The sequence below is a fragment of the Manis pentadactyla genome, chromosome 4 (assembly GCF_030020395.1).
Source record: "Manis pentadactyla isolate mManPen7 chromosome 4, mManPen7.hap1, whole genome shotgun sequence".
Lineage (NCBI taxonomy): Eukaryota > Metazoa > Chordata > Mammalia > Pholidota > Manidae > Manis > Manis pentadactyla.
The window spans coordinates 14,530,171-14,673,109 of NC_080022.1; the positions used below are offsets into that span (position 1 = coordinate 14,530,171).

General features: G+C 50.8%; 1 protein-coding gene across 5 annotated transcripts; it reads left to right on the top strand.

Moving 5' to 3' along the window:
* Positions 1-26,012: 26,012 nt before the first annotated feature.
* Positions 26,013-95,073, top strand: VWA5B1 (von Willebrand factor A domain containing 5B1). 5 transcript variants are annotated; one of them, XM_057499802.1, is made up of 25 exons: positions 26,013-26,520; positions 31,451-31,862; positions 33,260-33,445; positions 33,916-34,050; positions 51,928-52,092; positions 53,790-53,942; positions 55,210-55,480; positions 58,574-58,719; positions 59,085-59,216; positions 59,827-59,951; positions 63,467-63,643; positions 67,744-67,854; positions 69,576-69,778; positions 70,218-70,332; positions 71,750-71,935; positions 73,821-73,968; positions 74,754-74,944; positions 79,346-79,547; positions 80,016-80,330; positions 81,957-82,094; positions 84,406-84,534; positions 86,631-86,705; positions 87,331-87,400; positions 87,835-87,952; positions 89,508-95,073. In XM_057499802.1, exons 5-25 carry the CDS (start codon positions 51,954-51,956, stop codon positions 89,973-89,975), a joined length of 3,612 nt encoding a protein of 1,203 aa, XP_057355785.1. In that variant the 5' UTR covers positions 26,013-26,520; positions 31,451-31,862; positions 33,260-33,445; positions 33,916-34,050; positions 51,928-51,953; the 3' UTR covers positions 89,976-95,073. The 5 variants fall into 5 exon arrangements, with proteins under 5 accessions (XP_057355785.1, XP_057355784.1, XP_057355786.1 ...); XM_057499801.1 differs by having other exon boundaries at positions 31,451-31,677; XM_057499803.1 differs by lacking the exon at positions 31,451-31,862.
* Positions 95,074-142,939: the final 47,866 nt, after the last annotated feature.

Here is a 142,939-nt window from a genome sequence, read left to right on the forward strand (position 1 = left end):
GCACCTCTGCCTCTCTCTTCAGCCTATCTCTTGATCTGTACCCTTTCACTTCCTAAGCTTCAAATTCTAGAAGACACCAAGCCAATTTCCTGCCTAGGACTTCGTTCACACAGCCTTCTCTGTCTAGAATGCCCTGTTCCACTCCCGCCCACAGTCCCCTCCCCACCCCTTCACACCCCCAACTGGAGACACTCCTTTCTGCCTTCCATTTACTACATCCTCTGAATAGTCTTGCCTGACACATCTACAAAACGGGTTTCTCCCTCCTTTATTTCTGTCTCTCAGACTTCACTTATAGCACATGAAGTACCGTTTGAGAGTATTTGTTTATGTGAATTAGTAGTTAAGATCATGAATTTGAATTCCCGCTGTGTCACTCGCTTGCAGTAGATGACAGCCCTTCCTTCACACTGTGTGAATTAACTAGGTTACAAACCCTTGAAGCCCTGCTGGCAAAGAGGTGAGTGATGGTGAAATGGTAGCCACTGATTTCTTTTCTCTGCTTCCTCCCTTGTCAACATGCTTCCTTTCTTGCCTTAGCAGCTAGGAAGCTCTGAGAAAATGCTAGTGATAGTCAAAAAACACAGATAATCTCCTTTTTTGGAGAGCTTTTTGCCCCGTTAAGGGGGCAGACATGAAATCAATAATTGTACAACTAAGCAGTGAATTACAGTGTTGGTTGGCACCGTGAATTACAGTGTTGGTGCTAGGAAAGCACATAACTTGGAGAAATTAAACTGCTTAAGGGGTGGTATGGTAGATAGAATAATGGGCTCCCAAAGATGTCCACATCCTAATCACCCGAACCTATGAACATGGTACCTTACATGGCAAAAGGAACTTTGCAGATGTGAGTCATCGAAGGAGCCTGAGATGGGGGGGATTATCCTGGATTTTCTGGGTGGACCCAGTGGAGTCACAAGAAGGAGGAAGGCAGCAGAGTCAGAGTCGAGTGATGCAGCACGAGGAAGACCTGCCTGTCCATTTCTAGCTTTGCAGATGGAAGAAGGGGCCGTGAGTTAGGGAAAGCAGATGCCTCTAGAAGCTGGAAAAAGCAAAGAAATAGATTCTCCCCTAACACCTCCAAAAGGAACACAGGCCGGCTAACACCCTGATTTTAGCCTAGTTGAGACCTATTTTGGACTTCGGACCTTTGGAACTGTAAGATAGTAAATTTATGTTGTTTTTAAGCCCCAGTCTGTGCTCATTCGCTATAGCAATCATAAGAAACTAATACAGGTGGTCAGGTTAACACATTTTTGGAATAAATGGAAGACAGGAGAGAGGAAGGGAGGAGGGAAGGGAAGAATTTAAACCAAGAGATGCTGAACCAGTTAAAGGAAGCGGTCTCTAGGGTTTGTTACAACCTAACAGCCTCTGATGCTGTTTGTGGGAAGGAAAGCCTTGGAATCTGTATTTACTAAGGGGGTATATTATCCCCTGTGTTATTACTTGCACTGCTTTGATACGAGTCACCTTTAGCCTTCATTTTAAAACACTCAAAATCAAACACACGGCTGGCCCCCAAGCTCTTGCAAACATATGGAATGGAGATCCCCGTAGGCACAATGGGAACATTTTAAATGTAGATTAATATTTTAATAAGAGCCCAGCTCCAGCATGGTAATCCTCCCAGCTGCGTAGAGGACCTTGGGGGAAACCGGGACTGGTTTGGTGGGATTGCCCAGTCATCTCTGTACACAGAGGTGGCTTGTCTGTGTCCAGCACCACCTGACGGCAGTGAAAACGGGACGGAGCCAGGCCAAACTTTGTGGCGGGACAGGTTGTTGAAGGAGGGGATCAATTCCAAGTACAGAGATGGCTGCTGTGGGATAGAATGTCCTGGAAAATGGCCTACCTTAATGAGGCTTGTTTAATCTAGTTTTAAAATTTTCTCAACAATGAAAACAAACATGTCCCCCATTTCTCTCTCTCTCTCTGTATCAGCAAAAGTTGCTCTCCAGGGGAACATGCCTCCCGGGTGAACACGGCTCTTCTCTTGTTTGCCCAAGTTTCCTCTGCCAGGAATGCTCCAACCCCAAAGGGTGGCCAAACGGTGATTCCTCTGTCTCTCTCGGGTGTCAGCTTTTAAATCTCCTCCTCAGAGAGGCTGTCCCTGAGCTGTCTGACTTGGCGCTGTCATTCTGTCCTAGATCTTGTTTGTCTTTCCAGCATTTGTCACTGTTGGCATCATTCTGTTTATTGATTTGTGCGTGGTCCAGCTCTCTCGTATGTGGTCCAGATCTCTCTTGCGTCCCCTCTCCACCCACCCTGACTTTAGAATGTCAGGCTTTTGATGCTGCTGTGTCCTCACAGCCTTCAAGTCTTATTCCTGCCCACTAACCTTATCCCTTCCCATCTCTCAGCCACCAAGTTACGGACAGAACTGTGTCCCACCCAAAACTCTTATGTTGCAGTGGTAACCCCCAGTGCTCTAGAATATAACTCTTTGGAGATAGGGTCTTAAAGAGGTAACACAATTAAAACAAGATCATGAGGGTGGGCCCTAATCCAGTATGACTGGTGTCCTTATTAGAAGAGGAAGTTTGGACAGAGACACACACAGAAGGAAGACACCGTGGAAAGACACAGGATGATGGCCACACACAAGCCAAGGAGAGAGGCCTGGGACCGATGCCCCAGGGCCCTCAGAAGGGACCTGCCAACACCCGGATCTCACACTTCCAGCTTCCAGAATTATGAGAAAATAAACTTTTGTCATTTAAGCCTCCCAGTCTGTGGTACTTTGTTATGGAAATTAATACTTACCAACGCAAAAAACCAGGAGCTCAGCAAAACACACTGGAGGGAGTGCCTGTGACAAGTTTCTCTTTATCAGTTCGGGTGCTAGTGGGAAATGCCCACGCAGCACGATCAGACTGGGTAATTTGAAGTAAGTTTAATAAAAGGACTATTTGTGGGGATGTGGGCAGGGTGTGGGGCTAGCAGCCGGGGAGCCACTGCCACTCCCAGGCCGCCAGGGAGAGGGTAGGCGGGGACCCAGAGAGAGAACATTCTGGGGAGACCTGCCTGAATAAAAGCTGTGGAGACTGGTCAGCTGGCAGTGAAGTTGCAGGGAGGGGACCAAGGAAATAAATGCCCCCCCCACTCCTTCCCTCCTTGCCAGCCAAGGCTCAAAATAGGCAGAACTCATGGATGCAGTCCCTGGAGTCCAGACTCTGAGGCAGAGAGCAGGGTAGAGAGTGGGTCTGGAGGGCCAAGTGGAAGATTCCAGCACTGTTATTGAAGTGTCTCTCTTTTATTTGCTAACTCCTGCAGAGACCTGCAGCTAGGAATGCTGTTTCTAAACAATGCTCTCAATATTGAATTCCGTTGCAGACCCCCAAAGAGTCCATTTATTGAATTTTACCTATGCCTTATTGAGAGCATGTCTGGAGAGGGTAGCACAGTGTCACCCCTGCTTCCACAGAGTTGTTGAGCCCCAAAGCATGTACTCTGCGGGCTTCTTGGCTTCCCCAATGTGGCGCTTGTCCTCCTCAATTTTTCTCAGGCAAGAATCTTCTGTAAGGTTGATGTTAAGTAAGATGCTTCAAAAATACACATTTATCAATGCCCAGGAAGATTCAGAAATAGAAAGAGTGGGTGGCTAACATTTACTGAACACTTATTAAGTGTCAGACAGCTAACTAGCTTAATCCTTACAGGAATTATGAGATAGTATTATTATCCCAGCTTTACAGATGAGGAAATGAGACTCATAGAAGCAACTTAGCCAAGTTCACATGGTCAACATGTTAGCAGAGATTGGATTGGAACTCTGGGATGTCTCACTCCAATGTCTATGCCCTTCCCACTATACCAGATGCCTTCCAAAGAAATGAAATGGCTCAAAAATAAAAAATAGAAAAGACCTAACACATAAGAAGCTTAGAGGTAACAATAATACTAGATACATAATGAGTATTTACCATGCCCAGGCACTCTGATTCACATAAATTATCCCATTAAATCTTCAAAACCACCCTACCAAGGTTCATGCTCTTGATCTCCATCTTGAAGATGGATCTTGAGTCTTCAAAGCATTAAATGACTTGTCCCAGGTAAGTTATAGGCTCACAACCCAAACCCCAGCTGGCCTGACTCTGAAGACCAAGGTCTTCATGAGAATTATAACTACAAAGAATAAAATTAAGATGGACAAGAATTTAAGAGATGAGTGGAGGAAGGAGACTCCTCTGTGCATGGAAAATGCAACCAGCACAGGGTCATCTCACTGCTTTGCAGTCAAGAGTGGAAGGGGAAAGTGCAACAAGAGCTACTCAGGGAACCTTCCAGAAATAACCTGCTTTCTTGATGCTCATGAGGACTGAAGGAGGCTGATTCTAACTCAGGTTACTTATCCTCAGCGCTATGACATGTTGGGCTGATAATCCTGTCACAGGGGGCCACCCTGTCCACTGCAGAGTGTTGCACAGCATTCCTGGCCTCTCAATGCCAGTAGCAACCCAGCTGCCCAGCTGTGACAACCAAAAATGTCTCCAGACCTTTCTAATGCCTCCTGGGGAGTAAAACCACTCCCTCCCCCAGTCAAGGACCACTGCTCTAGCTCAGAATGAGTGAGGAGAAGGAGCAAAACTCCAGGAAGAAGCCCTTCATCTGGAATACCCACATGCAGCACCTTCCACTAAGGGAAGAGCTGACCTCCAGAAACAGGCAGAGCCCAGGACAAGGCAAGCCACCAAGAGGACCTCATAGCCTGATGGAAGGGGCTTTGGCATTAGACAGACAGGATTCAAACCAGGCATGTCACTTACTGCTATACAATAGTGGACAGACTGCTTTTTCTCACAGAGTCCCAGTTTCCCAGGCTATCCAAGGCACATAAAAATATCTACTCCATGGAGATTTCGGGGATCAGATGCTGCACCTAGTGTTCCCTCATGTGATCAGGGTGTGTTAGTTTCCCCCTTCCCCTCATTCCTAAAACCAGCAAAATCAAGTTCTGCAGCTGGGCATGTGACTGCTATCCATCTTCCTGCATATGTCTCACTCTGATGAAATCCTTTCTCGCCCTCTAAACAGCTGGCCAAGGATGAGTCACCGCCACAAGACAGCCATGTCCCAGAGGATGAAGGGGGAGGCTATTCCAGTAAAAACAGCCTGCGCAGAGAGCAGAGCCCAGAGAAATAACGAACTATGGTACGTGTGGGGATGACAAGTTTCCTGGGGGGCTTGAAAGCATGCAGAATGCAGTAATCCCAAGAGCTGAGGCTGAAAGATAGGTTAGAATCAGACTTTGAATGGCCAGGCACTTGCTGCTTATCTACCAAACTCCTACTCATCCTTCAAGACCCATCCCAAGGAAAGAAACATAGAACCAGTTACAGGTGGGTCTGAAGTATTCAGAATGGAGTAATCTCAAGAGCTAGAGCCTGCAGGAATTTTGAGACCAGCTTTGGAAAGATCAGACCCTCACTCTATTTACATGACATACTATTTCCCACTGTCCTCTCTCAAATGTCAAACTGTCGTCTTTGTTACACTTACTCTAGCTCCCCTAGGGAATCTACTTACTCTTTCCTCATGCCTGTGCTCCCACCACTCTCCTAAAAATATATATATTGTTCTGTAAAAGGTTGTTTGTGTCTGGCTCCTCTACCAGGCGGTATGCTACACGGTGGGAGGGAGCCACGTGCTGTTCATCTTTATATTCTGCATGCCTAGCACAGAGAATGTATGACAGATATTGCCACTGACCTATTCAATATCCCTTCCTATCTTTCTTTCTATCAGAATCCCAATTGGAAAATATGCTTAATTAAAAATATTCACCTCCCCAGGCTCCCTTGAATTTCAGGTGGCAGTTGACCTGGCTTGTGCCAGTGAGATGCAAGTTGAATTCTATAGCATAGGCTTCTAGAAAAGCCATCACTTTCCTGATAAAGGGTCAGACCAAGCTGGCTTTTTGTCTCTGGCCCTTCATTGCCACCTGGAACCTTGAACTCCACACCTCGAGGCGGAGCAGCCATCCTGTGACCATAAAGATGAAAGCCCACTGGGAGCAGCCAAGCAGGCATCTGGAAGGATCCTGAATCCTCAAGGACTTCTTGGAGCGTCTGTGAGAGCCTGGCGTTTCTCTCTTCCTGAATGATTGTCAGATATAAAAATCAAACCCCAAGTTGGTTAATTTACTGAATGGGCTTCTGCTACATGCAGCTAAATGCAATCCTAAATGCTACCGCCTGGCACAGAAGCAATGCTTCCTGAATTTTCATGGTCAGACTGAATGGCCAGATCTCTCCCTGCTCTGCTCAGGCCCCTTGGCCTCCACTGGGCCAATAAAGGTGCACATCCTTAAGTTTTCACTTCTTGGGTTAAAAATTCTCAGGGATTACCAGCATTCTTAATATGGCAAAGCACCCCAGGACTTTCTCCTTCTAGGTCACCCTCCTTTCTTAGAAGAGGCGAATTTCAGAGACCACTCCCAATTAGTTGATGTAAAGCTTGGGGAAATCTGTCAGACCATGGCACGGTTATAAACACTGACTTTGGGATCAGTTGGACCATTTATCATTTGTGTCTTTCAACACTTCCAGGTGGTAGGCACTGTGCTGAGAACTGGGGATATGGGAGCAGGGATTGAGCAAAAACAACCCCTCTCCAGGGGCTTACAGTATAGTGGGAGAGCACATCCCTGTATAGCACTGATAAATGCTTAATTATAAAGGGATATAAGTAACACAGAGATGCTGGAGCATATTAAAAGAATCTGTTCTGGTCTATCTTGGTGTTCAGGGAAGGCTTCCTGGAGAAGGTAGCATTTAGGCTAACATTACCAGGTGACCTGGGTTCAAATTTCCATTCTGTCACTTACTAGCTGACATACCTTGTGTAAATCATTTTTCTAGGCCTCTGTTTCCATAATTGATACATAGGACTCATAGTATTTCCCACTTAATATTTGTGAGCTTCAAACAAGATAATAGGCACGGTGCCTGGCCCACAGGAAACACTTTCTAGGCAATTGATCTTACAATTTTGTTGAGGGCAAGCCCCCAGGCTGTGCCTGGCTGGGGTCAGTGTGCTGAGCACTAGCGCTCACAAGGCAGCAAATGTGGATCCCCACCAGTTCAAACCTGGGAGACTCAGCTCAGGAAACCACATGCTAGGAGGGTGAGAACAAAGGCTCAGGCCCAGGTGAAGGATAATTAAGTCCCCAGGGCTGACCCCTCCCTCCATCTCTGCTCTCCTCTGCTTCGGCCCCTCCTTGGGGCCCCAGCTACTTCAAGGCTCGACCGATACCTGGGCAGAGGATGGGGGGGTTAGTGGAAACAGTATCACAGGACACCCAGGGGGATTCAGAGGTACTGGACTGAGGGGCCGTGTAGAGCAGGATCCTGGCATCCTCCACCCTGGGCTCCTACCTGGAGGACCAAGGAGCCGGGCCACACAGGGCGGAGAAAAGCAGGTAAATCACTTTCTTCTTTGAGCCTCAAACGCTCATCTGCAAAGTAGTAATTAGACGAAATTAGTGATTCTCAAACTTTGCTGCATGTTAGAGGCGGGGGAGACTTTTAAAACCCAGATATCCAGCTGCGCCTCAACCCAAGTGAGAACCTCTGGGTGGGCCCAGCACCAGCCTCTCCCGAGGCCCTCTCGCCGGTGACTCCAAGGTGCAGGCAGGGTTGAGACCCAGTGGGCTGCACAGGCTCTAAGGGTCCTTCCAGCTCAGAGAGTCAGATGCTACTTCCGGCTGTGTGACCTCAGAGACGTGAATTAAAGGTCTCTGTGCCTCCAGTGTCCTCATCAGTAAAGAAAGTAATCACAGCACAGCCCTCATGGAGGTGTTAAGAGAACCGAAAGGGATGCCTATGAAGTGCCGCTAACAGTGACCGGGCAGCACGTAAAGCCCCCAGCACGGAGCTGGTAGCGTCGGTCGCCGCTCTTGTTGTTGACCTTCCTGTGATCATGAAGGCAAGGGGGAGGGGAGGAGGAGGGGAGCCTGTGGCAGGACCCTTACCTCTTCCCTTCCCCCCACCGTGCCCATGATGCTCAGGACACAGAGCGCAGCCAACCCTCCCACCCCGAAGAACCCAGGGGCAGGAGGCATTGGCACCAGCATCTCAGAGTGCTGACTGGCTGGAGAGAGGACGGATGAGCCCAGATAGCCAGTCAGCTGGGGCCTTGGTACCGCACAGCCCAGCATCTCTGCGGAACTGTTAGAAGGGATCTTGGAGGTTACCTAATCCTGTCTTCTCATTTAATCAATGAAGACTCTGCATCACAGAGAGGTTAAGTAATTCTCCCAAGGCCACACAGCCTTGGGCCTAGCCAGACCTCAGACCCAGGTTTCCTTTTTAAACTTCAGTCTAGAAGTCATTAAAAGGAGAATGATAACATCCTGCAGCCTCCTCTCAAAGGACAAAATCCATCAGCATTAATCAGTCTTTTTACTTTGGCAGGAATGCCTTATCTCTTCCTTCTAAGCAGACACAGTGCCTGTAGCTGAAAGAGCAATCGTGATAATTAATAATAATATTTTGCACTTGGAATTTTCCCCTGGCAGCAGCCGCTCTGAAAGCATCTACTCATTCAGCCACACGGTATCAGCCAATCAATCAGTCCACAGGAGCTCCAAGAGCATCTGCTGCCAGCCTCTCAGCCTGTGCTGTGTACCTGGAGGGGCCCAGCAGCACAGGAAACAGTTCCAGCACTCAAAGAGTTTGGGGAGGAAAAATAAACCCCAATAAGACGCTGTCACTGACCAGGACACCAGGCCTCTGCAGCATCAGTTCCCAGGGCACGGTTATAAAAGTCAGAGGCCATGACAGGAGCTTCTGTGTGATCGACCACCTGCTTTCTTCATCTGGAACCATGCCTGGAGTTCACTGGCCAAAGGACGCTAGCATTCATTCAAGAATAGTGCCAGGAGCACATTACATGAATGAAGGCACGTCAAGCTCTTCGAACAAGGCCGCACAGAGGCAAGCACTCCGTAAATGCTAAGTATCCTGGGTGCTGGCATCTGTACCAGGAAGGGTACACTTGGGACACAGATGGGATGCACAAAAGGTTTGCCAGAAAGAGGGTGTAATAAAGAAACTGTAAGGCGTGAGCAGGGTTCAAGGAAGTTGTGAAGGATGGTGAAGCTCCCAAGGGGCCAGCGATAGCAGAAAGCTGTTACCATCCCAGACTTGGAGGGACAAGGGAAGGGACCAGCTGTTGGTAAGAGCCAAGGCCATGGAAGAGGGAGCCCCACAGAGAAAAGCACTGCTACAAGACCCCTGTACCAGGCAGGAGGGAGTAGGGAGACCAGAGGCCCCACATCTCTTTCTTCTTGCCGTCCAATCTCTTCTTGGGTTGGAAGCCAGAGGCCAAGGCCAAGGGCAGCTGATTGATGAGGTGTACAGTGGTCGGCCTCCGGGACACAGAGCAGATTGTAGGAGAGCAGATGATGACCCAGCAAGGGGCAGTAGAAATGTGGAGGGGACAAACAGAGATGGGCCAAATTCAAACACAACCAAGAATTCAGTATGGTGCTGATGCTTTGGCATGATGATACCATTAGCTCTAAAACAGTGCCGTCGCATTCTCGGTGTTCTTCCCAACTCAGGTCTTTCTTGAATGTTTCCACTTTCCTGGAGAGCAAGGAACAGTGTACCCATTCCTTTCTTGAATTCTAGCCATGACCTGGAGCCAAAGGCTTTAGGTTTTGAGAATATAGATCCTTTGAAATGGAAAGTAGTGTGGAATTGCAGAAAAATTTACACCCAAACCTAAGCAGCCAAGGAGGGGGTCCTGATAAACTCCCCTCCCCCTACCTGGAGTCTCTCTTCTGTGAGAAGGGACATCTCCACATCCGCTCACTCAGCAACTTGGAGGTTTCTCCCTCTTGGGCGCTGGAGCCAGACAAGCTGTGTCTGGCTCTCAGCTGTCCACACTCGGTGTCCATGTGGATTTTGCCTCGTCACTCAGTCTCATCTGAAAACGGGGATAATAACTGTTCCTTCCTCATAGGGGTGTTGTGAGAACTAAATGAAATAATACACATAAATCACTCAGCATAATGTCTGGCATATAGCAGGTGATCAATAAGTATTGCCTCTTGTTACAACCTCATAATTACAATATAATCACAATGTCAAAATTATACAAATTATACAAGGCTGCCAGCTCCTTGATGTCAGAGGTCATGACTGTTCAACCCCGGGCCTCAGTATCAAGAATGGTGCCTGGCGTATACTTAGTAATGATCATTGTATAAAATAGGACTCTCTTCAGATTTTCCCTGATGAGAAACTTGAGACTTGAGAAGTTCTTTGAGTTGTTCAAGACCTTAGAGTTATTAAGAACCAGCGCCAGTATTAGACCCAGGTGATCTGATCCAAACCTGTACCTACTACATCAGTGGTTCTCAAATTTCAGCAGGCATCAGGGTCACCTGGAGAGCTGGCTAAAACAGCTCCTATGTCGGAGTCAGCAGACCTCGAGTGGGGCCCAAGAATTTGTATTTCTAACAAGTTTTCAGGTGGTGTGGATGCTGCTGCTCTGGGGACCACTCTCTGAGAACCACCAGTCTGCACTCTGGGCCTCCCAGTCAGTGCTCATCTCCTCTGTGAACACCCCTCTGACTTCTTCTATCTCCCCTCCAGGGTCTGCATGATCCAGTTCCAACCCGAACCCATAACCCTATCTCATTTTCCAGACGCGATCCTCAAAGGTTGAGCTCCTCCTCAGGACCGGCAGCTCCTCGTGGGCAAGGACCTGGTGCCTCGTTGCCCCTCACCTCCCTTGAACACCCCTTACCTTCTTTTCCTCCCTTTTCCACCCTCACCTTGCTGTATACTCCACCACTCCTGTCTGTGCTCACACAAACATATTCACACATGTAGGCTTTTCTATTTTTAAAACAAACATGAGTTCATACTATACATGTACACTGCTTGCCTTTCTCTCCTTTTCTCTCTCTTTCAATTTTACCCTTCTGGAAGAGGATGTCTTCCCCCACTCTGGATGAGTCCTCCAGAACTGACACTCCCTGGACTCCACTGACCACTCCCTACCTGCTCACACGCCCATCCTACCGAGTGACCTTGCTCACTGGTGCGTCTGGAATAAGGAACTTGGGGATGATAGCCCAGAACCTTCCTCCCCACTCTGTCTGGCAGAATTGCCTATGGGGAGCCAGGTTCTGCTTGCTTCCTTCCATCCCTGACATGGCCCAAAGCTGCCTACACCCAGGTGGGCGAGTTTGACTATTCTGGGTGCAACATAAGGCAACCCACTTCCCTGCAGTTAGAGCCACGTTCTCCAACTGCAACTTTATCTTTAGTGGAGGTGATGTTTTGGGGCTCCATCTGCCTCTCTTGTTCTTCTTTCTTGTTGGTTCAGAATGTGGGTAGGGAAACGAGGGTATTGTCTATTAGCCCCTCTTGACATGCAACACTTGCAATATATCTGATACCTAAAGATCTGCACATTTCAACAGCTGATTCTGTTAGGATGCTTTTGGTTGCAAACAACAGACGGTCCAACTAAAAGCAGCTCGAACAATAAGGGGGCTGTGATTTCATACAGTAAAAATTCTGTAGACAGATCTCTTTGTAAACCTCCCAATCTCGGTCTCATTCCCTTTCTCACACTGGCCCAGCATTGGGTCACTTTCCCCATGATTATGGATTCTGTGGTGGTGGGCAGGGCGGAAGAAGTTAAACCATTGGGTCCCAATGTCTGTGGGGCTATTTCCTATCTTTGGGTCTTGGGCAAATGATCTAAATTCTCTGACCCTCAGTCTCATCCTCTGTGAAATGAGGATAACCAGATCTTCCTTCTAAGAGTGCAGAAGGGATACAATTAAAGCCTGGAGAGTGCCTAGCAGTCTTTGACACATAGCAGGACTTGATACCTGGTAGCTCTTCCCCCAGATGCCCCAGTATGACCTTCTCAAGTAATGAGAGAAACTTTAATCAGTACTTAGAAATACTAAATTAGTACTTAGAAACACTTCAAGTTACGCCTTAGCTTTGTGTGCATGTACATTTTACATGTGCTTTCAACCAAGTCCCACGTGGTGGGAAACAGGCTCCTCTTGAACCCATTAGCCATTCTCTGACCCAATTCCCTTTGAAGTAAGGGATCTTCCTGGGGCCAAAAGTACACTTCCTAGTCACAAAAGAGCATTTTTTTTCCCTTGAGGCCATCTGCCAACACACCCTATTCATTTGTTGGCTGCTGTAACAAAATACCACATGCTGAGTGGTTCAAGCAGAAATGTATTGTCTCGCGTTCTGGAGGTGAGAGGTCCACCACTAAGGTGTCAGCAGGGCCGCCCTCCCTCTGGAGGAGAGAGGGAGCCATTCCGGGCCTCCCTCCCAGGGCCCTGCCTTGAGGTGTGTCCCTGCCTTGAGGGGGCGTAACTCCCAGCCTCACGTGGCTTCCTCCCCGCACACATGTCTAGGTGTCCAGATCGCCCCTTTTTATGAGGATGCTAATCATACCAGATTAGAGGCCCATTCTACAGCAGGATGACCTCATCTTCACCAGTTACACCTTATTTCCCAACAAGGTCACATTCTGAGGTGTTAGGCGGTTAGTACTTGAATGCATGAATTATGGGAGGGGGACACAATCCAACCGTAACACACCCTATGCTTCGGCAATAGTTTCCCCCAAGCACATCCATCCCACCTTTTCCTTTCTCCATGTTCTTGCTTATGACCTGAGCAGCCTTTGACCTGAGACACCTCTTCCCTCTCATCTCTGTCAAAATCTCACCAGTCCTTGAAGGCCCTACTCAAACCACCTCCTCCCTGAAGCCTTCCTTCAGTGCTCTCTCTGGTCAGAAATAGTCCCTCCCTCTGTGTTTTCTCACACATCCTCCTCCTACTCTCACGATGGTGCCTCTCAAAGTCAGCCCCACACTAGGTTTAGCTGTATGTTCAATCCCAGGTCAATGGCTCTCCAGCTGGGTGATCTAGGGCCTCCCTACTCCAGGGTGGGCTGTGGGCCAGCAGATGCTCAGGCCCCACCCCAGACCTGCTGAATCTGAATGATCTGGAGTGGAACAAGATCATCAGCTGTTTTATATGTACACTAAAGTGTGCAAAGCAATGATCCAGTGCCAGCAACTTACTTGAGCCTCAGTTCCCTCACCTGTACAATGGGAATAACAATAGTACTTGCCTCATACTGGTGTCGGGGATAATTGAGAAAATGTGTGTACAGTGCTTAACACGGCGCCTGGGCAGGGTAAGTACTAAATGATGGTAGTTATGACGTTATCTGTATTAGTCTGAACCCAGAAAGAGCAAAGAGCAAAATTAAATAAAGTAATGCACACAGAGCTCTTAGAATAACCGTGCTAAGCACTCCGGGAGTGATAGCTATGGTTGTTGCTGATCTTTATGACCCACCCCTACTTTTCCAACCCGCCCACCTCAGCCAGTGCCCTGATCAAATGCTGCTCGCCAGTGTTCATGGAGAGGAGCGCCATGGCCGAGTTAACAGGCTCAGATGCAGAGGGAGCCCAGGCCTCTTCACCCAACAACGCCAAGGCCCTCCTCCCAGGCTGCTGTCACTCAGCCAGCTGCTCCTTGCCCCACTTCTACTCTCAGCCAAGAGCCCTGGACACACATATGTGCAGTTCCCTGTCTTCATTCACCTCCTGCAGTTTCCACAGCAGAGAGAGGGAGACAGAGAGGCAGAAGGGGCGGGGATTGTCACTGAGGGGAAGTGAGCTTACAGAACGTCATTTTGGAATATGAGCCACTGAGTTCCTGCCAGGAGTGTCAGCCACCTACTGTGTGCTGGTAAGTGTCTTGGACCTTTTCACATTCCTTATTTCATTCACTCCCTACAAGAACCCCTAACTGGTCATTTTTTTTCCCATTTTGTAGATGAGGAAACTGAGGCACATAGCGACTGAACAACTGAGGTGAGGTTACCAGGCTCATTAGTAAGATTCTAATACAGCTCTCTCTGACTTTAAGCACACTACCCCAAGACAGACGGGAGGAAGGGGATGATGGGCAGACACGTAAAACTGATCTCGCGTCCCAGTTTTCTTAGAGCAGAACAAAGCCTAGCACAGAGAAGAGGGGGTGTTTGCATTGGGAGGAACCTCGGAGAGGGTCCCATCCAGCCTTCCCATGGATGCTCCCTCCCCCAGATAGACAAACTGAGGCTTGGGGTGTGGTGGGGCCTTGTCTTTGCAGCATAAGGAAATGCCCTGTTCTGGGTGCCCTCCCAGGGGCCCTCATCTCCCAGCAGCTGCCTGAGCTCACCAGGCCACTACATCCCTATCAGTTTCATTCCAATCCTTTTTGAGAATTAGGCAGGGAAGACAGTTTCCAAAAATTCTTATTGCCCCCATTTGACAGATGAGGAAACTGAGGCTCACAGCCAAAGGAAACTTACCCAATTCCTCAGAGCCAGTGAAAGGCAGAGCCAGGATTTAAACCCAGCCCTGCCTGATCCCAAAGTCCACGGCCCCTGCCAATGCCCACCTTGAGAGGGGAATCAGATCAGAGGCAGGAGAACAGATGGAGGCCACCCTCCTCTGCTCCTGTAGTTACAGCACGACTTATTCCTAGGGATGGGGAGACAAGAGTTTGTCTTGCCAAGGCACAGGGCAGCCCCTCAGGGCACTGGGAGGTGGACATGTCCAGCCCAGGAGGCCCAGCTCAGTGGAGCTTCAGATGCCTCCTGGCCATTGCCCGAGGCAGAATATTCCACAGGGATCACCAGTCTCTGACCCCAGTGGATCTGGACCCAGCCAGGCCTTGCTTCCCACGGCCCTACCTCTCCTGCCAGCCATGTCCACCTTGCTGGTGCCCACTCTGTAAGCACCGTGTCCAAAGCAGGGTTCACTGGATAATCACTACCTCCTTTTACCTACTGTCCTATTGTTTTCTTAATATTTTTCTCTGAAGCAGCCAGGTTTTAACTTGGCCTCATCCTGAAGAATAATGACCACAAAATTGCAACCATGTGTGCTCATTATTCATGTTGATATCCGTAGACATAAACACATATCTATTAAAATACAATTTCCTTTTTTGTGTACCAGCTGAAATTATCTAACTCTCCACCAGTGATAATGTGTACCAGATTCCAGGAAACCCTGACCTGTGTGTACTTAATCCCCACAACAACCTTTATGTGGTAGGCTTCTTGCTTCTCTCAGTTTGACACATGAAGACACCAAGCATCAGGGAGACTCACATGAGGTCACACAGTCAGCGAGGTGGGGGCCGCAGGTCTCCTGGGCACTGGTGCCCCCTCTCCCTACTGCTCTGACACACTCATCCGGTTGCCTCCTCACCGATGCTTCCTGAGCCTCAGGGGTGACTTTGGGTCAGATGTTCTGCCAGAGGCCCCATCAAGAGGCCCCAGTAGCCTTCCCTTTGCTTGAAGCTCCCCGTTTCCTTGCAGCGTTAGATGGTCACACAGGATCCAAGAACCTTTCCCCTTTAGCAGTGGCCTCGGAGGCAACCTAGAATGGACAGAGACAAGAAATCCAGAGCAAGCTGGGAAATCTGTCCCACCCCAATGTAATCAAGACACCCCAAGGCGAAAGCCAGGCAATGGCCTCCAAGCACATCCCTCTCCTTAAAGGACGACTGGTCTCCCCTTGTGACACCCCTTTCCTGAGTCAAAGCTTCCTTATGCCACCATGCTCCTTTTTTTTTTTTTTTACTTTTCTTGATGATAGGTTAATGGGTCATTTTGGACAGTATTTCTTTAGGCTTCAGGTCAGGTTACAGTCTTCTCATTCTCCGTGGGTCAGCAGATAACTCAAGGCATGTTCTTCTCATGGCAGGTGGCACATGCATAAGAGCGTAAGCCAAACCATGCAAGCGCTCTTGAAGCCCCTGCTTGTGTTACATCCACTACTAACATTCTATTAAAGTAAGTCATTTTGTTAAGCACAAAAATGATGGGGCAGAAAAATAGTATTTCTTCCCTAGAAGGGAGGCTGTGGCAAAGGCTAGGAAGGGAGGATGAATTGAAGGCAAATAATACAATCTATCACATGTGGGCTGCTATGAATGGGCATCCTCCCAAAACCTTCCTCTAAAAGAACATTCCGATCAAGTTACTCTGCTGCTTAAAACCCACTGGTGTCTTCCCATCACTTGTAGGGAAAAGCTTAGATTCTTACTGGGGCCTGCACGGTGCTACGTCCTCTGGTACCTCCTCATCCCACGTCACTCACCCTGACTCACTCTGCTCCAGCCACACTGGTCTTCCTTTAATCCCTTGAACTCACGTGGAAACTTTACACGTGTGGTCATTACACATCTGTTTCCTCTGCCTAGAAATTCGTGTCCATCTTCCTGGTCCCCTCCTGGAAAACTTCTAGTCCTTCAAGTCTCTATTGAAAGGTCATTTCTTCAGGGAGGCCTTCCTTGCCCCTCTCCCACCCTTGGATCTCCTCTTTATATATTCGTCTAACATTTCAGGATGGGCTGCAATTATACGTTGCCGTCCTAAACCCCAGTAACTTTGGGGTTAACTGAATTTGGAAATAGAGTCTTTAAAGAGGTGATTAAGTTAAAATGAGGTCATTAGGGTGGGCCCTAATCAAATGATTGATGTTCTTATAAGAAGAGAAAATTAGGACAGACACACACAGGGGGAAGACCATCTGAAGACACAGCAAAAACATAGCCGTTGACAAGCCAGAGAAGCCGCAGAAGAAATCAACCCTGCTACGACTTGATCTTGGACTTCCAGCCTCCAGAAAATATGTAAGAAAAGAAATCTGTCGTTTAAGCAACCTCTGTCTGTGGTACTTCGTTATGGCAGTCCAAGCAAACTAATACACTTCTGGTATTTTCCTTCATGGCATGAGCCCCAATGGTGAGCAGCACGTTACTGCGTAATTTCTTGTGTGCCTGTTTCTCCCCCTAGACTATAACTGTGCAGCCATACAGGGACCACATCGTCTTATCCCCAGCATCTAGCATGGTGCTTGTCACATAGTAGGTGCTCAAAAAATTTTTTGCATGAATGGATGAACAAATGCACCTTATCTCAGGTGACAAAGCAGGGGAGAAGTGGAGATGGATGTGGCACAGATCCACTGGCGACTCCCTTGCCGCATCCACTCCTTCCTGGTTCCAGACAGCCCTCCCAGTGTAGAGCTATTCAACTGTGAAACTTGCAATTTGATTTACTCCCGAGTGACATCATAGCCATCACCATGGCAACGCCCAGCGATGCCTGTCTGCCAGACACAGTCTCTTCCATCAGGAAAGGGCAAACGGACACCTAGCATGGGAAGGAGTCATTTGTGAGGCGCAAGTGTCAGTCCTTACAGCTCTGCATTGGCAGCCAGGGCCTGCTGAGGCTGCTGCTGGTGTAACAGGGCGTGTGTCCCTACAGAGGGCAGCCAGGACTGCCTTCCCTGCATTGAAGAACTCGTTATCTTTGGGACAGGCCAGCCAGCCGGAAATTGTATAGGTGGAGGCCAAGTACAGCACGGGCTCGTCAGGCCAGCTTACCTGCAGAATCCGTCCTGAGCCTCTCAAAACACCTGTGCAATGACCAAAGCTGTTGCTTTCCCGTCTGTCCACCACTCATTTCATTCCCTTCTTCATTTCTTACTTTCCCTCCCGCCTGATGCCCTCCCCCACCTCCCACTTTTTACTTTTTGTCAACATCTACTGAGAACTTGCTGAGTGTCAGGCTCTGTCTTAGGCAGACATGGTGTTCACACATGTCCAGAGGGGTCTCTCCCTCCTAGATAAGGGGGGAAGCCCCCATCCTCACCCTTTTGGAGGCTCTCTGAAGCTATAGCTCAGGAGTAGGGGCACTAAGAGGGCATGTTGCTGGTGGCATGAGTGAAATCCTGCAATTTCATTTCTTTCCCCAACAGGGTGATAAGGGATAGTGGGTATAGCTGAAATACTATTAATCATCCACGTATTTAGGGGTCACGTGGGATTCTGTAGGCCAGTCTGGAAATCCAACCACCATCTTACCTAGGCAAATGGATTCCAGGTTCTGAACTTTTAGATGCTATCTCCCTATCAGTCGAGATCTGTATCTAATGTTTACCATTTCCCCTCTCTGTGCCTCTCTGAGGCACTCAGACCTCCTTAATCCCCACAAGCAAAGGGATCAGAGACTTAGAAGACATCACAGTTTTGCATAGTGCTTACCCCACAGACAGGGCTGCCTGGCTGTGGAACCATATGGGTGTGTAACAGTCTATACGGACTTACACCAGAGGGGCCCAGGCTCCTGCCCCAGCACTCCATGGCCTGGAGAGCCAATCTTGGACAAGGTGGCCTCCCACAAGAAGCCTCAATGTTTTCATCTGTAAAATGGGGATAATGCCTCCTACATTCCAGGTTCACTGTGGGGAGTGGTGACATCACTTACAAAGAGCCTGCTAACAGATGGCATGGAATAGAAGGCAGCTGTGACAGTAACCCCTTCATGGAGGGAGAGCTTGCCTTACAGCCCCCCCAGTGGCACAAGTGTCAACAGGAAGAGTGAGATGTGGAGAGGGGCCTTCTGAGCTGACACTGACAGAAGAATGTCACAACCTGCCTCTAGAAAAAAATCCCAGCAAGCTGCCTGGGCCAGGGGAAACCCAACCCTGATGACGTTGCCCAGCTCTGCAAGATGTTTCCTGATTGTTGATGTTCAGTCGGGAAGAGTAACAGCTGAGCTAATTCCTTTTCCCATCTATTTGCAGCATTTGCTCCAGCCTGTCCTGGAGGTGGAAAAAAAAAATGACTTTCTGAGCATGCCTTCCGGCTGCTGACCTTGACAGGTCATTGGGCCCTTCCAGAAATCAGATTTTCTAAATGGTCTCTGCATTGTCACCAAAGAGTTTGGCAGGCAGGGAACAGCACTGGCCGGCGGGTTCCTTGAGGGCCATGCCTTTTTGATCTGCATAGTCTCAGCACCTAATAGGGCATGACACACAGTAGGTATTAAATGTTTGTTGGATGGCTGGATGAATATATTGAGTACAATGAACTAAAATGAAGATTGCCTCCTTCCGGCTAGGGAATTCCAGAAGCATGTGAAGACCCTGTGTTGGAGGGGCAGTGGGTCTCAGGCTCCGGGGAAAGCTATAGGCCCACAAAAGTGTCTGAGCCCCTAAGGACCTTGAGACCCAGGGTAGACCATTCATTGTACAAGTGTGGATTTCACAGAGGTAGGGACCGTGGGCTTGGGGGCTAGCCTCATCCAGTCTGTCCTACAGCAGATGAGGGCTTGAGTCTCAGTTTCCTTTCTACAGGAGAGGTACAATGGCACCTCCCTTCAGGCTTCTTGCAAAATTTTTGATGCAATGCTAGCTAAGCAGTTTTCATAGAACCTGACGTACACATGTACAATAAATATGTCAATGTTATTTATAACATAACATTTATAACACAAATGTTTAGAACATATCACACCCAGTATTAATAACATTGTCTGAGACAGAGGAACCTCAGCCAAGGAGCAGATACAGAGGGAGCCTGTTAGTTGCATTGAATTCTGCCCTTCCCAGGTGCAATGAACCCCAGGAAGCCAAACGACAGTCTCCATCCCTGCTCAGGGAGAGGCAGCTGCTATGCTGGAAAGAGAGTGGGTTTTCAGGGCAGAACAGACCCCAATTCTGTCACTTACTTGCAGTATGACCTTGAGAGAGTTCTTTCCCTTCTCTGAGCCTTGGTTTTCTCATCCTTAAAATATAAGTAACAATATTTTCTTTACATGACAATTGTTACCAGAATTAAATGAATTCATGTGCTTTTAAGAGGCTGGTCTGGGTAGATGCTTCAAAAAACATCAGTTCTTTCCCTTGCCTAAAGAGACGTCATGGAAATAAAGCAGGCTCTGGGCCGATGGACAGGAAAGACACCAGGCTGGGGCCATCAAAGAGGATTAGCTCTTGAAGGGTAAGGCAGAGTTGTCAGGACCGCAGGAGGAGACAGCATTCCAGGCAGAGAGCCCACGTCGGGATAAAAGTCCCCACCCTGTGTTTCAGAAGCTGGAGGGGACCCTTGGGAGGGAGGGGAGGGGAAGGGGTATCACTGCAATGAGAAAGCCCGCATTTCAGCCTGAAGGGATGAAGTCATAGAGAGCCCCCGTGCAGTCCACGGAGAGCATGACTGGCCTTGGAGTCTTGAATGGGACCGCTGCCAGCCGTCGCAAAGCAGATGACAGACGGGAGAAGGCAGAGGCCAAGAGCCTAGTCAGGGGCTGGTTAGAATTGTGTGAAAGAGATGAAGGCGCCTGAACCTAGGAAGTGGTGGTGAGGAAGGGAGATACGGCACATTTTGGAAAAAATATTTATCGAGCCCTTCCCCCATCACCTCTGACTTTTTCACGTCTGCTCGGAGCCTTTCCTCTGAATCTTCACTCAGCAGCTCCGTGATACTTACAAGTGGGTACGATCACATCACCCCTGCTTTAAAGTTTTCTCGTGGTTTTCTATTGCCCTTTGAGATGAAAGCCAGACTCCTTAACACAGTCTGCAAGGCCCCGCAGGGTCTGGTCCTCGTCCTGTTCCACGGGGCCCCACCACACAGCCTTTGTACGTGCTGTTCTCGCGGCTTCCCTTCCATCTCCTCCTCTAGCTGACACCTGTTCATTTGGATCTGAACTCAGATAGGTTTTCCCTGCTCAGGTCAGATTCCCCCATGTCGGGCAAGCTCCGCATAGCTCTCCTGGTGGCGTTTGTCACAGTTGCTCTTTTGTATTAATTAGCAGCTCTCTCTTCTGTCAAAATGTAAGCTCTGTGAGCGTCAGTACTGTGTGCTTTTCCGTCCTCCTTTTATCTCCAGTGCTCAGCACAAGGGTGGGCTCAGTCACATGGGTTACATGATGAATGAGTGAATGAAGGAATGGGGACTATATGCCCTATTTGCCAGGCATGGTGCTGGGCACTTTGGGAAACATCAACAGGCAGGGACTTTTCCAGAACAGAGGACCAGCCCCTAGGAGGGAAATGTCCTTCTGAAGCCTGCATCCTGCCGGCTTCTCTTGGGTGTTCAGAGCCCCAGAGCCCCCTCAGAGGCCAGCATCCCCTTGACAACATTGCCAGCAGCCTGGCATGATGTGATGCTTATCTGGACCATGTCAGCTGTACCCAGTCCCAGAGGAGCTAAGGCGGATGCCATGGTAACAGCCTAGCTCCTAGGAGAGCCCAGACTGCTCCTGGGGATACCAAGTCAGGCTTCTCTGTTCTCTAGGGACTGAGTCCAGGGTCCAAGACAGAGAAACAAAATCTTTGAGGGTGGAAAACCACCTTCAGACTTGCTGGGAATGCCTCCTTGCAATCAATTGCCTCTGAGAGTCCAGAGGAGCCACAGATCAATTGGTTCTATTGACAGGCCTGCCCATATGTCTACACACGGACAAGGCGCAAGGCTTGGTGGAGGCGAGGAGTCACAAAGCAGCTCACGGGAAGCTCCCAGGCAGCATGGCGCTGAGGGGCCGGGCAGGTGGCCTGGGTGTACAGCTTGGCTCTGCCTTCTGATTCCCTTTGCCTCCAAGTCCCAGTGAGCTCATTTACAAAATGGGGGTCATAGTAAAGACTTACTGGCAGGGCTGTTGTGAGGACCTTGTCTGTGGATAGGGGAAGATTCCCTGGAACATGGAGAGTGCACGCTAAATCATAGCTGTTTTCATCAGCATCACTGCAAATAACACGAACAAGGTGCTGTTAAGATGGATGACACGTTCTTAGGAAGATACTTAGTAGTTAGTAAATTGGATTGCAACCTGCTGAATGTGACCTGCCAAGGCCCTGGTTCTGCTAAAAGAGCTGAAACCCACGGGCAGAGGGCAGGGGCAGCTCGGGCTGTGCCAGGCACTGTGCTGAGCCCTTGGCGTACTTCCTTGGCCTACCTGATCTGGTCTGTCTCACAACCATCATTGTCCCCACTTCCGGTGGCGCATTTCCAGGTGACACTGCTCAAATGACTTGCCCAAGGTCCATCAGGGAGTGAGTTGGTACATTCTCATGAATAAAACCGAGAAGGTACAGCAGCAGCTGCTAGCCCGCATGCCACCATGCACCACCTCTGGTGTGCAAACCTCAAGTCCCAGCCTCTCCTCCAGCCCCTTCCCTCTCCAAATAGAAATGCTCCTTGATCAGGAGGAGGACTGTGTGACTACATTTGCCTGGACCCTGAGCACCTCTGCCAATGTGGGCTGTTCCCTCTGATTGCATAGCAGGGATTTAGAAGTGGAGCAGACAAGCGCTCACCCTGGGGATGTGTGGAGCGTCCAGGAGTTAAGTATTGAAGAGGCATGCCTTGGTTTCTAAGCATTATCCCCTCCTTCTTCACCTTGAAAAAGAAGGCTCAGCACAGGCCAGAAGCTTCTGTCCAGAAACCAATTTAAGGTTACGTTTTTGCCCATGTTCTGCACGCCACTAATGTCTGCAAAAGGGAAGAACAACGGCCAAGTTGTGAGACAGTTCTGTTCACGTGTTTTCCCCAGAAATAAGCCATATTGTTTCACTAAGGCCCTCTGCCTCTATCAGAGCCAACGTTAGAAATGAGGGCTGAGCGTCACTCCCTATGGGAGGACGCAAGACTGGCGGGAATGCAAACATTCTTACTAAATCCAAATGCAATTTTATTTACCACTGAGAGCAAAGAGCTGTAATGAAGGTGAGCAACCATTAGCCAGTGTTGTTAACATGAACACACAAAACCCGCAGACCTGGAGCCCCACCCACTGGGTAGGACTTCAGAACCCCACAAAGTCTCTGTCTTTAAATGTTTCTTAAAGACTTTGGGGAAGTGGTTCAAGTCCATACTGGGCAATCTGGGGTCACCTGCCAGGGCTGAGTGTAGCTTTTGTGAGTGCTCAAACCGCTGCCTATGCCAGGGCACCCCCCTGGTGCGCCCTCCATACTGAAGGCCCAAGAGGCCAAAAAAGCCCCCTGTCCCCTCTGTCCTCACCTGTCAGAGCCATGCTGGGGTCCCTGAAGAACAGGGAGAATGTGTTCCTGCAATGACTATTTATTGAGCATCTGCTATGTGCCAGGCGCTGTGCAAAGTTCTGGAGATACACTGGGGAATAAATGTGATGTGGTATTTATTCTTTGTGGAGTTTGTGGTCTAGTCAGGGAGAGACAGATGATAAACAAACAAATGAAAGAGAAATCAAAAACAGTGAGAAGAGCCACTGAAGAAAGAAAGAGGATGCTGTTCAATTACATAAACTAATAGGACGGGGTAGTCAAGGAGGATCTCTCTGAGGAGGTGACATTTATGGTGAGACTTAAGAGCAGTCCTGCCAAAAATGAGGGATGGAGCATTCCAGGCAATGGAACAGTGCGGCCTGGGCTTGAGGGACTGAGAAGAGGGTAAGGCTGCAACACATATTGGAGAGAGGGGGAAGGGAGGTGAGGTTGGAAGCTGGGCTTGGTCATTCAAGACCAAGGAGTTCAGATTTTGAATAGGATGTAATCCCCAAAGTGTTTTAAGGAGGGCAGAGATGTAATTTAATTGATGTTTTGAAAATATCACTTTGTGGGGGGCAAGCAAGAGGAGAAGCAGAGAGAGGGAAGCAGGAGGCTGCCCACAGAGTGTGGGGGTGGGGGTGCTGGGGAAAGGGGGACAGTAGAGGTGGGTGGGTTCAAGAGACATTTTGGAGGGAGAGTGAGCCATGCTTGCTGATGGACTAACCATGCATATCTTGACTATTTTTTATTTTAAAAAGAGCACATATTCTTTATTTCTATGCCTTTCTCCACCAGGCGCTTCAGAAATGTGTTCCCCTCTGGCCCTGGGCACTGGCACCAAAGCACTCTGCATGTAGCTCTTACCAAAGCAGGGTTGCATCTCCTTCCACGGCCTGCATTAGACTCAGAGGTACCACACCACCCGAATGAACACAAAAATTTATGTTACCCACAGCAAGAAACCAGGTTTTGTAGACCATTTCTAGGCTATGTTTAGAAGAAATTGAGGCCCAGAGAGATTGAGAGACTTACCTGGGATCACACAGCAACCAGGCAGTGAGCTGAAATACCCCAAATGCAGTTCTGTTGCCATTGAGACATTTATAGTAATTCCAAGAAGCATTAAGCATTACCTAAGGGAGATCCTTAGGCCATTTGTTTCAATGAATAGCTAAGAATTCATTTATTCAATAAACCCATTGAGCTTGTATATATTTATTGTGGGCATTGATTGTCTCTTATCTGTCCTATGCCCAGCACCCAGCCAGCCTCAGGAGTTATGAAGATAAGTCAGGTACAGCCCCCTCCCTCAGCAAAGCTGCAGGTTTATGGATGGGTGGGGGATGTTTTGGGGGGGGATGGCAAGGACATCTCCAAGGAAAGGACTACTCTGCCAGGACTACACGACAATGTTGCTCCCCCACTGCCATGAGACAAGGGCAGTAGCAAAGGCATACACATGCTACAGGAAAGCAAGAACACATGGTGTGGAAACCCACCGGGGTGTATCTGAGATGGAGCGTAACGGGTACTGCCACAGGGCTTGGAAATACTTGCTCTCGGGTTCTTTAAATGTTTTCCTCCCCAGTGTACTTAGCTTATCGTTCTGGACCTCCCACCAAAAGCAGGCTCTGTGCAGCAAAGGTAGATGCCAACCCTTCTTCATTCAATGGTCCCAGATTCCAAACTGCTTAGGCAGCTATTTGTTCTATACATTTAAGGCTGTGTTTGCTTCTGGGTGACCTCACATAAGACAAGCTCCTTGAAGAAAGAAATCGTGTCTTTGGTTTTCTTTGAATCTCCTCCTTTCAGTCTTCAGTAATGACTTCACAAATGCCTACTATTTCCTAGATTGTAATTGGCCTTCAACCAGCTCCCAGTCCAGAGGGTCCTGTTGCATGGTACTAATTACCATCCAGAGATAAATTTTATCTTCAGTCTAGTGTCATTTGAACTCCAAACTCATATATTGAACTCTAAACTCTACCTGGATACATGATTTGCCATGCTTCATGGATTCACAATGTCCAAAACAGATTTCTAGTTTCCCACCAATGCCACCTTCCACCTGGTCCTCCCGCCACCTTCCCTACGCTGTGAATGGCACCATTACCCACTGATTGCACAAGCCCATACCTAGGAAGCTCCCTAGAGTCCTCCCTCTCCCTTACCCCCACCCACCCAATCCATGCACAGCTCTCCTTCCCAAAGTCACCACCACCACCACCTTGTACATCTATTACCCCACTGACCTCCCAGCTTACCCCACTCTAACCCATCTGCCACACAGTGGCCAGGAAGGCCTCACATGTAAGCAGAAGCCTATTTCTGCCCTCCTTATAACCTTGCAGGGATTGTCCAATGCTCTCAGAGTAAAATTCCACCTCTGCAGTGACCCGCACTGCTCCTCCCCTCCTACTGGCCCCTCTCCTCTGCCCGAGCCACGCTTGCTTTGCTCCAGCCAGTCTTGCCTCCTTTCTCTCCCTTGAGGCCACAGTGCCCCTTCCCACCCTTTGCACCTGCTATTCTCTGTCTCTGAATGTTGCTCCCTCATCCCGTTCTTTAAACAGCTGGCTTCCTCCTCATCTTCATGCTTCAGCTCAGATGCCACCTCCTCGGAGAAGCCTCCCCTGACTTCCCAGTCTAACACTCCTAGTGACTCACTGTAGTGTCTCTGTGGCACATCACTCTGACGCTCGCCTTTGTAGCATTTACCACTTTTCCATGGTCTCCTGGATGGAGAATGTAGGAACTGTGATGGCAGGGTTTGTGCCCATCTTTTAAGTGACCACTGTGTAGCAGAGGGACACTTAAATATATGTTGCACTGAAGCAAAACAAACTGCAACAACAGCTTCCCTGGGCTGTTCTGGGGTTTAGGGGCAGCAGTGCATGGGAAAGCTCCTGGCACGGTGCCAGGTTCATTGCAGATCCTGAACACATAGTGTCCCTGGCTAGCCTGCTGCTGATCACAGGGGCTAGAATTGCATTAGCCTTTTCTCCTGGGAAGAAAATCGTAAGTGAGAGGGCAGGAAGCATTCGGAAATGCTCCGGACCACACTTGAAAGAATTTATTTGCCTTTGTTTTCCTCCTTTCCCTCTTTGCACTGTATCTGTTATTAAGGAGCTGGAAGAGCACAGTACAAGACTGATAGCTTCAGAGATTCAGCCCTCCTTTGTCCCCTGAGCAGCTCTCGTTTGCCTCCTTCCAATTGCTCTTGAGCAGCCACCTGTTCCGAGCTGCCTGCAACTGCCCCACCCCCCAGCCTTTCCCAGTACACGGAGCTGAGCTGCGTGGGACCCCTGGCCAGGCCTGGTTGTGTTCCTGCTCCAGGACAGTTTTGAAGCCAGGAGCTGTCGCTGCCTGTTTGTTTGTACCAAGACACTATGTATGGCAACAGATCATAAATAAGAAACAAGCCCCTGATGAGAGAGCAGCCGACTCCCGCCAGCACTGACCCCTGCCAGCAGCCATCTGCAAACTCCAGGCTGCCCACTTCCTGGAGGGACATGTGCTGGAGGTGAAGAAAGAGCCCACCTGAGCTCAGGAAGCAGGAATCAAGGCCCTCCGTGGGCCAGGAACTGTCTGGTTCCCGGCCTGGCTGTGCCACTAAGCCAGGAGACTTGGAGGTAAGTCCCTTAACTTTTCTGACTATCGATTTCCTCATCTGCAAAGCAGGCATAATAATAATTCCAAATGGGTACCTAGGATTTGTGCTTTTGATAAAGGTCCTTTCCATCAAGGGCTTCATTCCATTTCATTTATTCAGTTGTTCAACAAATATTTATAGAGTGACTACGCTGTGTCAGGCACCATGCTGGGCACGGCAGGTACAGTTGCCAAAAGAAATAAGATATTGGCCTTCCTGGATCTTGCATGCAGCTGGGGAGAAAGACCTCCATCAGGTGATCCCAGGCCAAAATGTTAGGTTGCAGTTATGACAAGTGCTATAAATTCTCCAAAGGACAGGTACTCAGGACAATGAGAGCTGCAAATGAGGGCTCTGACCTTGAGGGTCCCCCGAGAGACTGATGCTTGAACTGACATCTGATGGAGTGGAGGTGCTAACCAGGAGAGAAGTGAAGAATGTTCTGGAGAAAGGGGAGGCTTGGAAAAAACCCTGGGTCAGGTGGTACCCAGAGATCATGAGGGCCTGCAAGCAGTCCGGTGTTTCTGCAGGGTGCAGAGAGGAAATGAAGTGGAGGAAGCCAGCAGGGGCCAGATCTCGCAGGGGTCGGTGCTGGCGGGAGTCGGCTGCTCTCTCGTCAGGGGCTTGTTCCTTGTTTATGATCTGTTGTCGTATGTGGTGTATTGGTACAAACAAACAGGCAGTGCCAGCTCCTGGCTTCAAGACTGTCCTGGGGCAGGAACACAGCCAGGCGCAGAGGAACGTGTCTTCATCCTGACAGCCATGGGAGTATTTGCCGGTTCAGCCAGCGGGTCATGTGATCCATGCTTTGTACAGGTCACTCCGACTGCTGTGTGGAAAACAGGCTGGGGTGGGGGATGGGGGTTCCTGAGGGGAAACCGGGTCTGGGAGGTTTTTGCAACTGTCCTGGAGAGAGGAGAGTGTGGCCTGGGGATGGTGGTGGCAGCAGAGCTGGAGGGTGCGTCCAGGTAGCTGGCTACACCGTGGGGTGGGGAGGCTGCCATTCACTGGGGGAGATGGGCATCACCAACCCCACTTGAGAGATGAGGGAATCAGACCTCAGAAAGGGGAAGTGGTCCCTACAAATAGCAAGTGATGGGACTAGGCTCCTGGCCAGTCTTCTGATTCAGAGGTTCCCGCCCAGGAGACCAGTGTCAGGTATAACTTCTGTGAGCAAAGACAGCTTTCCCAGGCCAGGGCTGGTTGCTTTCCTAAGGCTTGTGCTGCCAAAGGTGATAAGGGTGGCCTCCAGGTGACCAGTCTTGTCCTCAGTAAATCCTGGGTCCTCAGCCAGAGCCCAAGGAGGTGCCAGTCATGGGCAGAAGGAGACCAAGCTCGAGGACCAGCTGGAGACAGGACCTGGAAGAGGCCACGGCGATAGTTCCTGGAGGCCACAGACTGGGATCCAAATCCAATCTTTAGCATGTGCCCCATGACCCCACCACTGGCTTCCAGTGGGGAGGACTATTTTATCACTGACATTGTTGCAACTTACCACTGCATGACAATAATAAAGAGCAGCCCGATTGTAGCCGGTTTTGTTTTTGAATTCCCCACAGACCATGCAAGTCCTCGTGCCTGGGCTCAGAGAAGACGGCTCACAGCCTCTGCCCCTTGTGTGCTACTCCCTCCCTCCCAGCTTCTTCCCAGCTGTGCCGAGGTCCCCCCATCCCATGGCCACATTCCCAGGGGAGGAGAGGGGGCAGCTTGCGCGACTCTCTAGGACACTGAAATCATGTGTTCATTTATCCACATATTCAACAGATATTGATGAAGCTCTGCTGAATGGCAGGATTGGCATCAGATCCTATAAGTACAGGTATGTTAGACATGCTACTGCCCGTGAGAGAGGCTCACTTGCTCATTCACTCATTCATTGGATACGATATTAGTCTAGCACCTACTATATGCTGGGCATGAGATACTGAGGCCCCTCAGTAGGGTTACCTAACTGGGATGGTTAGGCTCCCTCAAAGAGATGGTGCTTCAGCTCTCCTTTGTAGGACAGGTAGAGGCTAGCCAATGAGATGGAAAAGGGTTTTTTTCTAGATGGAGGGATTAACCCATGTAAAAACCCTGCAGGTTTGAAACAACTTGAGGTTTAGGGACCCACAGGTAATTCTATGTGGCTGGAGGAGGGTCCACATGGAGGACTGGGCAAGAACAGGACCAAAAAGAGGGCAGGGCAGATCATAAAGGGCTTTGAATTATCAGCTAAGGGAAACTTTTTACTGAAAGCCCTGGGAGAGTCACTGAAAAGTTTTAGGCTGGACTGAGAAAGCGCATTAGGTATCACAAAGGTCTGGCTGCAGCGTGGATTGGAATACGTGAGACTCGAGCCAGGGAGCGCAGGAAGGAAGCTGTTAGGAGGCTGGAACTGAGGCAGGCGGATGGAGAGGAAGGGTATGCTCGAGAGACACTGTGAAGGTGCAGTCAACAAGGGGTGGCTTGCCAGAACGTGCTGCAGAACAAGCCGCTCCCAACCAGTGACTTAAAATAACAATCGTTTCTTTGAGATCAGCTAAGAGTCAGCTGATGTCAGCTGGGCTTGATTAGGGCAGTTTGATCCTGCCCTGCCTATTCTTCATTTTCCTCCTGGCACCAGTGAGCCAATCTGGGCATGCTCTTCTCCTGGCAACAAGGGCAGAGGTACGGAGAACAAGCCCAATCAAGAGAGCATTTTCCAAGCCTTTGGTGACATCATAACTGCCAACATCTCATTGGTTAAGTAACGGGGCTGAACCCAAGGTGAAGGGCAGGAGCTATATTCCACCTTTTTAAAGTACATGGATACAGGGAGGAGTGACAAACTGGGGCGATACCTGTAACTTTGTGCATGAGATGAGGGGCTGGAAAGGGAAGGGAAACAGAGGGAGTTCATGAGTTTGCTGCCAAGAATATGGCACGTGCCAGCCCACTGCCTCCCAAACCTGGATCTGTTCCCTTCTGTACCCCACAGACACGCACAGTGGGGTCCAGCCCCTTCAGGGATTAAGCCTGAGGGAGGGGTCCTCTCGGATGCAATGCCTGAGCATCCTGGCAACCCCTCCCCTGCTCAGGGTGTTCTGGGCGATGAATGCTTAAAAACAAAAATGCTAGTCCCGTACCCCACCCAGGCCTTCCCTCATCTCTCTGCCAGCCCCGCCCGGGGCCCCCAGCCTGGGCCACTGGGAGACTAGCTTTCCCTTCTCACTCAGGCTGTGTGTGTTGATTACACATTCCCAAGACTGTTTTCCTCCACGTGGGCAGGAACAGTCGCATAATTGCTTCCAGTCCTGCAAACAGAGGGATGGGTGGGAAAAGGGGTGTGTGCTTGGGTGTGGGAGGAACCTGCCGCTTCCGCCCTCACTGGGGTCCCCTCCTCCCCTCTGTGCGCACTTCCTCCTCTCTTGCTGCCCCTCTAGACCGCTGACCTAGGGAAGGAGATCTAATCTCCCCTGAGGGCAAGCCTGGGAGGAAGGAAGTAGAAGTGGATGGTACCCAGGCTGGGGGATGTCCTTTCCCCTTTCTGGACCTCAGTTTTCACACCTATAAAATAGAGACATTGTTCTAGGGGACGTTTTATATTTATTTTAACAAACACTCATGCGATGCTTGTTAAGTGTCATGTTATTTTAGTGCTTTGCAAATATTAACTAGCATAAAACTTCAAATCATTCCCATTTTATAGAGGGGCCATTGAAGCACAGAGAGGTTCAGTAGTTTCCCCAAGGGCACACAGCCAGGGAATGACAGAGTTAGGGCCTGAGCCCAGGCAGTCCACGTTCAGTTGCCTTATCATGGGGCCATTTGCTCAAGAGGACTGGCCTCTTGGAGTCATGCCTGTTTCATGTCCTTTATTTCCTTCAAATGGCTTTTGTAAGTTGAGTTGTGTCCCCTCAAAACATATGTTCAAGTCCAGACCCCTTGTATGTGACCTTCTTTGGAATAGGGTCTTTGCAGATGCAATCAAATTAAGATGGGGTCATAGTGGATTAGAATGGGCCTAATTGGAGCCCGGGGTTTGTATCAGAGAAAGGAGAGGGAAATCTGGAGACAGAGATACCGAAATAGAGAGGCACGCAGGGAAGACGGCTATGGGAAACCAGCAGAGACGGGAGGGAGGCAGCTATGAGCTTAGGACTGCCGAGGACTGTCAGCCACCAGAAGCCGCAAGAGGAAGGAAGCGTTCTTCCCTAGAGCCTTCAGAGGAAGCAGGACCCTGAGGACACCTTGGCTGTGGACATCTAACCTCCAAAACTATATGAGAATAAATGTCTGTTCGTTCAAGCCACCCAGTTCGTGGTCATGTGTCACAGCAGCCCTGGGAAACCCACACAATGGGTAAGGCAGTCTTGAAGGCTTCAAGCGGAGGCAGCTCTGGAAAATACCTCCAGGCTGACAGCCTTCTCTGCCGGCCCAGCTTATGTCTCAGAGCCTCTGTCTCCACCACCTCTCATTTCTTCTTTGTGGCTTACAGTTAGTCAGTCAGGCTGTCCTTTCTTTCCAAAGAATTTTGGTCCTGAAATGCAAACTGCAGGGTTGGGATGGCTGAGTATAAGGCCTGACTGGCGAATGTGGAATCTGAATGGGTGACCAGACCGTGAACTTCATGGGGGCTGAGAATGGGGCTTTGGGAGCCTTGAGGGGGGGCTTGGAATTCTAAGTGGCCAGACCCCTTGGGCCCCAGTCCCCTGCCTGAAGGAAACCAGGACTCTCTGAGTGAAAAGTGGCTCAGGGCCTCAAGGCCTCTCCGGTACCAGTGGCTTCTCAGCTTCAGTCGTCCGCCTCCAACAGAGAAGGGGGCTCTGCCTCCTCACTAGGTGATCATGAGGGTTGAATTAAACAAGACAGTGTGTATGCAAAGGTTTTGGGGGACTGTCAGGTAGAACAAAAGCTGATTGGGAACCCTTGTGCATCTCCCCACTTAGCCAGCTTCCTGGAATCTGTGACTTGCTCCCCATCACCTTCTCCAAGCGAGGGACCGACGCCTGGCTTGCTGTGTGGGACCATAAGGACTGAACAGCAGTGAATTTTGCCGTGTATCTTGGCTACCTTCATTATGACCAAGGCAGCCTTCCAGTCCCCAGACCACCACTTTCTGCCTTTTTGACTCTCCCACACGCCAGCAGTACTAACAGGCAATCCTGGCAAAACGGTAACCAAGTCCAAGAAGTTCGTTTGCCGACAGGGTGGTTCCCCCCTCTCTCCACCCCTCTAGTCTCTCTGCCCAGCAGTTCCCCTAAAATTCCTCCCTCCAAACTGTTCTCCAAAATTCACTTGCTGGGGCTTCCTTCTTGGCTGGCTGACACCTGCAACAACAGGAAAGACCCAGGGTTTCAGGTAGATATTTAATGAAGGTCTAGGGGAACGTAAAGCTCTGGGGAGGCTTAAGATGTGACCCCCTAATGTGGAATCATCAGTTCTCAGACTTCTAAGATCCTGTGTCATCTGCTACCCCGGCAGGTGTCTTGGACCCCATGTGACACCTCTGCTTCCTTCATACCTTCTTTACCCCACTGTATCCATCCACTGTCCCCATCCCACCCTCAGACTCCACCCTCCTTAGGCAAAGAGTCCAGAAAAGGGACAGTCATTGTTCCTGGATGTAGCCTGATGTGTGGTGAAAGAGGCAGGGTGGAAAGATGGATTCAGACAGACCTGGACTCAAATTTTGGTGCTTCTACTTGCTGTGTGGCCTTGGGCAAGTTACTTCGCCTCTCTGAGCTTGGTTTTTGAAATGAGGAGCACCTCCCAGTGTTTGGTGAGCATGCATCTCTTTTGGGCCTTGTGTGCAGCACCTGGCACCCAGTGATAAGCCTGAAAAGGCCAGTGAATGTCATGGAAAATTCCAGGAATCTGAATCTGACAGGTGTATGTTTGAATCCCTGCTGTCACCTCCTACTGTGTGGCCTTGAGCAAGTCACCATACCTCTCTGAACTGCAGTTCCTTTATCAAATTGGGAGGAAACCCCTCTTTGGGGGATTTTGATAAAGACTAAATGAGCTTCTAGGTGTGTGAGCAGTAGCTCTATCCTGTACTTCTGAGGCATCTACTCTCTCAGCTTTGGACCCATTAACTCTGGACTCCAAATTTAGTTTTCACTGTACCTGGCAGACCTCTTGGCTTCCAAATATACTTGTCCCTGATCATGATGCGCCTCTGGCTCTCTGGGGTTTCCGGACCTCTCATCTCATGCTTCCTGGCACTGCACCTAAAAGCCTAGAAAATCCTCTGTGGCTTTGGCATGACCAGGGGCAAGGGGTGCTGGCTTTGGACTCTAAGGCTAGACAGGAAAGACCAAAGGTCTTGGCAGATAGCCTGCCCATGGCCATCATAACCTGAGCCCTTGCTTGGCTGCCTTGTGGCCTCAGGGGAGAAGGACTGACGCTTGTATCACTTGGCTGGGGGCAAGGAGAGGTAGAGGGGGCCAACTCAGCTCTGGTCCCCAAGAGAGAGGGCCCAAGACCCTGGCAGGCCCTGCCCAGCGCTGAACAGCCTGGAGGCAGCCCTGTTCCTCAGGGAGGGGCTTCCCACCCACAGCCCTTTATCTCTGGCCAAGGCCTTTCCCTCAGCCCCAGCAGGAATTAGCAGAGGCTGCTAGTGGCCTCTGGCTTTTCTCCTGTGCTCTGAAGAAGGGGGGAGGGAAGGGGTGAGGGGGGCGCAGCACCAGCCGTGTGTGCAGGGGGGGATTGTCATGGTTACACTCTGGCAAAACAAATGGCTCTGCTTCCTGCAGGCCACATCAACAGCCATCACAATGTGGCCACTCATCAAGCTGGCTGCCAGGGCAGTGGGCACTGGGCTTGGACAGTGGAGCCCAGCTCTGGGCGCCCCACCCAGCACCTCTGGATGCAGGCAGGCAGCCGCTGGGGCTGTGGACAGAGGGAGTGTTTGCCCGGACACGTGTTGCTTCTGGGGCAAGGTAAGGGCTGGTCCAGCTCGTGTGAGGATGAGGGGCTGTCCTGAGTGTGTGCCTGTGGACTATGTGTGTAAATGACGAATGTGTGTGCCTCTGTGTGTCAGCGGGTATGTGTGTGAGTGTGCGTGTGTTCCTGGGGTGTGTACATGGTGTGCTTGCTCCAGCGGGGAGGCGGATCAGCGGAGGACGGGGCTCGCTGTCCCAGCGTGAGAAGTGAGAGGGCCGCCACATGTTGCTGCCCCGTCCACCCCTCTCTCTCCCTCCTTCCCCTCCTTCCCCTCTCTCTCCCTCTTTACGGAGCACTCTGTGTGTGTGTGTCTGTATCTGTCTTTTCCCCGTGATTGATTCTCTCTGCGTCTCCCTCTCCCTGTGCCCCTCTCTGCCTCTGCCTCCCTCCTCCTCCCACACTCCATCTCCCCCCTCTGCCACCTGTTTCCACCATCTCGTCCCGTCATCTCTTGTCTGTCCTCCAGGGCCCTGGGGCAGCCGGCAGCTCTGCGGGCTGTCCACCCCTGACTGCTCCGCTCATGCCCAGCGTGTGACTGTCCCCACAGCAGCTGGCCGGGCTCTTGCCCTTCTCAGAGCCCCTGGTCCCAGGCTCTTGCCAGGTAAGTGGGGCTCTGGGATGCAGAAGGGGTCCTCGGGCTGGTGAGAGGTGGGCGACAGCAGGGCACTTGGCTCGGTGAGCGGCAGTGGCGTCTGCTAACACGTCAAGCCCGCTGGAGGTCCTGTCATAACATCTTCTGCAGCCCCAACAGTTCCCTCCCTCGCTCCCTCTGCACCGCCAGCTCCTGGCTGCAGCAGATGAGGCTTGGTGGGGTGGGAGCCAGACGGTCCCCTTCCGGCTTCCCCTCTGAGAGCAACAGGCACCTTCCTGTCTCTGTTCCTACTCCCCTTTCCTTCTTTCTCTTTTTGAAGAAGACTTAAGAGGAGGTGAGGACTCCTTCCTCGCCTCCTCTACTGGCATAAGAACCTGCTTTCTGGGTTCCCCCGTCTGAACCCAGCTAGGTCATGGTAACTGGGCAGAGGGGCAAAGGGCACTGGATGAACCCCAGCCCTCCTGCTCAGGGTGGAGGGTGGACGGCAGGGGGGCTCCCATGATTAGCTGGCCTGGGGGTGCAGCTGAGCATGTGTGCATGTGGTGTCTTTGGGACGCATGCTTGAGAAGTGTATGCAGCATGTGTGTGTGGGGCTATGACACTTATGGAGTTAGCTACCTGAGTTGGTAAGGGAGACAGTGGTGCACATGTCAATGTGTGTACATGTTTAGGGGTACATGTGTGGGATGCCCTCTGCTGGTGTGCAGGAATTTAAGAGTTCAGGGCATTCAGGCATGTGTGTGTGTGTGTATGCACTCAAACATGTACATGTGCAGACCACTGTGGATTGAACCCGACCCTAGTGGCTGGGCAGAATCTCCACGGCCTGCTGTGGTAGCTCCGTTCAGTACCCCCCGTCCCCCGCCTTGGCTAACTTCTCTCTCAAGGACAGTGCTATTTCCAATCCAGCCCCACCCAGATGGAGACCCAGGGTCCATCGGTGGCCTGCAGACCTCACTCCTTCTCTGGCATGGGGCAGGCCAAGGCTCCTGGCCTGGGGGTGGCTGGGGCTCTGAGCATCCTCCCAGACCTAGATAACTCAGGGCCTGTGGCCTCACAGAAAATAGTGTGAGGACCAGCCCCAAACCCAAGCCAGGTAAAACTCTCAGAAGGGACTCCGGCCATTGGCCACAGGTTTGCTACCTGGGAGACTGGGCTAGTGGTCAAGTTGTCCTGACAGAGGGAAGCAGTATTTCTGTCATTCCTGGACTCCCTCACTATACTCGGCCCTGAATGGGCTGGCTGGCCTCTGCCTCCAGAGAAATGACGCCATTATGGTTCTGCAGGCCAGCTTCACAGGGGAAAGGGACAGCCCTGGAGAAGCAGGGACAGTGGAAGAGGCGCCCAGGGGCCCCAGGTCAGCTGTTCCTCCAGGACCCTCCAGGGCCTTGGGGTCCTGCTCAAGTTCAAGTTGTCTTGTTTGTGGGGTGAGGGGGCCTCTTCTAGCATCTCCTGGCTGATTCTCTGCAACTTCATGACCAATAGCTAAGCTGACATAGGTTTTTCTTAGTCTCACGGGCATGCCCAGTCCAGTCAAACTGGGAAGGGGGCTTGGGCAATGCCAAGCAGAGGGTCGCCATAAACAAGCTGACACATTTGCCGGGGGGTATTGGAAACAGCCCAGTAGGCTCAGTGGACAAAGTATGGCTCCAGGTCACCAAGGGCACCAAAATCCTGTCATCCTAGTAACTCTGTTAAGAGAATGTAACCAATGGAAGTTCCACATGAAGACCCTCTTGGGGCTTCTCCCTGGCCTGCACTCGGGGGGACTCGCCCAGCAGCACAGCTGACCCATGAAACCATCTGGGATAGGGGCTTGGGATCAGTGGTGTTCAGTGTGGGGCTAAGAAGACTTCCTGGCAGAGGTGATGTTAGAGTGGGGCCTTGAAGGCAGCAATGGAGGGATGTGGATATACAGACAGATGCGGGAGCAGGGAAGGTTTCATGGGCGGCTGGAGGGGGAAGGACAGTGTTGGGAGGGACAGGAGGTCTTGGTCAATGGGTGTAAGTTGGTCAGTTTGAATGCACAGACAAGCTAGGGTGGAAAGAGGGAAAGGAGCGAAAATCATTCAGCCCCTGGCTGCCCACTTTGTGCCAGGCTCTGTGCTAGGCACTGGGTCTTTGTCCTCGAGGAGCTTGCTGTCTCAGGTAGGGGTGCTGACGTTTTTCAGTCACTCTGTTATGTAGAACAGTCCCCTTGAGAGGAGCACTTGGATTTGAGATCTCTGGGGGGCCAAGAGGAGAAAGCCGAGGGGGGTACGTGAGCCCGAGGCACAGAGGCGGGCCCGCCGGGCACAGACGTTTGTGTCACCTGCTCAGGTGCTGGAGCAGAACAGGGGTCAGCCACTTCAGGACAGAGCAGAGGAGAAGGTCTGAGATTGGACCTTGAGGAGGTTGGGCCTCCAGTGTCTGGTCACTTGCTTCACTTGAGTCCCGGCCCTGAGCGATGAGCCTGCAAAGAGGAAGAGAGGGACACATGGGGGGAGGGGACCAGCACCCAGTGTCACCCTGCCTCCTGCCTCGTGTTGTCCCCTTGCCAGGTACCTCATCCCTGGTGTTTCATTTATTCCACATTTGCAGACAATGAAACTGAGTCTTGGAGAGCTTGAAGGGCTAAACTTAAGGTCACATAGCAGATAGCAGAGCCCTTCCACCGGAAATGAAGTGAGAGCTGTTGGTAAGTTCATCGAACAAACTGAGCACATGCTATGTGCCAGGTGCCAGGAAAGAAGCTGAGATTAGAAGGACCTCTGGGCCATCCCCACAGGAGAGATATTGGGAACACTCCAGGGATGGGGTTGTTGTAGCAGGACAGTCTGGGTGAGGCTGCATCCTAGGGGTGCAGAGCGGAGAGCCATCACATCCAGATAAAGGGATCAGGAAAAGCTTCAGGAAGGAGGTGGGACTTGAAAGGGCCCAGGAGGAAACGGAAGTTCAGAAACACATGGATGGGACAGTGGCACTGCGGGTTGAAGGGAGAGCACAGGCAAGGGCACAGAGCTCGGGGCTCCCGGGGGTCCTGAGAGGAGCTTATACTCTGCTTTGTCAGGAGCGCTTAGTGAACAGAGGAGTGATGTAAGATCAGGCTGCACAGGTGGACGGGTGGGGGGTGATCGTCAGGGAGGCTGAATTTGGCCTGAAGGAGGTGGGCTTCAGTTAAAGCCATTGGCAGCCCTGGGGCAGGGGAACACTGTGATCAGACCAGGACCTCAGGGAGACAAGCTGGCCAGCCTGAGGAGCTGACATTTCCTGAGTCCTCTTGAATCCCCACTGGGATCTGGAGGGATCCAGCCCCCAGTTTGCAAACCCTTTGCTAGATGGTGCGCTGTGAATGTTCCTGAGATGAGTCCCAAGGGGTCTCAGTACAAAGCTCTTCTCTCTCTTCCTATAACCACACTTGAAGTCAAACTGCTGGGGTCAGGACACTAAGTGGTTCCTGAGTGCCACTCTGGAGGCAGCAAAGGACACAGTCAGGATGGGCAGCTTGGAAGCTGATGCTCCCAGCACAGCCTGGAACAGGGCCCTGGGACAGTGTGGCTGGAGGGCAGGGCACAGGTCCACCTGTTTCACTGTGTATCCCCTGTTCCTTGTTCAAACCCCATGAAGAGGTCTGGGCAATCATTACCTGACACCCCACAGATGAAGGCTGTAGGTTTCTTTAAAAGCCACGACACTAGAAGAAGGTTAATGAACTGACTACCTAAAAAGTGGTCCCTATGTGAGCATCAGTTCAATGGCAGCATCTGTCCCTGCCCAGCCCTGGACACCCATGTCCATCAGGTTCACTTCACTTGTTGGGTGGGGTCAGCGGCTGTCCATACGATGCAAAGGATTGCACAGTGAAGCCAAAATCCTGTGGGAGTTGTAGGATTTAATGAAGCCAATCAAAGGAGACATTGGAGGACTTTTCTAACCCCACAAAAGAACATAGATAAATGAGAACCTGGCAGAGGTAGGTCAGATAACAAGAGAAGACAAAACTGGCAGCAAGGAGTTCATGATAGGAGACAGTGATCCTGATGCTGTGACAGTGAAATACAAAATGATAAAGGTCATGTTGTGCTGGCACATATTTTGTTCAAAACAATTATCCACCTCCCCCAACCCAATTAATACCTGATTTGTTTTTTGTTCATTGGAAGTGTTAGCACATGGGTTGACTGATAATCTTATTTTGGTCCAATGTAAGATTCTGTTTTCATATTTTTAGTTTCATTTTTCAAAATAAAATCCCAGTTGAAAGCTTTTTTTTATTCACCATTTCCTGGGTGATCACTCAGTGTGATCTTTTGCTGGCCCAATTACTGAGCGAATATGGAGACCTTCTGTGGTTAGTGTTTGATATTTGTAGAGTTTATGAATGAACGAGTGAATGAATGAATGAATGAGGGGCCCAGCCAGAACCATGCACTTTTGTTTTTCAAACCTCTTGCTTCTGCATTGCCTGCCTCCCCTTACATTGTTCATTCATTTATTCAACATTTAATGGCAGTGGGGACACAACTGTCAACCAAATATACAAAAATCTTTGTCCTCATGGAGCTTATTTTCTAATGGATCCACTGGCCCATCTGCCCTTCCTCCACCCCTGACTTTCTTCCAAATATTGTGACTTCTGTCTCCGAGACCATCATCTTTGCTCAGAATCCCAAAATTCAGAGCTCTACTAGTCAAGCTGGATTAGCTTAAGCTGCAACAAAGAGCAGCAATTTTTTCATTCTTGCTCATTCCACACATCTACAGCAGGACACATGTTGTCACATACACAGTCACTCTTAGGTCCAGGATAATAGAAGCTCCTCGTGGACACGTGTCCCCGTGATCACTGGGGCAGGAAACAAGACATGGCCAATCACACCCTGGCTCCTAAAGCTTCCTCCTGGAAGTGCCATATTTCACTTCCACTTAGGTCACTGGCCGAAGCAAGACACACAGCCACGCCTTCAAGGTGGCAGAGCCTGCAGCCCACCGCCACCTGCCCAGGGGAGACCCGGACAGATCTGCCCAGCAGCATGAATAACTCACATGTGCTTATTCAAGAGCGGGACAGCGTGGCTTTAGGAGAATGCTAACAGGGAATGTGGGGAAGAGAAAGGGTATCTTGGGTTGGATCCCTTCGAGCATCTTAGCTCCCAACACTGGACTCTGATCAACAGATCTCAACATTTTATGGCCAGTGGAGTCGGCTTCTGTCGCTCTCAACCCAGCTTAGCCAAGCAGCAGGTTAGTTTAATAGTGTCTTAAGTCAGCTTGGGTTTTGCTATAACAAAAATACTGTAGGCTGGGTGCCTTAAACAAAAATTTACTCCTCACAGCTCTGGAGGCCGGAAGTCTGAGATCAGGGTGCCAGCATGGTGAGGGGCGTGGCGAGAGCCCCTGCCCTGGCTCACAGATAGCCGGGCGCCTTCTTGCTGTACCCTCATGTGGTGGAGTGAGAGCTCTGGTTTCTTCCTCTTCTTAAAAACTCCACCACAGGGCTCCATCCTCACGGCTTCTAAATCTAACTGCCTCCCAAAGGTCCCCCCACTCCAAATACCATCACACCGAGGATTAGGCTTCCACTTATGAATTTGGGGGGAGCACAGTCATTCCCTGCATAGCACGAAGCTCTGCCAAAGGAGCTCCAAGTCTCTTGCATCACATCCCTTCTGAGCCTCAGTCTCCCAATCCTTAAAATGGGTGTAATAATCTCTATTTGCTCTAGAGCCCTAAGTAATTCATGGATGTGAAAATGCTTTGGTCACAAATGGCTTCCTATGAGGCACAGTTGCCCATTGTCACTACATTTGTGGCCCAGATGGATTTGAAAGGGTAAACTGGTCGGAGACCAGAACCCCTCACTACTTTTAATTCCATCATTTTCAATTCTTTGAGTCTTGAAGCCTTTTCTAAAATATCCCCTTTCTAAGAAATTCCTTGAGATCCTGTTGAGAGGTCTGGCCTTGACCAGCTTTGCCCTTCATCCCCTCTTCCCCCACACAGGCCAGAGCTGCCCACTCACCTTTAAAAGTCAGCCCTGTTTCACTCACTGCTCTAGTTTGGCCCCTGACTAAGTCATACACTCCTGCCCACCTTACTCTGTACCAGGCACTGTGCTAAGCTCTCTACACACATTGCTTCATTTCGTCCTAACAGAGCTAAGAGGTAAGCCTGCTTCTGTGCCCTTTTTACAGATCAGAAGGGTGAGGCTCAGACAGGTGAAATAACTTGGCTCTGTCACTCAGAGGTCCAAGTCAGAGCCTGGCTTCAGACCTAAACTGTTGGGACCCCAGAGCCCATGCATTTGGCCCTCAGGCTGGCTGACCACAGGGACTCTGCAGCTGGCCTCCTCTCTCTGCTTACTTGTGCCTGGTTAGTTTAGTCTCTGTGGCTGACAACCCCACTTGGTACCTTGGACTCTCAGAGACAAGGCCTTCTCTCGCTTTAGATATGGGCTACTGCTGCTACGGGTTTCGCTGTGACAGAGTGGTAAATGCAGAGGCACCAGGGCGGCACTGCCAGAGTTCAGATGATGCCGCAGTAGGAGTTGCCTCGAACGTTGACCTGCAGAAGGAGAGCAATGGTGTTGATCCATCATCTGTGTGGAAGCATGGGGAAGGATGCCGCTCACGCCCCACTCCCACCCCTACCCCCGGCTCCCTGAAGGAGCATCAGAGAAGCAGGAGCCATTGGGGTGTGGAACCTGGGGTTTTGCCCCAGTCCATGCTGAGGGATTGCAAGCCCCTGAGTAAGAGCCAGCAGGTTCCCCGGTGCCCTGACTGGGCTTTGGCCCAAGGACCTGGATAGCAGGCAGCAGAGGGACACAGTTAACCACCCAATTCTGGAGCCAGACAGCTTGGGTTCAAGTCCTGCACTCCCACCAACTCGCCGTGTGACCTTGAGGCTTACTTAAACTCTCTGGGCCTTGGCTCCTGTGCTGTAAAGTGGGGACACTGAGCCTCATAAAGTCTTCATGGGGCTTTAAGGAGATAGTGCCCCTGACACTCCAGAACCACTGGGAGGAGGCTAGACAGACATGCAGCCCTCTTAGAGCGGGAAGCTTAAGATGGGGAAAGATGCTCATCCTCTTCCCCTAGAATAAATGGGAGCACTCAGGTCCTTCTGGAGAGGACCCTGGCCTGTCACCTCGGGAGAGGGGACAGGGTTAATCCTCCAGGGCCCCCTCTTCATGTTGTTAGATAAAGATGCTGAGACCTGGTGGGGGCGGGGAGGGTCGGTCTTGGGCAGTGACTCTCTCCAGGTCATCTATTCATTCTGCAAATCTGTACGGAGAGGCTGCCAAGGCTTCATGGTCAAGAGCTCAGTCTCCGAAGCCAGGGTCCAAATCCCAGCTCCACCACTTGTGCCTTCATTTCTCTCTGGTCTTTTTCTCCCACCAACTCAGATGGCATTTGGGCACCTGAGTTTTTGGCATTTCTCCATGGTGGCCATGGTCGCCCACAGCCCCCAGACCCACCATCCAGCCTCGCCAGGCACCCTCTCTCCCAGGGCGCCCAGCCTGGGTGTTGGCTGATGAATACATTCATTGCTTGAGTGTCCCTCTGAGGTCGGCTTGTGCCAAGCTGTGAAGCTGCTCTCCCGTACGTGCTGTCCCCCAGATGGCACAGCGAGGCCATGTGCGCTGACGGCACTGGACGGGGAGACAAGGCCCCCAGGCCCTAGTGCTGGCTCTGCCACCCCCTCCATACACCCCCCAGACTGGGACCCTGCTGTCACACACGCTGCCAGGGCCTACCTCTCAGGCCTGGCACACAGCACAACTGGTGGGCCACAAAGACTGGTAGGTTGCTAGCTCAGTGCCTGACTTTGCCCAACACCCCTGAGGATGTAAGCTCCAGTGGTAGGGACCAAATTGAGTTTCAAAGAAGCTCCCAGTGGGAAAATATTGGATAAGAAGGGGGAAAGGCAGGTTCCAGGAGCAGGAATTAGCTGTTTAGTCTGTCGGTTCACCTCTTAGAAATGTTTGGGAAGGGGGTGGCACGAGGATCTCTAATATCCCAGGAGCTTCCAGTGCAAGATGGCAGTTCTAGAAGGGACATGGGTGCAGGGTGGATCCTAAAATAGCCCTCCCTCCACACCATCATCCCGTGAGCTCCTCAGCAGACCTGGGCTGGTGACCGCAGGAGGCCCAAAGCCACTTAGGGCTTTTCCACGGGGCCACGGGGATGTCGGGAGCTCAGTAGAGGAGCTCACCTTGCGGTTGTGCCCCCGGAAAGGTGCGCATAAACAGAGTTTGTGTAAATGGAGACCAGTTTGATGTGAGGGCTCATTTCTGAGTGACTCCCAATGGGCAGAGATTCCAGCACTGGAAATTCACTGGGCCCCCAGGAACAGGCACCTGTCCCCTGCAGGCCGGTGGCATTGATAAGTATTTAAACCACTCTCTCCTTAAGGGCATATAACAGACTCTTTATTTACCTGGAGTTTTCAAATTTGCATGTGCTTATTTCTCCCTCGTTTAGCAAGTCCAGACTCAGCCCCTTAGCTGGAAGCCTCAGAAGCTGTGGGTGGCTTGGGCCTCTGCCACCTGCGGGACTGACCGTCCTGGACGTCCGGACTGGCCACACTCCAGGTCTCTGAGGCAGTGTGGGCTCACTGAGAACCAGGAGGCCTGAGCATTTTCAATGTGGTTATGTCCCCCAGGCCCCGACTCTGAAAGGAGACCACGGCTCTCTGAGATGGAATCCCACAGGCTTTGGGCTGAAATAGAGGGATTTCTCCCTATTATTTAAAGGAATCCATAGCCAAGGCTCATTCCTATCCCTGACACATTCCATCCTATTCATTCATGCATTCAGTCAGTCAGTCATTCATCTAACAAGTGGAGCATATGCCATTCGTTCATTCAACTCACTGACATGGAGAAAATCAGAGTTCCTGCCTGAGTTCTAGGAGCTGAGGGCCTCCTGGTTGGGGCAGGTGGGGAACAGGACACAAGACCTCAGGGCAGAGTCCCTGTCTGTCTTTTTCACCTCCATACCCAGGCTTAGCACAGGTCTGGCATATGGTAGGCATTGCACCTACATCTGTTGAGTGAACACACACACACACACACGTGGATAATGAGGTAGCTAATGTGAGAGTCACCAACTGTGCTCAGAGTGGGGCACAATCATATCCAGCACAGGACCCTGAGAAGGCGTCATGTGGGGGTGGCATTGAAGCTGGGCCTTAATGGATGTGCAGTATATATATGCCCTGTGGGGGAGGGGTTAGGGCAGGAGGGCATTCCTGGCAGAACAAGCAGCATCAGAAGAGAAACGGAAGCAGCAAAGGCCAGGCTGGTTTGGAGGAATAGCAAATGGTCTCGACAGGTTGGAGCAAGGGGGTAAATGGGGTGGGGGTGAGGATGGGGTACCAGAAACATGGGTTTGTTTCCACATGAGCTGGATGTGGGCAAAGGTGAGGAGGTTTAGGGGAGATGGACCCGAATGTGAGAACCCCAGAATTCTAGAAGCCTAGAACAATCAGACTGGATCCAGAGACCCCATCAATTCTGCCCCCACTTTGCTGGGAGTGTTGGTGTTGGTCTGTGGACGGGGTGGTCCTTGGAGGACAGCCTCCCAGTGGGGACATGAACACGTGGCCTTCCTAGAAGGCATGGTGACAGGACAAGGGGTGAGGACCCCCACCCGAGGTAAGAGGGCTTGGAGGGCTCACGGTCTGCCTCTGGCCCAGGCGCGCCTGAACCCACTCAGCTGGAGGGCCCCGAGTCTATGGGCACAGTCTGGAGGTGGGGGGATCTGGCCACGGTGAGGGCGAGAGGCCTCCAGGATGGCTTTCCAGGAGGAGGGAGGAGGCCTACCAAGCTGTTGCGAGGACAAAGGGGAGATGAGGGTGGAAGGGGACAGCAGGTTTCAGCTCCAGGGCAGAAGCAGAGAGCTTATGGACACAGGCGCTTGGCAGAAACCCAAGGGTTTTCCTAGCTCTGCCGTCTTCATGCCCAGACCAGGACCCATTAAAGAAGGCGGAGAAGAGAAGCCCCCAGCCCCATCAGGCAGGCCTTGCCTCCCAGCAGATGCGCTCACTGACAGGCATTCTCTCCTGTCTCCGCCCAGTTTCCAAGGAGGTGGGCACCATCGTGGTTCCATTTTACGGATGCAGAAACTAAAGCACAAAGTGGTTAAGTAACTTGTTCAAAGTCACACAATATGTAAGTGGCAGAGCCCAGCTGAGTAATTGGCCCAAGGCCACCAGAAAGTCCATCCAGGACTCTAAGCCCTATCAGCCCACTCTGTTCTCAGCCTAGAACACTGCATCCCAGGCTGTCCCAGGACAAACTGGGACCCAGACCACAGGTCTGCCCAGAGGCATCTTCCAGAACCTGGGGGGTGCGCAGGGGCTGGCTGAGCTCACGGTGTAATCAGGATCATAGCAGCAGCTCGGGAGGCATCAGAGCGCGGGAATCCCAGTGTCCCTGAGGCTCCTGGTCCGTCCTCCTCTTCACCAGCCCCCTTCCCTTTCCTCACCCTCTGAGGCGCAGCCTGTGCTCAGCACGGACCTGGAAGCAGCTGGGGAAAGGAGGGCTTTGGAGGAGGGCTGCTTGTTATCCCATCGGCTGACCACTCACCAGGCTTCCCCCACTGCACCTCAGTTTCTCCACCTGTGAAGTGAGGGAAGCTGTGGCCAGTAGCAACGACTGTGAAGCACACGGACCTGGTAGAAGTGCCTCCTCTGAGCTCAGCCTTGTGCTGGAAGCTGGGACAGAGGCAAAGCAGGAGATGTGCCCTCTGTTCTTGGAGGGCTGGCAGCCCTGTGGGGTTGCAGGCATTACAGACCGGCAGTTACAGTGCTTCCTGACGTGATGTGACAGACAAGGATTCAAAGGCCACGGAAGCCCCGAGGAGGGTGTGTCTGATGGGGGTGGGATGTCAGGGAAGGCTTCATGGAGGAGGTGACAGTGGAACTGGGCTTTGAGTGGTGAACAGGACTGTGAAAGGCAAAGAAGAAGGCAAGCATCATTCCAGGAAGAGTCTTGAGGGTGGACAAGACCCCTACCTGTCCAGGGCATGGTGAGAGGGTTGGTAGGTTTGGAGCAAAGAATGCAGTACATGGCAGGGGTGACACTGGACAGACAGGGGACCCAACAGGGAAGAACCTTGCTAGGGGTTTACCTTGCCCTGTTGGGCAAAAGCAATTGGAACTGCAGTTCATGGAAAGGGAGGCTCGTGTGTGTGTGTGTGTGTGTGTGTGTGTGTGTGTGTGAGTGGTGATGGAATGGATGGGAAGGGAAAACAGCCTGAGGTTGAAGGACCAGGGACATGGTAGAGATGGTCCAGGGAGAGCAAGAAGCAGCAGCAGGGGGATGGAGACGAGAGCGGGCTGTCAAGAGAGCACTTGGGCCAAAGTGTGAGGGTGTGGGGAGAAGCTTAACGCAAGAGGCAGTGCAGCCTATGGATAAGCACGCGGGCACTGGGGCCCTTCTGCTTGTGTTCAACTCCCAGCCTCCTCACCAGCTGGCTGTGTGGCCTTGGGCAAGCTACCTCACCTCTCTGAGCTTTGGGGTTTTCATCTATAAAACAGGGATATTAACAGTACATATCCTCTGAGGATTGTTGCCCAATGGTATATATAAAGCACTTGGAATGATGTGTCATCCATTCAACAAATATTTATTGAGCATCTACTATACCCTTGGTGTTATTCTATGGGTAGTTAATAGAGCAGTGAACAAACTAAAACAAAATCCCCATTGGGGTTTATGCTGTGGAGAGTTGGGGAGACTCGCTGAACAAGATTAATAAGAGGAATGAGGAAACCAGGGAAGAAGGCTAGGATGCGTGCAGAGTTTGTGATTTTACGAGTGACCTACATACCTGAGTCAATGGTTTTGGAGATGGAGTGATCGTGGATGGCATCTCAAGTTCAAGGCATGAGGGTGGAAATGGAGGCCAAGCTATAGGGTAAAGTTACTGAGATGTGGGGGGACAGGGAATAGAAGCCCAGGGGGTTGGATGTCCCATTCCCTTGGATGCTAAAGTCACCTGGGGTGGTGGCAGAGCTTGGGTAGCAGAGGAAGCCAGGAGCCAGGTGTCACATATTTGCTAAAAGAAGGATATGATCAGGATCTTGAAGATGGCGAGCACCAAACGGGGGGGCAGCCAAAAGGAGAAGGGGTTTTACAGGTGGATAGAAGAGTAATGGTCTCAGCACCACAATCAGAACCAAGAAGGACACCCACCTCCTGGCTCTGATGGGTGACAAGGAATACACCACCCCACCTGGAGAGAAAGCGGGTACTAGGCAAGGACACAGAGAGAATACAGGGAGCCTGCTGGCTCTGGTGTGGTGAAGTGGCTGCAGAAGGCACAGTGGGTGGCTAGGAGAGGCTGGAGATGGCCAGGGGCCAGCTCAGGGGTACAGAACAGCAGAGCGTCGCTATGGACTGATGGTCTGTTAGAAGATGCACGAACCTGCATGCTGCCAGAGAGGGTGTGTTTGGGGCCCTGATGGATAAACACTGGGATGAATGGATTTAGCTTCAACATCTTCTCTGACACACTCACTGCCTTGGGCCTGGTGGCCAGAGGACTTCTCTCCCTCAGTTGAGCAAATGGGAAACCTAGAAGCAGCCAGCCTTGCCATGTGATTACATATTGATTGATTCATTCGTTCAACAAGTATTTATTCACCACCTACTATTAGTGCAAGCACTATTCAAGGTATATGGGATATAACAGTGAGAAAAACAGGTCCCAAACCCTTGCCCTCATGATAAGCAGTAAATGTCATATTTTATATATAGCATGTAAGTGACACATGCTATGGGAAACATAAAAATAACAGAGTGAGGGATTGGCAGAGGATGGAAGAATGGGTTGAAGGTTAAGTACAGTACAGGCACACCTCGTTTTATTGCTTTGTGCTTTATTGGGCCCTACAGATAGTGTGTTTTTACAAATTGAAGGTTTGTGACAACCCAACACAGAGCAAGTGTATCGGCGTCATTTTCCCAGCAGCATTTGCTCACTTTGTGTCTCTATATCATATACTGGTAATTCTTAACGCTATTGCAAGCTTTTTCATTATTATTATTTTATTTGTTATGGTCATCTGTGATCAGTGATCTTTGTCATTGTGCTGAGGTCCACGGTTCACACCCATATAAAACTCTGAACTTAACTGATAAAATTTGTGTGAGTTCTGACTGCTCTACTGACCAGCCGTTCCCCCATCTCTCTCCCTTTCCCGGGGCCTCCCTATTCCCTGAGACACAGCCATATTGAAATTAGGCCAATTAATAACTTTACAATGGTCATTAAGTGTTCAAATGAAAGGAAGAGCCACATCTCTCCACATCTCTCACTTTAAAAGCTAGAAACCACGAAGGTTAGTGAGGAAGGTACATCCCAAGCCAACGCAGGCCGAACGCCAGGCCTCCCGTGCCGACCAGGTAGCCAAGCTGTGAATGCAAAGGAAAAGTTCTTGAAGGAAATTAAAGGTGCTATTCCAGTGAACACCCAATAAGAGAAATAGCCTTATTGCTGATATGGAGAAAGTTTTATGGTCTGTGTAGAAGAGCAAACCAGCCTCAACATTCCCTTAAGCCAAAGCCTACTCCAGAGCAAGGCCTCAACTCTCTTCAATTCTATGAGGGCTGAGAAAAGGTGAGGAAGCTGCAGTAGAAAAGATGGAAGCCAGCAGAGGTTGGTTGGTTCATGAGGTTTAAGGAAAGAAGCCACGTCCATAACAGACAGTGCAGATGAAGCAGCAGGTGCTGGTGGAGAAGCTGCAGCAGGTTATCCAGAAGATCCAGCTGAGATCATTAACGCAGGTGGCTGCACCACACAGCAGGTTTCCAGTGTAGATGCAACAGCTTTCTATTGGAAGTAAGATGCATCTAGGACTTTCATAGCCAGGGAGGAGAAGTCAATGCCTGGCTTCAAAGGACAGGCTGACTCTCTTGTTGGGGGCTAATGCAGCTGGTGACTTGAAGCCAGTGTCATTTACCATTCTGGAAATCCTAGGGCCCTTCAGAATTATGCTAAATCTACTCCACCTGTGCTCTATAAATGGAACAATAAAGCGTGGATGATAACACATCTGTTTACAACATGGTTTACTGAATATTTTAAGCCCAATATTGAGACCTGCTGCTCAGAAAAAGATTCCTCTCAAAATATCATTGCTCAATGACAGGGCACCTGGTCACCCAAGAGCTCTGATGGAGTTGGACACTGAGATTAATGCTGTTTTCATGCCTGGAAACACACACCCGTTCTGCAGCCCATGCACCAGAAAGTCATTTCAACTTTCAAGTCCTGCTATTTAAGAAATACATATCATAAAGCTATAACTGCCATAGTGATTCCTCTGATGGATCTGTGCAAACTGAAACCCTTATGGAAAGGATTCACCATTTTAGATGCCATGAAGAACATTCATGATTCATGGGAAGGGGTCAAACTATAAACTTTAACAGGAGTTTGGAAGAAGTCAATTCCAACCCTCATGGATGGCTTTGAGGAGTTCAAGACTCCAGTGAAGGAAGTCACTGCCGATGTGGGGGAAACAGCAAGAGAACCAGAATTACAAGTGGAGCCTGAGGCTGTGACTGAACTGCGGCATCTCATGATGAAACTGGAACGGATGAAGAGCTGCTTCTTATGGATGAGAAAAAAAAGTAGTCTCTTGAGATGGAGTCTACTCCTGGTGAAGGTGCTGTGAAGATGGCTGAAATGCCAACAAAGGATTTACAGTATTACATAACTTAGTTGATAAAGCAGCAGCAGGGTTTGAAAGGATTGGCTCCAATTCTGAAAGATGTTCTCCTGTAGGTAAAGTGGTGTCAACCAGCATTGCATGCCCCCGAGAAATTTTTCATGAAAGGAAGTCGATCAACGTAGCAAACTTCATTGTTGTCTTATTTTAGGAAATTGCCTCAGCCACTCCAACCTTCAGCACCCACCACCCTGATCAGTCAGCAGCCATCCACATCAAGGCATGACCCTCCCCCAGCAAAAGGATTGCAAATCACAGAAAGTTCAAATGATGGTTAGCATTTTTTAGCAATAAAGTATTTCTAAATAACGGAATGTATGTATTTTTAGACACAAGGCTATTGCATGCTGAAGAGAACACAGTATGGTGTAAACATAATTTATATGCACTGGGAAACCAAAAAACTCATTTGACTCATTTGATTAAGGTGATCTGGGACCAAACTCACACTGTCTCCAAGGTATGACTGTAGTAAGGGTAGGCCTTCATGAGAAAGTGCCATTTGAGGGAGTGAGCCAAGTGGCTACCTAAGGGAACAGCATTCCCGGAAATGGGAACAGCCAGCACAAAAGTTCTGAGACAGAAAAAGGGCTGGCTTGATGACATCAATGCAGAGATGAGAAAGGAAATGGGCAAGGAGCTCAGATCAGGGGGGCTGTGAGGGATGTGGGGAGGCTGAAGGAGGTTTGTACAGTACAGTCACATGATTGTATCCATGTCTTCGAAGTATCACTCTGTCTGCTCCATTGGGAATAGACTGTAGGGGCCATGTGGATGGCAGTACCAGGGGTGGCAAGAAGGGGTTTGGTGTTGAAGTCGTTGGCTTGCAGCTCTATTTATTATCTGTCTGTTCTGTTAGTTTATATCCACATTTGCCCTGTTGCCCACCACTTCCCCAGCACCTAGGTGATCATTACAGTTAGTGTCCTTGGGAGGCTGCTGACATTCATTCATTCATTCATTTCACTTTACAAATGTTTATTGAGCACCTTTTATTTGCCAGACACTGTACTGGTTACCTAGTATTATTCAAGTTAACCTACACAGTGCTGGTGAGATGGGAGCTGGTGCCCCATCCAACTCACCCAGTTTTTTAGAAGAGGGAACCAGCATTCAGGGATTAGAAGTGACTGGCTCAAGGTGAGTGAGGCAGGCAGTCAGCCATCCACCAGGATTCAAATCTGGGACTTACAAGTTCTGGACCATCAAGAAACAGTCTTGGTATTTGACGGTGACACTGGGAACCTCCCGTAACCTGTATAGGATTCTCAGGGCTCAGGGTCACTGCAACATTTCATTAAAAGAAATATAGTCCAGCACCCCACGAAATCCCAAGCTTGCTTTTGTGCCTCTTAAAGAATATTAATTAAGACCAAGTTTGTAACTCAGGGCCCTCCTTCTTAAAAATCCTTTCAAGCCCCCCATTTCTCCCCATGACTGCACTAAGATCTCTAGTGACCTCTGTCTCTCAGCCCATTTCCCACCTTTTCTGTTTTCTGTCACCCTTCAGCCCATTTTCCATATTCAGCAACCCAAAAGTCAAGGACCTAGCAGAGACAGGCTGTCTGGCAGATGAGGGAAGGAGGTGAAGAGGGCAGTATGTTGACCCCGACCCATTAGAAGCCTCCATAGCAGCACCTCAGACCTGCCCAGACGCTGCCCCCGAGGCTGAGCCCTGCCTCCTCGCCCTGTCCCGGAGACGACATCTTCCCTGTCGAGTCCCTCCTGGCTGTTTGCTATGGCCCAGTGCCCACTCAGGGCCCAGGCTGGGATGGTTAGAGGAAGGACACTCAGCATTATTTTCCCTGGTGCTCATCTCCCACAAGGATACAGAGGTGCTTATCAATGCTGGAAGAATTGATGAAAAACATGCATTAATTAGACCCCAGAAGATTTCAAATTTGCTTTTCCCAAGAGGGCTGATATTGTTAAAGGGTCACATCCGAGGGAGTCTGCCTTCCAAACCCCACTCATTGCTCCTTCAAACCCCACTCCCTGGGCAAAGGGCCTCCTCAGAAACCCGGGGGAGGAAACCAGAGGCAGTGTGGGGAGCCTGGACTGGATAAGGTGCCCTTGGCAAAACTCTACCCCAAGACGGACTGAAGCTCAAGTCCAAGTTTGCCACGCATCAGGTGCTAGTTCCCGGGAGCTGCTTTCCCCAGTCAGTGTTCTGGCCAGGAGTGGACGAGGATGAGAAAAAAGAGGGAGGGAGTGTGGGTGGCAGGAGACGAGGCTCAGGAAATGAGCTCCACCATCTTCCTCTGCCCCATGGGAGTAGCCAGGCTTTGCTCTCACCACCAGGACAAAGAACTCCTGAGAGAAGACATCTGGGGATACAGCCGCCCCCTTCTGGCTCCTTATCTGCCTCCTGCTGTCAGCCTTCCAGAGATAAGCCAGGCCTGAGAGCTGTCTGGGCTGGAGCCATGAGGGAGAAGATAATTAAAAAGATACTTCAGGCCTGGCAGACGGGGCGGGAGCACCTGGGGATCCCGGCTGGGGTCATGAGGGGTCCTAGAGAGGAAGAGTTCCCGTCTTTGAGGAAAGGCAGAGTGATGGGCACGCACTGGACAGCCTTGCAAGTGACCCCCCGGCTTTCGGCCTGCACACCTGCACAGATGGAGGCTGCCTTCACTTCGGTTTCTTTGGGGGGTACTTCTCACCCCATCACAGCCACAGTGTTGACTGTAGTGGGCAGAGTCGCTGAAATCAGGGGAGGAGGGACTTGGTGGGCCAGTCCGATCCCCTCATTTTGCAGAGGGAGCATCTCCAGCTCGGGGATTATGGGACTGACGAAGGGACGGGTCAGAGCCGAATCCCGTGCTTCCCCTCGCGAGTCAGGGAGCATCGTCTCCTGGGGAGAATTCCAGGCCGCACATGCGCCTGCTTGGATTCTCGCCCCCACGGTGCTCCAACAGGCTGAGTGAATCCGGGCAGGTCACAGGGCCTCAGGCCTCAGTTTCTCTACTGTGAAATGGAGAGAGATGGAATGACCACTTTCCTTTTTCTCAGGGCTGGTGGCGAGAGAATCAGCATGGGCACTAGCTGGAAGTGCTTGGGGACAATGAAGACGATGCTCTGCTTGCCTGTGTGGTCTGCGGAGGGAAAGCTGGGCTGGGGAAGGGATGGGGGCCTCTCCCCACTTCCTGCCCTTTCTGTCTCTTGCAGGCCCTGAAGGCTGAGTAGCCAGCGGGATGCCTGGCCTGCTGAACCAGGTCACAGGGGCAGCCCTGCCCCTCACTGCATCTGATGTCACCTCCTTCGTCAGCGGGTACGCCCTGGGTCTGACCGCCTCCCTCACCTACGGCAACCTGGAAGCCCAGCCTTTCCAGGGTAAGGATCTCCTCTGGGGCCTCCCCAGAGCTACCCTCTGCACACAGATCTCTGTCCTGACATGTACCAGCCAACTGACACTGGGCAAGTCTGGGCCTCTCTGAGTCCCAGCTTCCTCGTCTGTAAAATAGGAAAGCGTTTCTGCCCTGCGGGCCTCCAAGCTAGCAGCAGGCAGGATCAGGATGTGAGCCCAGGCTTGGGCTCAGCCCCAGACAACCGTCCTGGTGCTATTTATGTCCACCAGGAATGCCCACTAGCGTCAAAGGGTCAGTCGTCCACCCTCCCCAGGGAGCCTCACAGGAGGACAGGCCCCAAAACTCAGAGGAAGTTAGGGCTCCCAGTCCTGGGTGTGGCTCTTGTCCCTGTGACCTCGGGGAAGCCACTGTCCTTCTCAAAACTAGGATGCTCCTTGCCCTGTCTGAGCACCAGGGTTGTGGGAGGAGCAGGTGAGGTAATCAGGAAGAACAGTGGGGAATGAGAAACAGTCTGCACATATGAATCATTGGTACGGGGCCCTCAGGACTGTGGGCAAAGGTGTGCCTACAAGAACCCTTTGTAGCCCTTAATCTTCTCTTTCTGCTCAAGGGAGGGAGTCACAAGAAGGCCGGTGGGAGGGAGCTGTGTAAGTGTGTCACGGTTAGGATTCCTCCCCATCCAGGGTGGTGGGGGTCTCCTGAACCCCAAGCTTCCGGTCTTGGGGCACCACCCTCCAGCCCAGCCTGAGGTTCTGACACCATTTCAGTTCCTAAAAGCACCTGTAGGGACTCTTCAATCCCCTCACAAACCCCCTGGGAAGAGCAAATGAGACTGTTCCTCTGTTCAAGGAAACCTAGAGAAGGGGGCTTAAAATGGGACCCACTGGGGACCCAGGAGACTAAGTTAATGACCTGCTTTGGGGACAGTCTTTTGGCTTCCACATGCAGAAAGAACCAGGCACCGGCCCCCGCCCCCTATCTTGTAGATGAGGAAACTGGAAAGTAAGGTTTCTGGAGGGCTCCCCCTGGGCCTGGCATTGCGCTGTCCCCATGTTAGTGGGCAGATTAAATGAGACACAACCATGATCTCCAAGTGCGGTTCCCGAGCCATCGCCATCACTCAGGAGCTGGTTAGAAATGTAGCATCTCAGGCCCTGCCCAGAACTAGTGAACCAGAATCTGCATCTGCAGAAGCCCCCCAGGTGATGTGTGTGCTCTGAAAGTTTCAGAAGCACTAAGGTATATAAAATGTGGGGCACACACACAGTGGGGTTATTTTTTCAATTTTCATGACCATGAGTTTGTTCTATTATTCCCATTTTACAAATTGGGCTTTGAGGTTACAGAAGCTAAACGTCTTATCCAAGGTCGCCAGGCTAGGAAAGGCGCAGGGCCTGGATCAGAACCCTACTCTACTTCCAAAGCCTCAGCCCTGGCGGCACGGGGCACACACAGCAGGTCACACAGAAATCTGGCCTTGCCCTGCCTCTTGAGAAGTCAGGCCGCCTACAGGGTAAGAGTCAGGCTGGGACAAGGGAGCAGCTGTCCCTTTCACCCTGCCCCAGAGCCGTGAGGTCACGGGCTGATCCCCTCGGGCATCCTCTTAGTGGCAGTGAGTGCCATCCATCCCTCTGGCGGGCCAAAGGCTCGGGGTCGTTCCCAGGGGCGGGGGAGTGCGGGCGGGGCTGGCGCCGCCCATGACGCAGGGCCCTGCCCCTGCAGGCCTTTTCGTATACCCCCTGGATGAGTACACCACGGTGATCGGCTTTGAGGCTGTCGTTGCCAACCGCGTCGTGACAGTACAGGTCAAGGACAAAGCCAAGATGGACAGCGACCACTTGGATGCCACCCATATCAGAGGCACAACTGTCACAGGTAAGGAGACCAGAAGGACTGTGGCAGGGCCTGGGTCTGGTGGGAGTTACAGGTCGATTTAAAGGGCAGTAATGGGATTAGGTAGAGAGAACACTAAACTAGGAGTCAGGAATCCTGTGTGACCTCAGGCCAATAATTAACCTCTCTGAATCTGGCCTTACTATATATCAAATAGAGATAATTATGCTGTTCTAATCCAAAAACCATGGTAAGGATCAAAGAAGACAACAAAGGGATGTTTAAGATATCTCAACAGAACAGAATAGCATGTCATTCAAGCTCAGAGACTGTGGAATGAGTCACACCAAAGTCTGACTCCCTATCCTGTTGCTTATAAATGAGCTTAGGTAAGAAAGTAAACTTATCTGTAAAATGGAACTAATAATTATACACACCCAAAGCTCAACAGAGAGCATGCATGCAGAGCACTGATCACAGTCCCTGGTACAGAGTAAGTACTTGAATTGTGGCTACTGATGCCTGCTACTGAAGCTACTGAGGTCCAGAGAGGGTGAGTGACCAGCCCAATATCACACAGCATGTTAACAGCAGAGCCAGATCTTGAATCCAGACCAAGTATCATTTGATGTAAGAGATTCTTACCATTGGATCTATGATTGAAGTGAAGTTTGTTCACCTGATCGTTAAGACTTTCAACAATCTTCTAATGGGCATTTACCACGTGTAAGATGAAAAGTTGCCATCAAGTTGTTGCAACTACTCCCAGCCTGGAAGAATAGCCAGGACATGCCTAGGAGTGGCCATGTTAGGAGGTGGAGACTGCCTCTGCCAAAAGAGGTGTGGGTAATGTCAGAGGAGGGGAAGTGGGGTCCAGACTGGGCACCAGAGAGGTTTCCATGGAGGGACTGGAGGGATAGGAAGGACTGGTTGAAAAGGGATGAGGAAATAGACTTTCAGATAAAAGGAGAAAGTGAGCAAAGCCTAGATCCCAAAGGTGGGGATGTTTGAGGGTGATTTTTTAGGGGAAAGTAGGTCTACAAATGGAGATGTAGCCCTCTGTTGGTGTCTTGTGGGTCCCAGTCTCCCACTCCCACCAGGGTACAGTGGAAAGAACATGGCCTGTAGTCAGATCCATGTGGACTCAGTTCAATGAGTTATTCATTGAGTGACTTGGGCAAGTCGCACCCCCTACTGAGCCTCAGTTTTCCCATCCACAAAATGGGCTACTCTGACCTACCACACAACATGCTTGGAGGGGACTAAAGACAATACATGCACAGACCCTGATTCCAGGCCTGGCACTTAGGAAACCTTCTGCAAGATGGGATTTCCATCACCCCTCATTCCTACACACCGGGGAAGGTGGCTCTGGATGAGGATTTGGAGCGGATCCTGTTCGTGGTCAACCTGGGGACTATTGCTCCCATGGAGAACGTCACCATCTTCGTCAGCACCTCCTCTGAGCTCCCAACACTGCCCAGTGGGGCTGTGCGCGTTCTGCTGCCTGCTGTCTGCGCCCCGACCGTGCCCCAGTTCTGCACTGAGAACAGCAGCCCCTCCACCCTACAGGCCCCAGGGTAAGGATCCCCTGTCCAGACTACAGGCCCCAGGGTAAGGATCCCCTGCCCAGACTTGGGTCAGGATCTCAGGTAGGCATCAGGGAGTCAGTAGGGTGGAGCCAGTGGTGTGAGGGGCCACTGGCTGAACAATCGCCCCACCCCTCACCACCACCCGCTCACTTTCAGAGCACTTAAAAATCTCCCTGAAAACCCTGTATTGTTACTGGCCAGAAATTCTGGGATTTGGATAGCTTGGGATCATTTAATTTTTAATGCACTCAAGAGGTGTTTTCTGAGTACCTATGTGACAGACTCCAAGCAGAATGTTAGAAACCAGCATGGTTTCTTCCTTTCTGGAAGTTGGTGGGAGAGACCATTATCCAAGCAATAACACAACCAATGTGTAAGTAATCATTTATGTGCTTGTATAACTCATTATGTGTGTTGGCTATGAAGTGCTATGAAGGGCAAGTTCACTGGGCTGAGAGTATCAAACAGGGACCCAGTCTGGGGAGCCAGGGTCCAGGTGGGACTTCTCTGGGCAGTGATATGTCATCTGTGAGCTCAGCAGTGGTGGTGGGGGTTGTGGGCACAGAGAGGCGTGTTCCTGTAGGTGAGAACGGCAGGGGCAAAGGCCCTGAGGTAGCAAGGACAGGGCCTCAGAAGCACCAGTGGCATGAGATGAAGCTGCAGAGAGCTAAGACAACCTGTGGCCCAGGCAGACAGTGGATTTCTCTCCAAAGCAGCCAGGGGCCATTGAAAGGGTCTGCAGCAAGGCAGGGCGGGGAGCACGACAAGCCCAGGACCAGACAGTTTCTCTGTACTCCCCATGGAGTAAGAGGGCAAAGGAAGTGGGCTGCAGCCTGAGGCACCTCCTGCTGAGGTCAGGGCCCTTCCCATTTCCCCAGCGAAGGACCAGGAGAAGTAGCCTGCTGCATTCAGGTGATGTTTTTGGAAAGCTTGTATATTATCATTCATGTGTGAATTTTTAAAATCTCTCAACCCACAGTATCTTAGCACCATTTTGGCATAAAAATAGTATTTGATGTTAAGCTTGTAATTAACTCCCCTCACCCAACTCTTTCCCCACGTCTTTGAGCCAAGTAGAAATCTGGGAAGATGTACCATATACATCCAGGAGCTTCACACACACCCTGGCAAGGCTCTGGCGACAGCTGGGAGCATGTGCACACTGGGACACAGAGGACAGTGTCTGCAGACCCCCAGACACCACCAGCTAAAGTGCTAAGCTGGGGGGAGGGGCTATTGCAGCCTCCCACATGCAGTCAGCCTGGAGGACTTCCTCAGTTGCTCTTTCAATAGACTAGTAATTAAACACCTACTGTGTGCCAGCACTATTTTGGGTGTTGGGAATACAGCTGCAAATTAGACAGACAAGGTCCCTGCCCTCATGGGGCTGGAATTCTGATGGGGGCAGACAGACAATGAAGATACAAGCCTGTAGCATGTAATATGCTGGCTGAGTTCTGTGATGATAAATGCTACAGAGGATAGAGGGGACAGGGAAAGGTGGGTGCTGTTTTGCTAGAATAGACAGGACTTAGGCAGCATTTGAGGCCTGATATGAATGAACAGATCAAGCCATGGAAATATTCTGGAGGAAGAAATTCTGGGCAGAGAGTAGAAGGAACAGTAGGTGCAAAGGCCCTGGGGCAGCAGCAGGCTTGGTGTGTTTGAATAGCAGCAGGAAGGCTAGACCACCAAGGAGAGGTAGTAGAGAGTCAGAATGTGTAGGACCTTGAAGCCTAGGGTGAGGACACTTGTTGACACAACAGAGAAGCTGGCGGCACAAGCCAGTCTCAGCCCAGGGAACACCAGTTTGGGTATTGTCTTTGTAAGTGCTGCCAAGCCTGTGCATTTGAAAGGCAGGGGACATTCAAGACCTTGGGAACAAGAGGCCCAGGAGGCCCTGATGCTCATGAGGTGACCCTGATAAGCTTATTCTGCCCAGTCCAGTAGGCAAAGTTAACATGATGCTCTGGGAAGAAGCCTGCATCTAATCTTCATGAACTTCACAGTTGCTCCGATAGAATGACACTAGGAAAAGTAAGAAAAATAGGTAACACCAAGTGGTAGTGAGGATGAGAAGAAAAAGAGATCCTTGTTTGCTGCTGGCAGATGTGGAAACTGAGACACCCATCCCAGATGGAAACCTGGCTATTTCAGATGTGTGCCCTTTGACCCAAGGACCCCAGAGAAATTCTCTCATAAGTCCAAAAGGAGGCACAAATGAGAAGCTTCATGGTGGTGGCGTCTGTGGACGCAGGGAGATAGAGGCAGAAACAAGTAAATACAATATACCAGATGTTCCCCTGTGACACCATGTCAACAGAAAAGGCTGGTTTGCAGACAGCCACCTGGACAGACCTCAAAAACATAGCACTGGAGTGGAAAGAAGGAAGTGATTGAATAAGATTCATAATACAATGCAATCTTTTCCATTTAAAACATATTCACAACCAAAAACCACCAGCATTTTACAAGGAGACATGCATATTTAAGGACATACATCAGCAACCTCAGAGGGTGTGCTGTGGAGTGGAAGGCCACAGGGCAGGATCAAAGACAGTGGGGGATGACGCAGAACGAAGGCCCAGTAACTTGAGGCTTCAGCAGGGATTCAAGAAGTGGTGTGATGGAGTGTAAGCTATCTCCCCATGGAGCCAGGCAGGCCTGGGGCAGGATGCACGCTTCACCACATCCTAACTGAGGGCATGGGCTACATGCCTCATCTGGCTGAGCCCCAGCTTTCCCACATGGGAAATGGGAGAGGTGGGGCCCTGATACCACCTTCTGGGGTCCAGTGAGGACAAGGTGAACCAGAGCTGTGGGGCACCATGGCTGGTGCCCGGCCAGGTCATCAGAGGTGGCTGGGCCTTGTGGCAGAATCCAGGCTCTCCCTCAGGTCAGGATGAGTGGGAGAGTCAGGATCCGGGGTCAGGGAGAGTTCCTCAGCCCCATTTGGGGCTGGGATGCAGGGGTGTTGGGCTGCCCGGCACTCACCGACCCCTCCATGTCTTCTCATGCTGGCCTGTGCCTCTGCCCTGGCTGCCTGTCTCTGCCTCCTCCTCCTCTTGGCCCCCTTCCCAGTAAAGACAGGCATTGTTTTGGCACCCGGGCCCTGGATTCCTGGAACAAGTTGTGCCTGGCAACTCTCCTGGACACTGAAGTGTCCAACCCCATGGAATATGAGTTCAACTTCCAGCTGAAGATTCGCGGGCCATGCCTGCTTGCAGGTGAGTGGAGCTAGGGGCCAAAAAGAAGATTCGAGGCCCCAGCGTGGGAAGGGCTTCAGGCAGGCAGCTGCCAGGGACAAAGAGGAAGCTGCCAGGGATTCGAGGCCCCTGGGGTGGGGAAGATGGCCCGCCCAGATGGGGAACAAGCTGAAGCACAGGGAGCTTTCTGGCCCCCATTTCCTTCTCTGTGATGTGTGGCCCAAAGATGAGCCCCTCCCAAGGTCAGGTTCCAAGCCCACCTCAGTGTCAGGAGCCCGCACTGGGGCTGGTGTGCCCGTCACCTCAGGCCTGGGTCTCTGCGTCCCCCACTGAGCCCCTATCTCTCCCAGGCTCCTGAGTGTGTCCCTTCTTTCTGTGCTACTCAGGGGTGGAGAGTCCCACCCACGAGATCAGAGCCGATGCTGCCCCGTCCGCATGCTCGGCCAAGAGCATCATCATCACCTTGGCCAACAGGCACACCTTCGACCGGCCCGTGGAGATCCTCATCCACCCCAGCGGTACTGTGCACCAGGCAGGGCCCCCGGGGATGCCGTGGGATGGAGGGGGTGCTGATCCTGTGGCGCACAGCCAGGGAGAGGTGGGGGTTTGCAGCAGAGGAGAGGAGACTGACTTCTGGCCTCCTGGGAAATTTGGCTGTAGCTGCAGAATTGAGGGTTTCCTGACCCTGATTCTAGCTCCAGAGGCCCCAGGGTCTCATCTACCCACTGGGGGCATTTTGCCCCCTGGCCTGTAGAGTATAGGATTTTCGGAACCCTAAGCTAGGTGAGACCCTGGCAGCTCTGAACCTCAGGGAGCAAGTCTTTTGTCTCTAAGAACTCATAGAATGTCAGGACCTGAAAAGATCAGAGAGCCCAGTCCCGCTCCCATTTTACAGACCTGCAAACTGAGGCCCAGAAAGGGCCAGCAAGTCACCCATGGCCGCTAGGCTCTCCTGCTCCTGGCTAAGGAGTCTTCCCATGGCCTCACACGGCTCCAGGCAGCCAGGCATTCCACGCCCCTCTTCCAATTGGGAGGCCTCCCTGCTGTGAAGATCCCGCCCCTGCAGCAAAGCCCCTGGCATCATTCCAGCACTCGGACCAGTGCCAAGAGTCAATCTCATCTCTGCAGAGCCCCACATGCCGCACGTCCTGATGGAGAAAGGGGACATGACCCTGGGAGAGTTTGACCAGCACCTGAGGGGAAGAACAGATTTCATTAAAGGGACGAAGAAGGACAGCAGTGCAGGGCGAAAGGTGAGGGTGACTGAAGCGGAGGCAGTGGCGGTAGAACTGGGGTGGCATGGCGACTTGGTGTTTGCATGGCCAGTGAGGAGACTGAGCCGGGGCGGGGGCGGCAATGGCTTGCCCCAGGTCACAGGGCACACCTCATCAGTGCCTCACTCCGGGAACCGCGGGCAGAGGGAGAAGGGAGGCCCGGAGCAGCTGTCTCCCTGGTTCTGTCCTGCCTTCAGCCAGGCCCCCTTCCCCTACTGCCACCAAGATGCCTAAGCCACGCAGAATTCTCGGCTGGTGGCAGAAGCCTCCTTGGTCTTCCCCAGACCATTCCAGCCCCGAGGGACCCCCCAGGACCCTCAGTCGGTGCCCTTCCAGCAGCATCTTTACTCCCAGGCCTCCCTTTCCCCACCGGCCTAATGGGCCTCTTCTGCCTCGGAGATCCTTGCTTGCTGTTACATGAAGAACAAAGGCAAAGCGGGGAAGGCCTGCGAAAGAGCCTTCCCTCTGCCCGCGCCTCCCCCATGAAGCTAAAGGATCAGGAGGCCTCAGCAGAGAGGCCGGAGTGGGGAAGTGACAGGTGGGAGGCTGAGCCGACAGCCGCAGGTTACACCAGCCGTCTCTCTCCAGCTCACGGCCTGCACACCGAGCCCCGTCCTGAATGCCAAGGTAGTTTTAAGAATGAGGACACACTTCTTTTTATTCTCTCTCCTCTTTGAGAAAACTGAGGTTTGGCACCCCAAAAAGAGCTGGTAGGCTGGGAGAAGGGGAGGACCATTGTCTTGGGAGCTGGCTTTGGTGACAGTGAGGCCATGAACTTAGACTTGATCATGTGGGGGAGCTACGCTGGGTTTAAAAGCCCCATTCCTGCCGATCTGACTGGCAGGGGACAATACAGAGGGGAGTGAACAAGAGCAGGTGGACAGCTTCTTGCTCACCTCATCCACATGGTAAAGGCCCACTGGAAACCCCTGCCCTCGCAGAGGGGCTCCCTCACCCAGATGAGCCAGGTGGAAGAGGAGGCTGGAGCCAGGTTCTCAGAGTGGGGGTGGCAGTGCCAGGGTGCCACTGAGCTCTAAGAACTACAGCATGGATGGGGGACGGCAATGCCAAGCTTAAATCAAGTAGCTCTGGGACCTGAAGCAGATGAGAATTTGCCACCTTGTGTTGGTTAGGCAAATGCCCTGTGTTCTCACGAGCTCCAGGGCTGACAGCGATGGGGAAGCTGCTAAGAAGTGGTGAGTTTACTGTGATGGACAATGGCCACTCAAGAAGACCTCAGGGATTCCTGAGCCAGGGCCCAACGCCACCCTTCTGAGAGGCAAAAATCACGTTCTCAGAGGTGGTTCCTGTCACTGGCAGATGTATCTGTGCTGCTGTGGGCTCTGTCATTCAGAGAGTCAGACTGGGCAGTGGCTTTTGGCAAAGGAGCTCCATGAAGGAGAGAGGGTGCAGTTCGTTGCCAGAGAGGGTGGTGGGCATCCAGACAGGGAGACTGAGTAGGACAATGTGTGAAAAAACATGATTTAGCAAAAAGGAGGCAAATGACAGAGGAGGACACCATGTACAAGAGACAGATGCAGAGAGAAGCAGAGACAAATAGAGACAGAGAAACTGAAAAAGTGAAAAGAAAAAGATGCACACAGAGGTCGGTGGCTGACAAAGACCCACACAGATTCAGTCTCCTTTATTCATTCAACAAACATTAAGTGCCCAATAGATGTCAGGCTTTGTTCTAAGTACTAGGGCGACAACACTGAAAATGACACATCCTTGGCCTCATGGAGCTTATATTCTAGCACAGACAAGAAGTAAACAAGTGAGCAATATGAGTTTGGAGAGGGCTGGGGACCACTGATGAAATAAAACAGGATGTTATGATTATGAATGATAAGCACTGGGTACTGTTTAGCCAGGAGTGTAGAGAAAGCCTGTCTGAGAATGAGACCTGGCGGATGATGAAGAAATGGGAGAATGTGCAAAGCACTGGAAACAGGATAATGGTGGCATGTTTGGAAAACAGAAAGGTGGCTTAATACAAGGAGCAGAGTGGGCAGAAGAGGTGGACAAGGGTCAGGGCATTGGGGGTTTCATAAACCCTGTACGAGGTGTAAGGGGAAGCTATTGCTTAAGTAAGAGAATGATGAGAATGATCACGCTCCTGCTCTATGTAGAAGGGACCACTGGGAGATCGAAGAGGAAGAAGGGGCCAGTAGGAGCCTATTGCCAATAAGGGTCTGAATAAGAGATGATACTGCCCTGAACTTGGGTGGTGGCAGTGGGGACAGAGAGAAAAGGACAAGTTCAGAATGTCTTTGAGCAGCAGGCCTGCCAATCCCTTGCTGAAGGAGTAGATGTGTGGGGTGAGAGAGACAGAGGAATCAGGGACCACTCCTGGGTCTTTGATTTGAGCACCTGGGTGTGTGATGATGCCGTGGAGTTGGGGAAGGGATTCAAATGGACAAAAACTGAGAAACAGACACAAAAAGACAGGCACATGCAGGGACAGTCAGACAAAGACCAAGAAAGTCGGTGTGGGGACAGAATAGGAAGGAGGAAATGAGATGTGGCGCGGAGTGAATGGGAGAGTCAAGGAGGAGGGCTCAGCAGCAGCGTGCCAGGGCCAGCTAAGAGAATGTATTAAAAGAGCAAGAACTGAAAAGATAAAGTCCTTTCTTGAATGCTTACTCAGTCCATCTCTGTATGAGGCTCTATGTTAAGCTCTGGAGATGTTAAAGAGACTTAGGCATGACCTGCCTTCAAGCAGCACAGGCGCTAGAGGGGAGGCAGAGATACAAGCAAAAAGTTGCAGGGAGAGAAGTTCCTGGGCCCCCAACAACGCCTGAGAGCAGCAGGCATAAAGGCCACTTTTTAGAGACAAGTGGGCTTCACAAGCGTTGCATTTGATCCATACGACTCAGCGAGGCGTGTACTCTTGCCCTCATGTCCTGGATGAGGAAACTTAATACTAATTAAGTCCACCTGTAAGATTGGAGCAAGTTTTCTTAAGAAGTAAAATTTGAAGAGGGAATAGGAAGTTATCAGTGGGAAAGAATCAGCAAACCAGGGAAACCAGTTCATAGCCAAGATGAGCCGGAATGGTCTTGGTGCTGGGCGTGAACATGAAAGAAACCGCCACTCAGCCGAGACCTGAATGTGTGCTGGTGGCTTCCCGTTTGTGTGTCAGCTCAGATTAGCCTCAAAACCACCTGGAGAAGGGGAACAGTGTTTGCCCCATTTTACAAATGAAGAAACAGACCCAGAGGAGGGATTTGCCCAAGATCACACAGCTGCCAAACAGTGGATTCAAACCCAGATCTTTCTGCCTTCTGAGTCCATACTTGCTGTTGCAACCTATGAAAGTCCACAGTCACAGTCAACCTGTGAGAAGTACAGTCAACCTGGCAGCCTTTCACACAGAGTATGAGTGGGATCTTGACAAAACTTGGTGAGTAATAGAGGATCAGTGCGAGCCCCCAGGAGTAGCTCTGGACCCCTTGAATGCCCAGGTGAGAGAGTTTTCCTTCCTCCTCCAGACAGAAATCATCCGGAGACGCCTCCACAAGGATATCCCCCACCATTCTGTCATCATGCTCAACTTCTGTCCCGACCTCCAGTCAGTCCAGCCGAACCTGAGAAAGAGCCAAGGGGAATTTATCTTCCTCATTGACAGGAGTGGCAGCATGAGTGGGACCAACATCCACCGCGTCAAGGTACCTGTAAGAGGACCCCCTCCCCCTGGGGGCTGGGGCTCCAGGATAAATCAGCTGTGCTCCCCCAAACCCACTTCCTCAGGGCTTTCTGTTCCAAGCAGCCCTCCTTCCATACCTGAACCACTTTGCAAAATGCCTATCCATGACTAATGGGAACAACTTGTCGAAATCAGTTTGAACAGAGACACCCACACTCAACTTACTCCCAAAATAAAACCCTGAAAGGTATGAGCAGAGGTAGAACTGATGTCCATTTACAAGACAAGAAGTCATCAATAGCTTTCCTTGGCCTTCTACAAGCCTTTGTGGAGTGACTGCTCTGGCTAAAGCACCCTACTAGGTACTGAGTGGAGAGCAGGACAGAAAAGAGAGGAAGGAAACTAACATTTGCTAGGGGCCTACAACGTGTCAGTTACTGTGCCCACTTAATGCACAGCTTGGTGTTCAATCCAGACACTAATCCTCTGAGGCTGGTCCTATTGTTACCATTTTCCAAATGGGAAAACCTATACTGAGAGTTTCTGTGATCTACCCAAGGTCACACAGCTTGAGTGGTCTAAGACTGAACCCTTGTCTGTCTGACTGACGCTACCATCTGACACCAGGCATGGCCCCTGATATCTAGGAATGTGTATGATCCAGTAGAAAATATTTGGTTTATCCTTTTTTCCCCCAAATTCTAATATGTGCAAAGCACTATGCTTGGCCATCTGGAAAGACAGCAGGTTGTAAACATAGTTCCTGCCCTCAAGGAGTTCACAGTCAAGTGAGGGGGACAGCCCTGATAATCACTCTTGCCTGGGAGCATGGTCTCACTGCAATGGAGAGTTCTAAAGGACTACAAGAGAGTGATATCCTCTTTTGTATTACCCCCTCATATCAGAAGCATTTCATCTCCCTCAGATTATTCACATCAATTATGATGTACCCAACTCTCCTTTGTATTTTCAATTGTGTAGATGTTCATCTCCTCTGGAGTTATGAATTCATTAAGGGAAAGGACCAGATCGTTCTCATTTATCCCTCCCCATGGGGCCTATCTCTGTGCTTATGCATTAAAAAAAACCCTCAATTGATGTTTATTGAACTGGGTAAAGGATCATAGTTCAAGAAAATGAGGGATGAGTAACAAGAAGGGAGCGGACTCTGCTGTCACCTGAAATTTCATTCTTCCTCCTAGTTTATCCCTGGTGCAAACTCTTGTTTCCAGGGCAACTGAATCAGAAGGAATGTTTGGGGTTAGGTGAGATCTGTGCTGCCAGCTCTCTCCTTGGGCTTGCTCTGGCTGGGTTTTGCCCTTGAAGTGTGACAGAGACCCAGGCTCCTGCTTGAGGCCTCCTGACACTGGGGTGCAGGACTGCCTCCCCACTCTCGCCCACCCTCAAAGGCAGGAATGGGAACTGGGAGCTGTCCGTAGTGCCGCAGTGCTGAAGCGTTCTGCAGGCCTTGTGTGACCACGTGTGCTCCGTTCCATAACTACATCAACTTGTAAGACGTCTCTCCAGTTACTCTAAAGTATCAAGGGGTAATAAACCTAAAACATCTCTTGGAGAGCATTTATTTTCCCTGCCACTTTCCATATAAGGAAACTGAGTCCCCAGGAGATTAAGTGTTTTTCCCACCATCATGAGGCTAGTGAGGGAGCCTAATAAGCCTTCCATATCTTGTTTCGGTGCCCATTTTCCTTACACTGTTGATAGGTAATTATAAGGCTTTTGCACTAAGAAAAGCTCTCTTCTCTAATCATGTCATTTCTGCTGTATGCTTAGTGGAAAGAGCAATGCCTGGGCTCCAGGATCGGTTCTGCCACTGACTTGCTATGTGGCTTTAGACAAATTGATTCTCAACTTTGGGCCTCATTTATCCTTCCTGTAAAGTGAGAAAGAATTGATTCAGGGAGGGCAAATATATGTCACACATCCTCTGTTCCCCTCTCCCAAGCCCAGACAGATATCAATAATTGGTCATGACACTTATTTTTCATGCAGAGCCTTGACGCATTCTCTGTATCCTTCTCAACTCATGGTTCCAGGCAGTTACTACCAGTTAAATGGAGCTGGTTTATGAGTGGAAACCATTTCCTGTAAAGACCGTTCCAACCTTTACATTCCAGAATTCTCTGACAACTTCCTCTGGCTCTCCTCTCCCTCCCTTTCCCCTTGGAGTCTCTCTTGCTCAATTTTCCAGTTCTGCTCTTAGAGCTCAAGGTCATCCCTTCACAAATGGTTTTGCATTAATGCAATCCATTCTGTTACGCATGCCCCTTTTAGAGAAAGGCACAAAAATTATTCAGGCCATACACCCCCATTCCCCACTCACAATGAGATCCTTGATGAGTTGCTTGGGTCATTAATAGTGGCCCATTAGGTTGAAGTTTTAGGAAAAACTAGGCTTAGGGAGGTAGGAGAGACTAAATCCAAATAGCCATGCCAAAGGGGACAGTTCAGCTAGTTTAATTTCCTGCAGCTGGTCTCATTCTTCAGGTGCCACCTGCTGCCAAAAACATGGCTTTAAACATTCTAATAGGCGTGAACAGAGACAACCTGTACGGATCAATAGAGTCTCCGGCTAGCAGGAATATACATTAGTGGCTAATGAAAAAAACAAGCAGATATTGACTTCTTTTGTAAAGAAACAAAACGTATTGACACAAATAACAAAGAGAAATGGAGTGGATGTTAATGTTAATGTTTACAGAGGGGGGTGTGAGAGGTGCTGCAGGTCTGTGGAGCCTGGACAGCCATGTGGTGTAGAAGTCGCTTGGATCCACTTGCAGCTGTTTCCTTCTGAATTCTGGAATACAACAGCTTGTTTCCCTGAGGCTAGGCTAAGCTCCGTGGGGTGTCATCAATAAACTATTGGGATGTAGGTGAGTCCTTCATTCCTGAGCTCTGTGCCAAGGCAGAGCCAACAGGAAGAAAGATCTTAGACTTATGTTTTGAAAGCCTCAGTCCCATGCTTAGGTGTTGTGATCCATTGCCATTCCTTAACGCTCTGAGCTTCAGTTTCCTTATCTATACAATAGAAGTATTGATATGAACAGGTATCTCATTGGGTTGGTAATAATAGCCATGTACTGAATGTTTACTCTGTGCCAGGCTGAGGCTCAGAGGAGTGACTTAATTAGCCCAAGGTCAAGTGAGTAATGATAAAGGTGAAATTTAAACCCAGATATGTTTAACTTCAGTGTTATCTTCTTAATCACAATCCTGTAACACATACTACGCAGATTAAGTTAGATAATATATAGTGCTTAGAATAGTGTTTTTTCATGTAGTTTCGTTTTATATTTATCATGGCATTGTATCACCATCATCAGTCATGATTTCCCTCCTGTCATCTCCTTCATCTTCCCTCTTCGCCATTATTTATTTCACTATACCTTTGTCAAGTTCTCCTGGTATTGCATAGTTAAATAGGTTAAGACTCTTGAATGTTCCCAGACACTGGAGGCAAAGTGACACAAGCCTGCATCCCGGCTCCGCTGCTCACTATCTTAGTGCTCAGCAACAAGTCCATCTACCTCTCTGTGCCTCAATTTTCTTGTGTATAAAATGGGGGTGATATTGTGCCTGCCTCAAGGGTTATTGTGAAGATTATTTGAGGTATGTATCTAAAGTACATATTGGTCATTGAACAGATACAAGCTAGAAACTGTCCCTAAGAGATCTGTAAATAATGGTTAGGGTGAGTCTGATATAAAAAGCCCTGAAGGAGAGCCAGAAGCATGTTCCATCATCAGCATGACCTAGACCCAGCCACGTGCCTCCCTTGGATGTCCATTTTGTCTTGGCAGAAGAGAGGAGGTGCTCCCTGCTCTCCCTGCCTCCCAAGGTCATAAGGAGGTGAAATGGAACTGGCAAGCTATAACAGAATGGCTTTGAGGAGTTGGACTTGCTAATTGGATGAGAAGTTTTATGATGATGGCTTTGGTCCAGCCTCTGGTCAGTGTCAGCCAGTTTCTTGATCTGTCAGGTGCAGATGGAGGGGTGAAAGTCCTGCTTGGAGGCTGCTTCTGTGTTGGGATGAGAATACAGGTGTATGGTGGTGGAGGTAAAAACTTCTTCCCAAATCCTGAAAATCCCTTTCCTGCCTGCCAGGATGCCATGCTGGTAGCCCTTAAGAGCCTCATGCCAGCCTGCCTCTTCAATGTCATCGGGTTTGGATCCACATTTAAGACCCTCTTCCCTTCCAGTCAGACCTACAGTGAGGTAAGGAGGAGGCCAGGCGGGGACCAGGAGAGGGTGGCTGGTGAGGAGCAGAGGGAAGGAAGGAAAAGAGTGAGGGGGGACCTTGAAGCCTGCCTTGGAAGCTGGCTGCTCATATGGAACCCAGATGAGACCCAGGAACAGAGGACTAAAGAGAGGCTGTCTCTGGTGGGCAGTTTTCTGACATCTTCTGATAGCCCTTCTTTTTTAAAAATAAAAACTATGTTGGGAAAAGTATGGGTGTGCACACAAGAGGGGGTACAGGGAAGGGTAGAGAGAGGCTCTATCCCAGTCCCCCAACCCACTGAAGCTTCTGTCTCATGAGAATGACATATTCATGCAAGGTTGAGCTAAAGGAGTGAATGGGCGGGGGGTGAATAGGTGGGTAAGTGGACGTGGATGCGGGATGAAAGTGGGACTCCCAAGCCTCAAGCTGCAGTTGGGAACAAAGGGGACTGTGGCCTCAGCAGCATGTTCAAAATTGGAGCATCCTACCCATGTCTAGGGACAGGAAGAAAGGAGCAAAGGAGAGAGGGAAGGCTGGGAAGAAGGGAGGAAGGGAGGACATAGGGACACTTTTCAACTAAAAATAACATTATGAATTTTTAAAATACAAAAATAACATGATTATATTACAATTTTTAAGTCTAAATGATCAAAAATCAAAATTTTTTTATCTCCCATAATCATATCAATCAGAAAAAAAGAAGAAAAACCGTTGTTCAGAGCTTGTTTTATATAACTCCCTCCAGACCTTGCTCTATGAATTTACAGACATTTTCAATAAAAATAGGATTAGACCTTCCATTCTGTTCTGTATCCTACTTTCCTAACACAAAACTAACCTGAGCATATTTCCATGCCATAAGTATTAACCTGCAACATAATTTTAATGGCTGCCTAGTATTTCACTACACAGATTGTAATGGTTTTTTAACTGAACACTTACAGTTGAGCATTTAAATTGTTTCCATTCTTTTCCATTTAGTCAGCTTTGTAGCAAAGACTTTCCATACTTCTTTAATGATTCCCTTGGGATAAATTCCTAGTCTTGTTGTTTCAAAAGATACATATACGTTTTAAGACTGTTGATGTATCTGTTACTCCAAGCGTGGGTGTTGGAAGAGCATCTTGTTGAGTCAGAAGTAGGACATTTGATGTCTGTTAAGAATCTGTCCTTCCTGCAGTGATAACCATCCAGGGCCAGTAATCCTTGGCCGGTTGGGTCTCACAGTGTTGGTCCAGAAGGGAGGGAATCTGAAGCCCAGATTGAGGCAGTGATTTCCTCAAAGTATGGTAGGGATTTAGTGCCACAGTCAGGCCAGGGCTCAAGTCTTAAGATTTCTAGTCTAATGTTCTATCCACCACATTTTCTGCCTTGCTCATGGGAAAAGGAAACTCATTTGTGCTGAGCAATTAGGACCCAATGTGCTACCTTTTCCAGGGGTGTTGATATTTTAAATGAGGAGTAAAAAAGGACAATAACAAGTGAATACACCACTAACAGTGACATTTTGCACATTAGTAGAGGGTGTTATTGGGCAGAGTCACACCAAATAAGTGGTCATCTACTCTTCTTGCATGTAGGGCAGAGATGCAATTGGGAACATGAATCAACTCCAGTGAGATCAAGCTAAGATCTAGGGAAACGAAGGACTCATTCTCCAGGGGTGCCATACAGTGATCCTGGGGACAATCTCCCCTGCCCATGGCCTTTCCTGCAGGAAAACTTGGCCACTGCCTGTGACAACATCCAGAGGATGCGGGCTGACATGGGTGGCACCAACGTCCTCTCCCCTCTCAAGTGGATCATCCGGCAGCCTGTGCACCGAGGCCACCCGCGGCTTCTCTTCCTGATCACAGATGGTGCCGTTAACAACACTGGGAAGGTGCTAGAACTGGTGCGAAACCATGCCTTCTCCACCAGGTGGGCACAGGCGGATGTCTAGGGCTTGGTTATGCTGGGCTGCCCTGGGCTGGGGGTGCCAGAACCGGAGCAACATGGAAAATGCCAGGAGAGGACCCACAGTTCCTACAGTGCCTTGCTTCCAGGTTGGTGTGGCTGACTGCAAAGTCTGCCTTTTGCCCTCACGCATTCAGGAGGTATACCTACAGATTCCCACACTCACATACACAGCTCCCGAAGAGCAGACTAGGCAGAAGTCCTTCCTGCTGCTTTGAGTCTGTGCTGGGGTGGGAGTTTATGGGCTGTCTATGTGCGAATATGAGTGTCCAACGATGGCCCTCTTTCTTCTCCCTCACCCTCTGAGATAGCTCGGCTGGCTCACGCTCTCTCTTGCCCCATCAGGGGACAAAGATGGCAGAGAGAATGGGAAGTATCAGCCTCTCTCCTCCCCTTTCCCCAGGTGCTATAGCTTTGGAATTGGACCCAACGTCTGCCACAGGCTGGTGCAAGGGCTGGCAACTGTGTCCAAGGGCAGTGCTGAGTTCCTGGTGGAGGGGGAACGACTGCAACCCAAGGTAGGGAGCAGGGCCTCAGTCTCTCCTGGGGCCGGAACCACCAGGCTCAGACCAGTCACGCAGAAACTCAGTGATGGAGCTGGGATTTCACGAGGCCAAGTCTAAGCTTTCTGCTGGGCCACTCACTCAGTGAGAATCAGAGGTGGAGGCCATAGAGCAGGCAATGCCCGGAGTACAGGACACTGGATCCCCTGTTCTCCTGCCACTGAATCACATACTCCTTCCCCTCCTGCACAGGATTAAAGCTCCTGGACGAGACGCTATCTTTATGGATATGGGGTCATTTTTTGCCATGTTCCAGACGATAGATAAATGGTGGCTCAGAAGAACCTAAAGGGTCCAGAAATCTGGGAGATTATAGTCTTCTCTCTACTTCCTGTACAATTGGCATCAATAAGCCAACTCAGAAAATCCCTGTGTCAGTCCAGGTCGTCCAGGAACCAAAAACAGAGCTGGTGTTAAGAGCACAAGAGGTTCACTGGGGGATAATGTCTGTGAGAGAAAACAGAGGAGAAAACAGGAAGGACAATTCTTCAGTCCGTGATGCAGTCACACCTGGGGAAGGAACGGAGGGAAGCAGGATTGGGCAGGGAGGGCCTCACACTGCAATGCAGGCCTGACAAGGTCTCAGCCAACCCGGCAGGGAGCTCTGGAGCAAAAATGCCCGTTAGGCAGTCTGTGTCGGGCTGAAATGCCAGGCACCATTATCCCTGTCATGCTCAGTGGTCGCCTGGGGGCTTCCAGGGAGTCATGAGGTCTTGGTTCAAAAGCTGGGTCTTGCATTTGGAGACTGTCACCTCATTGCATTCCTTGCAGCAAAAGGGCACTGGCTTTCTTGAAGGGAGATTTTAGAGTGATCTTGTATGGCTGCCACAATCCCCAAATCAAATCATTTTTCTCTAGCTTTTCAGTACACTTGAAGAAGTCAACCTGGGTGACGCTAAACCACAGCTGTCATTTATTGAACACCTGTCATGTAGCAGATACTTCAAATCCATATCTCAGATAGTCTCCCCAGCTATGCTGAGAGTTGAGAATTACTAACTTGCTTTAACAGAAGGGAAACTGAAATCCAAGAAGATAAACTAACTTGCTCAAGATCATTATTCAGTCCACGTTTTGACAGAGACTTCCTGTGTACCAGAGCTTAGCCCTACTTTGAATCTTGGTTTTCTCATTTACAAAATGTTAAGCTTTAGAGAGGATGACAGCAAAGATCTGCCCCACCTCTGGCATTCTAGGAGTTCTAGGAAGCTCAGAGGCATGTTCACTGCTGGGCAAGCCACCCCAAGGTCAATATCCCTTCTTCCCTGCTCACCCCCCGTCACGCTCATATCCACATGGTCTTTGTGCTCCTCATCTGTACATACCCTTGCTCACACATCCCCTCAACCTGTGTTTTGGCCCTGCCCCACAGATGGTTAAATCCCTGAAGAAGGCCATGGCCCCAGTCTTGAGTGACGTGTCTGTGGAGTGGGTCTTCCCTGAGACCACCGAGGTCCTGATCTCACCTGTCAGCACCAGCTGCCTCTTCCCTGGAGAACGGTTGGTGGGGTATGGCATTGTGTGTGATGCCTCCTTATACATCTGCAATCCCAGATCTGTAAGTATCTTAAAAATTCCAACTGCCACCGGGGGTCCAGAACCCTGCCCACAAAGCTGTCCATAGCTGGAAAGACTGTTCATGGTAGCTAGGAACTAATTAGATCTGGGTTTTCAGTAGTTGCCAGGCCATGGGCTTTCAGTCACGATGACACTACGTGGATAAATGCTACCACCTCGATATGTAGTTCTCAAGATCCCCTGCAGCAGAAGCACTTGGGGAATGTGTTTAAAATACAAAGCCCTAGTTATTACTAACCAAGTGAATAAAAATCTCTGGGGTTAAGGCCCAGGAACCTGCATTTTTACATTATCTCCCCAAAGTGATTTTGATGAGCAATGTAATTCAGAACAACTGTACTCAGATTTCTTTCCTTGAGCTCTCTAATCAGGTCACTCCTTGGATGAGTTTGGGTTTTATTTACACAGACAATTCTCTAGTAGGTAGTGGCAGAAGTGAGATTAAGTGAGGAATTTCTCAAAGGGAGGTGGAATTCATGCTAAAAATAGGGGGATTGCCTGAAGCTCTTTCCTCACCCATCTTCCCTCTTTAGTGATTCTCTCCACTCCTCCTTGAAGGACTTACATCTTGTTTTGTTTTGTTTTTAAGCAAGAGTCACAAACTCAATACCTAGAGGGTATGGGTAGGCATAAAATGAATGAAATGGACTTGTAAAAATAAAAGGGGCAAATGTCATGACAGATAGCATTTATCACTAGGTTCATAGAGAGGCAATAAGGAGTGGTGAGGAATATGACAAACTGTAAGCACATGCCCTGTCTATATCAGGCAGTTCCTACTCAGCCCTAATAAACTGTTGCCATGCAGGAATGTGGGCCCTGTATTAAATGTGTTACTAATCTTTCAAGAGAAGTTAGAAGTTTATGTGAAATTTTAGAGTATTTTAGAGTATTATGGGATCTCTTAAGAACCATAGTCTGCAAGGCAGCAGATCTTCAGTAGACCCTACTGATAGAAAGGACTTCAAATCATTCTCCTTAACCATGAGATTGGCAAAGTCTTCTCTTGCTACTAGTAGGGCTGTTGGGTGAACCTTATACCCTCATACATTGTTGGTGTAAACAGGACTTGCTATGCTGGAAAACAATCTAGAAATAACTAATGAAATTAGAAATACATAACTTTTCAACCCAGAAATCCCTCCTAAGAATCTAATAGAAATGGATTTATGTCCAAGGATGTATTGTAGCATTTTTTTTATGGAGCCAAAAATAAATGGCCACAAGGTGAATGCTAAACAATAAGGGCTGGCAGAATATTGTGTAAATATTAAAAAGAATAGTTGATATGCAGGATTTCCAAAATGTTTAAGTGCAAAATTTCTAGATACAATAAATGTAAGTAATACGGTCCAGTTTCTGGAAAACAAAAATGGCCCCCAAAATTGATTTCAATAAATAAAACATAAGGGTTTTTTGGTCATTTTATATATGTTTTGAGTTATATAATATACAATATATATATGTGTATATATATGTTGTATCATGGAGAATGGAATGGAAGAAACAGATGGTTCATTTTGTTAATTTTGGTTACCTAAATTTTGGAGACAGCAGTGTCATTTAGAATTACTTTAAAAATTTTTAATAAAGATGACAATTAAAAATATAAACAATAGAAGTGATATGAAAAGTCAATTCCATTCACCATCTCTTAAACAGAAGTCTGCCTAAGTTTCCCAAGCAAGCAAAAATCTTTCCCATTATTCTGGAAAAATAATAATGAGCTGAAACCTCCACCACCTACTCTCACATCCCTTCATGACCTGTAGATGACCTCCCTGACATCTAGCTTCATTCTCAGCCCTCTTTTCTCTCCCTCCCGTCAGGACAAGAGGAGACGATACAGCATGCTGCACTCTCAGGAGTCTGGCAGCTCTGTCTTCTACCATGCCCAAGATGAGGGGCCCAGCCCAGACAGCAGAGACTGTGCCAGGAGTTTGGGTGCACCCTTCACCCTGAGGCAGGCCAAAGACGCCCGGCCATCCGGTGAAGACTCCACCATCAATCCTAGTTAGTCTGCTGCTCTTTGTACTTCACCCCCTTCTCTAGGGAGGCCATTATTTCTACATTTTACTAAGCACTTACTATGTGCCAAGCACTTTATACAAACAATCTTACTGAATAGGGCAGCTGTAGAGGTAGGTACTATTCTACCTATTATATAGATGACGAAACTAAGTCTTGGAGAATTTAAGCAACGTGGCTAAGGTCATGGAACTTGAAAGAGATAGAGTACAGATAAAGGCTCTAAATCTGTCTGCCTCCAAACACCTTCTTTATGGTGTGCATTTCCACTCAGAGGGTATTTAACTGATCACCTACTAAGGCTAAGAACTGAGTGCAGCGTGGACTATAACTGGCCTTAACTCTGATAGAAAGCAGGGACAGGGGCCACAGGAAGCTTAACAAACTGTGGGGATCCCAGGGAAAGGCACATCTGGTAGAGAATATCAACAAAGGTATAATGAGGGCATTGGCTCTTGGAAGTGGGGAGAGAGGAGATTTCAGACAGCAGAAACTGATGGAGCAAAGATGTGGAGATGTGACATTTAGAAAACGCATACATAATTGGTTACTCGTCTAGTAAGTTTGGAGCACACAGTACCTTGAAAAAGGAACAGAAAAGAGAGAAGCTGGGTAGGGAGATTAGGGTCAGATTAGGCAAGGCTTTGAATGCCAAGTGAGGTGAGGCAGCCGGTCATATTTCAGTAAGCAAGCAGGGGAAAACTCAAGAAGTTTCTCTTTCCCTCACTGTCCTCCATCCTGATGGCTCCCCTATCAACACCCCTGCCCAGGTCTGGACCACTCCCAGCGACGGCGGGCATATAGCGCCAACCAGATCACCAACTGCAAGCCCTCCCCAAGGACCCCCACAGCCAGTGACCCCACGGTGGCTGCCAGGAAACACCCACTGAGGAAAGCTAAGCTGCAAGACCTTACCAACCAGCCCAGCCCAGATGCCTTGCAGTGGCAGATTGATTTGCAGGTACTCAAACAGGGCATGTTGGAGTTGGGGGAAGCCATGGGTGGGGAAGAGCTGGTCTCCCACTTCAGCCACAAGGATGGGGCCTGTCCACAACTTACACTGTGAAGTGAGTGACTTCTTCCTCCTTTTTCTGGATGGTCATCTGCCTGACCCCCAATAATATTAGAACCTTCATGATAATGATACCCATGGTCAGTGACATCACCCATTTGTCTGCACACAGCACTTCCCAGTTGGCAAGGAGCATCCCCATCTACACTCTCATTTGATTTTATAGCATCCTTGGGGAAAAGTAGTGTTCAGGCTGGCTGCCCCACTCTGTACAGATGTGGAAATTGAGAGGCAGAGAGGTAAAGTGACTTATCCAGCATCACACAGCCAGTCAGGGGTTTACAACCCAGGACCCTCTCCATCACACTGCACCTTCTGCAAATCGCAAGGGTTGTACACTCACCCGGGGCAGAGATCATCTCAGAGTTACAGCTACGGGAGGACCAGCCCTGCACTGTCCAGTTAGATGAGGGTTTCTCAGCCTCAGCACCATTAACATGATAATCATTTGTCGGCTGTCCTGTCCTGTACATTGTAGAATGTTTGGAAGCATCTCTGGCCTCTATTCACTGGATACCAGTACCACCACCACCCTCAGTCATAACAATCAAAAATGTCTGCAGACACTGCCAGATGTCCCCTGAGAAATGGGGGGCAAAATGACCAGGTTGAGAAACACTGTCCTAAACCAAATTGGTGTTGGTATTATCTGCAGGCCTTATTCCATTTTCTTACAAATGGGCTTTTTATGTGGCTTTGTCATTGGGGGTCTGTAGTCCCATGAAAGCAGCTTTTCACTCTCTCAGTCCTACCCACCTCCTCCATCTCTCCCTGTCTGCACATACACTCCCTAATGGCAGAGACGCTGTCACCTTTTCCCTGAAAGCCCTCCTCTGTGTTTAGCCAGGGCTCCTCAATGCAGATGGAAGACACTGATCTTGGAATCAGTGACTTGACTCTACTCCTCAAACACATGGCTTAACAGCCTGAGAGCCAATTTCTTCATCGATGAAAGGGGGAGAATAGCTTATGCAGATGAGTTAACATCCATCAACAGATGTTTATTGGGAGCCCATTGTAAGTGGAGGACTCTGGCAGGCATCAGCCGGTAAGACAGGAAGTGCCTGGTACAGCCCCTGGGGCACGGTAGGTGTTCCTTAAGCGCAGCTCTGTTGGTGAGACCTCTGGGCAGCTTGGCTTCCTTCTCTCTCGCTTGCTTCTGGCCCGTCTTTGCTTCTTTCTCCCCATCCTCTGCTTGGCTTCCCCGTCAGTTGGATCCTCCCCAACACACTTGTGCAAATCTACACACATGTACCTTCACACATGTACACGCTCCCTGCAGCCTCTGGCTGGGTGAGGGGCTGAATCTTAGACTAATCGGTTGCCATGGCAACTGCCAGCTTCTGTTTCTCAGTGCAGTGGTGATGGTGGGGGAGGAGAGAGGGAAATTCCAGTCTCTGATGGGGGAGGGAGAAAGGCATCCCCCGGGACGCAGAAGCCCTGGATGGGTATCAGCTTCCACTGAGGTCTTATTGAGAGTGACCAATCTCTTTCTTCTTCCACACCCTTGTACCATCTCTGGGACCTCAGGCCCAGAGGAGACAGGAAGGAGAACCCCAACCCCTGCCCCAAGGAGCCCACCTCTAATGGGGAATCACAGTCCTCTTCCCAACAAACAGTTGATAGGGATGAAAAAGACCCCATGATTAACTTTACCTAAAAAGACTGAGAGGCAGTTTTTCTCTCTGTTACACCCAGGAAGTGCCTTGGCTTCCCCACCCCCTCTCCCTACAAGCCATGTATGTGTTCCCAGAGGCACAAAATTCATTTTTAACTAATTTAATATTCTTTAATTACAAAACTAATACATAACTCAGGGTTTGCAATAAAAACCTTCAAACTCAAGTCAGGTATGAAGTAATAATATCATCCCTCTCCTGTGCCCAGAGCCACTTGGTTTTAAGTATTTCCTTCCAGAAAAACTTCCTGCACACATGCATATACGTGCAATACACATGTTTTGAAATATCACATATGCAAACTACTGTCTGATTTACTTTTTTAAAGTCTTTTTAATACAGTAAAAATTTTTAATATAGTCCTTTTTATATACAGTAAAATTTCTCTTTTTGGTGAACAGTTCCGAGTTTTGACAAATGCATATAGTCATGTAACTATCTCCACAATCAAAATACAGAACAGTTGCAAATCACGTTTTTAGTTTTATCTTGGCCATCTTCCCACATTGGTATGGAGCCACCTGCCTCTTTCATCTCAGTGTTGTGTGGTGTCCCACTGCACGGCTGTACTGTAACTTATTTGCCAACCCTACTGATGGACATTTAGTTTCCAGATTTGCACTCTTACAAATAATATTGCAGCAAATATTATTTACATCCTTGCATACTTCCACAGGATTCCTAAAAGTGGAATTGCTGTGTCAAAGGAGCTTGTGCATTTTTTTTATTAAGGTGTCATTGATATACATATGATGGTTTCACATACATAACATAGTGGTTCAGCATCCACCCATATTATCAAGTCCTCTCCCCCTCCATTGGGGTCACTGTCTATTAATGTAGTAAGATGTTACAGAGTCATTAATTGTATTCTCCATGCTGTACAACTGTCCCTGTGACCTAGACCTATATTGTGACTGCAGATTATAGTGCCCCTTAATCCCCTTCTCCCTTCCCACCCACCCTGCCCAACCCCTCCCCTTTGGTAACCACTAGTCCCTTGGGTGTCTATGAATCCACTGGTTTTTTTATTCCTTGTTTTGCTTTGTCTTTATACTCTACAAATGAATGAAATAATTTGGTATTTGTCTTTATCCACCTGACTTATTTCATTGAGCATAATGCCCTCCAGCTCCATCCATGTTATTGGAAATGGCAGGATTTTTCTTTTCATGGCTGAATAATATTCCATTGTGTATATGTACCACATCTTCTTTATCCATTCATCTATTGATGGATATTTTGGTTGCTTCGTATCTTGGCTATTGTAAATAGTGCAGCAATAAACATAGGGGTGCATATGTCTTTTCAAATCATAGATCTTGTTTTCTTTGGATAAATTCCTAGGGGTGGAATTACTGGGTCAAACAGTATTCTTACTTTTAGTTTTTTGAGAAACCTCCATATTGCTTTCCGCAGTGGTTGAACCAATTTACATTCCCACCAAGAGTGTAGGAGGGTTCCCCTTTCTCCGCATCCTCTTCAGCATTTGTTGTTTCTTGTCTTTTGGATAGTGGCTATTCTAACCGGTATGAGGTAATCTCTCATTGTGGTTTTAACTTGTATTTCCCTGATGATTAACGATGTGGAGCATCTTTTCATGTGCCTGTTGGCCATCTGAACTTCTTCTCTGGAGAAGCTTATGCATTTTTAATGTTAATAGCACATTGCTAAATTGCTCTCCCACCAACATTCCATGAGAGAGAACCTATCTCTCCATTGACTGCAATGGATGCCATCATTTAAATATTTGCCAACCTGGAAGATGGGGAAAAAAATCATAACTGAATTTTGAGCAATGCTTGTGAGGCTGAGCATTTTTTCATGAATTTTTTGGATACTTTTTCTAAGAACTTCTGTAGATGTTCTCAACCCATTTTTTTGAGTTTATTCTCCCATACTTTATCAGAGCATTTTCTTGAAAATGTTTTTTGTCATGCATGTTGCAAATATATTCCCCAGTTTATCCCTTGCCTTTTCATGCTTTTTGTACCAGCACAAGAATAAACAGATTAAATACACAAAACAGAACAGAAAGTCCAGAAATAAAGCCAAATAACTTGACAACTTTGTCAGGATAGAGGTGGGGAATTGATAAACCCTAGGGACTCAATGAATGAACTGTATTCAGTAAATGGTGTTGAGATTTGTACTATTCAGAAAATCAAGGAAAAGGCTGGTTCCTATTTCTTTACACCAAAATAAATTTCATATGAATCAAAGATTTAAACAAACCAACAAAAATAAAATCACAGAAATTCTGTAATGTTTTTGAGTGGGAAAGACCTTTTAAGCATGACATATGAAAAGATAATTTTAAACACACAGTTTTGAGCTTTATGGTAAAAAAAAAAATAAGTGGGTTTAGAATACTATCCACGGTGCGTCATTTTCCATGGTTTTCCAATGGTTTGGACTTCATCCATCTTCGGGCTTATTTATTCACGTTGCTGTTTCTCATGGTTAGTAGGAAGCAGGTAATTTGCCCTCGGGTGCTGCTGGGCAGTCTCCCAGGAGGAGCCGAAGTGCTCAGGCAGAGCTGGGGCTGGGGGTGCAGGGAGGGTCCAGTCACCAGGAACTCAACCTCCTCCTCTTCCTCTTGTACTCCTAGCCCTTGCTGAACAGTGGCCCAGACCTGAGCCAGGGCCTTAAACTCCGGGGCCCAGGAGCCCGCAGGCCCTCTCTGCTGCCCCAAGGCTGCCAGCCAGCCCTGCCTTCCTGCCGGGAGTCCCAGGCCTGGAACCCCATGAGAGAGCTGGATTTTGGGTCCAGCCTGAAGGCTTCCTCAGACAGACGCAGCCCTGGGGACCTGGGTAAGCTTCAGATGGGTAAGTGGGGACACTGGGTAAGTGGCCTAGCTTCAGATGACAGGTCAGAGGGCAGATGCCTGCCTCTGTGCCCTTGGCGGAGAGGGTAGGTCTGCTGTAGTCCAGCTGTCCCTGAGGACCTCACCGACCCCACTCTTTCCCAATCAACCTGGCCCTTGGGCTGCCTGTGAGGCTCCCAAATAATCCTCCCTGCAGCTGCATTCTGCACCCAAGGGTCCCAACGCCACCCTATCTCGCTCCCTCAGGTACTGGCTTTCTAGGAAGTGGGTCTGCCCCACTCTTGGACAAGCCCATGCCACCGGAGCTGTCCTAGGGAAGGAGCTGTGTGTTTGGGGTGGGAGGCACTGTACTTGCTGAGGGAGAGGGGAGTCTATCCTGAGGGATGATGGCCCCTAGGGGTTGGCTCTCTGTCCTCCAGCTCAGAGCACCGCCCTTTTGTCTCTCTGCCTGCAGAGCCGTCTCATCACCCCTCAGCCTTCGAGACCGAGACGTTCTCGGACTGGGAGCCCCTGGGTGAGTCGGAGGAGCGGGTCAGTCCCGGCAGGCCAGCTACCCCACGCCCCGTGTTGGGCAAGGCCGTTGTCAAGGGCCTGCGCGACAGCCAGAGTTTCCAGTGGGAGGTGAGTTTCGAGTTGGGCACCCCCGGCCCCGAGCGCGGCGGCGCGCGCGACGCCGACCTGTGGAGCGAGACCTTCCACCAGCTGGCGGCCCGCGCCATCATCCGCGACTTCGAGCAGCTGGCAGAGCGCGAGGGCGAGATCGAGCACGGTGAGCGCGGAGGCCTGCGCCCCTCCCCGCCTCCGGGCTCCGCCCCTCCCCGCCTCCGAGCCCCGCCCCTCCTCGCAGCCCGTCCCACCGGCCCGCCCCGCCCCGCCGCCGCTGGGATCCGCTCTCCTTGCCGGTTTCCGCCCCCTCCACGCCCCGCGGACCCGCCGCCGCCCAGCGCTCCACCCTCCTCCCCACCGCGGCCTCTAAATGCCTCCCCTCACCCCCAAGACTCTCCTCCTCCCACAGCGCCCAGGCTCCATCCCCTCCTTGATCTGCCCCCCTCGCTCCGCCTCCAGACGCCTCCCTCCCCCCAGCCCAGGACTCTTCTACCCCCTACCACCCCGGCTCGTGATCTGGTGATCCGTCCTCTCCTACCTCCTTACCCTCTGCTACAGGCCCCCCCACTTTCCACACTTCCCGGGGCTTCTCCTTGCAGCGCCCCCTGTAGAGCTCCGGAACCTGGGACAGCTCTATTCCACCCGCTCCCGGGACCACACCTTCCCACAGAACCCTCTAGACTAGTTAGTCCACTCACTCCCTCATCAATGCCATTCATTGGCTATGGATCAGCTAGGGGCCAGACTCGGGGCTGAATGGCTCGGTGACCACCACAATCCCGTCTCCCTCATGCATGCTGCCACAGACTAGCAGAGCAACCGACGTTAATCAAATAATTAAACACACAATTGAGTGCATCCCTATGTGCTATTAAGAAGAATTACAGAAATTCAAAAGATTTTATAACAAGGATGGCGGGGAGCTAATTTAGTTCAGGAATTGTGGCAAACTTTCCTAAGAAAGTGACTCCTGGGCTCTCGATGGAATACATCTGGAGAATAGATAGATAGTCATAAATAGAGAATATATTTAGCATTTATTATAGGTTCATGCTTTATTGATATAATAATATATTGTTTATATTATATTATTTATATTTTTACATTATATATGTAGATATATATACATACACACATATATGGGGTTTTTTCCTTCCCATAAACACCTCACCTTATACTTCACAAAGCGTTTCTTTGTCCCCTTGGCGCGTCACACAGGCCTCTGGAGGCCACCAGCCGTGGATGCTGCCCACTCGTTCAATGGGAAGAGCTTGGGTCTGGGGCCCAGACCATCCTGAGTCCCGATCTCAGGCCCATTACTAACTCACTGTGTGAGCCTATGCCCACCACTCTTCCTCTCGGGCTCTCCATCCTCTCTGCAGGATTGTCCCAGTGGTCCCCACCCAGCCAGGGACCCGTGAAATCCTGCAGCAAGGATCCCATCGGACAGTGGCAAAATGAAAAGAGAAAATACAGATGCCATAGAGGGTTCTGTTTTCTTAAAAATAACACTAAAGTTATTTAAGGGATGTAACTGTCTTTTTATTCTTAAATGTCTTACCTCTTTTACATTAAAATGTCCTTATTTTATGAAATGATGGTAGAGATTAATAACCGTGGGTTTTTTCAAAAATGTCCTTAATTGGCAAGGTGGCCACCTCTTGATTTTAAGGGCTTATTAAATCCCAAAGATGGGGACCCCTGGTCTAGCCCTCCTTTTAGCTACCGAACCCCCCTGTTGGAGGACTTTTCGAGTCTCCACAGTGACCGCCAGCTCCTCCCTCCACAGGGTCTGGCCGCCGCTACCAGATGAATGCCGTGCACACCAGCAAGGCCTGCAACATCATCAGCAAATACACAGCCTTTGTGCCTGTGGACATGAGCAAGAGCCGCTACCTGCCCACCGTGGTGGGGTATCCTGACTCTGGTAAGGCAGGTGGGCAGCCAGGCATTCCTCAGGGCCAAGCAACCCCTACGGGCTGGAGGAGGGGTGCTGGGATACAAAGGAACACAGGCCTGCGGGGGCGGGGGGTACAAGGAATGGCCTAGAAGCAGAAAGGCCCCTGGTGGATGGTTTGGCCACCATGGGGTGTGACACATGAGCCCCCATCCCACTGCTCTGCAGGCTGGGAAACCATCCTGGTCCCTCTTTCACACCAAATAAATATGACGTTTTTGTATTTTTCCAGTTGGGACTATGAGGTGTGCTCACTGTAGAAAATTCCAAAATCTAGAAAGACATAAAATAGATAAAAGCAAAAGGAATGACAGCAATCCAAAGATGAATACTAATTACCATCTTTCCAGACTTCTCTCTGTGGGTTTCTACATGTAGAGAAATCAAGACAGATAATTTTGCATGGATTGGATCATACTAATATGTGCTATATTTTACAAAGTACCTTTCCGTGAAGGTAAATCTTTATCATCATTTTCAGAGCTGCAGTGTATTCTACTGCAGGGAGCTATCACCATCATATAGCCAATGAGACAGTGTTCCAAAACACTTTATATATATTAAATGATTTAACAACTTGGCAAAGCAGATACTATTATTACCCCTATTTACATATGGGAAAACAGAGGCAGAGGAGCTAAGTAACTTGCCTACAGCCACACAGCAATGAAAGGTAGAGCCAGCCTTTGAATCCAGGGGCCTGGCTCTGGAGTCTCTGCTCCGTCTCACCCCTCTCCACTGCCTCTTAAACTTCATCAGAACCTATTTAACCAGCCCTACTGTTATACCCTCAGTTTATTCCCCTTTTGATTACTGTCAATTATGTTGCAAATAACATCTCTGTGCATCTGTCTGGTTATCTCTGCAGGTTTAATTAACCCTTAGAAGTAAGATTGCATATCAAAGGGTCTGTACATTTAAAAGTGGAATATAAGTTAGTTAACAAAGTGACCCTGCCCCAAAGCTTATTCCAATGCCTGCCCTTGCCAACACTGAATATTGTTTATCTTTCTAAATCCTGCCAGTCTCATAGGTAAGAAAAGAATCTCTTGGGGAATTTATTTAGGGTTTTTTTGGTGAGATATTATTCATATGTTTATGAATTATATGTCCTTTTTCTTTCCTGAATGACATTTTCCTTTCCTTTACAGCTCCATTTTTTCTTTTAGCAGACCTCAGGAAGGAATTGTGTTTGGAAACAAAATATGCCTCTCCACAGTCCTCCTGTTCCCCCACCCATTATTTTTTGTAAATCTTTGGTACCAAAATAATCTACAACCCATTCCCTCCCTTGCTTAACTCCCCCAAATGTTCGCATTTCACTCTCTGGTCAGCAGCCCAAGCTGTTGCTTCACTGGGCCATTCTCAGTGACTGTCATTGTCATCTCAAACTGCTCCTCATTCAGGGTGTCTCTTTCTGACCATTCTCCTAGTGTCTGTAGCCACAGCCTGGGAGGTTTGAGGACCTAGCCCATGTCTTAACCCAAGTCCCACAGCTCCCTAAGACCTGGATCAGCTCTCTCCAAAATGTCTTCCAGGCAACTAGAACCATGATTCCATGTCCTGTTAATGGCCATTCAGCACAAAAATAGGGAATACCGGATTAGGAACCATGGATTAATTAAAGCTCAAATACTATCTTTACTGCATACTTCTCAGTGCTTTTAGCATCGTCATATACTTCAAGAGGCTGAGAATGGACCGTAGTATGCAAGTTCCTCAAAACTTATTTCCCAATACAACTCTTCATTTTTTAAAGGAAAACCTTACAGACATGGTGTTCTCTGAGAGTGGGATTCCCCAAAATACACTTCAGTGTGCCATAGCTTCATCACTTCCATCCACCCCCCTTTGGTGACACCCTGGACTCCAGGAGCCTGTCTTGTGGGAGGAGATCTGGGACCTGGGTCTCTGAGACAGCACACTGAGAGAAGGAAAGTGGCACGTTCCTGAAAAAGCCAGTCTTTTAATTAACTAGAAAACAGTGCTTCTTTCTGAATATTATCTCAGCCATAGTATCTACCGGGCAAGGTAGTTATATTACCAGATAAGGAAAACGAGGCTCAGAGGAGTAAGTACCCCATCCAGCTACTAAGAGATGAGACTGGGCTTCAAACCCAGAGCATCTGGCTCCAAACCTCATAGTCAGACCTTGGACAAGGCCTTCCTGCCTTCGGATGATTGACAGATGGAAGCCAGATCCCTGCTGCCAACCTTGGGGAAGGGGCAAAACTCTGGCATGATTGTACCCATCTAACCCCTTCTTTTTGAACTCGCAAAGATGCATTTCGGATGGCCAGCCCTCAGGTCCTGACCCGACAGTGGAGGAGCACCTCTGCTGGCTTTGGACGGTCCCAGACCATGCCCAGGGAAGACTCGGCAGCAGGAGACGGAGTATTTCACAACCTCAGTAAGAACCGCCTGGGGCGTGTTCCGAAGCCTGGGCCCCTGAGTCAGGGCACCACATGTCCACGGCCCTGGAGGACTCTTTCTGAGTCTGCACCATGGGCCTTTGCAGGACCATGGCAAGGCCAGGCCTCCTGCGCTCTCTGAGGATGGGCAGAGGGGCTCAGCATGGCCCAACCAAGCCTTGCTGAGAAGGCTGCCCGGAGCCAGAGAGCAGCACAGTCTCCCTGGCCGCGTGCCACACCGTCCCACCACCGCTCCCCTTTCTAGGTCCGCCAACACTAGGGGCTGTTCCCTGCCTTCAACTTCTGAATCCTCCCAGGCACCAAATGCCAGGAAACCTAATAAACAAGGGAAAAGAGGAGCACAAAGAGTAGTTCCATCTGCTTGGGTCCCACCATCTGCTTCTGTCAGGATTCCCAGCCGTTTCCTTCCTGCCTTCACCTGATTTCATTGTGTCTGCAGCTTGGGTCTTTGAAGATCCATGATTTGACCTTGTGGTGACCTTGCACTAATTCACAGAATGGCTTTAACCCTTTGTGTCCTGAATGTCTGAAAGTCTTTCTGTCCTCCTGAACACAGCCTAACTGTTGTACTCGTGCTAACCTTTTCCTTCATACCCTCACGTGTACAGTGAGGATATCCTGCCTCCTTCTGCACATGGGAAGGACACCAGTGGTCCCACCTCACCACTAGCCAGACACCCAGATCAGAGCAATTCTTTACCCAAGGGAGCAGAAAGTGCTTACAGACATTGCTGGCTTTAAAAAGGAACAGTGTTAGTGGCCAGAGGAGCTTTTCAGAATTAAGGAGTTCTGCCAACTCTGTGGTCCCTCAGAGCCCCCAAAACCAGGGGGAGTACCCCTGAGCCAGGCTGGGCTCCCAGATTCCTTTCCGCCCTTTCCTTTCTCCATAGCTCAGCTCTTGGTGGGGCCCACGGCTGCCATCAAAATCACAAATCCTTCCCTTTCTGTTGCCCTCTGATTCATGCTCATGTGTCTATGCCTTCTAAGCTCTTACTCTATCCCAAGCCCTTTCCCTCCCCAAGGATGACAATGGCTAACACATACCGAGAGTTCTCTATGAACTAGGCACTGTTCCAATTATCCACGACTCCTCACAACTGAGAACATTTCTTTTATTTCCCCATTAAGAAATGGGGAAATTGAGGCTCAGAGAAGTTCACTGACTCACTCAGTATCACACAGTTGATACGTGGTAGAGCCGCAACTTGAACCCAGGCAGTGTGTGGCTCCAGAGCCCAGGAGGTAACCACCCTGCTATTTGCCTTCTGGTTGCCCCAGTCCCTCGAGCACTAGTCACTAGTTCACTCCGGCACCGCCCCTGAGCAACCAGCAATCAACAGAGCTTCTTAGCCCTCACAGCGCTGCTAATGGTCTCCCAGGAGAGACAGGGCTCTGATGAACATCGTCCCTGAATACAGTTCTCTTACAGTATATTGCCTTTGAAATCTCCCACCCTTGAAATAATAGTCATATCAATAATTACCCTGATTATGCATTTTAAACTACATGCAATTATTGTCCCCATTTCAGATGGGGAAAGTGAGGCTCAGAGCCCCTGACAAGTCAGTGCCATGTTCTGACTCCTCCTGGAGAGCTGGCATGAGCCCCTCCTTAGTAAGGCACAGACCTGGTGAGCAGAAGCCCACCTCTCCCCTCCCCTAACCCCACCCTCAGGCCTCTGATGCTCCTGATTCCCTGCTGGTCCTGCGGCTTGGGGATTTACTGAGCATTTACCAGGGGCCAGGCACTGTGTATTACTTCATTTAATCCTTACAACCACACTGCGATCTAAATACAATTATCCCAACTGGCAATCGTAGCGTACAAAGGATGCAGCTTTCGCAACATCACACAGCTAGTCAGTGGGAGAGTCAGGACTTGAACCTAGGCGTGTCTGGCTCTTACGGTGGGAAATTGGTGGTATGTTTGGAAGATGAAGCCCCGTCCAAGCAGGGATGGAAACCCTGACCTTGCTCCCCAGCCCACCCCCAGGTATTCAGATAATCACTCTCCTTGGGGAGATGGGCCCTGAGAAAGGGCGGGGCTCAGGCCTCCCTGGCTTCTCCTGCTGTAGGTGTGGAGGACAGCCTCACCACGCCCTTCAGCGAGACCAGGTCCCCAGGCCGTGAGAAGTATGCTGCCTCTGAAGGTGAGTGGGCATCAGCTGGCTCTCCTTTTAATAAAGAAAGTGATATTGACTGATCTTTGGGCCAGGAGAGTGTCTTAGGCCAACACAGTCCTCGGAGGCTCATTTATTCCTCAGAACATCCTGGTGTGAGATGAATAGGAGTACCCCCAATTTAAAGATGAGGAAACTGAGAGTCAGAGAGGTGAAGTGACTTGCCCAAAGTCGCACAAGAAGCTGGCGAGAAAGCTAGGTCTGGAGTCATGCCTCTCAGTGCCCAGCTGAAGGACCTTTCTACCATCTCACTCTGCCTAGAATCCTCAAGCGTGACCAGGAGGGAAACCCAATGCCCCCCTTTCAGGGATAAGAGGAGTGGATGTAAAGCTGTTACTGCCAAAGATAACCTTCCAGAAGATGCCAGGGGCCACCTGTCAAGGAAACTCAGAGGCCTGTTTCTTTCCCATGAGCCCACCTTTTTCACCCATCCCCATACCAGCAGGGTCAGAAACTGCCTTGCAGCCTAATGGGCAGTTCGGATCCCTAGAGATATAGGCAAGCCCCTCTCTGGGCCTCTGTTTTCCTAGCTGGGCAGTGAGTGTCTGAGTAGGGTCATCTGTCAGGTTCCAACTGTCACTCTGTGGCTCCCCAGGTCCCCTGCGCAGTTTGGCCACCCACACGCTCTCTTCCTTGAAGGCCTCAGAGGCTCTCTTTGGATCCAGGTATATGGGATTTCCAGGGGGGAACACACAACTGCCACCCATTTTTCTGGGGCCCTTCCTGGCTGGGAAGGTCAAAGGCAGGCCCATCCTGACATTTAGACAAAAACGAACAATCTAAAATGTGCATGGTCTCTGTAAATGCGAATCCCCTGGGAGGCCTAGTCCTATGAATGACCACTGTGCTGGGTGAGCAGACAGCATTGGAGAGGGTCATGAAAAGAGCACTAACATGCTCCTTATCCAGGCTGCTGCCAGCCCACTGGGTGACCCTGGGAAATCCCCTCCCCACTGCCTCAGTGTTGCCAGCTGTCAAATGAGGAGACTAGAGGAAGCCATCTGTCAGATCCCCTCCGGCTCTGACATTCAGGGGGATGGGATGACCAGAGACACCACAGGGGTGCCTCTGGTCATTCTTCTGGGTTCTGCCCACACAGGATGAATCTCAACAAGTCCAGGCTGCTGAAACGAGCTGCCAAGGGCTTCCTGAGCAAGCCGCTGACTAAGGCTCCAGAGTCAACCCCAGGTAGCCAGAGCTTCGACTATGTCCCACTGGTAAGTGCCCAAGCCCCCACCCCTCCGCTCCAAACGCCATGCCCATCAGCCTTCCGATTAGCCTCCTGCCCACCCTCCCACTCCACAAGGGAAAGAAGAGCTAGATCTTCTGACCCAGCTAGCCAGCAGGGCAGAGGGAGTTTGTCTGAGGCCCCACCCCCCAGCCTAAGATCTAGGAGTCTTGCTAGAAGCCAACACCAGCATCATGAATATTCTTGCAATCTGCTGTCTTTGCTTTAAAAATTCACAGAAATTTTGCATTCCACTCCACCCTCTATGTGAATCTGCTTTTCAATACATAAAAATAAGCCTTGAAATGACTCACAAGTGAGTAAAATTAACACCCCAGGGACATGCACTGTGTTTAGCAGGTGGCTCTGAAGACGCCCCAGCATGCTGTGGCAGAGTTAGAAGCCCAAGTCTGGAGTAGGCATCTCTGAATTGAGCAAGGGACACTGGCCCTGCTACATGTGGGGCCTAGTGGGGCTTTGGGATCAGAGGTGCTAGAAGGAAGGACAGTCTGAGCTTCACTGCACAGCTCTCGTCCCTGTACACCCAAGTGCATAGTCACTGTGAATTTCCAAATATCAAGGACAACAGAGCACTATGCATGTATTCACTCAACAAGTATTTGTTGAGCCAGGTGTAGTGCTAGACCTTGGGAGACAACCTTGAACTAGATAAGCAGAGTCCCTGAGCTCATGGCACTAAGTTCCAGTGGGGATACAGACAAGGAACTGGACAGCTCTGATCCGTGGGCACCGTAATGGCAGAGGCCTGAGGTTTGGTGGGGAGGAAAGGGGTGGAGGACACCTACTCCAGGCTTGAAGTCAGGGAGGAAGGGCCCATGACTTCCTGAAAAATGTAATGGCAAAGCCAAGACCTGACACATGAGGCATCATGGCCAGTAGCCATGAGAGGATAGAGAGCTTGGTGGCCGGAGAAGGGGCTTTGAGGGGCAAGCGTCAAGTCCACATCTGAACATTTTTGTAATCAGAGTTTGGACTTATTCTAAGTGAAAATTGAAGCCACTGACCTGATGGCCTTGAAGGAGTGACATGATCTGTGCCTTACAAAATCCCCTCCCACCCCCCAAGGGTGCAAGAAAGATGGAGTGGCGGGGAGGGGGCAGGGAGGGGAAGTAGAGGCAGGGACATGAAGACGCAGATGGCAGATGACAGAGCTGTGTAGCAAGTAAACCTGTTGGGACTTGGAAACTGCTTGGCACGGAGGGAGGAAGAGAGAGGTGAGCTGCCCGGAGTCTGCTGGATGGCAGCGGACAGTCCCAGTGGCCAACCTAGGTGCACCTGCCAGGACAAGAGGCAGGTTTGGAGTGAAGGTGTTGATGGGTTTGGCAGGTGCTCAGTTCCGTGTTCCTGTGGGAGAAAACATGGAGAAGCTCCGGTGGCCTGGGTATCCCGCAAATCCTCCAGGCAGGCAGGGCAAGCTGGGGAGGATGAAAGGGCGGGCTATATGTGGACCCAGACTTTTGTGTGGCCTGGGGCTCCACAGGCTAAAAGGTTTGAGGCCCACTGAGGGGCTCTCCCATGCACAGGTGTCTCTGCAGCTGGCCTCCGGAGCCTTCCTGCTCAACCAAGCCTTCTATGAGGCCATCCACATCCCCATGGAGAAGCTCAAGTGGACCTCGCCCTTCACATGCCACCGAGAGTCCCTCACCGCCCGCCAGCCTGAGTCTAAGACCCCAAGTCCCCACAGCTTCTCCCCGAAGCCACTGGTGAAGGGCAAGCCGGGCTGGGAGCCCAAGGCTGTGACAGAACACGCAGGGAAGCTGTGGGCTACAGTGGTGGCGCTGGCGTGGCTGGAGCACAGCTCAGCTTCCTACTTCGTTGAGTGGGAGCTGGTGGCCGCCAAGGCCAACTCGTGGCTGGAGCAGCAGGAGGTGCCGGAGGGCCGCACGCAGGGCACGCTGAAGGCTGCCGCCCGCCAGCTGTTCGTGCTCTTGCGGCACTGGGATGAGAACCTGGAGTTCAATATGCTTTGCTATAACCCAAATTATGTGTAGTCGGGGGAAGGGAGACTGGGACAGCGGAGGAGAGGGAGGGGACCGTTTTGGCCTGGTCGGGGGAATTTTTGAAGCTGTAGCCAATATATTGGTTGCTAGAAAGAGCCCTGGCCTGACAATCAGGAGGCCCGACTTCAGTTCCAGCATTGCTACCATCCAGCTTTGTGACTTTAGGGTCAGCCTTGCCCCCTGCCTGGGCCTCCATTTCCTCACTTATACACATAAGTGGGTAAGGTGAGGGAGTTAGTCCAGATCTCTAGAAGGTTCCAAGGCTCCTTTTTCTGCTCAGACATGCATGCAGCAGTGGGGTTTACAGCCAGTAAATTCAGGGGGGTTGGAAGAGAGAACACAATTTAAACCTGAGTTCTCTCTGGAGAAGGATTTCATGGGCAATGCCCCCCTCAAATAAACGTGTAGATGAGCGAACCCAAAGGCTGCAGATAACCAGACATGCAAGCTTGCATCTAGGTACATGGAGCCCACCTCTGGCTGCTGCATTGTAGGATAGGCACCTGCTTCCATGGTGATGGCCCAAAACCCCCAAATCCCATGTATAAACCAACTGGAGAACTATACTTTTCAACAACTTACAAAAGAGTCCCCCGGGACTCTTTCTTTTGGCTTGGAAGTCCTTAGTATACTTTAGTATTGGTTGACCAATTATTTGTGACTTCCTACCTAAGAAGAGGAGGTGGTCAGGACAAAGAGGGCACCCTGCAAGCTGAGATGTTAGAACTAATCTACAATTTATGCAAAGATAGTCCAAAAGAATAGACATGGTCACAGAATTCAGTGGAGAAAGCAGACAGCAACTTAAATAACTCACACACTTGCAGGAACTGTGCAATGCAAACTCTATGCTTGGGCTGAGAGGCTAGAGAAGCACCCAGCATCAGCTGCATTCTGGGACAGGGGGTCCTGTCTAGCCACAGAATTTTGGAGAGAGGGGCCTTCTTGGCAACAGAAAACCATGCTTGGCTGCAGTGCACTGGATGGGAGCTCCACTTGGGAAGCGTGATTTATTTAATGAAATGAAGACATGCTGCTTCAAGAGTCTTTGCCCCCAGGGACCTCCCCCTCTCAGGCCCACTGTGTGATAGCTTTGGTGACAGGTGTATCCCAGCCTCACATTCCCTGGTGGCTGTACCCATGGAGACTCCTCTGGAAGTGGATCTGGACATCCCCAAGGGAGCCCACCAGCTTGGGACCCCAGGGTGAACCTCCACACCCTGCACACCCACCTCTCCAAGGCCTTAGCCCTCCACATCAAGTGGTCTCCGTGGGTCCTGCAGCCCTGGGGAAAAGCCCCCACAGATTTTCCCCTTCAGGAAGATCTGGAGGACTCTATGGACCACACTGACTGTAGAGGACATGTGGGCTCGGGCACACAGCCCAGCCTCATGAAGACTAAAATGCCGAGTCTTAGCAGGGGCACGGTGAGGGGCAGAGGGCCTCCAGCAGAAGGCTCATTGAGTATGGAGAAAAGGCAGCCCCAGCAGGGTGGGGTACCTGCCCCACACAGTCCACCCCTCCATGCCAAGCCCAGCTATACCACCACACTTCCCAAGAGCCGCTATCCCCACACAAGCCCTCCTGAGGCTCTCACAAAAAGCCAGTGATCCATCCCCCAGGGAGGGGAGGGGGCTGGAGACTTGATATAAAATCCCATCTGTTGCATGGCTGGCTAACCTACTTCAGATTCACCGCCTGGGGAGGACCCCAGTCACCAACACCATGGCCACCACAGCCCCGGGGGGAAGCATACTAGTCTGGGGTGCTGGCTCATAGTCGTTACTCAAAGTCAAGACGGTGTGACTGCACTTGGTAACACTACTGCAGCTATGCAGCCAGCAGCCCCAGCGGCAGCCTGAGGAGGGCGGAGCGTGGCATCCCCTGGTTGGCCCAGTGTAAATGGGAACATTGTCAGGCTGAGACTTGGAATCCCTGGCACTAGTTTGGGCAAGTGGCTTCCCCTCTCTGGGTGCCCTGGAGCCAGAGGGTTTCCCTGCCCTGGCATTCCCAGATTCTCTGCCTCTGAGATGTTTCCCTGTGTTAGTGACCATGAACTTGCTGTAATTATCTGTGTGACCTTGAAAAAGTCACATGGGGTTTCTGGGCCTCTCTCCTTCTCTAACTAGAATAGGTTGGACTGGGCTGACCAGCCTCCCAATTAACCTGATTCTGGGTCTCCAGGCTCAGTGTGGACAATAATCAGGGATCAAGGTGGCCCAGCATGTGCCCAGTGTGGAACTAGTGCTGTAAGACACCTGCAAGGAGTCATGGAGAAAGCCAGCAAGGCGGTGGGCCCACCACCTGCCTTGGGAACCTCCTCAGACCCCAATCCAGTAGCAGCTGCTGGAGCTCTGGACAACTTGGATGCGTAAGCAAATTGCGGACCTCCACACTCCCTGGCTCCCCTGCCCAGCACTCAGAGGTACAGAAGAACAAATCTTCATTGATTTCAATAACCCAAGGGCTTTGGGGGATATCTAGATGAAAGATATTTTTTAGTGAACTTCAATGATATAGAGAAGACACACAGTGTTAGGAATCTGTTTCCAGGATTACCAAACAGGATGGAACGAACTAGCTTTAAGAAAAAGGTAAGAACCTTAGGTGGCCGGCATGCATATTAAAGCTGAAATGGTTTGGAAGGTTCTCAAGTAGGTGAAACATTGCCCCTGCAATTGGGATTAATTTGGATTAATCTAAATTCTTTGTTAAAGTAGCCCTTGCTTTCTAAATCAATCAAAGGGACATTTAAGCCCTGCCTGACTGAAGACTGAGAAGAGTACAAATGCCTAATCGCACTTTAGAGGGAAGAACACTGAGCCGATTGCTGAGGAACTTAAGTGTTGGCCTAAACTCCACCAGTAGGCTGTGTGACTTTTGGCAAGTTGCTTGCTATCTCTGGGCCCCATAGATCAGCATGTCCAGCATTATTCTTTGGTTCATATGTGAATTGGCAATTCATGAGAAACTGTCTTATCTGCCAATATGTTGGGAAAACACTAGGCAAACATTTCTTTAGGTCAGGGTGACTCAGTTGCGTAAATATGTAAGTATTCATTCAAGTGTACTGTCAGTCTCCAATGAGGTGGCTCAGGAGGTGGCTCTCCCTGTGTTATTCCATCGGGAAATACTGGTCTACATCTCTCAGAATCCTTTGGGCACTAACCTTCAAAAGGCCTTTATTGATTACCTGTTATATGCCAGACACCATGAGGTAGCATAGTGAAATATCAGGGGGTGTTTTTGTCCATTTTGGAGCTTGGTGAGAAGCATCTGAAGAACATCTGCTCCAGGAACCATCTCCCCACTCCCAGCTTTCCAGGTGGGTGTGTCTTGACCAGCCCCATCCCAAACCTGTGGTCCTGCCGTCTGTGAGTGTGGCCTCACACGAGTGTGGTCGGGCACCACGTACACTGCAGGCCAGCCCCCTGAGCCGTCTGTGCTCACTGAGGCGGGGAGTAAAGGTGAGCCGAGCAGCGCACGGTACTGTGCTGCCAGAGTGAGGCTGCATGGGCCTCTGGCAGGAGCTCCCTATGTGGGCCTCCTTGTCCAGGCGAAACGAGGGGGTCCCTGCAACAAAGTGGCCCCCTGGGTCCAAGCTCCTGCCACACAGAGAGGCTGAGTCTGCTCTCTGAGACCCCTCAAGAGAGAGCTCCAGGTCCCGGGAAAACGGGAGCCTGTCCTTAGGCAGACCTACACCACACCTGTAAATAAGCAGCATCGGTTTCTAGCCGGCACTTGTTTTCCAAGCCTGTCCCCTGCCTGTGGACAACGTGAGTGACATCTACTGCCCTCCACTGCCGTAACTGATGGAGTAGCTGGTTCCCAGACTAGCCTCTGGGTGTTCCCACCCACGCCGCAGGTGTTCGAGAAAGCAAGGGTTTCTTTTCCTCCCTTCCAGCTGGTTCACCTGGAATAGCCGTCAGAAAAGGCTTCTGGAAGTTTCCTCTAACTCCTGACTTTCCCTAAACTCCTATTGGTCTCTACCCTTACTTGAAGACTTTCTTCCTCTCTCAGCTACTGTTCCCCTCTTTCTTCCTTGGCAGGGACTCCCAATGAAAGGACGTGAGAAAGGGTCTCCCCCAGTCTGTGCGCAACCTCCCCCTGGTGAATGGGTGGCAGCTGTGAACCTGGCTGGCTGGAGCCCATGTGACACTCTAGCACCTGCCCTTGTGGGGTCCAAGGGCTGCCTCTCACTACCTGCACACTGGAACAGCTCCATGTGGTCCCCGGACACAATGCATTCTGCATCCGTAATGGCCTGGGAAGGGAAAGAGAAGGGCCTTGCTACCCCAGGCATAGGTTGTATGTTCATTGCCATGGCATCTGGAAGACTTTTTTTAAGCCAGCCTAGCAGGGACTAGAGAAATCAACCAAAAAAACCGGGCACGTTCCCAGCTATAGCATGCTCTGCAGGGCCAGTGTAAAAATAACCAGGGCAGGGGTCTGTGCAGCACTTTGCAGCTGGATAATCCAATCTGCAGAGATCGGTCCTAAGGCCAGGAGCTTGACAGGATCTCCTGGCCAGGCCCCTGGCCCCCTACTGTGGAGCTCCCAGACCCACATGTTTCCCAGCCTCCAGCCTGTTGGCTTTAGCTCCCAACGACACTGCCTCCCAGGTTACCTGACAAAGTGGGACTTCTCCTGATCATGCTGCAAATCTCCTTGGCTCGGAGCCAGCTGTCTTGAGCTTACAGCTGCTTCCCAAGGCAAAGCGCCTCGTCTCAATGTGGCCAAATGTGGTGACACACGTGGTGTAGTTGCACTGTTTTGCCCAAGTGGCTTTGGCTCAAGTGGCATGGCCGGTGCTTGTCCCCCTCAGAGCCTCAAGTGCCTATAATGTGCTGCCCCAGCCCCTTGCCTGCTCACCTGTAACGTCTCCACTTTGCCTGTGACACTTGTTCTTGGAATACATACCACCTTTTTGCCCAGTAGCCAGTTATGTAGACATTGTGGAAATCTGGGACATCAGCCAACTCATGTCCACCAATAATTAGCAAATCATGCCCTGGGGCTTATTTTGGTGGCTACATTTGTCTTAGGCTTTTAGCTCATAAAAACTGTTAAACCTGATGATATGACAAAATTATACTGTGCCTGCTCTTTTGTTCTCAAAGCTGATCCTTGGTGTTCAAGCTAATGGTTCAGTGATCTGCTTGCCCCACTGAGTGTGGTCAAATCTGTCTTGGTTTGGGTTCTTCTCTAGGGTGACCCACTGTGGGGTGGGGTTCCAGGATGTGGCACTTTCAGTTCAAAACTGGGACAATCCCAAGAAAATCAGGACAAGTTGGTCACAGTAGTTCCCCCAGAAGCAGAGCCTGAGATAAGGATTCAGTGCAAACATATGTGATCCCAGGAAACACCCTTAGGCAAGCAAGGAAGTGAAATAGTGACACGAAGGACACCAGTAAAGGGAATGGTATGAAGCAGGTGACTACTATGGGTGTGGACATCATCCCACTGGAGAACTCTGGGAAACAGAGGAGACACACACACACAAAGCTTGCAGTGAAGGAAGGGGAGGAGTGTTGTCCCTGGTTGAGGGTCACTCTCAGAGCCATTCATTTCTTGGCACCTCTGGCCTTCCACAGGTGCACCAGTGGAGCTGACTCTGCAGCTAGAGAAAACTGTCATGTGGAGAAGTGCAGGTGTCGGCAGGCGTCCAGCCCATGTACCCTGGACTGAGAGAAGCTGAGGGGTATGGGGCAAGGCCCTGACAGCACCTGCTGCAATATCTCTGTAGAGCTGCTTCTACATTTCAGATTTTTCTCAGAAGCAATTAGTAATCACAAAATACATTTATTTGAATATAATCACCAGCCACCATTTTATCTGAAACCCACACAAACTGGTCCCAAAATCAAACATAAGGCCCTTTTGGAAAACATCCAGCAGTTTACCTTGTTTCCTCATAATCAGCCATCCCTTTGCAGCCTTCAGAGAGAAGAGTTGACTAAAATACAAATTCCCAATAAGCCAAAAACACTGTGATGTGCTAATGGCCTTTAATGGGGACAATTTGAGGAGCCGACCAGCAAAGAATAAAAGGGTCAACAGAAATCTGTTCACTGGCCTGGTCCTCATGGAGAATTCAGCCGGGAAACAGACGTTTACTGAGATAGACAAGCCTTTTGACCCCCCACCGCAGCTCTAGACGGCTGGGGGACCTGAAGTCCCTTTAGCACCTCACTGACTTATATGAGCTGGGCACTACCTCCACCTTTGTAAGAAACTTGCTTCTTTGTTCTCTTCTTCCACTGTACATCCTGGAAAAAAGCCAGAGAGACAGTATGTGTGTGTGTGTGTGTGTGTGTGTGTGTGCGCGCGCGCTGCTGGGATGGCAATGAAGGTCTCCTAGCCCCTCACACTATGCTCAGGAAAGCAAGAACTAGGGGCCCCTGGGCTCCCTCCAGGAATTCTGTAGAAGGAGAGAATGAGGTGAGCCCAATGACTTGGGTCTGTGGGTCTCCTGGGTCCTCTGTTCTATGGTTACCAGTCCCTCCAAGGCACTGCTGACCTCCAGGGAAACTTGAGCTCCCTTGGGCTCAATTAAGCCTTACCCTGGTCTGAAATGAAGAGAAAATATTAAGTTGAGTTCCAGCCTAGCTCTGCCAAGCTCTCGTGTCCTGCCATGCAGCAGCAGTTGCCTTCACTCCCATCTGACCATCGCCTAGAATCTTCTGATCATGAATCCCTCCTGGAAGTATCCAGACCTCCGACCCCAAGCCCAGCCACCCAGGGTAGGAGGAGGAAGGGGACATAGGTCCACTATGCTATGATGAGACATAGGTAATCTCCTGGGAGGCGTCCTGTCTTAGCTGGGAGGGATGGGGGGACGGGAGTTGCCCTGGATACCCAGGTGGCCACCCCAGCTCCTGAGCCCCTGGTAATATCTAAGAAAGGGGAGTTGCCTATGGTGGCAATATATAGTTGCAGCCACCCCCAAACCGAGCTAACTACAGCTTAGACTACTCGAGCTCCAAGATCCTTCAGGTTGCAGATGTAGACCCCTCGGCCACTGACCCAGTTCCTGTTTATCCTCCATTCCCGGCTTCAGAATCTGGGCCTTCACCAGAACTGCAAACCAGGGTCTAGCTGCACAAATGCCTGGGCACTCCGAGCCTGCTGTGCTCTTCTGACGCTGTCCAGCAGAGGGCGCTGTGGGCATGCACTGCCTTCCAGGCCTCCGGCCGGCTGAGACATTTGAGGAAAGAGGAGAGCGTCTGGGATGAAGGGTGGCTTTAGAAGCTATTCCCGTCCCCTGCCAACTATCTTTTTTCTCTGCTAAAAATGGGTGATTCGTGATGGCTACGAAGCCCACTGAAAGGCTGTGTTGGTCATATATTTACTCGTGTGTCCGGACGCTGACCTCACTCACCTGGGACTAACTAGAAGGGAGGTGACTATGTGGTCCCTCCCTGCCCTGCCACTTCTCCTCTTTCCACCATATTAGCACCCCCTCCTCATCCAAGCTCCGTGAAGTCCCCCTTCTTTGAGGAAGGCTTCCCAGGTCTCCTGTCAGCAGCAGCTCCTCATGGGATACTTTATTACTGCGTATTTGTGGGCTGTCTCTCTCCTCCAGCAGACTGGGAGCCCCCAATCATATTGGAGGCTGTGCACCCCATCAGACTGGGGGCTCTCCAAGTACACAGATCTTACCTCCTCCGTCAGACCAGATGTTTTCCCAAGTAGGGCTCTGTCTCCTCCCTCAGACTGCACTCTCTGAGTCAGCTCCTGTGTAGCTCCAGGAGCCTGTTTGGGGACTCTGTCCACAGACAGCAATCCGTCTGGGCACAGCCCTCTTCCCCATTCCCCCAAGGGAGGATCTGAGATGCCCCCAAACCTATGGGCTTTGGACAATGGTCAAGAAAACAGTGGAGGTTAATCACGCAAAAGATCACCACTTTGGGAAAGGACAGAAAGGGAGCCAATGAGCCTCAGAAGGGTTTGAGACACCAAACCATTGTCCTGCCTCTGCAGGTCTCCACTCCATCTGCATGGTCACCAGAGTCCGGCTTTCATCACTGCACATTGCAACCAAAGTTAATTCATTCTAGAACTATGAATTGTTTTACCTGCCAAATGCTGGGCCCTGTTCTAGACTAGGGATACAGCAATGAACAAAATCTCTGCCTATATTAGCTTGTGGGGGAAGCTATCACAAAGTACCAAAATCAGAAATGTAATTTCTTGACAACAGAAATGTAACACCTCACAGTCTGGAGGCTCCAAGTCCAAGGTCGAGGTGTCAGCAGGGTTGATTCCTTCTGGGAGCTGTGAGGCAGGATCTGTCCCAGGCCCCTCTCCCGGCTTCTGAAGGCCCCTTGGCTTTGGGCAGCACAGCTCCCATCTTCACATGGCTTTCTCCCTGTGGACGTATCTGCTGCTAAATTTCCCCTTTTTATAAGAACCCCAGTCACTGGATCAGGGCCCACCCTGATGACCACATTTTAGGTTGAATACCACTGTTAAGATCCTCTCTCCTTATAAGGTGGTCACATTCTGAGGTAGTAGGGGTTAGGAATTCAACGTATGAATTTGAGGGGGGACACAATTAAACTCATAACACTGCACTCCTGGGGTTGATATCCTAGTGATGAAAGACACATAAACAAAATCAAGTAAAGATAAATTATCATGAAAGGTGATATGACAGCAAATGAAGCTACATTCGAGGTACAAGGGATGAAGAGGCTAGGAAGGTTGCTATTTATCCTGGGCACTTAGAGAAGACCCACCCCCCAGCAAAGTGATACAGGGGCAGAGACTGCATCCTGAGTTCCCCAAGCAAGCCATTCATGCCATGTTCTTTCTGCCCGTGATGGATGTTTACCAAGGGCAAACTCCTTCAGAGCTCAGTGTGGAGTCCACCTCGTCCAGGTAGCCACCTCTGAGGCAGACTGGACCTCCCCCCCAGTCCTTCGTACTCCAGGAAACACCTGTTGCCAGCACTTCTCAGCAGTATTTCAAGGCTGTGTGTTCATGCGTCTCCCCCATCAGACTATAAGCAGCCTGAAGGCAGAGACTGGGTTCTGCAGTGCCTGGAAAATCCTAGGTACTCAGTAAATGCATGCTGAAGTGCAAGGTTAGAAGGTAGCTCAAGCCTTCTATCTTCCCTGAAAATAATCAGAAGTTATAATTTGGGGAGCTCTAAATGTCAGACAAGACTCTAAGTTCTTTCCATTGAGTCATTTCATTTGTTCCTCTTAACTCTGTTAAGTATCATTTTGGTGTTACAGATGAGGAAGCGGAAGTTCGGAGACGGTAAGCAATTTGCTCGAGGTCACCTAGCTTGCTAGGAACTGGCAAGGGCCGGATCCACCAAATCTACCCAACTCTAGGGCCAGGGTTCTTCACTTACTTGAAGACTTCGTTCACTAGGTCATTCATTCATTCATTCATTCCCTCCACCTATGAATACACTCCACATCTACTGGGTCCTGGGTGCTGCAACTAGGCTAACTAGGCCAAGTAGGGCCAGGGAGCACTTATCACTGAGTTTTTTATTTTCTCCTCCGTGAGAAAAGAACTGCTCTTCCATGCTCAGTTATTGGGACTGCGGTCTCACTGAGCCCTTGCCCACGAAGTCCCCTCCTCCATCCCCAGAAAAATAGAGCCCAGCTCTTCTGTTCCCTCCCCAGGAAGGTAGCCAGGGACCATGAGGCTCAAGACACAGGAAGAGAATGGGTGACAAACCCCCAGCTTTTCCCTGCTCAGCACACATTGCTCACGGGGCCCAGAGATCTTTGCCTTTTCTCCGCTTTCATTCCCCATGACCGCCTCCTACTCCTGCCCCAAGGAAGGGAAGCAGCAGACGGGCCCTGGCCTGGGGGACCCAAGTCCCAGCTGCTGCTACCAGGGACAGTCCCATGGTGTCAGGGCTGGAAAGGGTGCTTAGAAATCCCCGAGTGTCCCCCGCACCCCATTATACACATGGAGACACTGAAGCCCAGGGAGCAATAGGGCCTGGACCAAGGTCTCTCAGGTCTTCCCAAACCTGACCTTGTTGGGTCTAAAGATCCTCCATTACAGCTACTCTAAGGTAGTATCTGCAGAAGGCCCCTGTGGAAATGTGGGTGTGGGTGAAGGCTAGTGACAGGTGGCTTCAGAGGGGAGACACCCACAGCTAGATACGGAGGCTGGGGGAAGTCGGGTCCTAAGGCAGCAGAGAGCATGAGGTGAGGGAAGCAAGATCTGGAAAGAAGTCTAGGGCACCCAGGAAATCAAAACCTGCCACCCTCCCCATTTTGTAGTAAAATCCAGACCCCTGCTGCTGAAATAAGGAGATGGGGGAGGGGCCCCACCTCCCAGCAACCATTCAGTGAAGACACAGGTCATTCCAGGGGCACAGACTGTGGGCCCCAGGCAAGTCCCTTCCCCTCTCTGAGCCTCAGTTTCCCCATTGGAAAATGCAGAAGGCAAACTAACTCTAAAGGTTCCCTCCAACTCTGAGGCTTGGTGCTTTTAACACCTTGATTCCAGGCTCCAGAACATTCCAGGATGAAAGGGTGGTGGTGGCCCACCCCACTCTCGGCCCCCAGGATATTTTATCAGCTGTCCTTGGAGGCAAGGACTCTCCCCTTGGGCCACAGGCTCCCAGCACACAGGCGGCAGAGGCCAGCATGGCCGCATCCGGGCCGGGGACAGCGGAATGAGCTCCGGGAACCCCCGAGACCTGCAGGGCGGGCAGCCAGCCCTGGACCTCCAGAAACCGCCACTGGGCAGATCAACCGGTTTAGTTCCACAGAGCTCCGTGGCCACAACAGTGTCCCTCAGGGCCAGAGGCCTCATGAAATTACAACCACCGTCAGTGAGAGGTTTGGCCCTGGGAGGTGGAAGAAGCCTGAGCTTCTGGCCTGGCCTCTCCGTCCAGCGTCTGCCTGGTCAGCAGGTGGGCGAGTCACTTCACCGCTCAGAGCCCCGGTTTGCCCGTGGGGAAATTCACACCTACCTCAGCGTGCGCACAGGAAGGCACAGCGCTAGGCCCATTGTGGCTCGGAAGAGGGACCCAAGAGGCCCCTGCATGGCGCGCTTTACATCACTTTATTGAGTGCGGGGGAGGCGCAGGGCACAGTTCCCTGGGTTTTATTAAGCTGCAATTCCCAGCCGGGAGAGAACTTTCAGGTGACACCAAGGCCTGGGAGCTGGCAAACACTGTGCCCACGGTACCAGCAGTAAAAGTAAATGATAAATGTCCCCAGGTTAGCCCACTTTCGCTGTGAAGGCTGCTTCCTGGCACTGGCTGCGCAACGCGGGGAGCGGTCTGGTCCGCGGCTGGAGCGCGGAGGGCCCGCACCGGGCGCGGGGCAGGAGCCGCCCTGGCAGCGCCCCTCTCCCGGCTGTCTCTCGGGCCTCCGCTTTTGCCCAGCTGTACTTTCTGTCGCGCTTCATCTGCTTCTCTCCCCCAACTGTCGCCCACGGCTGCTTTTGTCCCCCCCTTCCAGGGGCTCCCGGCCCGGAGTCTCCCTCAGTCTGCTCCCCGGCTCCCCTCCCCGCTCCGGCCAGCAGCCTCCCCGCCCCCGCGCGCCCTGCCTCCAATCCCAACGAAGCCACGTCTCTCCTTAACCCCAAATCCTGCCAATTAAACCGCTCCCTCCGGCTCCGGCGGCGGCTGCTGACGTCGGGACGACCAAGTGAGGCTAGGCGAGGCCGCCGCCTACGCGCTGCGGTTGGGAAGGGGGGAGGGGAGGGGGGAGGGGGGGAGGGGAGGGGGGAGGGGGGAGGGGAGGGGGAGGGGGAAGGGGAGGGTTCAGCCCCAGGGCCACGCTCCTCCTGGGGCCCCGCGGCCGTGCGTCTGTCCGCCCACAGCCCTGCGAGCTGCGCGACACCCAAGCGCTGCGCGTCCGAACCTCACTCGCGCCTGGCCTCGCGCACTGGGTCCCCGCCGGCCGAAGGCCCCCAACGTGGGACCCCTGCACCGTCCCTTCAGACCGACGTCGCCCACCCGCTCCAGGATCCCCACCTGGGTCCCCTGCTCCGCCCCTCGCGCTAGGGGACCCCCGCCCGCTCCAAGACACCACACTGCGCCCCAGGCGCACCGCTCACGCCCGGGTTCCGCGACCCCATCCCGCGCTCCCTACGCCCCCAGCTCTCTCCCACCGCGCCTTCCCAGCACCCTCTGCGCCTCCACTGCGCACTTCCCGCGCCCCCGCCCCGCGCGGCCACCGCACGCCCAGCGGTCCTCGGTTTCCCCGGTCCGAGCGGCTTAGGCTCAGTCGCCACGACGGCGTCGCCGTGGAAGCCGGGAGGGGGCTCATTAAAAGCAATTAGCCCGCGCACAGTTGGCAGAGATACCTTAATAAATAATAGTCTGGAAGGCGTGTAAATAAATATTAGAACGCATTAAGCGGGCAGGAGGCGAGGCACTACACGGGGCCGCAAGCCGGTTCCAAAGCCGGGAGGTTGGCAGGTGCCCGCGGCTGCTGGAAGATCCCACGCCTCTGGGGCCTCACCCGCTGCCAGGGGCTGGGCAGGGAGGAGTGGAGGGAGAGGCCAGAGAAGGAGCCCAAGGGAGAAAGAGGCACCCAGGAAAACAGAAAGCCCCGGGGCTGGGCGGGGAGGGGAGTGGAGGCGGAATGAGGAGGGACGTAGGGAGAGAAGGAGGGGAGTGGAGGAGGCCGAATCTTTGCCCCAGGGATGTAGAGGTGAGAGCTCCCTGTCTCCTTCGGAGAGGGTAGCGGTCTTCCTTGGCTTCTCCTACCTCTCCTATTGCTCCTCAGTCTTCTTTGCTGGCTCCTTCTTACCTCTCTAATCTCTTAACTCTGGGACCGCAGAGCTCAGACCCTGGGCTGCTTCTCACCTGTCCTCAGTCACTCACTAGATGTGAGCAGGTCCAATGTGGATGCTTCGAATACCATCCACGTGTGGAGGGCTCCCACATGCACCCCCGTCTCCTCTGAGCCACAGGCAGACACCTCTCTTGGATGTCTAAGACATTAAAATGCCTGGAACTGAATACCTGCCACCCTCTGAAACCTGCTTCCCACTAGGTAAGGTGGCAACTCCCTCCTTCCAGGTGGTGAGGCCAGAAACCTGTGGGTGCCTCCCTCTCACACCTCCTATCCCCATCCGGGAATCCTGTCCTCTCTGCCTTAAAAATGTTTCTGGAATGTTCCTATGCCTCCTTGCTCCACCGCCAGGTCCCCCTTCATTCTCACCTGGACTGTTGTAACAACTCCTTCTCACTGGGCCCCCCACCCCCACAGGCTCTCGGTGGACAGAGCAGAGAGAGAAAAATACAAGCCAGATTAGGCCACTTCTCTGTTCAAATATTTCATTCAGAGGAAAAGCTGACATCCTTAAAAATTTCCAGCTGGGAATTGCAGCTTAATAAAACCCAGGGATCTGGGTTGCCCATGGGATGAGGCCCAAGAGCTTCACTGGCCTCTGATGGCCCTCGGGCTCTCCTGCTGTGGGGATGGGTGGCCCGACCCAGTCCACCTCCATCCCTCCCTTTTTTCCCTGCACACACCCCGCACCCCGCCTCCCCTCACTCCCTCTGCTCAGCCAGCCTGACCACCTCTCCGAGCCTCAGATTCACCAAACTTGTTCCCACTTAGGGGTTTTGCACTGTCCCATTCTTTCCCTTCACATTATCAAAGTTTAGCCCATCGCCTCCTTCGAGGCTTTGTCCAAGCGTCACGTTCTCCATGAGGCCAACTGTGGCCATCCTATTTAAAACTGTAAATTTCTCCCACAACCCCCACCCCAGAAAACCTCCTCCTTCCTCATCACTTCACTTTCTTTTCCTCCGTAACACTCAACCCTCTCTAATATGCTACATAACTTACCTATTTTGTTCTTTGTTTCTTGCTCTCCCGAATAGAAAGTAAGTTCCATGAGAGCGTGGATTTTGACACACACACACACCCGCTCCTCTATCTCCAGGACCTTGAACAGTGCCTAGAAACATAAAAGAGACTCAAAAATACTTGAAGGAAGGGAAGAAAGGGGAGGGTAGTTGATGGGAGGGAAGGAAGGGGAATAAAAGGAGAGGAAGAGAATCCCAGGAGGGGGAACAGTGTTAGCAAAGGAGGGTGGCATGGGCAAGCATAACAGGGTGGGGGGTATTTGGAAGAAGGCTGGCTGGTTGGAACCTGGAGTGCCCGGGGGCTGGCATGTGTGAGTAACCCCTTCAACAACCCCATGCCTGGCTAAAGAAGCACCCTGTGGGGAATGCCACAGCCCAGCTCAGCCGAGCCCCTCCTGCCCTGTGGCAGGGAGCACTAGCTCCACCTCAGGCCCCAGCCAGGTGGTGGACCCCAGGGCTTCGGGCAGTACTGCATGGGTAGGCCCCTGGTAACAGCCACAGTAATTACTGGTTGTATGCGATTAGGGGATAATTATGCTTAATAAGTCCAAAAGTAATTACCATGCAGGCTGCTTGCTGCTTTGGAAAACAGAGGCCCCCAGTGAGCAGGAGCCTGGGAATTGAGAAGGAGAGAGTGGGCACTATGGAACACCAGAAGCTCTGGCCTGTTTCTCCAGCAGATGCCTGATTCCTTTTGGCAGCACCCCCACCAGCCAGGGCTTGCTCACCTCCAGTGATGAGGAGCTCACTGTCACACACACACACACACACACACACACACACACACACACACACACACACAGGCAGCTCCTTCCATCATTGGAGGTCTCCTGCACATACAATTTTGCATGTAATTTCAGTTATTCTTAGCGTTACTACACCCTTTTCACTGTCCCACTCAACATCTTAGCAGGTTCATAGACTGAACCAGAACTAAAGTATCATTCGTGCAAGGAGTGAAGTGTGCTATCATATGTATTGCCACTGACTGATTTACTGACTCATGACATCACTAAGGTAGCATTTGCCATTAGTCCCATTGCACAGGTGAAGACACTGAGCCTAGAGAAAGCCAAGCCCACAGCAGTGGTGAATAGCAGAGCCGAAGTCATATTTCAGTCTACCTGATGCCAAAATCTGCATTCCCGACCCCTAAGCTTCCCTTCCTGGGGCCACACAGAACTAACCCAGCCCAGCTTCCCAGAAATTAACCCATGTTCTCTTGAGACTTTTTCTTTTTTCTACTAGACTAGACTGCACTCCTTGCGCTGTGCTCAGGAGGCCATGCAGCGCAATGAAAAGGACACCTGGTTCTTTCCATTGCTTCTACTGCCAACTAACCCTGTGACCTTGAGAAAGTTGCTTGACCCCTTTGAGCCTCCATTTTCCCATTTGCACAAAGAGGGTAAAGGGGCCTGCAGTTCATGATCTTTGGTACTGCTCTCTCAGGCCAATCCTTAGACCTGAGCCACCCCAGGCCCACACTGGCCCAAGGTTTCCACACCAGGGAAGACCGAGTGACTTTCTCCAACCCCTGGTATAGTTTCCTTTCTTCCCCTGGAACTGACTTCCCACTAGAGGCACCTGAGAAGATGCCTTAGAAGAGACAGTGACCACCACTCTGCTCTGGACACACAACGCTACCCTTCCATGACCCCAAACATTTAATGTCAGCTTCACTCTTAGAACTTGATTTCCAGGGCAGGGGCAGAAAAATGGAAGTTTGCAGGACACCCAGAATATCATATTAAGATGCAAATGCCCTCCTTAGTTTGCTGCCATCTATCTGCCTAGAGATTCATTTGCATGATTATAACTTACGGTGGCTTGTAGGATAAGCCACTTTGATGACACTTTGATGTCCATTTTCCCACATGTTCTCTACATCAGCCCTGTTAAGGCATGAATAGTGCTGTCTATGTTTGACACATTAGACATGTGAGGCCAAGGAAGTGGAAGCAATCTGTCCAAGATCACACAGTTACCTTTGAACCCAGGTCTGACTCCAAAGCCGATCACTGCTCTACACCTTGTCACAGCCCCAAAGACAGCTGTTCTGGCATCTGGGAAATCAATAAGAGGGGGATGCAGGATGTCAGGAACAAATCCACGCTCCTGCTCAGCGTGAGAGCCCAAGGGGGTCATCGGAGGCTACTGAAGCTTTCTGGCCCCATCCTGCTGGCATCCTTCTTGGTAGAATGTCCAATGTAACTGTTTCTCCACCAAGGATTTTCTTTGGGTCCCAGAGGGAAAGAGAAGTTATCTAAAAAGAGTAAATACCACAATAGATGCGTCTCCTATATGCCTGGAGCATTGCAATATGGGGACAGAGAGCACATAAACATAATTAAACCACCCCAGTGCCTTGAATCCCTAGGCTTGCAAACCAAGGGAAAGAATGGAGTGGACTTCAGAGGACCACAAATGTGGAATCAGGAGGGAATATGCACCTTACAGTTCCCAGAGTGAAAAAAATTTGCTGCTGTTATAAAAATAATAGAACTTCCAGCCATGCATAGAATGAGCTCCATTAATAGGAAATATATAAAGTGATTAACTTTTTCTGTGAGAGTATCAAAGTTACAATTTGTTTTTCACAAAGTCAGAAAAGAATATTACTGAAAAACAACAATCCATCAGAGAGGTGGGCTTGGGTTAGGACACACAAATGTTCCACAAGGGTAGTGGGGTCCCAAATCACCCTCAGAAGATTTTTACATGTATGGAAGCTGGGTACGGACCCCTGCAGATTCTGGTTCAGCAGGTGGGATGCAGGACCTGGACGTCACAGTGTGGATGGACTCTCCCCAGGAGATTCTGCACAGGCCATTCCAGCCAGTCCTGGGGTTGGGGACCACCGTCCAGGTGCCAGCCATGTTTCAGCACCAAGGACAGGGCACATGCCTCGGCCCTCTCAAAGGTGCCTGGTCACTCAGCCTGTGCCAGGGGTTTTTAGCTCTTTTACTGTTTTTGGTGGGAAGAGAAGAGTGGGAATATCCTACCTAATTCCTCTGCCTGGTTGGGAGGAAAGCATATGTTCTTTGTGGCCCCAGCATTTCTCAAGGCTTGCAGGACCTGAAAAGTCAAGGGGGGGCAGGTGGGGAGAAGGCATCTCACATCAGTCTCAAAGATGAAGAACACCCCCTCTTTCCTCCCACCCCCCACCAACAATCTCCTGCTTTTACTTGACAATGATGGAGAAGAAAGGAGGGAAGTGGAAGAGTCCTGGGCTGGGAGCCCTGAGTATTAGTCTTGAGGTCCCCTAGCTAACTGTATAGACATGGGCAAGCCTCCTCCCCCTCTAGGCCTGACTGGCAGTTCCTGGGCCCTGTAGCTGGTAGGATAAAGCTGAGGTTTGACCCCAGATCTTTTTGATGATTCAGATGATGCTTTCTCCCTCTACCTCATTCACCATAGTCTTGAAATAGTGAATAATCCCAAACCAGCATTTCTCAAACTGTGACCCTCAAAAGTGGGCATGTCCTAAGAGACAGCTGTTTTGTGGCTACAAAGAAGAAACGGGGAGTGTCATAGCCAAAATAAGTTTAAGGATTGCAAAGGCAAACAAAGCCAAACAGATATTTTGGCTATAAGACTTTGTGCCCCCATAATGCACTATTGTGTGATGATTACTTCCAAGACAGTGGGTGAGAAGTACTCAGTGTTTTTCAAACTTCCTTTCATGGAACACCTATAGGAATAGCTTACAGTTACATAGCACTCATGTGCCAGGTGTTGTTCTAAGATCTTTCTGTTTTAAGGTTTTTAATCTTCATAACAACCTGTGAAATAGATACTATTGTTGACACTCTGCAGAAAAGAAGACTGAGGCATAGAGGGATTAAGTACTTACCCAAGTTTACATGGCTAGTGCACTGCAGCGCAGGGATTTGAACCCAAGCAGACAGTCCCCAGAGTCTGTGCTTCCCTCACGTCACTGAACTGCATCTCCCACTGCAAGGACCTGGAGTTTGCAGTCACAGTTTGGGAAATGCTTCCCCGTGGGCACGTCTATTTAGCTTTGGAAAATTTTAGCAATAGAGTTTCCTTTTCAATTTTGCTTGCTTTGGGCTGATGATTAGATTCCCTGAGCAAACAGTGGTAGGCCCAGATGATGGCTGGGAGGCAGCATGAGCCCAGTGTGTGTTGGTTTATTTGTTTGTTTGTTTATAAAATTAAGATCAGCTATGCTGTACGTGAGGCTGAGAACTGCTGCATTTCTAGTTGCCTGCCGGGGGCACAGGAGAGAGTGTAGCTGGAAGAAGGAGGAAAGGAGAGGCAAGAGAGAAAAACAGAAGGGAAGGGCAAAAAAGAAGGAAGAGAGGAAGGCTGGCAGGAGGAGGGAGGGTGGATCCGGAGTGGAGAAAGAAGGTGGGGAGAGCAGCCGAAGGTGAGGACCTCCTGCCCACAGCTCCTGCGCCAGGAGTCTCCCCCTGCCCTCCCCACCTTCTTGAGAGCCTCCCCCTCCTCTGCAGTGCAGCCCAGGTGAGGACCCTGTGTAGGCAGTGCCCCGAGGACACCTGGGGAGCAGGATTTGGGGCTGGTCCCACCTGCAAGCCCAGGGCTGTGTCTTGGGAGCGTGTTCATCCCCAGAATACCAGTCTGGCCGGAGCCCTCTCCCCAGGCACTTTCCTGTGTTGCATCCCTAGAATAAATACACGCAGCTGTGCTTCCCAGCTTCCTGTCTTAAAAAAATCTGCTTCTCTTTTCACAGGGAATATAAGCACCAAATTGGAGCATCACTGGTGACAGTCCCTGTTCCGGGCCCAGCCCTGGGGCTTCCCTGAGGGCATCAGGGTGATGTCATCCCACTGGCTGGAGACGTTAGTGGACTCCAGCCCCAGCCCACTCAACCCCCACCCCGGCCTTACACCTTTCACAGCCCAAGCCCGTGCTCCCAGCACCTCCAGGAGGAAATTTGGGACCAGTGTTGCCATGGTAACTATGGGGCCAGCCATTGTTATTCATTATGCTTGGAGTATAGAATTCTATCACCTGGAATCAAACACTGAGAAGCTGCTAATGTCATGGAAAGAACAATGGACTGGAAGTCAGAGGGCCTGGGTCTGGCCACAGGGAAGTTACTATCAGAGTGACCCTGCAAGTTACCTGTCTTTGCTGGGACTCAGCCGCTCCACCTGTCACATGTGGGGTGGGTTGAGATGAGATGACCGCTGCCAGATGCTCCAGTAGCTAGGGGACTACATTAAGTTGCCCTCAACACCCACCCATCAGCTCCTGGGAGAGGGTGAAGCAGCAGCCAAAAGGCTATCAGCAAGGGCTCTGTTTCAGGTCTGACTCCTGTGGCCTGAAATCAGAAATGTGCTAGCCCAGAGGAAGCCAGCCGCCCTCGTGAGCGGTCTCCATTAGAAAGAAATCCCCCTCTCCGTGGCAGACTGCCAAGGACCCTCGGTCCTCTGCCCTTGTGCCCACCTCCAAAAGCAGTCCTTCCTTGGATCCAGTATTCTGGACCCCCCTTCCAGAATTCTATGCTCAGGAAATCACCTGAAGTATAGAAAAAGCTTGAATGCAAAGAAATGCATCACAATGTTGCTTCCAGCAGGGAAAACTTAGTGTCTATCCAAATGTCTAAATGTAAAGGAATAGCCAAGGGAATTAGAGTACGTATCCCCAACCAGAGCCGTTTACTCACCCAGGAAAATGTTTCTGCTCTAATGTGAAGTAGGAGAAAACCAGATGCCAAGTGGTGTGTGCTGTGTGATTTTTTTAAGGGCGTAGAAAAAAAAATGCTTGGCTTAAGGAAATTCTCTGTTCCATGATGAAATCTACTTTCCAAATCTCTACAGCTAGCATGCATTATTTTATTCTAGAAAGATCAATCATTTTTTAAAGTGGGACTTGATAGGGATACAATAAGGTTTGACAGTCCTTGGTTCAAATCTTGGCCCTGACATTCCCTAGCCGTGGGCTTGATGGGTTCCTTGGCCGTGGGCTCGATGGGTTCCTTGACCTATCCACGCCACTGTTTCCTCACACGGGGTTGGTGATGATGCCTAGTGTGAGCATTGGGATGAAACAAGGCCCTAAATCACCTAGCCTAAGGTAGGTGATTACCTGGCACATAGTAGGTGCATAGTGAACTGGCAGCTATTAGCTGGATTCCATGGACCTGGCTGAAGCCTCAGGGCCTCTTCTAAATCTTGGCCTCCACTTTTGGGCCTGCAGTCTTAACCCTCTCGTGCTCTCCCAGCCCCATCTCGCGCATCTGGAGAGCCTGCCTCTGCCCCCCACATAAGCCCGGCCCAAGACCCCAGCTGCTCCGAATCCACTGAATGAGTCGCCCATAAGGTCCCTCCAGGAGTCCCAGCTGAGCTCGTACTCCCCCTGCCCCAGCAGGCAGACCCCTTCCCAAGCCCCAGGGACTGCCCCGTTCATAGCTTTACCGCTTTCTCTGGGTCCTCTGGGGAAGATGCAGGCAGGCCTAAGCCAGCCTCTGCACCCTGAGCCCAGGGCAGAGGAGCATCTTTGGATGAATCAGCCTGTAGTAGCCCCACCCACCATACCCAGTGCCAGACATGCTTTACCTCTGTTAATGCCACCATTTTTGGCACCCAAGAGGCAGGGAGAGACGGAGCAGAGCAGGCAAGAGAACAATGAATATTTTGTGGGAGCCGGAGGCGCCTGCGGATCTCTGCAGAGTGACAGGCAGGGCGGAGCAGGCAGGGAGAGGGGCCGGGCCCTGAGATGTCAGTGCCGCAGGTGGGGACGGAGGGGGCCCCTTGGGCGCAAGCTGACGCCCAGCCTCCCTCCCCGCATCCTTCCTCTCTCATTTCTTTTTCTCCTCTTTTCTTCGTTCCCTTCCTTCTCCTTTTCCTTTATTTTTCCTTTGTATCCTCCCCTTTCCTTGCCTCTTCCTTTCTTTCCCTCTTTCCTCCCTTTGCTCATGAATTCATTCCTATTTTTAATTCCTCTTTGTTTCCATCTATTTCTTCAAGCAATAGTCTTCTTTTTCCAGCTCTGTGCTAAGTCCTGTGCTGGGTGCTGGGGACACAGCTGAACAAAACACGGCCTGGACCCTCCAGGAACACACACTGGCCCTGGTGAGCCCATCACTCCGTAGCACTGCGGGGGCCAGAGAAGCCAGAATGACCGGCCCTCTCGTGGCGTCTGGGAAGGCTTCCCTGAGGAGGTGCCCGCCACACAGAAGGATGAGACCTTTGTCCAGCAGGCAAGGCAGGACAAGGCATCGGACAGAGAACAGCACGAGAGGAGGCATGGAGGAGGAGCTGGCTGGCAGTGGCTCGAGGCGGCAGTCTGGCTACCATGGTGAGGAGAGGATGCCTCCTGCATGACTCACTGGGGGCCAGTGCTGTCTCTTATACAGACAGGGAAACTAAGGCTCAGAAAGTTATACAACTTGCCTGAAATCACAGAGCCAGTAAATGGCAGAACTGGGACTCGAATCCAGACCTGGGTGACCCTAAAGGCCATGATCTTGCCTCTTGACCAGGACAACCCCAGCTCAGTGCTCAGAGGAGCAGGCCCCCCCTGACGGGTGGCAGTGCAGCCCACTCCTGCAGCCTCAGGGCACATGCGGTACTTCCTGGTGCTCACAAAGGCAAGAAGCCTCCGCCCTATGAGTCAGGAGCCTTGCACTCCCTGGGCCACTGGGGAGCAAGCAAGCCAGGCCTTTGCCCTCTCCCCACTCAGAACATCATGCAGAGTCTGGCTGGGAAGTGAGCCTACATGATTTTGAAAAGCAGTGCTCTCTCCCATGCCCCAGCACCTCGTTCAGACTGGGCATCTGCCCTTGGTGCCTCCAGGAGACAGCTACTGGAGGCAGTGGGTGGACCACGCAGCAGCCATTTGCTCCCAGGCCTCCCCTGGGCCTCCTGCAATCACAGTTGCAGAAAGTGGGAACCAAGAACAAGCAGGGAGACCACCACTACCAAAGGCCTGTGGGTGGCAGTGCTGAATGCCACCAGCCTGGAGCTGTGACTTGACTCTGAACTACACCCCCATCTGTCAGTGCAAAGAATAACCCCTCCTCCTCATTGCTGGTGTCTCCTCTTGGCTCAGCAAAGAGCGGGGCACTCTGGGGTAACAGAAAGAGGGCCTTGGGGACAGAGTGCTGGGTCCGGGTCTCAGCCACATGGCCTCACCTCTCAGAACCTCAGTTTCCTCGTGTGTAGGATGCTGATACTAACATCCCCCTCCATATCTAATGAAATAATTTATGATACCTAAATGAAATGACACAAATCAAGCACCGGCTACTCTAACTGCATTCATTCATTTATCCATTTTACTCAGTGGACAGACACACAATGTCTATGCCAGGCACTGAGCTGGACTTGGGGATGGGGGTGGGTTACCCCAGCGACTAGGAAGGACACAGTCCCTGCTTTAATGGACTGCTGGGGGGTGGGGAGAGTGGAGTGGCAAAAAATAAAACTGGGTAACATAATGGCAAGTGACTGGGAAGCTCCTTGAGACAGGTGATGATGGAAGGCTTCTCTGAAGAGGCAAATGGCAAGAAGGAGCCAGTCAGTCATGCAAAGACCAGGGGGGACATTTTGCAGAGCAAACAGCTCATGCAAAGGCCTAAGGAGGCAGTGGGGGGCTCCTCAAAGTCTCTAGTGAGGTTGACAGGTCGGGAAAGTGGCAGAGGCTGAGTTGGGAAAGGTGAGTGTGACCAGGTCAGGACAGGGTCCTGGAATGCTTGCAAATGAGTGTGACACATAATGGGAGCCCAATATTAATCTGTAGGCATGATCTTCTAGTCCCAGGACCATGTTTTCCAGCTGGGGAGACCGAGGCTGACCTATCAGCTTCACCCTTTTCTTACAGGTGGGCCCCTCTCTGGCCAACATGACTGCCAGTCCATCTGCTGATGGCCCAGAGGCCCATCCTGATGCGGAGGACCTCTAGGGCCACCGCACCTCAGGGCTTCTGAATAAGATGAAATGGAGCCCCAGAGTCCACTGGGCCTGGCACTCCTGGTCACCTCCAGTTTCACCTGCTTCACGTGCCTTAGCACTGCACAGTGATGGATGCCAGCAAGGGATGGCCCTTGTGTCCCGGAGAGCCTTGGGAGTGGCCAGGCCATCCCAGTCCGGTGAACAGGAATCCTGGGCTGATTGGGTCTGTGAAGCTTCAGCGAGTGGGACCCTTTCCAACAGTTGCAGCCTTGAACCCAGGAGAGAGGGGAGTGCGGGAGAAAGGAAACAGCTTCCCACCACCTCCCTCAACACCTTCAAGCTATGCTCACATTCCCTGGGATCCCCCCCAGGGCCCCTCCAAGAATAGCAGGAGAGAACAGTGCCTTGCTGTGAGATGCCCAGAACTGCGCCTGCTCAGGACTGTCCCCCAAAAGCCACCCCATCGTCCCCAGCTGACGTGCTCGCTCTCCGTTCTCCATCTCCCTGTCTCTCTGTTCTCTCCCTCTCTGTCCATCCTCAGTCTCTTTCCAGTTCTTCTCCTATTGCACCTTCTCCCCTCTTCTCCCCCTACCTCTCTTCCTCCTTTCTCTGGATTAACTAGTTGATTGGTTGGTTGGTTGACTGACTGACTGATTTCTCTGTCTCCTGGTTCCCAAGGGACTTCTAGGGAGTTTACATTCACAACAAAGATCCAGTCCAGCTTCCCGGATGGTCAGGTGGTCTGGCTCAGCCCAGGGATGTCTGCATTCCCGAAGAAGGAGAGGCTGCCAGTCCATGGGAAGCCCCTTTACCAACAGTGTTTCTCTCTATAGTGCTGTAGTGTAAAACCTCAGTGGGAGGAGTAAGCTCAAGACATGTCCCCCAGCAGGTGTCTGCAGGGCAGCACCCACCTCCATGCTGCCCATTACGAGCAAACTATTGGCTTCTAGAGGTGCCCAGGGGACAGCCAGGTGGAGTCAGAGTCACCTGGGAAACTTACTGAAAATACAGATTCCAAGGCCCAACCCAGAATTACTAAACTGGATTTTCCAGGACTGGAGCCCCAGCATTTATATTTTTAACAAGATCCCTGGGGATTTTGATGGACAGTGGGAACTGAGGACACCAAACAGGGCAAGGGCTAGAGAGATGGGCTTTCTCTCCATCTTTATTCAGTCATTCGCCATCTCCCACTCTTTGCCAGGCAGTGTGCTCAGGGCTGAGTATTCAAGGATGAAGAAAACAGACACAATGCCTACCCTGTGAGCTCATGTGCCAGGAGCCTGACCCAAACCCTGACGGTCCTCCCAAGCCCCCTGCAATCTGTCTCTGCCCATCTCACCCTGCCCTCCTGCCACCTGATCCCTCCTCCCAGCTCTTGAATGCCCTGCATTCTTCCTACCACCAGGCACTTTCCGTGCAGCTCTGTTCCATCTGCCTGGAACTCACCCCGTCCCCATATCCACCCCATCTTTGCCTTGTTAAACCCACTCATCCACCAGAAGCATTGGGAGCAAAATGGCTAAGCTAGATTCCAAAACCTGAGGACCTAGGTTCAAATCCAAATCCCAGTATTTACTGGCCGTATTTATTGGACAATTTACTTAAGCTTTCCCGATCTTCAAAATAATGATTGGTCTTCATTTCCTCAAGGAAGCCCAATTCCCAAAACCACCTCCAGTTCCCAGTTCTATGTTCTCTTTGCAGCCCCTGCTGCTTCTGGGTAGAGCTCAAAACCACTTGTAATTACATTCCATTAATGGAACCATTGAAGACAAGTCTGTCTCCTGTGAGGGACCACTTCTACTCTGTCCTCACCACTGGGTTGCACTCCCAGCACAATGCCTGACACTCCATGGGAAGTCAAAAAATATGTGTTGTGTGAGCAAATGAAGGAATTAATGTAACCCTCTTCAAGACAGGCCATCTTGCCTCCTCCTTGAAGTCAACCTTAGCATGAGTCACAAAGAAACATTACTCTTAAGCCCAGAAATCATCAAAAGGCAAGTTGAAGGCTTTCCTGCAGTCTCTTGAGAGAATGCCAAAAGTAGGGTGGTTATTATATTCATCGCTCAGATCAAGGACCTTCAAATCCCTTCAGCTCTCCCTCTGGCTGCTCCAGACACTCAGGAAAAGGGGCCAGCCTGCCACTCCAGGAAATACTGAAATACTGCTCACTATTTTTCTAGGGAGGGATCTGGAGACCGAACCATCTGCTCTGGAACCTTCCTTCTCAAGCGAGGATTCCCTGGCCAGCCATGGGGAGTATAAACCCTTGATGGACTGGTGGACAAAGAGCTCTGAGCTGCCTTCCCCAAGCACAGCCAGCGAATCCTAGGGTCCCCTCGGACAGGACCGAAGGAGGGGCCCCTCCCCTGCTGTTTACTGCATAAACCAGCCCATAAGGAAAGGCAGTCTTGCTATGGGTGCGTCCCCCTTAGTAATTCTCATTCTCAGCAAACTTAGAGTCCATACAGTCCCCTCACAATGTCTGAGCTGTCAGGGAACCAGACAAAAAAAGGAATTTTCTCTGTGCCTTCCGTAAGGTTCTTCCCTCTTCTGAGTTTCAGTTTTCTCCATCTGTAAGAAGGATGCTACATTCCCTTCCAGCTGGAAACCCAGATGGGGTCCAGGAAACCTAAAGGAACAAGAGAAACTGGCCCAGGGCTTCAGCACATGGAATTAGAGAGAGAGCCAAGCCTTCCCTTGCATTGGCCATACCCCTGGGGTGTCATAAAGACAGTAGGCTCTTAAGTGACCAGAAAACCGAGGGCAGCTTTCATCAAAATATATGTAGTATAAGGATCCCTCTGGGTACAGGTCTTTGCACACACTTTTCTCTCCCACACCTCGCAGGTAGTTTGCAGGCATTAAGAGTAACACTCAATTTTTTGTCCGGGAATGGAAAGCACTGTATCCTGGGTGCCAACGGACACTCATTAAGCTGCTGTTTATTTTTTTTTTCTGCTGACTTTAGTTTTTTTAAAAAAAACTGACTTTGCAGCCTGCTGGCATTGTGGTGTTAGGCAAATTTATTAATCTCTCTAGGCTTGTGTTTCTCATCTGTAAGATGAAAATTAAAAATGTACCTATCTATAGGTGCATTTTAAATAAAATTATTCATGTAATATGCCTTGCTCTATGTCGATCACAGATAAAGCTCTCAAAATGTTAATAATTAATAGTATTATTAATTGTAGTAGTAATGATGGTGACAGTGGTGGTGATGGTGTCTGTGTGGATGGAGTGGCGATCATGGTGGCAAAGCTGGTGGTGATGGCGGCGGCGGTGGTGGTGGTGGTGAGGATGGTGGTGATGGCAGTAGTGATGGTAATGGTGGGGGGGGGATGGTGGGGGGGATGTCAGTGATGAAGGCCACGAGGATGTGTTGGCGATGACAGCCCTGCCTAGGTCAGCTCAGGTTATCCCAGAATCAGCTCCCCACTGGCCCCCCGAGTCCAGCCAATACTTAGCAAAGGAGGCACTTGGAGCCCTGACAAGGCCTTTTGGCCTCACATACTGCCATTGAGGCAGAGGCAGAAAGCACACACCCACTCTCAGTAAGACGCTGGGATGTTTGTATGGCATGTTCTGCCAGCAAATGGTGAATGTAATAATTTTGAAAGGAATATTTGTGTGCTTGAGCTGCTGAGCAGCCATTTAATTCTGTGCTCGGTAGGGAAGGCGAGACATGTGGGAAATAAGAAATGTGTATCCATTCTACCCAGGAGGACTGCTGGTGTGTGTGTGGGTCAGGGGCTGCATTCCATTTGTCTGGGGAAGGGCTGCCTAAGGAAATAAACCACAGACCTTTGTTGAGCACCTACTGTGTGCAGGCCAGGCTCTGTGAAGGGCACAACTGAGCATGAAACCCTGTTGTTAACTTGGAAAAAGCTGGGTGCAGAGAAGGGAAGCAAAACATATTAAAGATGCTGGTATCTGTCCATTCACTCAACAAATGTCCACTGAACACCTAATACACCTAAGGCCTATGGGAAATACTGGGAATACTAAAATGAAAGGACGGCTCTGTCCTCAAGGAGCTCCCAGCCTGGTTGGGAGACAGACAAGCAAATAAATACAAGACAGTGGCCCCAAGTCATACACTGACCATTGCTCACTGAGGGATCACTGTGTGCAGGCCCTGGGCCAAGGGTTTTACCTCCGTCATCTCATTAATTTAATCTCATGAAGTTCCTCCTACCATGAGCCTCTGAAGTCAGGACCATTATGATGAGACCCACAGAGGTGGCATAACTTGCCCTAAGTCACAGAGTTCCGAAGTGGGGGAGCCAGGATTTGAACCTGGCCCTGGGGCTCTTAGGCACCCTCCTGGCCCAGGAGAAGGTGGGCTCAACTCTGCCTGGAGCATCAGGGAAGGTTCAAAGGAGCCTGCTGGGCTGGGTCACGAAGGAGGGGGGCAGCGTGCGTGCGAGGAGCAGGGCTGTGGGTGGCCAGCATTCTGAACGGAGTCACAGGGGAGCAACATGGAGGTGAGAAAGCCTGCGGCACCCCCAGGGGACACCAAGCAGAGCGCGGGTGCTGGGTGGAAAGTGCCTGCATGTGAAGGGAGAGCTGCGACTGCCATGCGAGGGGTGAAGGCCAGGTGCAGGCTCCTGGATTGAGCGGAACTGTCACGAACCCAAAGCAGCCCCCCGCTGGTCTCTGGGCTCCTGCTGAGCAGGGCCAGGCTGAGCTGTGAGACTCCTTGGCCTCTGGGCACTTGGTCCTTAAGGAAGCCAAACCCTTCCTGGTCTCCAGATTAAAACTCCACTTTCAAACATGGCTGATGTGGTGGAAAGAGCACGAGCCTGGGTTAGAATTCCAGCTCCAACCTGTATTTCCTATGCAGCTTGGGGCAAGTTATCTAACCTCTCTGAGCATCCATTTCTCACCTGTAACATGGGCTGACTGACACCTATCGTCTTTTTGTGAGAAGCAAATATTACAATACTATTAAAAGGAAAAAACTACTATAAAGGCTGACATCCAGTAGATGTTCCTACATAACAGACCTCTTTTCTTTTCTCTTCCTTTCCCCTTCCTTCCCTCTGGTTTCTCTCATTCCTAGACAGCATAAAAACCATACAGCCTCAATTTTCTGAGATTGTCCTGATTTCAAATATTCTGTCTCCACATCCCCACAATCCATCAAAAGATCCCAGCAGTTCTAAAGTTTTTGCATCCAAAACCTGTCCTCCAGAATGTGCACCACTCCTGGAACTAGCCTGGGATTCCTTTGTGGGAACTGACTTGGGGTTCAGAAAAGGCCATCCTTATCTGCAGAGGATGCAAGTTTAATACACGTAACGTGGGAAGGTGCTTATCACACCCCAGTGCTCTGCCTACCCTTGGATTAGAAATATGCCTAAAATACTAATCTCAAAACAGATGAGGTCAGTTGCTTCTGAAAGGTGCTAGATGCAGAGGAGCTCCTAATGAGCCCCCTTTCCTGGGGCTGGGGGCTGGAGGGTGGGAGGACACAACACCCCATCAATCTCTTCCCTGTGCTCCAGACCCTCCTACCCAACTACCACTGCATTGCAAACTCAACATGACCATAACTCAATTCCTGGTGTTCATCCCCAAACCTTCATTACCTAACCTAAGCCTTGGCTTTTCTCTCACAATCCCATAGCCTCCAGACAGGTGTTCTTGCTTTCACTCCACCCACTCTTCATACCATAGTCTAATCTATCTTTGCAAAATGCAAACCTAATTATGCCACTTCCTTGCGTAATAGTTCCTTCTTGATCTTAGAATAAAGTCATCATTGCTTTAAAGATAACCTTCACTCCTGGGCCAGAAAGGCCCTGTGAGGTTGGCCCCACCTTCCTGTCTCTTCTCATTTCACTCCCTTCTCACTCAGACATAGCACCTTCCTCTCCCTCCTCCACATGGCCCTGCTCTTTCCTACCCCAGGGCCTTTGCACATGCTTTTTCTTCTCCCTGGAAGGCTCTTCTAGCCCCTCTTTATCTAGAGAACATCTTACACTTAACATCTCAGCTGAGGGACACTTCCTGTAGGAAGTCTTCTGTGACTTCCCAGACTCCCATAAAGTACCACTTGTCTCTGTGTAGCACTTATCACAGCTGCAATTGTACATTGATTGGTGTGGTCATTTGATCAGTGCTAGTCTCCTTGATCATCCCCAAAGACAGAGATTTTGTTCATTCAAGAACAGAGGGTGTTGGTACATTTTAAGCACACCATGAACAGAATCAAATGAATGAATGACAGGACATGAAATGATACTTCTTCAAGGACACCCACTCCACTTGTCAATCATCTGTAAACCCTAGGCTCTTACAGAAGCAGGTAGAGACATTAGGAAGAAAAGTGACTTTGTCAAGCCACACAGCAAGCACGTTACTGAGCCAGGACGTGGACAATCCGGGCTCCCTGGCTGGGACACCCTTCCTGCCTGCTGATTTGGGGCCCAAGCTCCACAGCAGGGGATGGATGCAGCAAGGGGTGCCCCCTAAAGGAGGATCAAGGGCCAAAGGAGGGAAGCATATTATAGGCCTGGTCTCTTTGCACCTGGGCTCTAATCCAGGCTGCAAGCATCCTGCAAGAAAAATGTGTTTTCGCTTTGTTATGCTGAGCCCTGCGACACCGCATGCAAATGTATGCAAATTATGTGCAAACAGTCTCGGGCTTGGATGAGAGAAACCAAAGGCCGGTACCAGGGAGAGCCATCTAAGACTAGACCAAGCTGGCAGGCCCTTCTGGCCCTAAAGCTCTGGCACAACCCTTTTGGCAATACAACTAAAGTGGGGTGGGTGGGCATTAGCAGGTGGGTTAGAACATTTCTCCTAAATAATCTCCCACTATCCTGCCCTCCTGAAACACAGACCACCATGGAGGACTTGGGTGTGGTGAACTTTGGTTTATTTTTCCAGGAGCTGGATCATCCCCCACCCCCCTGCCAGCCTTCACAGGGCTATAAGAAGGGATCTGAAGGACCACCCCACTGCCCCTCGGGAATGTCTCAGTAGGTACTGCTCCACATGGCCTCACTCAAGCATACCAAACACAGATCCTAGGCCCATAGACTGTTCAGAGACAGAACCTATGGGTCCAGAAGGGCCCTTGCCTTTTGCCTAGCTGACACTCTCTTGTCTATCCTTGAAACTCAGCTCAAGGGTCCTCTGTGAAGCATGCCCCCCAGCCCCCTCACGGTCCCCCATTGGCAAGGGACTCCCACCCTCCTTGCATCCCCCGCAGCCCCTGGATGCCCTCTGGCAGATGTGTCCGGGTAGGATCTGTGCCTCCCGCTGCTCTGGGAAGACCTCAGGAGCACACAACGGGAAGTGGGGGGAGGTTTGGTGAATGAGTGAATGTGGAAATGGTTGAATGTGAGTGATATGGGGAGAAGGAGAGAATACACGGAGCATCAGTGATCTCTTCAGGAAAACCCTAGAAGGTCTGAGAGTGCCTGTGAGGCAGCAGACAGTGTGGGCTGGGTGGCTCTGGCCTCCTGCCCCTAGAAGCCCAAGTCTGGCCCCCCTTGGCTGACATCTTCTGTGGCTTCTGTTCTCCCTTCCCTGCCCGCCAGCATCAGTCTACTCGGCTGTCAGCACCAGTCTTTCCTCCAGAAAGTGAGCTGTTCCTTGAAAACTCACAGCCTGTGATTAGATCTATGGCAGCTTCCTAAGCGGCTCAGTGGTTCCCATGGCAACCCGACTGGTACCCAACTGGCAGCGGGCCACCTGGAGGAAAGGAGGGAGGAGAGGAGACAGGTGTGGGGCTGCTGCCTGAGGCAGGGAGAGGACAGGAGGATGGGGAGAGCCCTGGGAAGAGAGAAAAGCCCAGAGTCATGGGGACAGCACAGTGAGTAGGGGTGAGCTGGGGATCCCGAGAGGTACAGGGTGAGGCCAGACAGCAGAGGTTAAGGGAGGCTGAGATTTCTAGAAGCTGAAGATGACTGGCAGACGAAGAGATTGTCAGGGTTTGGGAGATGAGGAGACACTGAGAACTTGAAATGGGGAGATCTGGGAAGCCTGGGAATGGAGTGAGGAGGGTGGGAGAGTGGAAGGCAGGCAAGATCAAGGGAAAACCATGAGGGTGATGGTGGAAGGCAAAGAATACCTGGTCAGGAAGGAAGCAGGAAGCCCAAGACACAGGAGCTGGGGAAGCTGAGGCAGAAAACAGCACCTTCCTTATTCATACCTTAAATGAGAACGGTGGACACGGTCACTTCCCACAGGCCCTTGGCCACTGCCCTCAGCCCGTCTCCAGGCACAGGGCCTTTGCATCGCCAGTGAGGGGCCCAGGGGCGGCTACAGAGGGGGCCTGGCAGAGGGAAGATCTGCTTGACATTTGAAAGGCCAAGGGGCCCCATCAAATTCCCCACGTGGCAAAAGAGCTCAAGTCCCTGATAAGGCTGACTACGTAGAGGTTGGTCTCTGGGACGAAGCCCTGTGACACCTCAAACAAATGGTGATGCTGGCAAAGAATTACACCTGCATCTCCAACACGCAGGGCCAGCCCTCAGCTGCCCGCCAGAAAGAACCCACCATTAAAGGCTGTGCCATGAGGTCTGGAGTCACCTTATTGGGACAAGATAGCCAAAAAGAGGTGCCAGACCGAGTGCAGCATTGTCCCCACCTCACTATCTGGACCTGGACTCACTTCAGGTGTTTCTTTGCAAAATGTTTGGGACAAATTAGGCGCTTAGCAGGAGTTCTTCATGTGTGAGTTCTGGGAGCCCAACTCATGGTGGCTAAAGCCAAAACAAGATGTATTTGCTCATGAAATTGAAAAGTCCAGTGGCTTTAGGTGTGGACCAGGTACTCCCAAAATGTCCTTGGGGACCCCGCTCCCCTTTACTTTCTTCACTGTTACTTAATTTTCAGGCAAGCTCCCCCCAGGAGGCCATGCCATCACCAGCAGCTCCAGGTTTACCTCTGTCTTGGCAGAAAGAGACTTTTTTCCTAATGATGCCAGCAAAAGTCTCAGGGCTGATGCTTCTTGGGTAGGACTGCGCCCCATGCCTGTCCCCGGGCAACGACAGGGACAGAGAACCCTCCAGCAACTAATCTCATGCCAGGTTCTATTCCAGGCCCTTTGTATATATTAACCTATTTAGCCCTCTAAACTGTCAGGAATACTATTGTTTCCATTTCACAGGTGAGAAGACTGAGGCCTGGAAAGCTTATATGCTTTGTCTATAGCTGACAGGAGGCAGGGCTGGAATCCCAGCCCCAACCCGGGCGGTTGGACTTTAAGGTCTGGATTCTTAAGCGCACAAAGATCACCTGGAGGGTTTGTGGAAGCAGATTCCTGGTTCAGGACGTTGGGCTGGGGCCCAGGGATTTGCTTCTCCCACCAAGCACACTTAAGAACTACCGCAGATGCTTGAACCAACCACAGTGACTCGGACTTGCCACGCCCGGGTCCCTGGCCAACCCTGGTGTTGGGGATGTGCACGACCAATACCTAAGCCATTCGGGCCAGAAATGAGGATGGTGGGCACAAAGGAAGAAACCAGGTTCTATAACCACAGGAAGGGATGTTTGGGCAACTTGTACCGACGCCTGTGCCTCAGGTGCCTCATCCATAATTGGAGATATTCACCGTACCTGCCTCATAGGATTGCGGTGAGGACAAAGTTAGAATCACGCCTGGAACATAGTGAACACCCAATAAAAATTAGATACACACTTCATGTACATGAGCATGAATACACATGTACATATGCTGAAACTTGTGAAAAAAAACACAAAAGCAGCCAGCCACACACTTGCATACACACATGAGGATACAAACATATGCAGAACACACACCTTCGAACACACAGGCAAGTGCAAAATCTGCAGGACACACATAAGGACACGTGTGAACACACAATGGACACATGAGCAAGGATCTTGGCACACATGGCAAATTAGCCCCTGGGTTTGTTCTCTTAAATCTTCTCTGAGCCCACTGCTGCTGGCTGCTCCCCCAAGGAGCTCTTCTTGACGGGTCTCAGAGGGAGCAGGCAGGTCAGGCAGAGGGCAACATCAGAGCTGAGAGCCAGAGGTTTAATTCAGTCGGAGGAGGTTTGCGATCATCTCCACCAGCCACTAGCAGGGTGACCTGGAGTGAGTTGCTTAACCTCTCTGAGCCTGTTTCCACCTTCATAAAATGGGGATGACAAAGGACCTACTTCCAAAGGTTGTAGTGAGAATTAAGCTTCTGGGCTGCAGAACGTGCTCAGTGAGAGTTGGCTATGATCATTGTTTTATTGTGATAATCGCCTCTGGTTTTTCATTGGCCTCCGGATGCGGGGAGGAATCAATGCAGAACTGCACAAATAGCCAGGCTCGGGTCAACCCTCGAAGCTGCAGGAGAACTAGGTTGTCCCTCCTGCCACTGCAGCAGTGGTGAGGGGACAGCAAGCAGCACTGAATTACTCTACCTTAGCAGAGCCTCAGCAAGCCCAGCGGGGCCAAGGGCTGCTGACAGCCTTCCTTAAGCACTCCGCCTGCCCTGCAGCTACGAGAGCGGCAGGGTGGTGTTTAGAAATTGCAACAATATGTAATTTTTATTCAGTGGTTTTGTGTAAACGCATAGGATCCTTATTCGGTGTGGGCAGACACGATTTGCATTGCAGAATGGCCTCCTCGGTGGGCAGACAACAGGGAGCCTGGCTTGGTTGGTCTGCCTGAAGTTACCCATGAGACCTTCAAGCTTAAGGACAAAGGATGTTGAGACCAAGACAGCATCTAAGATGGCCCTCCAAAGTCTCTCTGGCTGAACACCAGCTCCTGTATACCCCTCCCTCTTGCCATCCTCGTCTACCCTCCCTGGCAGTTGAGCCAAGTGGTTAAGAAGTTGGGCTTTGAAGCCAAACAGACCTGGATTCAAATCCTGGCTCCACTACCCTCTCCCCACACGGTCTTGGGTGAGTCACAGCTGCTTCTAAGGCCTCAGTTCCTCCGCTGCAAATCAGAGCAAATATAAGAACCTCCCTCCTCGGTGGAGACCTCAGAGAGAGAACCCCTCTATTGGCATATAACAAGCGCTCTGTAAACAGTGCTTAGAATTTTCCACCAATGTTGGCTCCTCAGCAGGTGATCCTCTATCTGCACCCTTTTTCCGCCAGAAACAACCCCAAGCCTTGGCTCCGAGACCCCATCGTACAGGCAACACCACCAGCAGTGCGTGCCCTGTAAGACATATGACTTAATTTTGTCCAGTACTCTGAGCACCACAGTGAGATCCATGCTGACAGAGAGCTTGCCTGCTCTACTGCTGTGCCTAAGCTCCTAGGGCATGCTGGCACATAGTAGGCACTCAGCAACATGTGTACCTAATGGATATATTTGCCCACTTGGTCATCTGTAAATGTGATTGGCATTGTCTGTGTTTCAGATGCTGAGCACAGGGAGAAGTGAAGCTCAGCCTATAGGGAGTGAGGATCTCAGAGGCAAAGGTGGAAGGTGATGGTACCTCCACGAGGCCTGCCCTGCTCACGGCCTCAGTCTTGGCTTTGACCCTGAGGTGGTCTCTACTCAAAGGCAGGAGCCTTTGAAGTCACCCCCTCACAGATTATTTTTTCATTCCAAAACGATTTGCTACCCAGTCTGGAACCCAACAACGATGCCACAAAGCCTAACTGGGCACTCTCCCTCTCGAGAGCTTGTGAGGCCAGCCAGCCCAGACCATTCCATCTGCTGCCCTGTATTCTAGAGTTAGCATGAACTGGTTAATAAGTACAATCCAGGTGTTTTGCTCATGAGAGTTACTGTGTCCCATCTGGTCCCCATCTCTCTCCCTAAGTGACAAGAGGGAGTGGAGAGGTCCCTTCCTGGAGTGCCTGGGGCTCCACCTCCTCCAGGACCTGCAGACTATCCCTGCTTAAGCCCTAATTAGACTCCAGCATGTACTTGCACTGGCACGCAAATTAATCTCCCCTCCATCGCAGCTGTCACGAAAGGTAACCTTCAGCCTAAAGTCCGGAGGCTGGCATCCGACCACCACGAACGATCTGGCCCCCAACCCGGGATGGGTAGGGGACTGGGGGGAAGGATGGGAGGATGAGACGTGTAGATAGACAGATGGGTAGGTAGATGGCTGGATGGCTGGGTGGGTATATGGATGAATGGATGAAATGTTAGCCCTCTCCCTACCTCTCCCTTTTCATGGGCTCACCCCTTAGGGCATGAAAACCTGCAACATCTGGCCCAACCCTGGATGGGCAGGTGAATGGATGGGTGGGTGGTGATATGAACTGTGAACTGTGGACTCCCTGACCTCCTCTACCCAGAGCCCCAGGAGAGTCAGCCTCCAACTTTCCCCAGCAGTGGGGATGGATCTCCAGTCAGTGACAACATCTAGTGAAGGAAGTGAGGCAATTCAGATAAACTCCCATTTACTCCCTCATTCATCTATTCATTCTGTCAACAAATATTTATGGAGCACCTGCTATGTGCCAGGCATTCTGTTAGGCACAAAGTGACACACCAACCACTTGCTGGTGGCTGCAGAAACCTGACCTAGGCCAGCAAAAGAAACAGAAGGCCTGCTTTCCTCCATGGTATCACCCACATGTTTGGATTTACACATTTATACAAAATGCCCAACTGCTCTCCCGTCCCCCATCCCACTTAGACCTCCGCAAACCCAACCAGTGAGCCCACCGTCCTCAGGGTTGTCTGTACTCTCCCCACCAGTAGCACAGGGTTTTCCTCTCTTAGGTCTAAACTAACTTGTCCACTCACCACCTCCTGCTCCGTCATTACCCCATGCAGTGGGTGGGCGGGGCTTCTCTGCCCTCCTGGTGGTAACCCTAATGCCAAAGGTGGCCTAGTGGACTAAAAAAAACCTAACCATGATTCAACCATATATCTACATGAAATTCACTTCAAACGTAACGATCTAGACAGGCTGAAAGAAAAGAATGGAAAAGAATATACTGTGCCAATCACAATCACAAGAAAGCAGCTGTGGCTACATTAATATCAGATCAAGTCGCGGAGCTGCTGCATTTGCAATAGCCAACACCACAACCAAAATGTCTTTGAATGGGTGACTGGTTAAACAAACTGTGGACCTCCACATTGTGGAGTACTACTCAGCAACAAGAAGGACCCAACTGCTAATAGCAGCAGCTGCCTGAAGGGACCTCAAGGGCAGGGTGAGTGGGGAAACACCAATCTCAAAGGTCATGTACTCTATGATTTCGTTTATATAACATTCTCAAGGTGATCACATTATCGATCTGCAGCACGTATTAGTGTTTGCCAAGGTTGGCGATGGTTGTGGGTGAGTTGGCACGCTATGTAATGGAGTAGTTCCATTTTTGATGTTTGACTGCTGGAGGCATTCGTACCCACCACTCCCCCCTACCCCTTTGGCCTCACATCAGGGCAAGCTGATAAGAAAACCCAGATGCTTCCTCCCTTGGTACCAGCAAGAGGTTCAAACCACAAAGTCCCCAGTCCAGGCACCAGGAACCCTCATCTCAACCCTCAAGTTTCATAAAAACCCCATAATACCCTTGAGGTCCATTCATCCATAAGACTGCAAGCCAGGCTCCTTTTCCTGCCCTCCATTTTTGGACCTGCTTGGCAGCTGCCTTGCTTTTCCTAGAGAACCCCATTATGTGCCCTCCTTTAATGCCCTCCTGGTATGTGTTTGTGGCATCACCAGTCTCTGTAAGAATATGACAGTGATTAATCCAGTGCCCGCCTTAAGATCAGTACTTCCAAATGCTGATGATTGCTACCATTCAATAACTGAAGACACACCGACCCCAAAAGGTGCTATGACAAAGTTAGGAGCCCAAGAGCATCCGAGCTGGGGCAGAGGCCACATCCTCCTGCGCCCTCTGAAATGGCCTCCCCGTCCCCTCAATTTCCTGCTCTGCACATGGTAAGAGGGACCCTCCTGTTGCCAGGCATCAGGGGCAAGGAAACCAGACACTACTCCAAATGTCAGAAGGAAGGGAGCAGGGACAGCCCGGGGGCCTGGTGGGTGTGGCAGATTCTCCGTCCCTCTCCAGTCCTGTCCCCTGCTGCCCTCTGGCTTCAGTCATGAAACCCTGCCCCGTCCTTCAGCATGGCTGCTTCAGTGGGCAGAGGAGCAGCCGCCTCCTCCTCTGCATTTCTACAGGGCAAGCAAAACTCCCCTACCAGGAGCAGCGTCCCAAGAGCAGGACTTCCTGGGGCCGCGAGGGAGTTAGTTCCAAACTGTTCCTTCTTAGAATCAAGAGCTCCAGGTTTGAGTCCTGGCTCTGTTTCTAACTCACGGTGTGACCTGGATATTTTCTTTGGTTGGACCTAAGCGTTCTGAGGGCCTCCCATGCACCCTCCCACCCACCCCTGGTCTCCTGCCTTCTTTCCACCTGCCTCCTCTCCTGTTCTCCCTGCTTCCTCCTTCCAAGCCTGACCTGCCCACTGCCCCCACGATTTCCATTCAGGCTGCCTGGGCCTCCAGGATGCAAGGGACACAGAGCCCAGCCAGTGCTGAGCATCTGCCTGGCTGGTGGCAGCCCCACTTATTGTCAGGGTACTTCCAGATGCCAGCCTGCCCCCCAGCCTTCCCACTCAGGGGGCAGCAGTGCCCAAAGAAAACCCCTTGGCCCAGTCTGAGCTGACTTCAGCGGTCGGCCAGAGCCAGGGTTTAAAAATACAAGTACCCACGTACCCTCCGTGCCAACCATCCACGCAGCCCACAGGCTGCGCTGCCCACTACACAGATGCCATCGTGGCCACCGTGGGTAGCACAAAGGGAACACAGTGGGAGGTGGGGAATCCAGAGAGGCCTGGGGGTGGCTAGTGAGGGGGATGGACATTCCTCAGAGCCTAGACCACAGAACAGGGCTGTTTACACCATCTGGCATACCCATTTCTCTGGTCTCCGGAGAGAACCAGGCCAGTTCTGTGCAGAAGCACAGTGTCGGGGGCTCTGGAATCTTATAAGCTTGGAATCAAATCCTGGCTTGGCCACTGACTGGTTGCGTGAGTTTGAGCTGGTCTCTTGCCCTCCCTGAACTTCAGCCCCTATCTGTAAAATAGGGATAATAAAATCACATACTTCGTGGGGCTTTTGTGAGAATTAGATGGGATACTGCACAAAAAGAGCTGAGCATAGGGCCTGCCCAGTTGGTGGTAGCTGTCCTCAGTGTCACTGCTACTACACGGTGCAGCTGGCCTCCGCAGGACTCCATCAAGGAGCAAAGGAAGGAGAAGGGGACAAGCTGCCCTGGCTCCCCTCTCTCCCCAGCCTGCAGAATCCCAGAAGTCCAGACACGTCTGGCACCAAGGAAGCTGCCAGTGGGGTTCATCTCTCTGTTAGACAGGCAAGTCAGGGCCCAGGGTGAGCGTGTGCCCTGCTCAGGGAGCCTGGCAACAGCTTCAGTGTCAAAACCTAGAAATCGAGACCTCGCTCTGCCAGGTGAGAGAAACATAGCACCCCTGGAAATGGGAGGGCCTCTGGAGATTACCCAAGCCCCTCTCCCCGCCACACACCGCCTGCTTAGTTTTCCAGAAAGGGGAACTAAGGCCCAGAGAGGGGAAGACATTTGTCCGATTCATGAGAGAGCTGGGACCCCAAGCGAGGATTCCTGACTCCCCGACCAGTGCTGCCTCAGGCCGGACCACAGCCTCACCCTGCGTCTCCTGCCGCAGCTGGGCTGCAGTCCTCAGTTCCAGGGGGGGCAGCAGCCTGGCCCTGCTCCAGAGGTTTGGGCTGGGGGCTGGGAGCAAGGGCTGGGGGAGCTGCTCCGTTCCCCCAGGCCCGCCAGGGCCTGCTCCATCCTTACATAACCCAGTCCTGATTACATAATCTGCTGCAGCTTCCTTCCGGAATGGGAGCTCCGGGAGCAAATTCAAGCATGGGGAGAGACTGTGCGCTGCCGCCATATGAAAACAGGGTCATTACCAGCACTCACGCTCCAGTCCCAGCTAATGACTTTCTGGCCATGGCCTGGGGTCTGCTAGCCTCCTCACTGGCCCCAGGGAAGTGGAAAGGTCCAGAAGGACTGGACCCCTATGTCAGGGCGGGGCACAGAGGGAGGCCACCATCCGCGGGGAGGGGAAGGAATCAACCTGCGGCTGGATCCCGCTCCTCCAGCCTCCAGGCAGGCAACAGCCCCCGGACTCTAGAACTGCAGTTATTACTGTAAGTTATCAGCCTGAAAGAATTCCGTGCAGGGAGGCTAGAGGCAGGCACATTTTGGGATCATGGGCTCTGGAATCTCGGTCTGAGTTCAAGCTGGATTATCTTGGAGATTAGCCAAGTACCTACAAACACATCCATTCACTTCTATATGTCTGGGTGTCCAATCTAGTGAATGAGACTAAAAGTGATGGCCTCATTGCTTGCTGCAAAATGAAATCCTGACCAGCAGGGGTCTTGCACAATGCCTGGCACAAAATCAGTGCCCATTTAGCAGATGAAAAAACAGGCTCAGACAGGTGATGTGAATTTAGGGCACGTAACATCTGGGAGTGACAAAGCTATGCCTAAGATAGCAAACCCACCAAATGCTGAGCAGGCTTTATATATATTGCCTGGGCTCCTCCCCAAAGCAACCCAATGGGATAGGTGCTATTATTCTTCCTATGTGACAGATGAAGAACCCAAGCTTACAGGGGCTAAGTGACTTCCTCAAGGCACACATTTAGGAAGTGGCAGAGGCAGGGCTTGAACTCAGATATCTGGCTTCAGAGCCTGGCAGCAAGCAGCAGTTAAGCTAGACGGAGTCCAAAATGATATCTCTATGGCTCGTCGCCATCCTTTAGAAACAGTCACCCTCCACCTTCCCTGTCTCTGGTCATTGCTGTGCTGTGTGACCTTGGCCAGGCTAGTTGACCTCTCTGGGTTCTCCCCATCTGAGACAGGAAGCCTGATACCTGGGCTAACAATTACCAGGGTTATTGTGAAGACGAGTTAAGACAAGGAGAAGAAAACTCCTCTTCAGCAGAGAAAGTACCGCACAGCTGCGATGGCTCATCACTTCCCCAGCTTCCAGCTCCCTCCGACACAGCAGGAACCAGCTAATGGCCAGACACCAGGGGCCTCTCAGCATCTCTGGCTGTTCGAACAAATACCTCTCCCCTCCACTTCCCCTGCTCTGCACTGCCCTTTGGATACAGAGACAAACCCAGCCTTCTCTCCAGCTTCTGTCTTGTACTGAGACAGACCAGCTGGACATCTGGGCTATCACCTTCCTGCCTTTCTTCAAAAGGGCATTCATTTTAGCTGAGCCCCTACTCTGTGCTTCATGGACCCCCTCACAATGTCCTCCGTGAGGCTGGGATTCATCACCCTGCTAGACAGATGAGGACATTAAAGCTCAGAGAGGTGAAGTCATTTGACTGGGGTCACACAGCTATCAACCCAGTGGAGCCAGATCTCAAACCAGTACCTCTGGCTGCAAAGTCCACACTCTTAACTGCCTCACCAACCCACCTCCGAATGAAATGGGTCACATTATGTCCATTTGGCAGAAGACGAGACTGATGCTCGAGAGGGCTAAGACTCCTGCCCAAGAAGCGAAAAAGCAGCCCCGGTCTGCCCCCTCCTGCGCCATTTGGTGTCCTGAGCAGGGTGCAGAGGTGAGAGCTGCAGCTGTCAGCCCTCAGGAGAAGCCTGTGGTGGCCACGAGGGTTGATGCAGAAGCTGGAGTCGAGAGGTCAAGCAATTCCCAAGTCACAGGGCAAAGGAGTGCCCGAGTTAGGACTGGGGCAAGCCAGGCCCTTCTCTGGCCTCAGTCTCCCCAAGTGTACAAGAAGCGCCAGACCCTGGGCTGGCAGGGAGATCCCTTAAGCCCCTCCAGCTGTAAGAGGCTGTGTCCTGAGCAGGAGTTCCCACCCCAGAGAGTCTGATCTAGCAAGACTGGGAAGGGCCTGAGAACCTGTCTTCTTTATGTCCATCAAGACCATCTCACTTCCCCACCCCAAGCTTGGCATCAGCCAACTCCAAGAATCCTAGTCTAGGACAATTTCCCCAAAGCCAGATGGAACCCAGTCTCTGGCCTGCCCCTTCAAAGAGGTCAGATCTAGGGTGGGAGGTGGTACTCAGGGGTCTGTGGGGGTTTGAAGCAGGTCAGAGATGGTGTTGAGGGGTCTCTAAAGCAGACCACAGCTTGGAACCAGGGCCTGGAGAATTCTAATATTGGGTTGGGCTGGGACCTTAACATGCCCCCATCTCCTTATTTGACTCATTCTTCATTTTGCAAATACTTATTAGCAGATACTATGGCACTATTTTAGGTGCCAGGGATAAAGCAGCAAATAAAGCAATGTCCCCTCTCTTATGATGTTTCCATGCTGGTGGGGAAGATTGTCATAAAGCATCCAAGACTGACGTGGCACTCTGTAACTCCCAACAGCCTTCCCCACCTATGATCCCTAAATACGACCCTGATCATGCGCTGGAGCTTTGCCCTTATTGTACAGATGAGTCATGGAGGCTCCAAAGCCATTTCAGCAGCCTGTCTCCCTCCTGTAGGCAGACCACACCACCATGCTTCCCAAGCGACCCTGTACATCTCTGCCTCTGAGCAGAACTTTCCCTGTTGCCATGGCAACCCCCCCAGGGGAGGCCTGCCCTACTTTGCATCCTTGGCATAGAGAAGACAGCCTCACCCACCCCCTAAAACAGAGAGATGGGGCTTATCCCACTCACAAAGAGCCTGATCCCAGTGGGGAAAGCACTGGACTCCCTCATTCAGACATCTCATCAATGTCGAGGCACATCAGTGATGCACCAGGAACCAAGCCAGGCCCTGGGACAGAGGAGAAATATGTGATATGTGGTGGTGCCCATTCTTATAGGGCACACCTGCCTGGGGAGCCTGACAAATAACCAGGCCCATGCAGGTAGGAGCTGGAACGATGACGATGATGATAGTAGCTAAGTTCTAGGTGCAGTTCTAATGCCTTTCCATGTATTAACTCATATAATCTTCCCATGCATGCTTGAGGTAGGTGTCAATATCATCTTCATTTCACAGGTGAGAAAACTGAGGCTCAGAGAAGTTAAGACACTTACCCAAGGTCACACAGCTGAGAAGCAGCAGAGTCAGAAATAAGACCCAGGGAGATCCCAAGCCACACTGTAGGTGTTCAGTGAAGGGGCCCCTAACTCCATCAGACTGGACCAGGATGGCTTCCTGGGGAAGGCATCTGTCCTCACAAGTGATCTCAACCAGAGACGAGGGTAGGAAAAGAAGCATGGTGAGGCAGGGGCTCTATGAGCTGCCCAGTACTGGGGGAGTGGCCTGGTCCTCCACTCCCTGCCTGGTGGGGCTCAGCTGGGCCTTGACACGTGTGATTTAAGAAAAAAAAGTGCAATGGAAAGTAGTCCATTCTAGAGAGCAGAACGCAGGGCTCCGGCCCCAAAAAAAGCTAGAGCGCTCGAGCAGCTCGTAAGGGGACAGCTCGGGCAGGCGTGCACACGCTCCGTAGGCACCTGTCTTTACATCCATGACAAAATTGCTCTCTTCTTACACCCCTGTGAGGGCAAGGCCCAGGTAAGGCCCTGGCTTGATCTTTGCAGTGCCTGTGTAAACAAGCTTACTACCAAGTTGGTGTAGAGGTTCTGAGTATGGATCATGGAGCCGACGGCCTGTGTTCAAACCCCAGCCCTCCTACATCCCAGCCGCGGAATCTTGAGCAAGTTATGTAACCTCCCTGAGCCTGTTTTCACAGCCATGAAAACGGGGCTAAGTATGCTGTCACATGTGTGTATGTCACCAGGTTGTTGTAAGGGGTCATTGCGTTCACATTCCCAATTTCACAGTGCCTGGCACAGAGGGTGTGTGACTGTCAGCTGCTTTTATCTTCATCGGACATGGATGCATAGGGCCCTACATTTTCACAGAGATAAACACATGTGGGTGTACAAGCCTGTGTACAAGCCCGTGCAAGTGGTGAATGGACAGCCATGACAGAGCACCCCCTCTCTGTGTCGGCACATGTGCAAATCTATCTACTCGAGTAGACTCGCGTGGACACCTGCTCTGAGTGGGAAAGGGCGGTGCCAGCATGAGGGTGCGGGCATGGACACACGCTGTGCACCTGCAGGGAGGCGAGCATGCTCGCGAGGCCTCTGTGCCAGCCCCGTGTGAGTACGTGTCTTCATGCGCACACACCGGGCCTGTGTATGCGGTGGGCACACGCGATGCATGGTGAAAACTGACACCACTTACATATTTGTATTTTGATTGATGTTGAGGTGATGATGATTAAAATCAGGAGCCCACGGAGAGGAAATCAAGCTGCCATGTGCCTTCCTATTTTCCCAGACAGGACGCTGTCCCGGAGGAAGCCATGGCCCCTTAGGAAGTACTCGGAGGCCTGCTCCGCCCCCAGCCCACCCTCAACCAATCAGGAAGTTAGTCTTCTTGGGAGAAACAAATCCCACCTATCCTACTCCCACCACCGCCTTGGTTCTTTCTGCTTAGCAAGATCCCTCCTGGGAGGCTGCCCTGAAGCAGGCCACCCCAGGCGGGGGAGGAAGGAGATAGGGCGAGGGTGTCTGTGCCTTAAGCTGTCAGCAATCAGTCCAGACCACAGGCCCAAGTAGCCCAGAGGGAAATGGGTCCTGAAACAAGGAAGTCTTCTCCTGTTTATTCAGCATCTTAGAGTCTTCAAAGGCATCATCTTGTGATTTGCACCGCATAGCTGCTGCTCAGAGAGGTTTGGATTTGCTCAGTATCACAGAGAACATCTTCTGTAAAACTATGACTTAACCCCTTGTCAGACTGCACATTCCATGGCATTTTCTTGACATCATGGCACTGCCCTGCTGTAACTGGATCAACAGCAATAGTGGTGATCAAATTGCGTGGGGCCTGCTCTCTACGAGTGGACTGGGACAAAACTGAAAAGCAGAAAATAGGGGCTCATTTGGGCAGTTCCTAGTCAAGGGGTCATAGGATAAAGGAGGGCTCAGAGGGCCTGGGGTGCTAAGGAAATGCTTTATGGAAGAGGGGGGCTTTTTCCTGGGCCTTCAAGGATGAGTAGGGTTTGGATAAACTGCGAGGGGATATTCCAAGCAGGAGAGACTTCACGAGCAAAAAAGGCAACAACTAGAACGAGCTTGGTGGGCTGGCATTGGTGGTGGGGTGGGGGTGGGGGGCAGTGGGCGGAGGCAGGGATGGGCACATGTTGGTCTGGATGGGAGAATGTCTATTGGCAGAAGGAGAGGTGAATGAGGAATGGTGACCCAGGGAGCCTGGATCATAAACAGGGTGCCCAGCCATGAATTTTCTGTCATGTTCAGCCCAAGGGCGTATAAATTGTATAGGGCATTGAGCAGGTGCTTAATATCTTTCTGGATGGATATATGGATAATGGATGGATGAATGAATAAATCATATGGGGTGGGAGAGGTCAAGTGGGACAGAAGAGGCTCTGGGCTGGGACCTGGGAGCCTGAAATTCAGGTCCCTAAACCAGCCATCTGAGGGATGTCTCTGGGCCTCAGTTTCCCCATCTGTAGAGCCCAGGTGATTCTAAAGGGTCTCCACTTATGACAGTCTGTGATTTGGTAGAAAGAAGCAGGGGCTCCGGCTAGAGAGCCTTGTCGTGTAGCCTGGGGGAGGGGCCACGCCCTACAGGTCAGACACGCCGCTGGGAAGGAGAGCCCAGCATGGGTCTCACTGACTCTGCCACTCATCTACTGCTGCCCCCCTTCCCTGGACCACGGTTTCAGCAGATGCACGCCAGCATCCTAGGGTTCCGTGTCTTGTCAGAGGGGCACAGTCTACCAAGCCAGGAGCCCAGGCTCTCTCCTCTCTTACCCCACTTAGGAGATTAAAACAACTTGGAAAAAACACTTATTGTCAGCTCCTGGAATTACCCTTCATTCTCCTGCCAGATAAATGGGGCACAGCAGAAGCCAATGCATTTAAATGGAGCAAGGCAGGCGGAAGTTTATAAGATTTGAATACACTTTTTGGCTGCCTTTGAATATTCATTTGCCCAAGGGAATGTTGGGCAGCCAGATCCAGGGGCCGAGAAGGAGGTTATTTGAGGTGGGCAGGGGGAAGGGAGGCATAAAGACAGGATTGGCAGGAATCCCTGCTCTTCAGGCTCTGAGGCACTAACTGCGGTTCTCCACCAGCTAAAATGTCACGGGCTCAGAGTAAATTCTGCGACTTGTTACACCCTATGGTTACTGTTGCCATAGCAACCGCCTCCCTGTAATCGTGTGTACTGGCAGATCACAGCAGATAAGACAGGTCCAAGAGGCAAATGATAGGGAGCCAGCCCAGGACTCCAGCAGGCCCCCAGAGTTCTGAAATATGTCCCAGAGCTTCTCAAACATCCCAGAGAATTCTGGAACAGAGCCCAGAGTTCTGGAACAAGTCTGGAATTCCAAAACCTGCCCTCGAATTCCAGAATCCTTTCCCCGACATCTAGAACATACTCTAGATACCCAAAGAACACACTGTCCATTTCTGGCAGTCTTGGTACACCCTCTAGGGTGTACCCTCTAGGCGGCAGCCCAAAATCTGAAGCAGGTTCCTGGATAGAACACGCCCTTCAGTTCTTATCGCCCTCTGAGTGCACCTGCCTGGGAACTCATTTTCTATCTGAACTGCAAGAATTGGGGAGCACTCAGGGCTCACGCTGGAGAAGAGGGTCCCACAGGTTGAGAATATGCCCTTGTCCTCACACCTGAGAAATGCAGACCATCCCGGGCCGGCCTGTCCCACGCCAGCCCTCTTGGCCAAGGGGGCTGCCCCGGCCCTGAGGCCCCGGTGCGCTCCACGGCGTGCCTCGCTCTCGGCAGTGGGAGTGAGCTGACACCGGGTCATCCCCACTCTCTGCCAAGCCCCTGGGTGACCAGCAGCACGTTAACCCTGGGGTCTGCGGGGAGGGGGCCAAACCGGAGCCCTGCTTTCTGCCCAGGCAGCCCGCAGTGGGGAGCAGCTGAGTTGTGAAAACTTACCCTTCAGCCTGGGGAGGGGGAGTTGGAGGGAATGTGGGGGGTGAGGGGAGCCCCTCTCCACAAGCCCAGCTGTCCCCCGCCATCGCTGCCAACACCGTCATCCAGAGCCATTCCTGAGCAAGAGCATCATCTCCATAGACCAGGAGCAACGTCAGATTATCTGAGTCTCTTCCCTCTTCCTTTCTCACCACACAACTTCACGAATTCACTAGGAGCCTGGCTCTTAGTGCCCTGCCGCTGCCGAATCACATCCCTCACTCCATCCCCACTGCCTCAGTCCAGGCCTCACCACCTCTCAGCCTTCCCCTGGCCTCCTGCCTCCATGTCTCCCCTTTCCATTTGATCACCAACAGGCAAGGCCCTGATGATCCTACCGTCCTGCTCAAAGCTTCAGGGCCGGCCCCCCCACGTCACAAATCAGGACACCCGTCTCATCTTAGCACTCAAGACCTCTGACACTCTGACACCTGGCTGTGTCCAACGTTTCCCATTTAATCTCCCCAGCCTGGCTGGCCCACTGTTGTCTGGAGACCAAGCCTCGGCTTCTCTTCCCTTCCTCCTCAAAGGCTCTTTGCGCCATCTCTAAATCTCCAAGCCAGTTTAGGGACCACCTCCTCAGAGACAACCGAAGCCGTTCCTCCCCTTGCCCTTCTTCTTGCCTTTACCACTGTTTCTGGAATTGGCAGTGGATTGTCAGAGCTGCAAGGAGCCTTAGACATAATGAAGTCCGAGTGGGTTTCAAACTGCACTTGGTGGCAATGGCACCCCAATGGAGGACAGGGAGGGGCCTCAAAGACTGTGGGAGGAGGGAAGTAATGAGGGGGTGTTCCAGCCAGTGGGGTACACCTGCTCTGATTCAGAGCAGCCTCAGCATCACCTGTTTTAACCAGCATTCATTTATTCACTTATTCATTCCTCATATATTTACTGAGTACCTTCACTGTGGGCACTGCTGTGATGAGAGCAGAGGAAAGGGGACAAGTCTCTCCCCCTGAAACTTGTAAGCTAGTGGGGAAAACAGACAATAAAAGTGTTCACAAATAAAGACTCAAGAACACATCAAGGAGTGATAAGCGCTGAGGATGTAGTAAAATGGGGCTAGTGTACAGAAGGGCTGCAGGACGTCACTAGACAGGCTGGTCAGAGGAGGTGCTCTGAGGAAACAACATCCAAGCTGACTCCTGAGTGACGAGGGCCAGCTGTGCACAGGTCATTCCAGGGGAAGGATATTCATGCAAAAAGGAAAGCCAGTGCAAAGGTCCTGAGGCAGAAACAAGCCTGCCATCTTAAAAAAAGAACACAAAAAGGTCAGGAGAATAGTGACCAAGGTCCAGAGCCGTCCAAGGTGAGACTTCCATAGCCCCTTCCACTTGGGGAAATTGGGTTTCACCACTTTAAAAATTATATAAACCCATTAGCCTAGTCTAATCCTGACACCTCACAGAAGAAAAACTAAGATCCAGTGTTTCCACAGATCACCCAAAGTCCAGCCAAGAGTTGGTGGCAGAGCTGGGACCAGCGTTCAGGTCTTGGGACACTGCCCTAGGCACCATCTGTCACCCCCTGTGGACAGTGCCCACCTCCTTAGCCTGGGCTTCTCCCAGCCACTCAGCTGCCCCTCTCCTGGTCCCCACCCAGCCCCTCCCTGCTCACAGGTGAGAAGCCTGAATGAGGTAATGTCTCCCAGGCTGGCAAGCTCCAGGGAGCAAACAGCCAGCCAAATAAAGGCTTTATTGGATTTGTTAAACACTCATCCTGTGGCCAAGGGCCTCCTGGCACCAGACAGCATCACAGAGGGAAAAAAAGAAAAACAGACGATGAAATTAAAAGGCAATTCATTTCTGGAGCCAAGGCTGACACACACAAATCCAGAAAGTGTGTCTCCCTGGTTTCTTCCCCGTCCCGTCCTGGTCCCAGACTCTGTCCGGGGTGGGAGGTCCAGCTCACACGGTGCCAAAGGCCACACTGAGTGAGGCCCCTGGCCCAGGAGTCAGGGACCTGGAAGGGATTCGGTGGGAGGAAGGACATGCGAGGGGTGTCTGAGAGGCCAGTTAGTCCGTCCCACTGTCTCCAGGCCTGACTACAACGGTGAGAGAGAGCAGGCCCCAAACCTGGGGTGGCAGCTCGGGGAAGGCTGGGGGAGGAATTCGGGGAGTGGACACAGAGGAGAAGCCAGACACACTGGGGTCCCACCCAGCTCTTCCCCCCACCAGCTCTGTGGTCTTGGGCAAGTCACTTGGCCACAGTGTGCCTCCGCTCCCCCTGCTGAAAGAGAAGAAATGACTGTTGTAAGGATGAAATGTGAGCTTTTGGCATAAAGCTCCTGGCACACAGCAGACGCCAAACAAATGTCGCTTTTTAAAGGTGCCTGGAGCCCAGTGTTCCCTGTTCCCCGGAGGGGGGCATGGTTCTCGGTTTTGCTCCTCCCTCCCCCCCCCCACCAGACTCACTCCAGTTTCCCCAGGGCAAAGTGCGTGTCTGGTCACAGCAAACTATGTGTATGAATACATTAAATTGCATATTTTCACTGCCTCCCCTGGAGAGTGTCACCTGGTTTCTCTCTGCTCATTCTTTTCAGATCAGTCAGGCCACTGAGATATTTGTATGTAAACAGATACTGTTTCCCCACCTCAACTGGTGTGTGTGTGTGTGTGTGTGTGTGTGTGAAGGAGGGTGAAATATCAGATGCATGTTCCCAAGACCAAGGGTCCCCCCACCTGCCTGGCTGCCCTTGAGAAAGGGTCTCTGGGAATTGACAAGCACCATAAGGAAACAAGAGACTTTGTAAATTACTTTAGAACATGTCACCCCTCTTTTCAATGTATTTTTTTTCAACAAACACCTACTGAGCACTTAGAGAATACAAGGCAATATATTAAATATATTTGTTCACAAACACAACACACCCTCTTTCTTTCTTCTTGGAGCTTAATGTCAGGGATGAGGGACTAGATGATGGTTAAGGAGACCCATACTCTGCCAAATGACCCAATTCAAGGAATACTGATAATGACCCAGACTTCCCCAACTGCTCAAGGCATGCCTGGGATCAGCCCTGTCCCTCTCCCCTAACATACCTGCCCATCACCCCTGCCTGCCTTTGCTCCTGCAACAGCCCCCCATCCTGGGCCTGTGGGCCTTCCGGGCACCGCTCCTTGTACAATGCCCACTACTCTATTGCTACCCCAGGGGAGGCCTCAGTTGCCCCAGTGATGACTGTCTCCAGTCTGGCCAGCAGGCAGCAACATGATGTGTCAGGCCTGGCTGTTTGGAGGCCAACACTCAGTGCAGACAGGCCAATCTCTAAATGGTAGAGGGCCAAGCTGGCGGACCAGGGACTCAGCCAGATGCCTGGGGCACCAGGAGGAAATCAGATGGAGGCCCCTGCTGGTGGGGGGGAAAGAGCCAGTGGACTGGTGCCAGGGACGCCTGCCTCACAAGAACAGTGATTGCTATTGCCCATCTACTCTGTGCCAGGACTATGCAAAGTGATTTCATTACTTCACTGAATCCTCATGGAATGGGGAACTATTTTTCTTCCCATTTCATAGATAAGAGAATTGAGGACAAGAGAGCTGAGAAACCTCCCCATGTCACAGAGCTAGTGAGTAGCAGAGCTTGACTTCCAGTTCAGGCCCCAATTTTAGCCATGCCCCTCCCTAGCCTACATCATTCATTCCACTTGGCTGCTTCTCTAGTGCCTCCCAAGCTTCAGGCCTTGCACTGGGCTCTTGGGAACCTGAGCGGACCAAGATCTAGCCTGAACCAAAAGAGCTCGCAGTTGGGGGTGGACAGAGAATGGCACTGTTTATAAAAAATCTGATGCTCTCTTACTATACTGATAGACAGTGACTACCATGGGGTGGGGGTTGGGAGGCTTGATAATACGGGTGAATGTTGAAACCACAATGTTGTTCATGTGAAACCTTCATAAGACTGTATACTTTAATTTAAAAAAAAAAAAAAGAAAAGAAATCTGATGCTCACCCTGATAGAAGGATGTGCACGGCTCCGACAAAGCAGACAAGGAGCAGCTGGCTCTGCCCTGGCCAGTCTTGGGGGTCTTTTCTGAGGCAGCATCATTGGAGCTGGACCTTGGAGGAATCTCTAAGGGATCACCCATCAAGCAGGGGGAAGCTAATGAGCATGGGCAGCCCCGGGCCAGGTTCTGCTCTAACTTCTTACCCCAAGACAAGACAGTGGGTCTATGTCTTATTCCCCCAACCTTGTGAGCAGCGTAATCAGCAGCCAGGGGTTGGGATTCATGGGCTGGAGCCAAATCCCCGCTTGCCACTTTCTAGCTGTGGAATTTTTATACTCATGACATCAATAATAATAATGCCTGGGTGGATAAATGGATAGATGAATGAATGAATGAATGAATGAATGAATGAATGAATGAATGAATGAGTGAGAGGGCTGTAGACTCAGAACCCCTTAAATCCCCTGCCTGGATCAAGTTCCATCCCAGAACCAGGGCTAGAGCCAAGCAAGCACTCATTCATTCATACATTCACTCATGCACGCAGTCCACAGCACCTACTATATGCCAGCCACCGTGCTCGGGACACAGCAGTAAACAAATAAGCCAAAATCCTGTCCCCAAACCCATCCATTCTAAAGAGGAGCAATAAGCTATAAAAAACTAAATAAGGAGATATAAATATGTCTAATCTTGAGAGTTGCTATAGAGAAAGATAAAGTGAGATAGGGAAGATGGAAAGGCCCCAGGGAGGAAGAGAGATTATTCCAGCTGGGGAAGGCTCACAGATGGCCTAAAGGAGGGGAGGGGAGGGACCCTGAAGGTGTCTGAGGGAGGATTCTCCAAGCAAAGGGAGCAGCCAGGGAGACAGCTGACCTGTGTGTTGTGAGATGGCCAGGGGGCTGGTGTGCCTGGGAGGTATGGGGGGCTGGGTCACACAGGGTCTTGCTGGCCTTTATGGGGATTTGATCTCTTATTCAAAGTGAAACAGGAGCCACAGGAAAGCTATAAAAAGAGGAGCGGCAGGTTATAACAGAGAGAGCCGGCTGCTCTGCTCAGACCTGATCAGAGCGACTGCAGAGAGAGAAAGGGAGGCCAGAGCAGAGGTTCCTGCGGGGCCCAGGTGAGAGACCGAGTGGCTTGGCCGTGAGTTGTAGCAGCGGAAGTGGTGAATTCTGGACCTATTTTGAAAGGAGAGCTCACAACATTTACACAAAGACTGGATGTGGGGTATAAGAGAAAGAGAGGAGCCAAGGATGGCTCCAAAGCTTTGCCCTCAGCAACTAGAAATATGGATTCTCCATTTACTGGAATGGGGAAGGCAGCAAGAAGAGAGGATGTCCGTGTACAGACGGCAGATTGAATGCACAGACTCCTGTGTTTCCCTCGCCCTCTAGATGCTGAAACAATAGTAAAGGGATTTCTTTAAATGTTTGAGGATTTGAGCCCACACGATGGGGAGAATGGGAGAGAAAACAACAGGAACAAAATTTCAGGAGCTGGAAAACAAATGGATAACTGAGAAAAATGAATCAGGAAAAGAAGTCCCCAGAAGACTCAGGGATTGGTTACATCAGGAATCTCAGGAAGTTGGGGTAAATGGCAGTTTAAATCAAGGGGATTCTTTAAAAGGCCGTTTAAGAAGCTGCTGTCACCCCAGACGCCCCTAGACCAGGGGCACCAGTAGAATGCATGGGATGGCACTCTAATGATGTCAAGGAGATTCCATGCATGTGAACAAGCTGCAGGTCAAGACCCCAACGTCTCCCTTCACTCTGCTCTCAGGACACTGGCAGTGAGACCGCTACCCACCAGGCAGACGACTGGAAGAGCTTCCCCTGGGAAACATGATGGACCAAGGAGAAAAGACCTCGGGAACACAAGGTTTTCCAACCAAATGGCACTGCCCACTCACCCTGCAAAGAAGCCCAAGGCCCACAGGACCTCCCTGTGGGCTCAGAGCTGCCAATCAGCCCCTGTTTTTAAATAAGTGCAGCTGAGGTTTGCCAGGAATCAGAAAAATGCCTCTAACCTGAAAGATAAAAATAAAACAAACAGAAAACACCAACTTGAAGATAACAGAATAGCAAGAGGAAAAAAAACTGTCTTAATAACATCAGAGTGATAACATAAGACACACGGAAGCAAAATTAAAATTGGATTCTCATTTTTTTAAAAAAGGCATAGAGAACAAAATGAAAAGCTTTTAAAAATTAAAAATACAATGGCAGAAGTTAAAAAGTAAAAGCTGGAAAATAAGGTTTAGCTTTTCCAGAGTGACAAGGAAGAAAAAAAGAAATAAAAGAAAATGAGAGAACTTAGCCAGGAGTTCCATCTTCAAATAATAAGAATTCTAGAGAGAACAGAAAAAAGTATAGATGCGGGAGGGTCATAAAATAATCTAAAATTTTTTTCACAGATCCAAATAACAGCTTTCTAGAGTTCAAGGATTCATAGAGGGCCCAGCACAATAAATAAAAACAGACTCATGCCAAGGCAAGGAAAATGTTACTACCCTGGGAACTGAGAGAAGATTCTCTAAGCTTCCAGACTGAAAAGCTTCCTTCTCCTCACAATAGTACGGGAAGCTAGAAGGCAATAGAGCAAAGCCTTCATGTTCTCTGGAGGAAAATAGTTTACAATCTGGAATTCTATACTTAGACCAACAGCCAAGCAAGAATGAGGATAGAATAAAGACATTTTCAGATACACAATGTTCTCAAAAAACTAACAGCTCATGGATCTTTCCTGAGGAACTACTGGAAGATGTGCTTCATCAAAACAAAGGAATAAGTGAAGAAAGAGGGAGACATGGGATACAGGAAGGTGAAGACCCAACACAAGAGAGAGACAGAGGAATCCTCCAGGTTGATAGTGAAGGGCTGCAGGATAACATCCATGCACCAGGTATAAAAAGCAACCAGTCCAACCTGAGGCAGATCAGAAGGTTCTGGAGAACTACTTCAGGAAGAGGAAGTCGATAGAATATTGATGCATCTAAATATCTTGAGAGGCTATGCATTGCTATTGGCCAAGGGTTTGGAGTTTACGTGATTGTAAGTATAAAAAAAAAATACTTAAAAAAAAAGATGATTAGTAACTCCAGGGAAAACAAAAGCTTTTGCATAAAAAGGAGGAAATCACAGCATTACTGGGAGAATAGGAGACTAGGAAGCGCAAGATATGGATGGAGGAGGGAGTGAAGAGAATTAAATCCTCGTCTTTGTTAGTGTAAAGTCATACAGCTAGAGTTCCACTTCCGGCATAGCAATGCGAGGAGCTCTGCAGATTTGTTCCCCAGTGAAACTGCTGAAAATTATTTTTAAACAACCATTTAAAGTCTCTAGAAATGGTCCTAGGGGCATACAGCAAATGAAGA

Bases quoted from the DNA above. Each gene is read 5' to 3' on its own strand.
- VWA5B1 (XM_057499802.1), top strand. From the start codon at position 51,954: ATGCCTGGCCTGCTGAACCAGGTCACAGGGGCAGCCCTGCCCCTCACT. The intron at 73,969-74,753 runs GTTAGTCTGCTG...ACCCCTGCCCAG, and splicing joins AGACTCCACCATCAATCCTA to GTCTGGACCACTCCCAGCGA. The intron at 82,095-84,405 runs GTAAGGCAGGTG...GAACTCGCAAAG, and splicing joins GGTGGGGTATCCTGACTCTG to ATGCATTTCGGATGGCCAGC.